Below are 144,179 nucleotides of genomic sequence, written 5' to 3' on the forward strand. Positions count from 1 at the left end.
GTTTTATTTTTCCATGACCGTGATCTCATCTCCTGCAGGATTGCAGATTTTTGTAGCCTGCACTGTTTCAATGGAAGATTATTTGGGTTAACAACCACTTGATGTTGCTATACCAACCCAGCTGATGGTGATGCTGAGCAGCTGGCTTGGTACAAATAGAGGTTTTACAGGCTACAACTCAAGCAGCTGGCTCCATGGAACTGTTAGTTAGGCTAAGGCAATTCCCTAGTGAAAAGCAGATAGATCCACGCATTAGAAAGACAATACATGCTGCTTATGCCCTACTGCTAGCACTGATAACACTTTGTGATTTCTGAGGTCAGGCACAAATTGTGAACTGAAAGCAGGGTCCAACTGTTGAGCAGTATTTTATCTTTTCCCTGGATGGTATAATTTGGACTCTCAATTTAAGGAGACAACATTAAAAACAAAAAACAAGTACCAGCGACCAGTAGGATTCAAGCTTATGGTCAGAAATTCAGTGCAAAATATATCATAAGAAAAACACAGATTTAAGAGATTTTAGATTTTTCTTCTGTTCAAGAATATTCAGTTCAGTACTGATGATAGTTTAGTATTCTTAGTATTTTTAATCTTCTACTGTTTTCTTTACACAGATATGCTAAACATACCATTTAACTGCCATGACATCCTCTGTGAGAAAAGGTAAAGACTGTGAATATTTAGGATCTCATCAATGCTTTTCTTCTAGCAGTCCTGAGAACTGGAGCAGGTAATGTGACCCCATATGACTCCAGTGTGCTTATAAATGTATAGGTCCTCTTCAGACCAAGGCAAAACCACTGGTGAAGGATTATATTGGGGATGTACTCTTTATTTTGAGAAGTAAATCTGTTTTGTTTTCAGCATTTTTTTATATCTTCACTTGTTAAGTATTTCTTCAAATTTAAGTTTGCTTTTGATAGGCAGAGCAGGCTACCAAAATAGGCCCAGGGTGCACAACTCAGCCAGCCTCTGTGCTGCAGTGGGTGCTGAGGTGCTAGCTGTGGACCAGTAATGATAAGAGCTATGGTCTGAAAAAAACAGTGATGAATTCTTTATACCACAAATAATAAATATTGTTGTGGTTATTAAGTCTCACATAGAAAATAACCATACTGATTGTATTTAGCTCAAGATCAAGATGGTTGTTTTATTTATTTTTTGTTTGTTTGTTTTCTTTTTTTTTTTTGTCATGTAATGTGTTTGTTTTGACTGAATGTGAAGTTGATTAGAACTAATAATTCCCTCATTCTTAACTGTGATTCATGAAAAAGTCTGGAGCGTTTCCAGAGATTAGCTCACTGTTAAACTTCATACCAAATGATTTAATTTAAAGATATTTACCACACAACTCATTGTTTGAACTACTTGAGGTAATGCAGAGAAAACTGATTCTGCAACCACCACTGTATTCCTGTGTAATTACAGCAAAATATTCAACATTCTTTATCTAATTCAACTTTTTCATCGATGTGTTAACCTCAGTCTTTTTCTTTCCTTTCATCACAATCAGAATCAACTTCAACAAAACACTCTAACATCAACGTGATTGTAATGCAAAATCCTTCCTCTTTGAAAACAAAATTCTAATTTTAAGGTAAGCTTTTACTCTTGTGCTCTTTTTGTATGTTAACAGTTCAAACAAGTTGTTGGCAGATTTGTCACCTCAGAATTGAAATCTAATGTGGCTGTTTGAGGCTTGAAATTTATGTGAAATTAATTCTGTTTTGTAAGCTTTCAGCAGTACTGCTTGGTCCAGGTCCCTTATTAATTCTGACATTCAAGCACACCTGCCTGACAGCAGCAATGGCAGAGACTGGTGAAATAAGAGGAACAAAAGAGAAAGCTGATTCCGCTTAATCTAAATATTTACAGTGCTATCATTGCTGGGCAAGCAAAGTTCAAGTTTTAAATTAGCAAGTTTAAATTAACAAAATAATTTATATTTTTATTTTAGTTTTTATATTCCATATGGGATAGGAGCTTTCAATTCACTTTTCATGGAAATGCTGGAGGGAGAAGAGTCTGGAGAGAAACATCAGCAGTGATTTCCAACATCCAAAATGAATGAAGAAATGATGCTTTCCCCAGTCATTTGTTTGATTGTAATGGCTGATGCAGTTTTATTATTCAGACCATGGAAATATCTCTCAAAATGCATGAGAAATTTTTTTTTGAGAAAACAATGCCGCTAGAGACAGGGTTACTATAACACATTAGAAGTCAAATAGCTCTTGCTATTTAACCACAGAACTGGAAAGGAAAGGATGCATTCTGTGCAGTAGCAAGTTTGCTGCTTTGTCATCAGAAGATTATTAATGGTTTAAAAACAAGGCATAAAAAACAGTTTTGAGCTTAGCTTTAAGTTATACATTATTTAAAGCATTTCTTATTCCATATCTAAATTGCTCCTACACCTACAACAACATTATGTCAGGAATGTCTTCAGTAGAGTCCTTACCAAATGCTGACACAAACTTGTCAGGCTGTATTTTTATTTCCCACAGAAAGTGATTTTTTTTTTTTCCTGTCTCTGTTGGACAGGTTTTCCTCCATAAGTCTGTGGTACTTGTTGATCTTCAAAAGCCACAGGGACGTGATTCTGGGTCCCCACTCAAGCAGCAGGGTTAGACCAGATGACTTCCAGGAGTCCCTTTCAACCTCAACCATTCTGTATTTCTGTGGTACAGAGCTGATGCTGATAAGCAGTGTTGAGTAAAAGGTAATTAATCCCAAGCAAAAAATCACTCTCAAAAATCATTTGCTGTCTAGCTTGTGAATGTTGGAGACTTTACACAGCCATATTTTCACCTCAGCTGCCCTTGCTGTCAAGAGGGCAGGCTTAGGTGCTCACTGTTACAAGCACTGGTGACATGTTCCTTCCCCAGGATGAGCTCTTTACCCTAAAATTGAGTGAACAGAGACTGAAATCGACTGAACAGAGATGTTTTCTTCTAGGTTACTAGGACTAGGAACAGAGGACTGAGGACTGACAAGGAGCTTAAAGACATTATTTTTTTCCTAAGGATTTGCAATAGGAAGCAGTTTTATTTCTATAGTGGCAGGGTGCACTTCTTATTACTGCCTGCATTTTGGGTCTGCTTTTTGCTCAGACTAACTACATGCTGTTTGCAGGTGCAAAAGTCCAGCTGAGAGGTCACAGGGAGAAAACATCTTTTATTTAAACAGGTGCAAGCCCTCTGTGTAAACTGCATTGCCTTCTGCGGCTTAGTGCACAGCTTGCCTCTGAATAAAGCTAGACCTGGGAGGGCTTCTCTACGGACTCACAAACTTGTGAAATAGCAGGTGGTTTGGAAAGACATCTGTGTGTTCTTGGAGTTTCAGTTGCTTTTCAGAGAGAAACATGTGGGAGCACTGGCTCGGTTTGACAGATTTCATTCTGTCTTAAAGTTTATTTGACTGAAAAGAACCAGCCCTGTCTTCAGTTTTTCCTCTACCTACATTTATCAATTGTCATTTTTTGACAGTATACTATTAACCATAATATGACGCTAATGAAGCAATTCACTTATAAATTTGGAAGTATTTGTTGTACCACAGTAGGAATATGTCAGACATGAAGTACTATCAAGACAATTCATGCTGATCTTTTGTATTCAATATACTTCTATACTACCCTGAAACCAATGAAATCATGTAATGTTAAAAAAGGCATGTGTTTATTCATATGTTCTTGATTTAAACTCATTGAAGAAATCTAAGGTAAATCTGCTAATTTTCATTGGCTGTAGACCATGCCTCGTATAGAATAAGCACTATCCTTAAGCATGATACAGAATAAACTTTTTGCTTGGTATTAAGACAATCTCTGAGCAATGAGTAGACAGCTGACCACAGTTGCATTCTCAATAAATATTGGGTCTTAAATTTGCTATATTTACATCAGAATATCATAAAGAACTCCTGCTAATTGAGGAGTAACTAATATTCTGGGATGATGACAGAAATCATGTTTCTGCTGATACTCTTTTTATTGACCTTCCAAAGACTTGTTCATAACGTACCATAGAGAAAGCTATAAGACCAGTCATGGTTGATGGGCTCAAATTAAAGCAACTGTAAGCATGTGAAACTAACTTGAATTAATCTTGTGCAGTATTCAGAGTTGTTGGTATTTTGTTTACAGTAAAATGTGAGCATTCCAGAAATTCTGGCAAAATACTTCTGCTTCTGTGCTCATATGAAGACCACAAAGCATTACAGTTTGATGATGAACAAAGTAGTTTACCACTGCTGTGAAAAACAAGCATATTAAGGATGCTTTTGACACCTTCTGTCTCTTGCCGCTACATGAATTCATATTGAATATCATGACTTGCAAGCTGAGCATATGTCCTCTAAATTGCCAGCCTTACAAAGGCAATGGTAAAAATAAAATTGTCTTCGTTCTGCTGCTATCAGCAGAAGAGATGTTCATCGAGTCAAATATACAATTAAAAAAATCTCCTTTTTCCTCTTCCAGTTGCAGAATTATAAAAACAAGATAACGGGAATGACAGTTAGAACTTAAGCCCACAAAGAAACATCAGTGTAGTGACAGGAATTGTTTCAGTTGTGGAGGCTGGCTCTTACAGAAGAATTTGCTTAATTGAAAAGGAGGTCTAAATTCTCCACGTAGTTTACTAATAGTAAATTTACTAGTAGTCTCTTATTAAAACTTTATTATTAAACTTTACTATTTATTAGTAATAAGAGACTAAAAACCAAGAAGAAAGTCCTAGAATGCAAGATACTGAGCTGAAGGGACTGCTAAACCAGCCAAGAAGAAATGCCAGGCAGAAATCCTATCTTATTCTTGATCTAAACATTTACCTGCACCACTGAGATCAAATTCACAGTATCAAACTGCTTCTGAATTTAGATGTGTGAATTGTTCCTTTGAAAATCCTCCACTCATTTCTTACAAACAGCAATAATGCTTGGGGGGGGGGGGGGTTGAGAGAGTAGGAATTTATAACGTATCTATTTGCTGGAAGTTTAACATGAAATCTAAGGAGCATGAAATTTGGCCATCAGCTGGAAGAGGCAGTGAGCACTACAAAGATGCTGACAGCACTCACTTTGCTGGATAGTGTCTGGGCTGCCTATCAGAAAAAAAAATCAAAAAAAAAAAAAAAAAAACAGAAATGAAAGAGATTTAAGAACAAGTAACAGAAAATGACAATCATAAGACCTCTCTCTCTCTCTCTCTCTCTCTCTCTCTTTTCCCTTGCCTTTTGCAGTGAAGGATTATTAGAAATCCCTGGAATTTGTGGGAAGTCATCTTTGAAGCCTTTGGTGTAAATTGAAAATTTTCATCATTTCAGGAGAGACATTTATCTGATGATAAAGTGCTTCTTTACAGTCTTGGGAATTACCCTTGACATTATTAAGGCATAATATATAGAAAGTGAAGAAGCAACACTTCAGAAAGGCTATCCTGGCAGGCAGAGCAGATGTCGTTTTTTGTCGTGCAGATTTCTATTGCACATCTCCATTAGACCAGGAGTCTTGTACCTGACGGTGCCGAGCACTTAAAAGTAATCAAAGTGAGGTCTGTGAGAATGGGTTTTACACAAAGCTGAGCCCTGTTCTGACCGACTGCAGGGCTGGTGCTCCTTGAAACCTCATTTCTGGATAAATTTGATCAATCTTAGTGGTAACTTTCATAGCTCTGTAGGTTTCTTTTCCAAAATGATGCAGGAGCCAGAATGCTCCTGCCTTCAGTGATTTGCATTGCCAGGTACTGATGATTATGGGATTTGGGAAAGAATATTTAGTTTGAATATTAACACCCGTTTAAAACTTTTTTTTTTTTTGTGATAATAAGTTTAAGTTTGCCTTCAGTGTAATTCTTAAATTTTGTGAATAATATATCCTTGATAGAAAAGATTTACAGGAAACTATATTTGTTTGAAAAGATTAACTGGTAATGAAAAATGCATGTGTTGTTTCACTAAGGTAGTACTTTGGCTAAGAGAATGGCCTGCTTGAAAATAAAGAATTTGCATGTTACCAGCAAGTTCTCAAGAACTATTCAAATATTTTTGTACCACTTAAAAGATTTAGTCATCTCTACTTTAAACCATGCAACTCCATGTTCCTTCTTCGTTGTTTCTTCTTTTTTTTTTTTTTTTTTCTTTTTTTAAATGTAGTATGTTCATTTGGAATGGTCAATCTTATTTCCTGAATATCTAATATCATATTTGATTGTGAATGTATTAATTGTATCTACTAAAACAGGCTTTACGAATCTGTTTTTTTAGGTTAGGCTAAAAAAATATGGTGTTCAGTATAAGCAAAAAATTGTCTAGTCTCAGAATAAAAATGGTAAAAAAAAAAAAAAAAAAGGTAAATCAAGTGGTAAATCAAATTTTTACATGGTAAAATCAAGGTAACATTACATTTTTATGTTACAGCTGAAGTTCTATAATGCAAAATTCTATACTGCAAAATATCTAACTCTAGAAATAACATTAGTGGTTAATCAACTGTCATAACACATAACCTTAGGAAATGTTTCTAATGATGTTCTCCTTCAAATTCTTGTTTGCAATTACTATCTTCCACTGTCATCTAGTGTCCAAATAAACTTTCTGCAAGTGCTTAGTGATTAAACAGAAAAATGAAATGCTGCTTTTTCCCAACTTAAATTGAAATGAAAAAAAAACAAAACAAAACAATCCACAAACAAGCAAACCAGACCACAACAAACAAAAACAACTAACAAACTAATCAAACAAATTTATTCCTAAACCTTGGGTATTTTCTTCTGTCTCTGTAGTTACTCAGTCTTGAAAAACTCTCTGTAGCTGAATATGCATGTCCAGCAAAGAAATGTGAAATGGAGAAGCAATACAGAGCTTTGAAAAACAACAGCATTACAAATGATAGTTGAAGGAACAGGGACTGCAGGTCCTCCTTGTGTCTGAGCTTGAAGGGAACTAGAAGAATGTGGGCTAGGAGAAGGCACTGTCAAAATGTCTCAGCACAATTAAACATAAGAAGTAAATAAACATATCTAGTGAATAAAGATATTAAGATATTATTGAAAACCAAAACAAAACCACAACAAAATAACAACTAAAACCCTGGCAAAACAAGAACATGCATTAAATATATTCCATGCTTTTCCATGGAATCTGCCTCTTTCCCACATAAAGTAACAAGAAAGCAGACGTGGCAGATTTGAGACATTCCCCAATGCATTTTTATGGTATTTCAGTGAGCACACTGCCAGTACGGTGCAAAATTGAGCCATATCCAATAGTTTCCTCTTCATAAACACCCCTGTCTATCATTCTGATTAGTATTTCAATAGAACTTGTTAAAGTATTGCACTGAGAAAATTTGACAACCATTTCACAGAAATACCAATTAATTTTCAAAGTGAAAGATGATATGAAACTTGTTTCTCCTTACGTGTATTTGCCACAGCCACCTGACCAAATTCAGTTTTCATTTCACAACATTCATGTAGCACACAAGACATTCTCGGAAAAGGGGGGGGGACTGTGCTCACATATTGATAAGAAAATAGGATTTAAAATAAACTTTGATAACATGAGATGTCATATATGTATTTAGCCTTGCTAGAATTAGCTTCCAGGAACCACAGCACCAGACTCTAACAACAAACTTAGCCCAGGGCATTAATATCTGTTTTTGAATGCAAGGTTGCTGCCAAATGTGCATTACCTGTTTACTTCATAAATATAATTCCAAGGGCAAAAATAGAAGTATATTGAAGTTAAATAACCCAAGGTGACATAAGGCCCATTTATTATTACATAACATTAATAAAAGGCTGTTAAAAAAAATGTAAAAAACTTGCTATTCTCGATTAAAGTACATACTGAATTTTAGTAGGTAAGTGCAATAAAAGTTTTCATCTGCTTAATGGGATTTTTCTTAACCTTTAAGTTCTTTTCCTGTATTTAGTAAATATGTAAATAACCTACCATGTTTACCTGTTTTTAGTCAGAAAGAAAGAACTTACTGTCACTCTCTTTTAGTAGGTGATTTTTGTCTAATGTTAAAATAAGGTTATTAGGTTATTATATAGCCTGTTAAAAAGGCTACATATTAAGTCCCAGTATGTCCTTTAGAGAGGTCCATATGGAAAATGCAAAAGACACTTGGAACCCAATGAAATAAGTATGTGCATTATTTATTATCCTGTCTATTGCCTTACCAAGTAACTAAGGAAATTTCGGTAGCTTGGAGTTCTGAAAGAGCTTTAATGCATTTTCTATAGAGAAAAAAAATATTATTCTATAAATCTGAATGTTAATTTCCTTGCATTATGGTGTGCAGAAAGAAAATCTAACAGTAGCTTTAGAAGTCAATAGAAAATACTATACCAGGGTGGCTGTCCCATCTGCAATGTTGCTTTAAGAAAACAGAAGAAAAAATGTTCCAAAAAGTTTTTTTTTTTTTTTTTTTTAATATGAAATTATTCTTTATTTATTTTTGAACACGGTAAGCTTCAATTGAAACATAACCTTGAAACCCACTAAGCAGCACAATACAACTTCAGTCCTTTGTGAAATGAAGTCTCTGTGTGTCTAGTAAAGTATCGAAGTATTGGTACTTGAACTTTTGATATTGTGCTATATTGGACCTGCTCTTTGCTAGAATATTAGAAACATTCAAGGACATGCCTTTTTGCATAGAGTAAATGACATTCAGACAACTTTGTACTCATCAGACTATAAAAGAAACAGAACAAATATTAAATTCCTTTCTGAATCACTGCCTAACCTTAGCAAGCATTCTACGTGCCAGAGGCAGCTCAACAGTAATTCCTAATATAAGTCTTTAATGAAAAATATTAAAATTCACATTCAGGCTTGCTAAATTAGATATTTGGAAAATAATTAAGAAGCAAATAGAGAGAAAGAAATAAATCGTGTAGGACTGACATGCAGACATGCAGGTTATTAGACCACTGTGTTGGTTTTAATGCATATATTCACTTGTCTGTTCTGGGACTGATGCTCTACTCATTTGATTAAAAAAAAAAAAAAAAAAAAAAAAGATTAAGAAAATATGAAGCGTGAAAACTTATGAAACCATGCATCACGAGCGGGTTTGGTTCCTAAACATACCCCTCATTATATACGTTTAAAGAGAAAAACAGTAACTCAGCTCTGAGAGCTCTGCTTGCTTTCAGGCAGAATCAACGTGTAAAGACTAACAATGTCCTCTAGCGTTGCTTTCTCAGAACTGCAATATAGTGTTGCCAGCAATAAACCACAGCATCCATGAAATAGGTAATTCTAGACTGTATTCAACTATGTGGTGTAATGCATAAGATCTTTGAGAGAAGAAAAAATGCTTATTCTATTAAATAAATACACCAGCAGAAGTACTCTGTCGCTTCTCTTAAAAGCTAGTAAAAACTTATGGAGCCCTGTTTGGATTGATAGCTCCTGTTTCTGACTATAGTAGGGAAAAAATTTCTGTGCTCTTCTTTGCCCCTGGATGGGGAAGAAAGACAATGGCTCAGCTGAGAGGCTACTCCCTCTGGCTCTCAGGACAGGCAAGACAGGAGGAGTAGGAGAAAATGAATTAAACCCCAACAACAAAAGCAAGTGAAAGGCTATTACATTTCATACTGTTGCTGGCTATGCATAACATCCTACAGAGCTTTTGTGGGGAAATGATAGAGAAGCAGTGCTTTCTAAGACAACCTTCATGCAGGGATAAGGCTGTTACTGTCCCCTACGCAGACAAATACCCCTGTTGCATATTGGCTTCAATAGCCATGAGCCTGAACAGAAAGAGCCTAGATACACAGACGTGGTTAGAAAAAGACAGTACTAGTATGTAAATTAATTGCTCGTTTGGACTTGAGAGGAAACACAATACTTCTCTTTGGTAACATCACAGATATGCCAAGAATCTTTGGCCTTAGTCCCACAGCCCAGACCTTGCTTTCAGATCTCTGGTGCATCTGTTGGAGAAGTGAGATCCATTCGGTTCTATTGAAAATACCAACTGCTTCAGAGTAATTAAAAAAAAAAATAAAAAATTGTCTTTAGGGACAAATTGCCAAAGCAGGATGGTTAAAAAGATTAATCAAAATCTGTGGAAGCCATCTTACAGAAGGACTCCAGAGACCTTCATAAACACAGCTGAACTGAAATCACAAAATAATCTTCCAGGGTTCTTTCAGAGTTTGCTCTGGTCAGCAGGCACTGAAGAGTGCAATGTTTCTATGTCTAATTCCACTTTTGGGTCTGGCTTGCTCTCACTTGCTCCTCATTTTTCTCCTTCTTAACCTTTCTTCCTTTTCAATGACAATATTAAGCACACCGCTGAGCTACTGCTTGTATCTGCAAGACATATATATTTATATAATATATATACATATTTATATACATATAATATATAAAATATTCTATATAATATATACTATATATTAATATATATTAAATTTATATGATATATAGATATATAGAATATAAAATATAGAATATTTTATATATATATAAATATTCTATATTTTCTTTAATTGCCTTTATTTCATTGCTACTTGCTGTGTAAACAGATGTGTGTTTTTTTTTGTTTGTTTGTTTTTTGTTGTTTTTTTGTGTGTGTGTGTGTTTTTTTTTTTTTTTTTTTTTTTTTGGTTTGGCTTGTGGATTTGTTTTTTGTTTGTTAGTTTGTTGGTTTTTTTTTTCAGAGTACACCTATGCAATTCTCTAGTCGATCTATATCTGCAACTTGAGATGATTTCTATTGCACAGTTTAAGAAATGTAATCCTGCCATTAGAGAAAAGAGTGACCGTAAAGCCTACAGGGAAAGGTTTGACTCTGCTAGCCCTCAATGGGTCACAGCACTACTGGTGGCATAGCTGCAGCGACACAGAACTCAGGCTGGGGTAGCCAGTTGTGAATTTCCCGAGTTCACAAAGCAGTTTTGCAGCCACGGCTGGGCAGGTGATGCTTCGGCTGTGCTATCACTAATGAAAGACGCACATTTCATGCAAGTTCTGCTCCACATCTGCGGCCTGAAATCCAATACAGAGCTTTGGCACTGTGTGCGAGTTGTGGGACGAGCTGTCTGCAGCAAAATCACAAAACATCCTGGCACGTGCTAGAATGTACCTCACAAAATATTAAAAGGGACAATGAACTTAGGAGGGTGTGAGAAGCAATGGCTTTTTGAGATGGTTGTCTGGAGTATTTCTGAATTGAAGATAACCACAGGAAATGCTTGAATTTCTATATGCCTCTGGAGAGCCTGATGCAAAATCAGTCGTAAGCACACTCAGACTATAAGAAGCATTTGGAAAAGATTGGGCTTCTGTGCTCCTATGAACTAAGTAAACTGAAAAGTGGAGTTACTACTTGGAGAAATAGTAAATTAACAAAATTATGACAGTTTATCTACCTCTGTCTTTCTAAAATTACCTTTTTTTTAAACCAGCCAGAAATAAAACAATTCCTCTTGCAGATAAACCTACATTATTCATCAAGTAGAATGTGTGGCTGTTTAGTGACCACCAATAGTTTGTCTCATTCAGAATGGGTGTACTTTGGTCAGGTAAGGGGACATAGATAAACTTGGCAATTCCTTTTGCCTAGTCTTCCAATGGGAAAGGTAATGAGCAAAACTGGAAATCTGAAGTCCATAGCCTGTCAAGGCATGGGTCAATCACTCTTCTGTTCCCCGAATCCTAGAACTAACACTAAGCCCATAACAAGCTGCTGAAAATGTTAATGACATAAAAATTGTCTAGTGCTAATCAAGGAATTTACTAGAACCTGGCTAGGGATTAATAATTTGAGTGAGTAAATCCAGGTAATTTGGAGTTCTACACTGTGGTCAATTAAAGTTAATACAATAAAAATGTGAAAAGCAGGGAAACTTCAGAAGACTAAAATGCGGAGTTCTAAGGTCAAGGCAATTTTTGAAAGTTGCAAATGGATAAAACTAGTTAAAATCTATAGTTTGATGTGACACCTAAAGAACACATTTTCATCATGATGTCAACAGTTTAATTCAGTTAAAACAGCTAAAAGGATTAAGAATAATGTTAATACTGCTCAGAATCCAGGAAAATGGATCCAAAACGGTAAAACTTCATTGACTCAGGCTATATATTAGAGGAAACAATAGACTCACTGAAGCTCATTTCTTCACAGTTAAATCATGAACACAGAAAAATTCTTATATACCTAATTTTGTATATATTCTGAAAAAATAATAATTAAAAATGAAACACAGATCCCGAACCAATCTTCAAGAAAAGAATCCTATTCAGAATTTGATGGTGGTGAGATTACAGTTTTGACATAATTTTCTTACTTTCCTGTGCCCAAATGATTATGCAGATAGTGATCTGCATTATCGCTAGTTTTCTTATTTCAGCAGAAAACATTAATTTGTTCTTAGTAGAGATTTTTACCCGTTAATCTCCATTTTGGTGTCCTTCATGCATTGCTGCATAAATATACTAAATTCAATCATTTTAGAAATACATTCTAGAAAAATATTCATTTTATGATATTTGAGAATTTTTAACTGCAAAACAGCCTTCCACAATCTCTATCTCTTTAAATAATTCCCTCTCTGCACTGCTTCAACAATCTATACATGTTTTTAAAATGCATAGGGAACATAAATGATGCAATGAAACCAGCAGACTTCAGAGTTGCTGTATTGCAAAGCTCAAATGCAGAGCAAATTCCAAAGCTGCAAAGCCCTGAAAGAGGATTTTGCCAGCACCCACGGCTTATCTCATCAATGAATATAAAAAAGCTTCTAAGAATGAGTAATGAATGCAAGTACACTAAGAAGTCAGATTTTTATTTTTTTATTTTTTGAAAATGATTTAAAATCTAGCTTAAATTAGTCTACTCCTACAGTATCTTTTAAAAATACTTTAACTAGGTGCTTAGGGATGGTACTTAGGTATAGCCTCTTCTGGTGATACGAAGAATCACCACTTCAGTTTATTCAGTTAATTGAGGTCAATGACTAATTCTTTGCATTAAGAATCTGGGAGCTAGAAGAAAATGATGGTTTTGTTTCCATTCCATTCAGGAATAAAAATGAATAAAAATGAAACAAAAAGCACTGAATGCTACCAGACCAAAGGAGGAAAAAATAATTCAATATGTTAATAGGTGATATTTTCTCTTCATAACATCTTCATTTAAGCACAAAGTGGGTTTTATAAATTTGGTTTGAGGATCTTAATAATCTATTTAAATATAAATAATAAATTATATCAAATGAAGAGTTTCTGCACTTTGAATTTCCAGTTTGTGTAAATAGAAAGCTTGTGGGTGGGGGGAAGTTATACGCTAATATAAAATCCAAGCAGTCCTTTTTAACAACAGCAAAAGAAAACAAACAAAAAAATGCCCAAGTTACTGACTTAGATTATATGTAATCATACTTTTTCTTGCCTTTAAAAAATAGAGTGCCCATTAAAATCTAAACATAGGAGTGGACATGATCTAGAAGCATATGAGGCTATCTCAGGGCAGTGCCTGCTGAAGGGCATCTCCAGGCTGGGTGCTGGGAGGTTGGTTAGCTTGTGGCCTGGGTTTTCAGCTGGGTACATCCCAAATCCCTTTTTCATGAATAATGCCATTTGAACATGGCTTTGTGTACTGTGCCAGGGTTATAGTGAGATACAAAGTTCACTGCTGGGGCTGAAAGGAGCCTTACCTCACAGGTAAGCCTGCACCCCTTGGTTTGTGAATTATTTCTTTATGGTCACTGATTCAGGACAGGGACTGATGCAAGTCATGAGAGGATGTGATCTGTGAACAGAAAGACTATCAGGTATTTAGAATGATGTTTTGCAAATGGGAACAGTGTATCCCATGCCATAACTCTAGAATGAAGAGATGTCTCCACAGCTTTCTAGCAACTTAGGCCAAACTGAATTCCTGGGATAACTTCTTGAACCCAAATATCTGCTTATATAATTAATTTTCTTGTCTGTGGGAATTAGGTTTAACATTTAAAACTATCATTGTATATGTGAATGTGACTTAAGTGCTGTAAAAAAAAAAAAAAAAAAAAAAAAAAAAAAACACAAAATAAACAACAAGCTGTTACACATTAAAAAGTAAATTCTATTTCCAGTAACATGAAATAGAAATACTAATATAGCAATGCCTTTATATAATTGTAATTATTATTACTGTTGCTCTGTGTAGTCTTTAATGCCTTACTTGTTTGGCCTTGTGTTCAGTATCCTCCACGTGTTGTGGAGAGGAGGTGGTGCAGGAAGGTCTGGTTGTTACATTACGTACAAACGAGGTCTCTAAATCAACATGAGCAAAGAGGATTTTTATATGATTATTCAGGTGGCCTGTGTTCCTTTCAAAGCTCCTGCTCTTAACCACTTCTGAAGGTATGTCCATTCTGACTATTTTATCTGAGGTTTAAATGTCATTTGCATGTTTCTGCCCAGGACCAAAACCTACCTGATCGCATGACCTAAATGTTAAATTGATGCTAAATAATTAGCTTCCTGCTCAGAGCTCAGGCAATGAACACAAAAAAATCAAGTTACTCACTTATGAATTCAGAACCTGTGTAGTCAGAATTACAGAAATATATTGGGAAGAGTCACGTGGTGTTAAAATCACTGGTTAGGAATGATCCATAAAAGGGTCAGAGGGAGTGGTGTGCTTTCAAAAATGGCATCAGCTGCTCCTGAGTCATTGACCATTCAAAAACAAATTACTGAGAGCTTATGGACCAGTCTGTGCTCTGGAAAGAAGCAAGAGATGGGACGGTATTTGGTGTTTGCTCTGGAGCGCCAGGCTCCATTAAGGGATAATCAATGTTCTTGAAGCCTCTCTGCCTAATGTAGAGGAGAACTTGTGTTGTAGGAGGCTGGTATTTACTTTGTACACTCCAGTTCAGAGCAGAAATACACTTTGTGCTTTAAAAACCCTCACTATTTGAAAAAGTGATTAACTTATTTTGTTGCAGGAAAACTTAAACTGAAAACAAATACTTGTTCAAGATTTCTCTAATAAAAGATGCCACAAGGACTCAATGAGTGTGAATGGAGAGACGAGGAACTTAGGTATAAAACGTCAGCCTGGCTCAGCAGGGAAGGAAAAGCAGCTATCTCCATTATCCACCCCATCCCCCTAGCCCCCCAAAAAGACAAAATTGAAGGGAAGTTTATAAAGATATCAAGTGTAAGGGAAGCAGAAGTACACAGGGACAGTTATGGGCAAGTAGAGCTAAAGAAAACAGGAAGATGTGGTTTTTCAAGTACATTTGGAACTGAATAAATACCAAACAGTATTGGTCTATTACTGGCAAGGCAGGTTACAACTGCAGATGAAAAAGTTACAGAAAGATTGATATGCTACTTCCCCATTTGATACTGACCTAGTGCTACCAGTTCAAAGCATATGCCTGACAGAAGTGTTAGGGATACACTATGGGAATAAACACTTAGGAGCAGAACTCGAGGAGTTAGCTTATTTGGTGTTATGGAGAAAATTCAGAGGTGCTAAGGAATCATGTGTGAACAAACATCTCTAGAAGAGAAATATGTAAGAAATTAAATGGCTGACAGTTAAACTGCCCATCTGAGGTAACAATATGATGCTAATTAACCACTGTAATCACAGAAAGTTTAGATTAACACTGGATGTTTTTCTTAAAACACTGTTATTCAAACAGTTTTCACAGTCTTGTCTCATTTGTTTTGGGAGTACTCAGACTCAGTCATGTCTCCTAGTTTTCTTTTGGAATTAAATTACATCAGTATATATATATATTTCTCTAAAGCATTTTCACTCAAAAAGCATTCTTGACTTTGTGAAATTACAACCCCTATAGTTTGTAGTAAGTAGCTAACCAACCTCTCTTCATTTTTTTTCTATCTATAGCTTTGGCTTGCAACTGGAATTTTTAAGTATAAATCACATTTTCAGCACATAGTTTAATATACACAATCTATTACAAAGTGTGTACTTAAACAGACGTTGCAGAAGGCTAAATGGGCTAAAAAGGCTAATGTTGTCTGCAACAGCTAAGGTAAAACAGACTACCTTTTTTTTTTTTTTTTTGTATCTACACTGTGTTTCAACTTCGTACATAGGTCTACACCCACTTATGGCAGCTGTCACGGCCCTCAAAGCACAAACAGGCTGTGCAAGCCCTTCCAAGGGGCCTGGCTGTCCTGCTTGAGGCCCCTTGTGTCATGGTGTGGCCGTGGGGACCTGGTCAGGCTGTGTGGGTGGCCCCTGGGGTCTGCTCCCCTCTGCTCAGGAGCTGCATTTACATTTCAGCCCTTGGCCTCGGCCTTTTCTCGAGCTGCACTGCAGCTGTGGCCCCGCGGATCCTGATGCGCTGTGCTGGCTCCACCCCAGGCCTGCCTTGTCACCACGGATTTGCCTCCCTGCCATTGACCTGGTGGCTGAACCAGGTTTTTGTCACCAGACCTCTTTCTGTTACAGTGGGACTGCACTATTTATTCACAGACAGTGCCCCTGCCAACCTCGCCACCAGCCTCAGCTGCCAGCTTGCCTGCCCTCGCAGAGCACCGCTTTCTTTTTGGTCCCCAGCTACAGCTGCATGAACATACAACTTAAGAGACATGTTCCTTGGTACGCCAAATTTAGCTCCCAAAATTAAAAGCACACAGTGAAAAACTCCTTCAACCTCGTTGGCTGTTTTACAGAATGTGAAAACAATGTACCGGTGAATCCTGAACAATAAGTTGAAAGAATAATAACTTAAATACAGCGCTTTGGAAATGTGAAGAATTATCAGCAACCCCAAATTAAAGCCTTTTATATATATGTCCTGGAGCAAAATAGTCTTCATAAAATACAGCTTTTCAGGGCAGATGTGCTAGATATTATGTTAAACTTTTGCTTGTTTTTGTTCAGACAGGTTCGTGAAAAAAAAAAAAAAACACACACACTGTAATTAGTTGCTTGGCATGAAGTGGCTCTGGATCACTTTGAGAGGAAGCAACATAATGAAATGTTACAAGATCAAGCCAGACCAACCTGCTCTGCTAGCAGTGCTTTGCTTACTCCTGTTCCTGCTTCAGTCCTTCCTGAGCTGCCCCTGAAATCAAGGTGTCCTGCACGTGCTGGCAAAGACTGTACAGCCCTTCTTCAGTGCCTAGAGCCTTTATGCAATTGCGGAAAGCCTGAATGGCAGAGGTTCTTTGTTAGGAAACTACCAAGCCTGTTGGCACCGCCACTTCAGTGTCTGAGTATCTGCTGTTGCTTCTCTCATTGACCCTCAAACTGCAATAGGTAACTCCCAGTGGTATCTCCTCCAGATACTTGGCCAGACAAGTTCAATGAGGCTCTCTGGTGCTTCAGGCTTACTAAACCTCAATGTTTTTTTGTTTGTTTGTTTGTTTGTTTTTAACTTTGGCTTACCTCCCTGTTTAGAGTGTATATAGCACTTGTTAAGTTCTAGCTGGATGTCGTTCCCTTCACAGTACAGAAGATCAATCCTTCATCGCATTCAATTAATTTATGAAGGAAAAGACCATTTTTGGAGATAAAGTTAACTTCTGTAGAACACTTGACTGATGTAATCACAGTTCAATTACCCAAAGCTGCCCTGAATTGCTCAATTGCCCCGATCATATTTCCCATAAAATCACGTGTGCTCATTTCAGTAGCAATGCCTTCTCCGCTCCAGTCACGGTTGTACTCCGGAGTGCCAGAGTTGTCTTCCACAATGTGGGTAACTAGGCCATGTATCCCAACAAGCTACAGGAGTCAGAAAGCACCGGGTATCAGGTGCCACAAGGTGGCAACTGGGGGTAGCAAGGCCTTATTTACTTGCAAAATCCCATAGCAGTGGTGTTTTCCAGGAACAAATACCTGTCTGCACAAGCTGTGGCTGTTCAATGTTACTTAACATGACAGGCAGGCAGCAAGCTCTTCAACCTGACAGAAGTAACTACTTCAGAGCTTACTGCGAGAACCATAAGTCTGGTCTAGCTTGTAAGAAAGTGTGTTTTCTGGCTGATGAACTAAAGAAAAAATAGAATTGGGTGAAGGGCCGTGCATGTAAGATTTAAACAGGCCTAAGAGGAAACCTCAGGTGAAGGGAAGAAAACGCGCTATATAGTGCCCCTAGTTATTTTATTAAATGCATCTGTCCTGCAGGCTGAAAATGAGATGCCTGTGCTCTTGCTTTGCATTCCTCCTATGTGCTTGCTTCCTATTCTGACCGGGGCATCGTGCTTTGAATATTGTCTGTTCTCTGACCTGCTGCCTATGGTACATGTTACAGGAGAGGTCACGGTGGTGCAGCACAGAAGACATGACCCAGCAATACGCAGAAAATATAACACAAATAACATGATATGGAGAAGGTATGATGCAAGGGAGCCTTGCTTCTTGTGAGGATGCCTTCAACCCCGGGCAGGCAGCCGAGGCCGAAGCCCCTTCACGCCGCCCTCTGCCTCGCTCTTTTGTGGGTGACCGCACCACCGGAGAAACCAAAAACAAAAGGGAAACCCGAAAGCGAGGCGTGCAAGGTTTATTTTCGCTTTCTCAGCTCAGGAGCGAGAGACCAGCCCCCGAGGAAGCTCAGGGGCTGCTTCGTACCAAAAAAAAAAAAAATAAAAAATAATAATGTCATGAGACAACTTGGGGAGGCGGCAAGGGGACCTGGGGCGGGCAGACGGGGCCTTTCTAAGCTCGGTGAGGGCTGCAATGAGCCTGGCGGTGGCCGCCGCGGCGCAGCCCAGCCCCGCACGGCCCCGCCGCTTCCGCCGCCCGGTTCCTCCCTGCCCGGGGCCGCCCCCTCCCGGCGTCCCCCGGCTCCGGAAGCGGCTGCCGACAATAACAAACAGCGGCGGCGGCGGCTGCGCCCCGGCTCCCCCGGCCCCGCACCGCCCGCTCCCCGCCTGCCTCCAGCGCCCGGGGCGGGGGGCGCCGCTGCCTCCCTGCCTCCCTCCCTCCCTGCCGCACCGTGTGTGGGGCTGCCGCCGCCGGCCCCCGGGGTGAGTGGCGCTGCGGGGGGGGTGCGGTGGTGGTGGTGGGGGTGGTGGGGGGGGACGGGCACCCCCGGGTGGGTTGGGGCGCTCCCTGCCCGCGGCTGGGCGGAGGAGCCCTGGCAGCGAAGTTGGTCCGAGGGATGACTCAGCCGGCCTGTGCCTCCCGAGCAGGCAGGCAGGGTTAGTGCTGGTGAGGGCTGACCGGCTGCCGGCTCGCCCCTCGGCTGCTGTCTGCTCCCCTGGGGGCCAGCCGTCCCCTGGTTGTGACCCCAGAGTTGTGCCGGGGGTGCAGCTGCTCACCTGGGTGCCGGGGGGGCAGAGCCTGGCGTCGCCGTCTGTCTTACCTTATCTAGAGGTTAAAGGAAAACAAACCGAGGTGCTGAGCAGTAACCTTGGCGTGTTAGTTTAGCCCTCTGTTAGCCCTGGTTGTTTTTACTCTGCCGTCTGTTTCGTGCCTGGAGTAACCGAGCGGTGCCCTCGCGTTGGAAGTTTCGCCTGTGTTTCGTTTTGGGAGGTTGGGTGGCTTTCCCACCCCTGCCTAATATTGGGAGGAGGTGGTTGGCGTGGCAGGCTTTCTGGAAGAGCTACCCCTCCGAAATCAGTCGGTTGATTGTGCAGTAGGATACCCCATGTGTGTTGGGGAAATCACGAAGGTAGAAGATGAATCTTAAGAGTTTGTGTAGCTGGGCAGTGTTATGAGGAGTACTAGATACTAGAAACACCTGATAACAATTAAGCAATCTTGTGCACTCCCATGATACATCCAAGCTGTGAACCTAAAATAAATTAATACCTAGTACTTTAGGATGTTTTCAGAAGATGAAGCACATCAAGAAGGGTTTTTGCCATTGGTTAATGCTTTCTCATAAACTTTAGTGCCAAAGAGCAAACACTAACAAGAAAGAAATTGGTTGTATAAGTCATTGTATTTAGTATAAAAGAAAGCATGCAGAGGATACATTTGTACTTACACTAAACACCATCTAAAGGTCCAGATGGTTTTATTTTATTGGGAATAGTGAGGAGAATTTACCTGAGGGCATGGAGAAAGGGACTTCAGGAGGGCCAGTTATAGAGCCAGAAATAGAAGCAGGAACCTTTGGGATAATGGATTAGTGTAAGATAGACGTAACTGCACTTTGGAGGTATGTTATCATTCTACACTTTGTATAAATAGCTGTACGCCTTGTAGGTTTAAAAAAAAAAACAAAAAACAAAAACCAACCAACCCCACTATATGTTGTGCTGTAATCTGTTGGTCTGGCCTTTTGCTCGGCGCAGATTTGGGTTAGTAGTGTCTGAGATCTTCCTCAAGGGGCTGGCTCTCTCCCCATGTCATGTTACCATATTTATAATTAGAAGTGCACGAAGCAGATTTGCGCCTACTGGAGGAGAGGGCAACGGTTATTTTGAGGTCTTTTGTGGTGTCTGTTTAAAGCATGGTTTGTCCCTGCATGTACTCCAAACATCGCTGAGGTTATGCATAGCTTTGCAAAACTTGAAGCGAAAAGCATGGTTTCTAAGCTATTTGCAAGTTTCTTAGAATTTCAGTTATTCTGGTTAAACTGGAGGTAGGTTTATGTGAGAGGATAGGAATGGTGTGTGTCCTTCTGCTCCTTTTGATATGAGTGACAGAGCAGGATCATTGGAGAGTTCTCCTTACGTTACCCCGTGGGGTTGGGTGTTATCAGCGTGGTCTTAAGCATTTGTTTTTAAAGTAATAATTTTAGTGGACGGCTGGCTCTGCTCTGTGAGGATCTTGAGGTTTGTATTGCAAAGTTTGGGTTTGCTCACGTACTAAGGTAAAATGAACCAGGGGGTTCATTTTGTGTGAGGTGGGTACTCTGAAAACTATAGCTTGCATACCCGGCTGTCTCATGAGCTGCTCCAGAGTCATTTGGACAGTGTCCAGGCTGCCGTGCCTCTACTTCTGCATGTGCATGCCCGAGAACAGTTATGCTCCTGATGTTGGTCTGCAGCTCTATGATATTACACGAGGAGTTTCCAAAAAGGGGGAGGAAAAAAAAAAAATCTAATACCCTACCAACTTTGCACCAGAGCATTAGTGGTTAGTGGGGTCCTTAGAAGTAGTAATCTGTGAAGAAGCAAAGCTTGATTACAAGATGCAAGCTTACATAATGTTGCATGATACTGCAAGGCCTGGTTGAATGCACTGATACCAAGCAGGCAAAAAAAATAAACACCAAAACATCTAAATTACTAAGCTAGTTGCTAGAGGTCATGCGTGCGTTTTGTAGCCAATTTTTCAGAGTAATAATTTCCGTGTACAAGTTTTTATGAACTCTGTGTCATAAAAGCTTGCGGTGCAATTGATGGCGATAGAGAAATCACTAACAGTAACTTGTTCTGGGAACTAGTGAGGGATTCTGTGGTTGTTGCGAAAGTCACTTGTCTATGGGCTAACTCATATCGCAGATGTGCTTTTAGTTCAGTTTTTAGCTCAGTTGGAAGACACTAGCTCTGTATCAGCTGTTTCCCTTTGTAAGCAGGGTTGGCAGTGGATGTATTTTGATGTTTCCTGAAGATAATGGGATTTCAACATATCTGGATTGTTACTATCTAAATTAAATTGTTGGCAGTTGTTGACAGAAATATCAAAACAAATTTATTGATATAAAAACTTTTGCTCAGAGATTCAGGTGGGGCTGGTTGCTTTTGGCTGTTTAGGAGAAGCCCCTGGGGTATCGGGAGAACTCTCGCTTGTCTTCTGTCCATCTCCAGGTGTGTATTTTCCTTTTTGTTGTTGGGGATTGCAGTTGGGGTTTGTGTTGCCCCAGAAGGGTTCTGAGCTCAAGCAATGACAGTTGCTAGTGGAGCTTTTTTTATGTGCATCCAGGATGCTGACAGTTTCTTCTGGGAAGAGATTTTGCAGCTGGGCCTGCTGCCTTTATCACATCAAGGTAAAATGATTACAGGATGCTGTATGTAAGTCTCTAGTAGCTGGTGTACCTAGAAAATCAGCTGTTGTAAGAAGTGGTAGCCTGCTTTCTGTGACTTGAAGTGTTACATGAATTTTTCTCCAATATGTATTGATTACCTGTTGATTGAAAATAAAATGTAAAGCTGCTTTGTTGGCTAGGTGGGGTCCAGATGTCTTGCTGTGTTATGCCACTCTGACTTTAGAACTTTTCTTGCTATGAATAGCTTTTCTTACCTGCTGAGGATTATTTTTGAAACACTTTCTGCTTTTTTTTTTTTTTTTTTTTTCCTGGAGACTGGGAAAGCTTTGGCAGTGTGTGTGGGAGTAGTGTGTTCATTATTTGAATTGCCCGTTTTTTATTTGGACAGATGAGTTGGAACTAGTGTCTATATGATAGAAACACAGTACAGCAATCTTCATTACTACTCTTAAAGATGTGTTTGAAAGGCCAGCATGGTGTTTTCAGTTTGAACAGATTGAAAGCAATGTGTATTTTTGAGGTAGAAAGTGGCGCTGGAGAAGTAATTAAAGGGCAAGTTTGGCTTCCATCACGAATTCACAGATCAGGCCTCTCTTAGCAAAGCTGCAATATGAAATCTGTTCAGGATGGCACTTTGCTGAGACCTGATTTCCATGAACATTTGAGATAGCTGCTTCTAAATTCCCAAATTTTGTGTTCACATTCTGTTTCGTAACTGATCTTATCTTGTAACTTATCTCCACTTTTTATATGGCTGAATATGTTTGTGCTCCATTCTGTAAAATATGCTCTTGTCTATTGCATATGTTGCAGAAATGGCTGCAGCAATTTTTATTCTTTTTCCTTTTTGAATGGCAGTGTTTCCCTGATATTGCAGGGATTATAAATGTCAGTGTTTTATCTCAAATTTTATTTTGGGTTCATTGCTGCCTACTAGCTGTGATGGTACGTCAAAAGTATGGATATTTGTTTCTTACTTAGTGTAGTTGTGCTTAGGTTAGGCAGTTTACACTGATAAAATGGTGCTTGTATTGTTCCAGTTTTCCTTCCATCTTCCAGTGTGTGTATTTCTATTAAATTCAGATGAAATGAAGGTGGTTATGTAAGAATATATTGTGTAACTGGACTAGCAGCTCTTTTACAGTATATTATGCTTATGTCATTGTTATATTGCAAGTATTTTACTAGTAAACTCGAGATGATTTGTCTATTGTAATTAAAAATATTCTGTCCAGATACTTGTGTTATGTACTAATTGGAAGAGACTTGATGTAAACCCAATGAACACTTCTTTACACAAAAAAAAAAAAACACTAAAATATCACAAAACTTCTCAGATCTCAGTCTGAGCAGAAAGAGGGGGTGGAGTGTGTAAATTTTTCTTTACTTATGTGGAAGACTCAGAGATAAAATACACTTTTTTTTTTTTCAATTTATAGGCATATGATACAACAAAGCAATTTCACATTAATGGTCTGTCAACAACATGACCAGGGTTTAAAAAGGTGGGGGTGTGGTTGTCATATATAAAGAGTTGTGGGTTGGTTTTGTTGTCTGTGTACTTTTTTGTCAGAGGTTATCTATTTCGTAAGTTGGTGATATTCCACGGAAGGAATTATTGATGCACTTTGTTAGTCGTTTTAAACTGCCAAAGATTAAGCCAAGAAAGGTAAAGAGGCTAGTTGAAGTTAAATTTAACTTCAAGAAACTGTTTAATAATATTCTTCATACCCATCCTGCACTTCTTCTCATTTTTTGATACATTAATGTTATCTTTCAGATTGATTCCAATGGAGACCTGAAGAAGATTTGTAATTATGTAATATGCAAATAGAGCAGTAAGCTGGTTTGCCAAAAATCTAGATGTGTTTTTTTTTGAAATGTGTTCATAGGGAGGATATGAACTCTGCATGTTCATAACTATCCATATGAGGAATAAAAAGTTTGAAAACGTTTTGGAAGTTGCTGATTGTTTGAAGAGTTTACCAAGGCTATGGGAGTATTCTTTCTAACTTGCTACAGCAAAGTAATCCTGTTTTCTGCATCTATGGAAAGTTGCACAACTGAAAGCTGATGCAGGGAGAGGAGCAGAAGGGCAACTGGCTGAGGAGAAGGGACGCTGCTGCTCGTGCTCTAATCAGTGTTTGTGATCATGGTCTTGGTTAGCCAGAGGGAGAGTGGTAATGAGGCATTGGTGCTGACTTGTCTGATTTTGATGTAAGAAGTAAAGGAATTTTTTGTTGGCTGTTTCTTACAGAATTGTTTGCAAACACTGCATAATTTTCATGCTAATTATTTTTAAAATAGCTTGTTACAGGGAAACCTCCCCACCAGTATGGAGTCAGTGAGTAACTTGAATAAAACCACCTGAAGCTCTACATACCCAAAAGCACCATTCTTTGCAAAGTATTAATCTCCATAATTGGAGGGAGATGTGTAGTCTGGCAAAATTACACTTAAAAAAAAAAAAAAAAAGCTGACTAAACCTGCAGTTAACTTTGCTAAAGACAAAGTTGCAGGCAGCTGTGCAAAGACTGTTTTCATCAATTAAAAAAAAAAAAAAAAAAGAAAAGCACTTTTACAAGCTGTGGGCTGTTTCCTAGCAATAAGAATGTCAGAAAACCTTGGTTTGTTTTCCAACTTGTTAACCGAGGCACAGAAATTTCACTTTCTGACAGATAAGAGATGTGGCGTTTTGCAAAAGCCAGTAAACTTTTTTATTTTTTTTTAAACTGTTGGAGGAGAAAAACTTTTGCCTGATTCTTTATGTGGATCGTGTTTTGGCACAGATACAGTGAAAAGAGTAATGTAAATAGACGCTAACCCCTCACAACTGAAGTTTTATAATTATATGCATACAGAATCATGACATAATGTCTAATCATGTACATTTTGCCTCATAAAAGTGCTTGAAACTATTCTTTTCCTACAGTTCCTGGTGTGAGTTCTGTCTGAACTTGAAAGAAGCTGCATTATTTGGGCCAACTCAATTTTAAAGCTACTCTTTGAGGTGTGGTGTGTTCTTACCTGCCCAGCTGCAGTCGCTTCGGGTCTCGTGCTCTTCCACCCTCGGTGGCGCTGGGGACCTCTGAGGGTCCTTGGAGAGCAGAAATAAAAGTAGGAATGGCTCTTACACTCTGAGTTACCGAGTTCTGAAACTCCTCTCCAGTGAATTGGGAAGTAGGGACTCGGGCACGTTTCCTGCTTCCTGTGCAGGACTGCGGCTCCTTTCCTGCGCTCGGAGAGGAAGGGACTTGCTTTGCTGACCAGCCTGCGGCTGTGAGGGCTGCTAACAGGGCAGGGGCTGTTGGAGGCGCTTTAATTAACTAACCGCTTCTGTGCCTGACGCACATCTCAGCACAGTATAAATAGAGCTCCAGATGGCACCTTGCAGATGTCAGGGATTGACAGCCTTTCTCGAAGACTACTACGCTCTGGCTTCAACATGAGTTTTTTAGGACTTGTTGTAAAGAGGCCGTGGGAGATAGGATCTCCACCTGGAGTAATATGCATCTTGGGCATTAGGTGTGGCCTGGTTTAAAACTTTGAAGGGATGGGCGATGAGGTTTCTCTTCACATCTGGGTCAGGAGAGGCCCTGCTGTATATTCATCAGGCAGCACAGCCAGCTGTATGCTGGGTGGCATCGAAAGCAGCATAGCCAGCAGGTGGAGGTGGAGATTGTGCCCCTCAGCTCGGCTCTTGTGAGGCCCCACCTGGGGTGCTGCATCCAGGTCTGGGGCCCCCAGCATAAGAAGGATGTAAGGCTGGTAGAGCAGGTCCAGAGGAGGGCCATGAGGATGATCAGAAGGCTGGAGCACCTCTCCTATAAAGACAGGCTGAGAGAGCTGTGGATGGTCAGTCTGGAGAAGAGAAGGCTCTGGGGAGACCTTACAGTGGCCTTCCAGTACCTAAAGGAGGCTTACAGGAAAGCTTTGGAGGGACTCCTTGTCAGGGAGTGTGCTGACAGGACAAGGGGTTAATGAATTTAAATTAAACAAGGGTAGTTTTAGACTGGACATGAGGAAGAAATCCTTCACTCAGATGGTGGTGAGGCACTGGCACAGGCTGCCCAGAGAAGCTGTGGATGCCCCATCCCTGGAGGTGTTCAAGGCCAGGTTGGATGGGACTCTGAGCAACCTGGTCTAGTGGGAATTGCCCTTGCCCACGGCAGGGAGGTTGGCACTAGGGGATCTTTAAGGTCTCTTCCAACCCAAACCATTCTATGATTTATTGAAGAAGTTTGGAATTTGTTTTTTGAAGTGCCTCTTAAAGCATGTTTCCTTTCAGTTGCCCAGATAAGGGTATGCATTTGCATTGTGTTTCAGAAATGAAGCGGTTTGTGTTGCTAAAAATATTAGGGAAGAATGTTGTGAGGTCATCCTGTCTGTTTTTCTGGATAGTTGCAGTGGTCTTTTGCAAAATTAAGAGGTTTTTGGTTGCATTGGTGGCAATAATGAGGAAAGCTCCTTGACGTCTGCTTTTAGAGATGATCTTAACAGTATGAAGAAAGATGTTTTTCTCCTTAAATTCAGCTTTAGTCTCTGTTCACTCTCCTTTGATATTAGGAAATGTGATGTTAAGTCCTTTGCTTCTGAAGTGAGGTGTGGAAGATCAAGAGATTTTTATTTTTTTTTGAGAAGGGCACCAGAAAAAAAAAAAGCAAATAGAGGCAGAGATTTGTAGAAGAAAGCAAATTGAATTGGAAGGAACATTCTGTGCTAGTCTACTACTTTGTCTATTATAGAGTTGCCTAAGTTGAAGTGAAACAGGAAATCCTGCTCAGAGGAGAGCAAGGTGAAATCACAGGAATTGCAGCAGCTCAAAGGCAAAATTTAAATTTTTGCTGCATGGACATGAAGGGCAGCTTAACAAAATGATAATGTGCTCCAGAGTTGGTTCTCAATCCCCAGAGGTAACAAAGGCATATCCTTCTAGAGGAGAGAAGTACTTCAAATAAGATGCTCAGTGAATGAGGAATACATCATGAGTCTTTTTAGCACGTGACAGTCTTGTCGGACTCTGCCTCGGATGAATTGTCCTTGTGGCAGGTAGGAATTCAACAGTGATCTCCAGTGAGAATCCAGACCCTTGTAATCACAGGTAACATTTGTGACTCATATTGGAGGCAATATCTATTACCTGTAACGTAGCCTCAGTAAGAGAAGAGAGCTATCCTTTATTAGCTTATACAGATGATGTTCATAAAGAGCTGTTACAATGTCTAATAATTAGCAATGTGGATAATTTCAGGCTTTTAAGTGAATAACAAGGGTACTGCCCTGCTTAAGCTAGTTCTGTCTGATTTTAGAGTCATGCTCCTTCCTACCTGGAGATAAGTATGGGGGCAAGGAGTTCGGTCTCCTTGGTCCTCTCTGACCTTGGTGGTGAAGTAGTGTTGAGTACAGCACTTGCTGTGCAGATATGAAGTAACACTTCCCCACTAAAAGAACGGTACCCTATACTGCTGACATGTTGCTGTTCCCTCTTGAACCCGTGGGCTTTAAGGGAAGCCATGACTTTGGCATAATTTAGATTAAGTTCTAGGTGCTTAAATAAAAAATGATTAATAACTTGGATTACAGATGAAACTTGAAGAACCCAGTTTATAAAGGAGACATGGAAAATGAGATGCCAACAAACAAAAAAAAAAAACACACAAAAAAATACACAAACTGAAATATGAAAATACATTTTATCGGGTATCCTTTATAATAAAGTGAAATTGATGATGCCCCTTTAAACACAAAGAGCAAAGGTAAACATTGGTTGCTGTCTTTGTCACACCCTGCTTGCTGTATTTTAGTGTTTGGGTTAGTGAAGTTGGAAAGAATTGTTCTGTGAAGCAGCGGAGCAGTCGGTGGGAAGGTGGAGCAGGGATTCTGCACTTAATGGGAGATGTGGATGGTTAATGTAGCCATAGGATTATATGTGGAGTGCTGTGAGACCCATGATGTCTGTGCTGTAGTTACAAAAAGGAAAGGTCTGTAAACAGACATTCATTTCCTTTTACAGATGTAGAAATAATAAGCATATTCTGAACTAAATAAGCAACATTTTAAAATTTTTAAACAACATACGTTGAAAGTATTGATCAACACAGACTTCAAAAGTTCTCGGTTGTGTTTTGGAGTTTATATTGGATAGGACAAGCTTGCAATATTTTTGTGAAGTGAAGCAGATGTAATTGTATTGCAATGTAAGCACAACATAGAGCAGTGAAATAAATATTATATTGTCAGCATAACATATTCCCAGCTGGTTTTGGTGTTAGCTAATGTTACAAAATACACATCTGAGTTACTTCATGAAGGTTTTCCTGCTTTGTGCTATTTTCACTTCACTTTTTGTCATCTTAATCTTTTTCTTATATTAATTTCTACCATTTTCTGTCTGCTCTGGCAGTTATTGCTCTGACAGCAATTCTTCTTTTCAGGCTTCTGGCTTTCTAAAATGATGTTGTTAATAACTCCTGGGTGCTGATCATACAAGCTTCCACCCCATGACTCGAAAGATCTTATTTCTATGATAGCATTGACCTAATAGTGCAGGCAGGTCATGCAGTTCAGACAACAAATCTGGGTGGATGAGTCATTTCGTTACAGCTTCTAATTACTTAATTAGAAGCTTTGAAGACAAGTTTTTTTAACTTTGTTTTAACAAGTTTTTTTTTTAACTTTTTTAACTTTGAAGTTAAAGGCTTTGTCTTCAGTAGTTGTCAAACTCTGTAATTTTTCAACCTCTATCAAAATGGCTGAAAATAATTTAGCAGTGTAGCGCTAAAAAGCCTAACTAACACTTGTAACACTATGTAGAAGTGTAACACTAAAGATTGTGAAATTCTCTTAACAGCCTATTGAAGTAATGCCAGCAGAAGAGTAATAAAATGTATTTGTTTATGGGTATATTCTGTTGACAATTGACTGTTCCTGTTTTTTCACTCCAAGCTTACATTAAAAACCTGTGTTGCTGCTGAATCATATTCTTGGAATCGTATTCTCGAATTCTAGGAACAAACCTAAAAGCTAATTTGTGGAATGGAGCTGACTTTACTTGTGTTAGCCTACTTTACCCTTTCTGAAGAAAAAAGATTTAGGCACCTGTGACTGAATTTCATCACCCTTTAACTAATCTTGGACATTGTTGGGCAAACTCAGGCAGGCATTATCCAGAGATGCAAGAGTAGTGAGAGCTCTCAGTGTTAAGTTTCTTCAAGTGTTGTGAAAAGAGGCAGCTGGGGAGACTCTTGGTGTCTTGTCTTCAGCTGATGCCCTTCTGCTGAAGGGAGGGCCGCAACCTACCTTTGTTATTCCTTAGGGAAATATTGCAAGGAAACTCAACATTCAAAGGATATATTTTCTAAAACCTTGCCTCACATGACTCCTCTATTCGTGGAAGTACTCACTGAATTTTGTGGCAACCTTGGGAGTGGGTAAACTCTACTTTTTTTTTCCTTTAAATAGTAACCTAACAGTGTGAACATACAGATTTGTCCTGCTTGTCTGAGCATAATTCTGTTCCCTCAGGGTTGTTTGTTAGCTTGTCTGTTGAAGTGTTGGGTGGAAGAAACAATACTTGGTTTCTGTCTTCTGAATGGTCACAAAGGAATTAGGATAAAGATTATAGTACTGGGGTCCTTCTTTGTGGTAGAAGTAGTTTCTTATGACTTGTGGTAACACCCATTACTTCAGTCTAAAACAAGTATTCCTGAATTTATTTTGCTTGAGTACAACAGCTGATAGCCAAAGGAGGATGCCTCAGTTAGTACTTTTCCCAATGGTGATACTTCAGCACATTGCTTTTTTTCATCTTCTTGCACCTTTACTTCTGACTCTGTGATGTGTATGCCTTTGAATGGGAGGAAAGAGGGAGTGTGCAGGAATGGAGGAAGATAAAAGCTCAAATAATGAACTGCCTGACAAACTGCCATCTGTTCCATGCACGTAAAATGCAGTTGTGTAATCTTCCCCTCAATCACAATGTTTACAAATTTAGGATGAAGAGAGTTTGTTTCCAATTTACTGTTAGAGGCATGAGTTGTGTAAAACAAGTTACATGTTCTAATGGTTTTGGGGCTTCAGCAATCCTATTTTTAGTAGTGGATTATCACCCTTTATAGTGCCTGATCATCTTCTCAGAGAGCTTGCTAGGGTATTAACGTGGCAGAAATAATGTTTGTTTCAGTTTGATTGTGCACTTTCCTGACTGCTGTTGCACCAGTTGAGCTGAACGGGTTACTGAGCCCAGTTGCTTGTCACCGCCTCCTTGCCAAGGGCTCCTTCTCCTTCAGCATGCTATCTAACTGATAGCAGTTAAAACGAACTTAACTGGCTTTAAAAGACCACTTTTGCTGATCTGGCTCACTTTGATTGTTGTATTATTAACAGTGTTTCGGGGAGAGGAAGCCCCTGGCAGAGATGCCAGTGATGAGCAGCTGGATCTGGTAACATCTTCAGTTTAGGGAAATGCCTTTTTACTCTGGGTTTTCTTAGATCAATTGCACGACATTCTGACTTACGTTGCTCTTAGCATCGTATCAGCATTTTGCACCAGTTCTAAAAAAAACAAAAACAACAAAAAAAAAACCATGCTTTTAGTTAATGGAAATGCAAGCAATTCTTTTTAGTGAACCAGCTCTACCTCCTTGTAAATACTGAAAAATGTTGCGATGATGTTAAATTGAACTAATGGGGAAAGTACCAAGGTGTGTAATAGCTTTGTGTAGACTTACAACTTGATGTCAATGTTTAAAAAAAAAAAAAAAAAACCAAAAAAAAAAAAACAACACAACACTACATAATTCTTTCTAGTATTGGCATATACATTGGCTTCAGTGTTAAACACTGCGATAACCATAAAATCCTGATGTTTTCATGGTGCTAGTAATTACGTTCTGTATCTTTTCTTTACAGATCTTCTCTGGTTTTGAACAGTCATGCTACTCTGTTGCCAAAATCAAGTAAAGCGAGCAGGCGTCTATTCTCCCTGTGTATTTGAAGAAGGTGATAGCTTTGTATAGTGCCTGAAGGTAATTCTTTCTTTGCTTGAAGTTGAAAAGTTTGAGACTGTTGCATGCGTGGCGGATGCTGTCATAAATATTTTTGATCTTGATGCTGTTTTTTCTTTAGAACCTTTAAATGGTTAGCCACAGTGTTAAAGATAGGGTGTATCAATTAAAATTTCACTTTCTGTACATGAATAAATGAGGTTTCAAGACAAATTGTCTATTAAATACCACTCAGGCTTGCAAAGTAATGTTTCTGTAAAAACTAGATACTAGACAAGTATTTTACTCTGTTTAGGTGAGAAAGACAAGAACAGCAGCTTTTATGTGCTCTGTGGTACTTGTTTTAAACGTTGTATTTAACATGTCTATTTCTAATTTTATATGGACCATGGTCACAAATAATACCATTTACCAGATGAACTCACTCTGTGCTTGTGAGACTGATTTAAATTCTCTGGCCTAAGCTATAGAATTATAATGAATTACTGCTAATATGTTCTTGAGATTCAAGAGTTTTTATATGTCTAGCATGTGTCTTTATAGAGTATATTCTTTACTGAGGCTTTTTTTTTTTTTTGACAGTTCTCTTTCTAAGCCTTGTTGTTAAAATGCACCTCTTGACTAGTTTATGTTCATGTGTGAAAGTGTGCAGAAAATCATTCTTGAAAAAAAAGTTGTTATGACTTTCTGGAATTGTTCTTCTGGTAGAACTACCTTCTGACCCCTCACACGCTTTAACAGTTTTGTTATTTTTCTTTGTGGTCTGTCAGGTTTTTTGCCTGTGTAGACAAAGATAAATGCAATTTCAAACTCATTTTAAAATAATGCAAGTAGCTGTGCAGATCTTGTGCGTTTTCCTCTTATTTCAGGGAAAGAAGGATGACTTACTCTTCCTGTGAAGTAATTTAATCAAAAAAGTCATTCTAATAATGATGTAGGGGTATTGCTGAGGCTAAAGCATCCCCGGTTTAACTTTTCATTGCTCTTTCCACATCAAAATAAAAAAAAATAAAAATAAAAATGCATTGCATTAGTGGCTGCAGTGACAGTGTGCTTTTGCAGCCACTCTGTTAGTGTAGTGAAAAAGGCCTGGAAGGATGGAGTATTTCAGGGGTAGAATATCAGATTAGATCTCAGAATGTCTTGCAAAGCAATTAAATGTTTTTCTTCTATTATGTACTCTGGAAAAACATGTGCGTGCTTATAGTCATTAATCCAGAAACTTGTAGGGTACATGACTGAAAATGTCCGATGTTTCTTTGATCACTCCATAGTGGCTAGTAGTGACTAAGAAGGTAGCTACAGATTTAGCTACTGAAAACAAATGAAAACCTGTAGGGTTTTTTTTATGTCTGTAATTACCTAATAGTTTTTAAAAACTAGTTTCAGCAATTTTTTGTTTGATATTGTTTCTATATATCTGAGAGGAAAAAATTATGCATAGGGATAAGTAAGCTTTGTAGGGAGTTGTAGGTTGGGGAATGAATGCTTACAACGTAGACCATGCTGCTATTTGTAAAATGTAGAAAAGATAACTGGAAATGACTGTATCTGGGGATTTAAAAATGTATTTCGTATCTGAGAAAAGCCAGGTAATCATCTGAGATGATGGCCTCTGCAACTGAAAGTTGTCTTCACCTCTCCTTCCTGTCTTTCCCCAGTGTATACTATGGAAATAGTATGTGTTCTGTATGGGCTAGAAATGTGTTCTAGCCCATTCGCATATGAGAAAGCCTCCTGTGCCCATGTTTCTCGTAAGAGAAGCATCTGTATGTGTAGTATCAGCTAAAGAACTGCGGAATATGAAAGCTGATGTGTTAACCCACTATATGTCTGAAAGTATTTCTTTCAAAAAGCATGTACGTGCTTTTTCATAACTCATATGTGAAACTAACACTTTAATCTTTTTTCTTTTCAGTTTCTAGATGATTTTAACAGTGGAAGTTATAAACTTCGGAGACTTAAATAAATCATCATGAAGCTATATGTATTTCTGGTCAACACTGGAACTACCCTAACCTTTGACACAGAACTTGCTGTACAAAAGTAAGAAAGTAAATTCATCCCGTTTTATTTCCTTAATAAATAAGTGGTATATGCTATGTTTTTTAATGAGTTCTTGAACGTTGATATTCAACTGTTTGTTGTGTATGTCCACATAGTTTCCCCCTAGGTTTTCATGTATTTCAGTGAATTGGGGATGTTTTTTATTAGCATTTTCAATGCCTTGCAGGTAGTTGTGCTTCTCTGAGATCCCATGAAAGAGCGGGGAGGTTACTTTCTGCAGCAGTGACATAGGATGTAGGTGTTATTTACTTGATCTTAGTGCAGTCTGGTGTTATACTTGGGATTGCGTTTTGGAAAAAACGTCAGATTTACTTCTGGTGTTCTGTGATCTTTTATTGAACAGCATTTTTGATTTTTGCTTATTGACATCATAAAATAAGTTCTGTGGATTGCTTTTTCTACTTGCATCCTTAGGAAAATGTGTTCTAGATGCTGAAGAACTGGAATATAATTTTTTGTCTTATGTCCAGGATGGGAAAAACTTGGTTCTGTCATATGTTATAAGGCTCTAACATATCTTACAGCATTCTTCCTATCAAACAAACTTACAGACTGTGAACTACTTGAAATGTGAGCAGTGTTTTAGGTTCCCAGTTAAATCCCAGCGACTTCACAACTTCTTGTTTCACCACAAATTAAATACATCTTGCAACCTTAATGATGCTTTAGAGAGACCTAGATATACTAAGTGTATTGTAACATCTACCCTTGTTCTCATGTAGAATGCTGATCTAATACAATAAATCTTGTATAACATCATCATAGCCCATGTGCACTGGAGCTAGCAAGAGCCAACCTAACCTGCTGTCTTCATATTCGATCAGTGGTGAATGAGTTGCAAGTGATTCATGTACATGCTGTTACATGTGTTAGATAATGCTGATCGAAAGACTTCCATGGATTTTGTAATGGAGTCCATTGTTTCCATACTCCTGAATTTCTGTATGTAACTTTCCAAATTCACTTGTTGAGTCAAAATTTTGAAACTTTTAGGCTGGAAGAGCCCTAACACTGTGTGCGTTGAATGATTTTGCATGCTGTCTTGCAAAGCTAACTGAGGATATTATTGAGGATGAAATAAAATACCACAGCCATTTTGGATCTACTGAGTCATGAAGCTTGTGAAGGGACTAGAAAATAAGATATGAGGAGTGACTGGGGGAACTGGGGTTGTTCAGTCTGGAGAAGAAGAGGCTGAGGGGAGACCTAATCGCTTTCTACAACTACCTGAAAGGAGGTTGCAGCAAGGAGGATGAGACTCTTTTCTCAGGTGGCAACACAATTAAAATGGCCTCGGGTTGGTGACACAATTAAATGGCCTCAGGTTACTCCGGGAAAGCTTTAGATTGGAAATCAAGAGAGGGTGGTTAAGTATTGGAACAGGCTGGCTAGGGAAGTGTCACCATCCCTGGAAGTATTTAAAAGATGTTCTTAAGTACCACATCCACACATGGGTTAGAGGTGGACTTGGAAGTTTTAGGTTGATGGTTGGACTTGATCATAAGTGTATTTTCCAACCTAAGTTATTGCACGATTCTGTCATTTGCAGATGTGTCAGTACCTCTTTGTGTCATCTAGTACATTGAGATCTTAAAATTGCCTAAATCATGGTGAGGTACAGCATCTGAACTGCCAGACAGGGTATCTAATAGCATGGCATGGACCAACTTTTTGCTCTGTCTGATATTTTTTGAGGATAAACTGGTGGATGAGACAAAATACAAGGCATTTCAGTTGAGTAGTTTAACTTTGTATTCTGAAAAACTGTATAAACTTGCTCTTTTTAGCAAGACCTTTTTCTTGGGTTCTTTGGGTCTCCTTGTATGTGAACAGGCCAATCAATTTTCCCAATGAACATGAGAATGATAGGTGAGTTCTTATAACACAGCTAGTGAGTATGAGCTTGTGTTTGAGGTTTTTGTAGTGAATTAATTTTGTCATCACAGCTATTTTAGGTAATAGATACCTCTTTTTTCAAGTACCTTATAGGCAGTAACTTTGTTTTGCTTCCTGCTAATTATATCGAAAACAGTGATGCTTACGTTGATTATTCACTTGATAATCTGAAGCCTTTCAGTGCTTTTGCACAGTTGTCACCACAGTGTATTATAGTTTTGGTCAGTTACTGTATCATATTAATGAATTCTTAATTATTTGTTTCTTGGAGATAAAGTCTAGAATTGTTCAAGTAAGCAGTGTCATAAAGATGTCATCACCTGAAATTGAAGCTGCTAGGATGGAGGACGAAAGTAGGGATGGCTTATTGGTCTACTGTTCTTGCATTAAACATGTCTGCAATGTTTATATGTGTTTGTTGCGTATGCATTGATTGAATTTCCTGTAAGTTGAGCATTATACTGCGCTTCATGTACTGTAAATCAATCAGAGTTGATTAAGTGGAAATGTGTTTAAATTAGGCTTAATGAAGTGTTGAGTATTCTTGTTATATTATAGAATTTCATAAAGTCATTTGTATGATCATAACGTAAACATTCGAAGAACATAATATGACTTTTACAGGTATCCTAAGTGCTTGATTTGATCTAGTATTTCAGCACATTATCAGATCTTATTGGAAGAAGATTACTGATTATGTATCAGTATTCTACAGGCTCTACTCCGTTAGCTGATAGCTTGTTAGGTGAATATCCAGAACACAACATGTTGCAGCCTTTACAGACTTAAATATTTCATTGTGCAGAATGCAAGTGTGACAAGTGCTGCCTTGAAACAGACAAGTTGCCTGTCTATATTACAGGAATATGTGAAATTAGCTACACATGTTATTGTCATCTTCTCCCCCATTTTTTTCAGCGTGGCTGATCTGAAACATGCAATACAAACCAAGTACAAGATTGCCATTCAGCACCAGGTACTGGTCGTCAATGGAGGAGAGTGTATGGCACCAGACAGACGAGTGTGTAGTTACAGTGCTGGAACAGTAAGTGCATACTGCATTTGTCATCTGAGCTGTGATAGGGGAAGAAAAAACTATTTTAGTAAAGGATTTTTAAGTATTTTTCTGTAGTATACCTTGTTTGCTGATTTTTTTTTTCATTTGAGATTTTTCTTATCTACTTGGTTTATACATGTGGATTTTGACATGGTCTTAAGACATATTACCCATATGATGGAATAATTGGTGATTGAATGGTACCTTTACTAAACGTGTGATTTCACTTTCTTCTTGAGTGTAGGACACCAACCCAATTTTCCTATTCAACAAAGAAATGATCTTGTGTGAGCGTCCCCCAGCTATCCCCAAAACTACATTTTCAGCGGAGAATGAGATGGAATTGAAAGTAGAAGAATCTCTAATGATGCCTGCAGTTTTTCATACGGTAGCATCGCGGACACAACTTGCTGTGGTAAGTAAAGTTGTGGTGTACTTGCGCACAAAAGGACAATAACCTTTTTATGTCAGAGAGGTAACTTGATGTAAATTTTGAAGTGGTTTTGTCAGAAGACAGTGAAAATGGTATACTATTAATGATCTATTCCTTGAAGCCTTTGTCCCTAATTTTCAAGGTAGGTACTAAAATGTGCTTCTGTAGCATTTTCAAAGCTTCTTTCAAAAACAAAATGCAATATGGCTTTATGGATGCATATGTTTATAACATTGACAAAATGAAAGCAATTTGGTTTCTTTGGACTCGCGCCTCAATTCCCTGCCTTATTTTTAGTGACTTCAGTCTATTCCAACCAGAAGACAGAAAAGTTTGTTAGTTCAGAAACAGTGTTAACCCAGATTGAAACAAATTACATTGCAAATTTTCTAAGTACCTTTCTAATCTCTTGCTTCCTCTTATAAATTTCTCACCAGTTGTTTAGACGTGTAAAACTAAGCTTCATTTTCCCAAAATTTCTTTCAGGTCTTTTCTTATTGTGTACTTATTGAGTGTTGGCTTCTACTTGCCTGAAAAGCAAACATGATCTAATCCTATTTGATTATTTCATATTGCTTTGAGGAGGGGGCTACCCTGCAACAAGGGTGGTAGAATATCAAGTGTGCATGTGGTATGAATGGTGGCCGCGTGCTCTAGAATGTAAGACAACGCGCGCAGTAGCTGAACTGACTGCGTTTCGTGTTACAAAATGCTGTCCTCAGTCTCCTTTTCAAATTTTACGTTCTAAATGCATTAAATGTTTTTGCTGTCTCTAATAATTAAACTTCCTTCTCTAATTATTTAAATTTCCAAGAGTTAGGAGTGGGTTAATGGTTGTGTAGCACTTAGCACAGACTGAACAGTAATTCATGATTTTAGCATGTTGTCTTGGTAATCGTTTCCAAGTTCCAGTAACAACGTTAAGGCAGTCTCAAAGAACACTTAGTGTTTTAAGTGACGTACTTCTTAAATACTGTACAGCAGAATTGGGAGAAAAGTGCTAAGTCATGCATATAGCACAGACTTTTGTTTTGCTTTTTTCTTCCTTGGGCCTATCAGGAGTGAGGTTAGCTTGAATAATCTAACATTGACATACTGTCTAATTTAAGGCAAGGATCAAGTCCAATAAACACTCTTCTTCCCTCTACCACCTGTTGACAGTTATTGCTGACTTAGTAAATAAGACCTTGAGTAATTAGGGATCTGTGAATCATATGACTGTCAGACTGAAAAGAGTAGATGTAGATGTGAATTCATCTAGGAGTAGGAGGTTTTCATTTGTGCTCCGTACTTGAAGAGTGTGAAGATTGTTTTTTCAGCAGCTGAGACTGAAATACTGATTTTTATGAGGTGTTAAAAGGATTTTATAGAAGTCAGTAAGACTAGTATCTGTTAAATGCTTAATATGTTAATTGATTTAACATGAATGGGGGTTCTGGTATTCATGTTTGAACTTCACTTGAGAAGGTGGTGTTAATAAGTGTCTTGTTTCTAATTGTTGATATTCTCTCTTTGCTTTCCCCATCTCTGAAGGGGAAAAATTAACACAGCAGGTATTCCCAACTTTTGTTTTGACCCAGTGAAGTTACTATAAATTGATAGATAAACAGATTTAATTCCTGTGGAGTAAGTTTTTGTATTCTAGGAGTGTTTTTTAATGTATATTTGTACTTGAGAAGGATTGTTAGTGCTACCTTCTCTTCCCCCTCAATTCTGAAGGCTGTATTATTACACAGAGCAAGTAAGTTTTTTCAAGTGTTTCTGCTTGTAAATTATTTATATTTAAATGACTTGTTCTGGTGACAAGTCTTCTGTCAGGGAAATCCATATTTCAGAAATACTCTCAAAGTCCGTGTGAAGTACAGCATTTAGTGGACAACTGGAGCAATAACATTTAGCGTAAGACTGTGAAGTTTACATAGAGATTGATCCTGAACTGATTCCCAAGTAAAGAAATCTTTCCATACTTGATGGAATCTATTATTATTGTTGAAGGAGGGTGGATTTAGAATGTTAAAGGTGTTTAAACATCTATTTAAGTGGAATGGAGTTGTTGTTTTAGCCTGCACGTTGATCTTGTAAAAGATTGTCCTATGTGCTACACTTCTTCCAGCTCTTCCCTGCTGGGTAACAATGGTAGTAAGTTTTTTTCCTGGAAAAAAAAAAAAGACTGAATAGCTAGTTATGTTCTTAAATCTGATGTGCCTTTATATCATCAGTTAGCTTTGCCCAATATTTTAAGTATTTCAAAATCATGGGCTCTATATTTGGCTGTGAAAATGCTTTGGGTGCTTTTCTGAGAGTTGAGAGTTGAATGCTAAGAAAACAGCTCTGTATCATAGAAGATGAGTAAATAGTCTAACCTGACTTGAGATGTGCCAGGGTGTGAAGACTTTATAAAGGACTATTGCAGTGTTTCTACAGCCTTTCATGATGCCTATTTGAAGCACATTGAGCAGTAATTCAGAATAAACTAGAGAGGCTAGAAATGTGGTTAAAACGTTAATCTTCTTCAAGGTTCATTGTAAGCCTCTGGTCTGGGAGAAAGATGGAACATGGGAGCATTAGTCCTCAAAATTAAGATCTGGGGAGAGGAAGTGAGGCTCTGAACCTCTATAGTTGTGAGAATGATGCATCCAAAGCCACACTGACGATACTGTATGCTAGACTTCATGCAAAATGGTCATGAAAAATCTGCAGTATAAAGATGGAAGGTTTATCTTTTAATTAATTTTAGAGAGGCAGTAATTTGTATTACTAGAAAAACAGTTACAGTACTTGATAGTGGGATAGTGGTTTTGCCTGTTGTAATTATTTAGGGAGCTTAAATAATTATCATGTATTAATTACATTTAAAGATGTTTTGTATTAGGAGAATAGAAGTCTCAGTCTAAGTTGTTGCTTATGATTACAAAATGTTACTGTCAGGAATAAAAAACAGTGATGTGCAACTACTTAAAAGTAGAGGAGAATGTCTGATAGCTGCCAGTTTATATTTAATTTGCTATCTCTTCTGCCCAGAAGATATGCAGTACAATTTTAAAATCAGATTTTATAAGACATAGTAACACAGTATATGAAATGGTAAACCCTGCTTAGAAGGTAACTTTGAATTTACTGTGCAGGAGTACAATTAGTATTCTTGGTCGTCTCTTGTAGCTTGTGGCCTGCTTCTAATTTGGTAATAGGTAAATGTCTTTTCTTGTATGGAGTGTTATATATGCTTCAGGGTGTAATGGCTTTTGTTGTCATCTTAGTTTTCCCTTATTTTAAGTCTTCCTGAAAACCTTTGAATTTGATCAGTTTTTCCATGGGTCGTATTATGCTGTAGAACAGTGTGAAAGGGTATTTTTATCTTACCTTATTTTGAAGTTTATTTGTGCTGTAGAGGAAGCTGACAGATGCTCACTTTCTGATACAGTCTTTTACAAACTACTTTTCAATAGCAAGTAGTTCTACGTTTTCCTTTAACAAGGATTTCTCTTAGTCTGTGTACATATATTCTTCCCCAAATTCTTGTTTTGTATCTTCCCTTTGTTAGATGAGCAGCAATAGCTGAAAATACAATTTATTTTTTTTTAAAAACAAAAGTTATCTTTTAGTTCACAGTGGAGGCCATTTTTTTCCTGTGTTGTAGGTAGCTTAAATCTTCTGAGTTGGGTAAATAGTTGTATTCTCTGCATTACTTCAGGAACATAGTTATAGCAACATAATTATAGTTGGAATTATTGTTAAAGAAAGACTCTTAAGAAATCTGTGTAAGCTTTGCTACTTCATGGCTCTTTTTTTTTTTTTTTCTTCCAGGTCAGTAATCTAGAATCATGGGGAGGGAAAAATATGCAGAACTGTAACATTTTTGAGGAAGACTGTCATGGCTTGCATTTTTTCCCTTTCAGATGTTTTCTCACCTACATTACTGAGCCATTGTCACATGAACAGCTGAACTGCTTTTGAGACTTGAATGAGTCAAGTTAATTCACTTACAAATATTTTTTTTTTTATTGAACAGGGACCTTTAAAAGCCCTATGGGGATGTTTGCATTCTTGTAACTTTTTATCCACATGGTATAGAGATGTGTAAAAGCAGCAGATATTGATTTTCTTATTTACTGATTGGAGCTAACTTCATAAATTTACATTTAGTCTTTAGGTTTTAATACCTCCTAACGAAAAGTCATTCCTATGTCAAGTTTATTACCACCTGTTTGGTTTTCTGCTGTAGTATAACTCATATTCAATTCATATCAAGATAAATTCTTTTTGATTTCCTGAATTTAACACTTAAACAGATTTCTTTAAGGTGTGTGTTTTTTTTAAACTGGAGATCTCATTACATAAAATTCACAGTATAAAGACTTTGTAGCTTTAGAGAAGCTATATCTGTTACCACAACTTGCTCTTTCACTGACTAAACTGAAATTCTTTCCATAGCTTTTTGTCAAATGTGTTGATGTCTTAGTGTTTTGAACTTTTTTTTTAATCATCTCTTCCTTGTTCAGTGTTTGTTTCATCTACTGTCTGGCTTTTAAATAGCAGTTAAAGCAACTTTCTAAGCCTATTTTCATTTTATGATGTCCAAGTATCCTGGTTTTCCTCTGGCTAAAAATCTGCTGTTGAGATGTAAGTGCCTGAAGTGTTACAGCATGCTTTTCTACAGCTACCCTACTTTCTTACTTCTCTTCCAGTTCAGCAGTTCTGGCCTTGAGCTGCAGAATGTGGACAATGAGGTGCACAGTGTGTTTGCAAAAAGTTGCATCACATCAGCTTAGGAGAAAACAAGCTGTTCTCTACACAATGCATTGCGCAATAAACTCTGTTCTATGAATCTTGTCTAATCTTTTGGTCTTTTAATGCTACTGCTAAAAAAAAAAGAAAAGCATAACTGATAGTTTATCTTTTAGAACAGGATTTATTTAGTTACTTTTAAGCAATTTAAATGAAATTTCCTTATTTTAACTGAATTCCCAGAAAAGGTTATTAGAGGCTTGGACTTTTGGTTAGTGGATACATTTCACATCTCAAGTGATACTGTTGCTGACATCATCAAACTGTCGATTCCAGTCATTTTTTCTTTTAGAGATAGGGAAGACAATGAGAAATTGTGTGGTTGTTCCATATGGCTAGATAAAACTAACTGTAGTCATAGTACCAACATCATTCTTGGTTCAGTTCCAAATGCTTTCAACTCTAGTGAAGATGTATAATCATGCTTCCTGAAAGCTATGTAACTACTATTTAAATATGTATGCTTTCACTTTGGCTAGAAAGCTGCTTTGAGACCCAGTGGAAAACAATTATTTAAAAATGTTGTGTTCTGAAAGCATTTATAACGATTGTAGCAATTGTGTGATTACATTGCTATTACTAGTTCATTTTTACTAAATCTTCTAATAGCAAGAAACACTTCTAGCTCTTCCACAGAAGTCCAGACTTCTTTAACTTGCATTAATGATGAATCTCATCATCTTTGAATGTCTTTGAGCTGTGAAAGGTTAAAATAGAAAAGCTCTTATGATTAGATGGTTTTTGGTTGGCTTTTGTGACCAAAATCGTTAGATAAAGGTTTTGGAAAATTCACCGGGAGTGTTTTTTTTTGGATGGCTTGGAATCAAGCTAGTGAAAATTATCACTTACCTCATACCCTGCTTTGATTCATTGGCTGGTTGTTTTATATCAGCTTCTCAGTGTCCTTTTTGGTGGTAAATTCTGTCACTTGACTTCTCTCAGCTTGCTTTTAGGATCTCAGCCAAGAGCTAGTGAAAACAGGACTGAAGAAAAAGTCACTAAGCTATGAATAGCGTGGTTCTGTATCACACTGATGAAATAAATACTTAATGAATATGTAATAAGTCATGAACTGTGTGGACAAATGTCCAAACGACAGTCACCAAAATTGATCAATGTTAAATGAGAGTGGAATAATATTCTGTCTAATGAAAGAAGAGAAGTTATAATGAAATCTCAAGTCTCCCTCACAGTGAAATTAACTGTTCAACTTCAGGTTTTAAAAGCTGAAATCTTGAGAAGTGGTTAATATAATAGCATTACTGTTGTTTTCAGTTGAGGTGTATAAAAAGGGATATTGGTCTTAGTTCCTGATACTGGTAACTAAGATATTGGTTACCTTTTGTGGAAGTGGTTATCCTCTAGTGTAGTGTATGGTGTAACTTCACTTTCAGGGATCCTTTTTGGTGGCCTGAGGTTGATTTTTTTGTTGAGGATGACTCAAATCTATAAGGAGTCCTTCTAACAGAATTTCAGACGCATGGCAATAGAGGACTTTGATGCCTTGTTTCCTTTTACCACAGGGTTGTAGAGAATGGAAAGAACCCTGCATTTCCTGAAAACTTTTGCTCTTTAGAGGTAAGTCCAAAGAGCACTGAAGACAAATGGATCTTCCCATGATTTTTTTTCCCCCGTTCAGATTAGCAAAATTAGGGTGGTAGGATGCAAGGGCAAAGTCTTGAAATGAATGGGAAGCACTTTACCAATTAACAAAATACATTTTATCTAAAACAATAATTGTTTCTACTGATTTTGGGTGCAACTGACTAAAATGAAATAGTTGTAATCAAAAGAATAACCTATGTTTAAGTCATGCTGATGGAATAAAGTAATTCATGTAAATATTCTGTTAACACATCTAGACAGAGATAAAGGAAATCTTTCTGGTGAGCCTGTGGATTTTTAGACAAATTAAAAAGTCAAGATGCCTTTATTTGCTCTTCAATGTAAATGGGCAAGTTGAGTTTGTCTAGTCTTGTAGAGGTGCTTTTTGAGGTCTACATTCCAGTGGTATCTTGAAACTCTGTTCTAGGTATATTGATGTATTTGAGTAAAATTAGTGTAGCTGTGCAAGGCATCCAGTTTTTCATTTTTATATTCTGTGAACCATTGGGTGTCTGGAAATTACTCTGAACTGATCTGTGGAAGAATCAATGACAAAAGCATACCTGTTGTTAGGCAGGCTTCATTTTCTGTGCTGGAGCTGGCAACTTTACTGAGAAGTGTTAAAACATATGTTGAACTGCAGGTCTTTATATGCCTACAGTTTTAGATGTTAGTCGTTTGGAAGGGAACTGCTTAATTCTTCATGCAGGCATACTGATCGTGGAAAATAGATTGGTCTTGATCTTCTAAAGTAGCTTGATGCCTCCCCCTTAGTATTGTTTATAGAAAAGGCAGGAAAAACAAGCCCAATCACTTGAAGCTGCATTAAGTAGTGATGGAATTATAAGAAAGATGCACTTGTGCAGATTTTAATTGAACTACTTCTAAACTACATATAAAATATCTTTTTGTTTCAGTATCATATTTATAGTTCATTTCATAAGATTTTCATGAGATTTTTTTGTTTCAATGTTCATGTCTTCTGTGTGTATGTCCACCAAAGAGCTGTAGTACACTTCACACTGAAGATGAAATTGGTTGAACAGTTACATGGTGCTGGGGTGTTTTTATATAGCAGTTTCTTTGGGTCTGCCTCTATTACATGACAGATCTTGACAGTTACTAGAATGCCCTTCTGTTATGTGGTTGCTAAAAAGTAGTAGTTTGCCTCTGTGGGAAATACTGTTCTTTACTCTTTCACTTTTCTAGGACACAAGTTTCTGACTCGGATAAGTTTGGATCATGGCAGGTCAGATAAAAAGTGTCAGTGCTGGTCATCCGTAGTGTAACAAGCAATCTCAGTTGTAATGTTTTTTTTTCCTATTAAAATTTGATAACTTGCAGTTTTTGTTTTTAGCTTGAAAGTGTTGTGACAACCTTGACAGAATTAATGTCTTAAGTTGACAACATTTAAATTCTCCAGGGAGTATCAAAACACAAAACAAAAAAAAAAAAGACACACAAAACTTAATAGAACAAAGCTAATTTTGTAGCTTCTGACTCCTATATTGAACGCAGTAAATAGATCTAGTTTAAAAAAAAAAAAAGTGGCCTGAGTTGGGAGTATGTTTCGGGGCAGAGCATCTGGTCTAATCATGCCTAGTGTATGCATCTTGTCATTACACAGTTGATCTGTGCTGCCAAGTCAATTTGTCCAAAGGAAAATAGAACTAACAAAGGCCCCTCTGCCCAAGGCTTTTAAAGAAACATTTTAGTTAGGTGGTGGGATGAATTCAGTCTTTTCCCCAATACACTGTGATGATACTAGCTTGAAGACACTGCTGCATAAAAAGACTTTGAGATCAGTTTAGATTTTGTAGATGGCTTAAATCGTTTTAGTCTTCAGACTAATGTGTGGTTTCCATATTTATAGGGTTCTTGCCAATAGGGTGGGAGCAGGCTGACTTTGGGAAGGGAGTAGTGTTTGTCGGTTGAAAGTAGAATGCTCGCTTACTTTCACAGGGCATACATTAGAACACAACAGAGACATCCAGTTGCCTTTCAGCTTTATATTGTGGATATATCTTCTAGTATACTTTAGGGTAGAAAAGTCTGTTCTGGTTTTCAGTATGATAATTGAGAAAGCAGTAGTTCTTTTTTTTTCAGCTGATACAGAATTTGCTTTAGCAATTTGTATTCAAGAATGAATAATAAAAATTCGTCAAGTTGTCAGTATTGCTTTAGTTTGCAGGTATATATTTAAATTGTACAGAGAGGGACTGGATCTAGTATTAAGATAATGACTTGAAGATGTCAGCATAACCTGGATGCTGTCTAAATTGTGTTGCTAGTTTTGATTTAGGAAGTGAGAGCTCATACTGCAAATAAAATAACTGTTGTTCTCAAAGTAGAAATTATTGATGTCCTGTGCGCAGAAGGTGAACAAAGTTCATAAAACAAGACAGAGTTGGAAAGACAATACTAAAGACAAACCAGTGTCTGTACTATGAAATGGTAGAAATTTGTAATAGCTTTTGATTTCCTTGGGTTTCATGTGTAAGTAGTTATCAGCATGCAAACAATGGATATATAAGTTAGATAAGTTAGTAATTTGAAGGATGATGGAATTTTGTGATGCTGCTGGAGACTTTTTTGTTTATTTTTAAAGGGGGTTCATAACTTAGGCTTTGCTAAGATTAATTCTGAAATGTTCAGATAAAATGCTCTGCAGTTTTGTGATTTATTTTGAGAATATAAGTGTTACCTTTAGAAAATTTTGGGTTTGAAAATATGTGCTGTTAACCATGTGGTCAGAAGTGAAAGTATTTTATAATATGTTGGGGTTTTAACGCTGCTTTTTCACTGTACTTAAATAATGTAAACTTGTTTCTCCATGTATGCTTTTCCCACATGCACTCTAACAAAGATATGCTTTGTTTAGTTCAACACTATGAAAAACATGCAAAAAGTTGTAGGATTTTCTTCCTTGGTGGATAGGCAGACACTAAAACCAAACATCCAGGTATTCTGAGGAGACTATTTCCAATGTAGTATGTTATAAAGTATTGAGCTGAAGGATTAAGTGTGACTTCTATATTATTTTCTTACTTGGGTGTTTGGGAAGTAAGAACCTTGGGAGTAGTAGGGGGGATGCAGTCTGCTTCCTTAAGTTAGTATACTTTAAATAAATGTTCTACTAATAGTTAAAATTTTGGAATTGAATACAATAAGGCATTGCTATTAGTGCACTTCTAATAGGATACGGTACTTGCCAAATCTAGGTCTCTGTTTTAACTCTACTGAGTTGGGTGGTAATTAAATTCTCACCCTCTTACGGGGGTTAAATGTTTGTTTCATCCAGTTATTTAACAGAAAAGCTGCTGTGTTGGTTTGCGTGCACCAAGTTTCAGGTGTGTTAGAGTTTTGTATGCTCTCTGCACTGCTCCTCTGGTTTATTAATTGCTAGACTTCAGTGAAGTATCTACCTACCATTTACATTATGAATCTCTCCCTGCATCTGAACTACCTGTGTTTCTATCAATGGATACTGCGATTCTTTGTCTTGTTCTGAGTTTCTGCTTGGCTCTTCCTCTTTAATCTACCTTGTTTGCCAGCTCCTTCTGTTAGATTACTACAAGTATTATTATTCACATATGCACTATTTCATTTTAGCAGAATTTAATTCTATGAGTTTTTATTTTGATAAAAACTCATAGAATTAAAATCTGCAACTTTTCATCTGCCTATTTAGAAGAAAAATAACTCAGTAAATATCTCATTTTTTTTCATCCTCTGTTTTTCTTTTAAGAGTAAAGGAAGTTGTTATTTTTGGTTGAAGTTTTAAAAGATGTGCAGCTTTAGCTGTCACAGTTTAACACTTTTTATCTTAATATTTTCCAAGTGTCTCACTTTTCTATGGTAGCTATATAAAACATCACAAGTCTGGCTAAGTGACTTTCATTTTGTTGTTGGATTTTTTTTCTTCCAGGAAATGTATGAAGTTGCCAAGAAGCTTTGCTCGTTCTGTGAAGGTCTTGTACATGATGAACATCTTCAGCATCAAGGCTGGGCTGCCATAATGGCCAACTTGGAAGATTGTACATACTCTTACCAAAAGCTACTTTTCAAGTTTGAAAATGTATATTCAAGCTATTTGCAGTCCATAGATGATATCAAGTTGAAACTCACACAGTAGGTTTGCCATTAAACTTCAGTCTCAATCTCCAGAGCTTATTTATGTTTTTTGTGTTTTAAGTAATCAGGCATGTATTGTTTGATTTTTATGTCACTGAAAACATTATTTCTCTTCTATGCTAGTCTTTTTTTTTTTTAATTGACTTTTTTTTTTCATTACATTCATCAGCACACAGATACCTGTACTGAATTATCTGGAAAATTATGCTCACTACTGTGAGCTGTTTAAGAGCTGGAGTCCTTCCAAATGTACACTAGAAACATCTAAATAATAAATTTAGTCATTAAATAGTATTTTGAATACATATTTGCACTTCTGAATTAATTACTTCTGAATACACATATTAAGAATGATGATTTATGTTGCAAAATTGAAGCTACTTATAACACAATCTTGGTGTGTGTAGACATACATCTTTGGGTGTACGTATATAAATGTATACTTAGAGCCTTGCAAACTTTGGATGTTGCTTGAAGGAAAATATTTTTTTGACGTCTTTCTGGAGACGTTATATTATTGTGGTATTTCTGTGACTGATGTGCCTAATAGAATTTCAGGTACTTAGAGAAATCAAGCAGAAATATGGTGTACCTTTTTTAATAAAACAAAAAATAAGTTGAATTTCATAGCTTTTACCAAATATGTAGAGAGCATTCAATCTCTGCAAAAGTAGTCAGCCAGAGGGCACTCAGTCTTTGCTAATAAGCATTGATGTGTACCTATGCAGAATGCAAACATGCAAGTCCTAGTTGTGTGTTTAAAATATGGACATGTCTCAGTTTATCAAACTGTTGTCTTTTTTCATGTTTTTGTCATTGCATTATAACTATAAGCTTACCTTGAAGTTTAGAAGAGTTCATATTGAGCAGTGGAAGAGCAAAAATTTCTCTAGCTGTGCTCTCATAATGTTGTTACTGAACACAGTGCTTTGAAAGGGTAATAAGCAAATTCATTTTGAAGTCTGTTTCAGTTCTAAAATATACAAATAGCACTTCAATTATGAGTGGCTTGTGTCAAAGTTGTTATGCAACTGGCTTCTGGATACTGATGGCTTTTTGTTTTCACCCTTTTTAAAAAAGCTTGGGTTCTGCTGTTTCTATCATGGCCAAGATACCACTGCTGGAGTGCCTAACGAGACATAGTTACAGGGAGTGTTTAGGAAGACTGGATTCTTCAGCTGAGCATGGAGGGGCAGAAAGTGAAGAAACTGAGGATGGGAAATCTCCTGAACTGGTGCTTTATTCTGATGTATCTAAAGTGAACAATAAATCAATGTTAGCATCATTTTGCAAGTCAGTTGAACATTCAGCTTTGGAAGGCACAAATCCTGAAAATGTAAAAGATGATAAGGAGTCGGGTCAAAATGCTACTGTCCAGGACAATGAAACATCAGTAGAATTGAAAGATGATGACCAGCCTTCATTCAATGTGTCTTTATTAGACTGGATAAACGTTCAAGATAGACCTAACGATGTTGAATCGCTGGTCAGAAAATGTTTTGATTCTATGAGCAGGGTAAGTTAACTTTTTTTTTCCTCACTCAAATTATATTGGAAATTTGCTATGGGATGATTCTTTTTTTCCAGATGCCGGTTCTTTTGAAGTGATTCAACTTTCTATAGGTTGTTTCTCAAATAACTTTCTGAAGGGGAGACCAAAACAGAGTGGGGGCGGGGGAAGTATTTTGTGAATGAGTTTGAGTTTTAAGAATTTGACCTTTGAGAAATTTTATAATGAACGTTTATTGTGAAATATTGTGAAATTGTCTTGGAGGTTTTGTTGTTGTTTTGGGGTTCCCCTGCTTTTTTTTTTTTTTTTTTTTTTTTTTCGGAAGTCGCCACTCCTTCTGGAAGAACAATAGTTCCTTGTATCAAAGCAGCTTCTACTCTTAGTTGATTGTGGATTTGTGCTTATAATGAAACTAAAATTTTCCTGGACCAAACTCACTGTTAGTATGTGTTTTAAAAATACTGACATTTATTGAAACACAGATCAAATTCATGTGGTTAATCATAATATTTCTTCAGTCTTTATTAACTGGTACATGCTCATGTTCTTTCTGAATCACTGCTTTAACCAATTATAGCATAGTACCCTTCTACACTGAGATTTCCATCTTGCTTCCTTGTACATTTTGCTGTAGCTTATATTTCTTATGTTGTGTAACCTTGTTTGCATATGTATATATGCAAATTATATGTAATATAATTCAATGTACCTAGAACAAAGAAAATTTCTATAGCCTTGGACACTGTAAGGTAAGACTGTAAGACTCTCAATTATGTCTAAGCGTCATCTGTTATAAGGAGTGTTACCATGTGATCAGGTTTATACTTTTTTTTTTAATTCTGACTTAAAAGTAAGTGGAGAATTGAGAGTAATATTAAGGGCTGCCCAAGGTTTTGAGCTGTCTCAATTTTAGTACTGTGCAAAAGGCTGAGTGAATGACTGTACTTCCCAAGTTGTGACGCTTTTATTTTCCTTTGCCAAAAATAAGTATATTCGGTGCTGTCTCTGAAAAACTTTTGTAATTGTCAAAGTCTGAGACAGTCCTCTGTTTTGTTTCTTTGATAATGCTACAAGGTGGCTTCTGATAGTTTTAAACAAGTAACAAAACCTTGTAGCTCAGTTTGAGAGAGAAGAAATTCATTTTGTTCGTACTAGTTAAAGTTGTACAGTGTTATATCCCTATATCTGTCAATATTTTAAGAGACAGGAATTAAAGAGTTGCTTCAAAATACACTTAGTGATGCTGAAGAAAAAAAAACACATTTTAGTTGAATACTTGTACCTTTTTCAGACCAGCTTGTAGACTTATTTGACCTTTTCCACATGTTTTGAACAGGCTATATTGTAACCGTGTACTTTTCTGTCCTTGCTTCTCTTATCTAGTTGTTTGTTTGTTTGTTTGTTTTTTTTTTTTTTTGTAGGGGGGAAAAAGGGGAAATTGCCCCTGCAAAGTTTTGTTCTTGTTTTCCTATCATAATTGGTAGATACTCCATCTATTCTGGCTACCACCAGACCAACTATAAGTGATCAATTTTGATTTATTTTCGTTTTCACAAAAACTCAAAAGCTTCAATATGATAGTTCCTAGGAAAACATTAATTTACTCTTTTTAATGCAGTACAGACAAACGATTCAATCTTTGTTTACCATTGATTCAATCTTTGTTTACCATTGATTTAGAATTATAAAATAGAATTAATGTGTAGCTGGAAAGGAAAATCAACCAAATAAATATCTCACAACACAGTTGTCATCTCAAGTAAATACTAAGAGAATGCTTAAATGTGAGAATACAAAAGCCAATTTTTTTTTTTTGTTACTGTTCTTTGCTGTTCTTCCCCTGCCCTTTCCTTCTTGGAAATATGAACCATACCAATGGCTTATTGCAATTCTTATTTGAAACTCTGAATTCAGGTAAGACTTTCATTGAAGTGTAAGATCTCAGAGTATGAGATTTGTAACAGAATGAAAGTATTGCATAGGAAAGCTTTTATACAGTCAAATATTAGATTAGGGGAAAATAGATTTTTTTATTCATGTTAATATTGATACATGTAAGTGGCTTCTTTAGAAAGGTGTAAGTACGCTTTGTGTTGTGGGTTGATGTAAAACCTGCATATTAGTGGAAGAAACTAGTGTTATGACAGCTCGTATGACCACATACCTGTATATTTCAGAATCATTAGTTTCTCACATAATAAAGACTTCTAATTGGTTTTGCTGTTTCCTTAGTGAAACTTGAAGAGTTACCCTTACTGTCTGTGGGTGTTGTAGCCTTTTAATGTTTCACAGTTTTTTTGTTTCCTAGATAATGGATCACAAAGGAGTAAAGTGAAACAATTGTATTAACAATATGTTATAAAAACTAATAGTGAAAAGTATTAGAAATGTACTATTTTTCTGTAGCTTGTATTCCAGTTACTAGTACTGATCTGCTTATACATGAAGCCATCAATTAAATGCTTTCATTTAGTGGGAAAGTGCTAATGGATCTTGCAGATCTTTCCTACCACCCTCCCTGTTGCACTCCCTACTGAGTCACGTTTGTCATTTGTTCTGATTATAGCTGTATAGACTCTATTCTAGTGTACACTATGTCCATTGGCTTTAATCCTCACTGTCCCCTCATTGTCCCTTCCCCTTGCAAGGACCTGATTTGTATTATGATCTGGTTGGAAAATTTAAAAGAAGTTGATGCGTTGATCAGAAATTCACAGTCTAATTCAGGATTCTGAAACAAGTGAAAGATGTAGGCATGCCTTTGATTCAAAGAAAATGCCTAGTGGAAATAGTATTAGAAATGATAGAATATAACCTTAAATATTAAGGTTATAAAAATTAATGTACCTATTTTGTGTTACCTTTGAATACATCAAGTGCTAACTTTTTCTCATTATTTTATTTCTAGCTCGATCCAAGGATCATCCAGCCCTTTTTGGCAGAATGTCGACAAACTGTTGCCAAACTAGATAATCAGAACATGAAGGCTATTAAAGGCCTTGAGGATAGGCTCTATGCGTTGGATCAGATGATTGCAAGTTGCAGCAGACTGGTGAATGAACAAAAAGAACTTGCTCAGGTAATACAAATGTATATTTGTCTGTGACATTGGAAGATGGTAGACTTTTGATATGTGTATGCTGTTAAAGATTATAATGAAACAGTTGCATGTCTTAATGCAAGATAGTTTTCAATGTGTTACAGTAAAGTGCTGTATTTATAATAATTTGACATTTAAATATTTTTTACACCTTATGTTTTCAGTGCACAACTGAACAACTGATTATCATATTCTTTTAAATATTTTAAAGTGTTCTTTTTTTGATCTGAGAAGAGGAGTTACGACATCACTGTTGTATACTTCAGGAGTTACAGAAGGTCTGTTTACCTTCAGGTTTCAGATATGGAGGGATTTACTGTTTACCGTTACCCTTTCCCTAGTTCTAGGCAGAAAACACTAGAAAATCAGAGCTTGAGTGAGAAATACAGAATAAGAGAGAGACAGATTAATTTCTGTTTTTGAAGGGAAATGCTTAGTCCTTGGTAATTGTCCCTCTATAAAAGTACCTGAGAAGAGGTAATGTGCTTAATGGTTAATCACCAAGCTTGTAGTGAGGAGAGAATGTAGTGTGCCTGTATTAGACAGTGTCATTTGAAGTGGTAAGAAATTGGATGTAAAGCTTCTCTAAATATTAAAATATACAAACACATGAGCTGTACATTTTAAATAGTATAATGCTGTAGTAAAGCTTCTTCATTAAATACAGCTTCTGTGAAGAGCTTCAGGTAATTTTATACCCAATTGTCTTTTTGAAACTCAAAATACATTAAGAACCGTATGTGATCATTACCTGAAGTAATAGATGTGTAGATTTTCACCATTGCATCAGAATAGGGACCATAAAGAAACAGACAAGTTTCTCATTTCTGCTTGCATGGTGGTATATCATTCATGGGAGTAAGTGGGCAGTGTTCTTCCCTATCTTGCTGGTCAGCTGGGTAATCAGGGGCCCCTTTCAAGGCCCAGGGAAGAATTGGACTGGCAGTCATATAGGACCCAGGTGTTCAGCTGCATCCTCTGGCTGGTATGTAAAGGTGGGTGCTACTAGCACTTCCAGCAGCATTGTTTAAAAGTGTAGACTGTTCTCCAATACTTTCAATGAGGAAGTCCAGGCATATTTTTTTGTTAAATCTCAGTCTTGCATACATGTTATGTTGTAGGCAGGTGCTAAATCCAAGAGAAATTTAGCATGGTAGAGAAGCTATTCTTGCATCTCTCTACTTGGTTGCCCAGTGCTGTTGTGGTCTTAGCTGTGTTCTCCCTCTCCACTTGAATGAGGAATGTACCTCAAGTTTACCAATTCTATTTGAGTGACGTGCCTAAAAGTCAATTGGAAAGATACTTGGTACCTTTTTTTTTTAAAATACCTCTGTACATTTTGATTTTGTGCCTTTTGAAGATTTATCAGACTTAAAACTTTCAAATCTTCATCTTGTCTTTTTTTTTTTTTTTTGTAAATTGGCTTTTCTATGTGTATCATAAAATACACAAGTTTGTTTTTAAGAATAGTGAGATAGAATGGTTTGAATTGGCAGGTACCTTAAATGCTATTTTATTCTGATCCCTCTACTATGTACAAGGATACCTTCCATTAGATCAGGATGTCCAAAGCCATATCCAGCCTGAGCACTTCCAGGGTTCCACAACCTCTATGGGCAACCAGTTTCAGAGCCTTATCACCCTCATCATGAAGAATATGCCTTATCTTATACCATAGATAGGACAACATTATTTTTTTAATCAGTGAATTGAATGCTTGTGATTAAGTACGAAGGGTACTACTGGATAGCTTTATTCCTTGGTTTTATATGGAACCATTTCTGTATATGCTGTATATATGATGGAAAAACCTCAGGAAGCATTTTCTAATCAGATGTAGGAAGACATGGTTTTTCATTTCATATACTTATATTATTTCATCTACTACATTTAATGTAGTTGTTTAGATACTGTTTACAAAAACTAGATGCTTGTAGATGCTTAATGTGAGATTAGTTAGAGCTAGTATGTTACACAAATGATAGTCTGCATAGAAATATTAAAAAGAACAGCTAGATTCAAAGGTTTAAGTTTATTCATATAGGCAAAGACTTGGGTATTTTTAAAGGGAGTGCTCAAAATTTTTGTGGTAACTGTTGATATTTGGTGTTACTAGAAGAAAACTCTAAATTTTCCCTTTCATCACATTTTTCAGCAGTGAACTATTTCTGTTCATAAAGAAATAGCAAGTGGATGCATTTTATGGAACAAGAATAAGGAAGATGTAAATGGCAATTCCAGTGGCTGTATATGTATTGGAAGCTGTATAGTTGTCTTTCCCAGGCTGGAGAAAGCTATGTTCCTTCTAGAATTTGACTTGACTTTCTATTCCAACTTAGGTTCTATTACTGAAATTCAAAACAAACTTAGCCCAGAGAACAGTCTGCTAGAAGTCCTCGTTACTTAGATAATTTGTTTGTCCCTTGGACTGTCTTAAGAGTTATTTTGTCTCTGGTTAGCCTTTTCTGTGAACTGACCTGACCCTTAAGCAGCCTTTTATATGAAAATTACTTTTTGATTTATGTACTTGAATAGTAAATCTCTAGCTGTTGGAGCAATGGAAAGCTGCTTTGTTAAATTCAAAAACTACTTTTCTCTCTGGAAGCTGGGATTTGTAGCATACGCATATATAACTATGGTCAGTAGGTGGCATTATGTAATAACAGTACTCCTCTAGAAAATTTGGAGCCTCTTTAATCTTTCAGTATGGTTCTGTCCAGTAGCTTGTCTTTTACAGCATTTTCTTGTATTTGATTTTTTTCTAAATTTTCTCAATTAATAGTTGTAGCTCTTTAAAACATCTTGTAACATCAAAATTCACTTCCAGAAACTAGATTCATAGAAGTATCAGTCTTCTGTTAGTTCTGTTAACCGTAGCCAACACACAGATTTTCAGATGGCTTTCTCGGTTCTAGGATTCTTCTGCTTCTCTTGAAGTTGATGAGAAAAGAACTTTGACTTAAAAGGGGGAGAGTTATCCATATTGTCCGTGTCATATTCTGTACTTTTATATCCCTTCTACTTCTTGACATCAGGGGGAAAAATCTTATTTTGTTTGGTTTTTGGGGGGGGGGATTTATAGTGCTTTTAGGTCTTCTCAGCTGTTAAGTACTGCACTGACTGCCACCTTTCCCTATTAACTATTTGAATTTAAGTCTAAAGTGTTAAATATTCTTTCTTGTCGCTTTTTTCATTTGGAAATAGCCACTGGGAAAATCAATGAAAGCACTATCATATCTGTTTTTCAGGACTCTTCTGAGTTTACCTTTGAAGCTCATGTTATGAATTCTTTAATTTTCTCAGGACTAGAAAGGCAGGAACTTGTTAGTACAATTGATTACTCACGTCTTGGATTTCTCCAATCTTTGTTTTCCTTTCCTTTTTCTTTTTTTAAATTCACTGTAGTTTTTCTTAACTAGCTGTTGTGGTTTAATTCCCAGCAGGCAGCTCCGTGCCACACAGCTGCTTGCTCGCTCTCCCCAGGTGGGATAGGGGAAAAGAACTGGAGAGGTAAAAGTGTGAGAAATCATGGATTGAGATAAAGGCAGTTTACTGGGTAAAGCAAAAGGTATGTGCACAGGCAGAGCTAAACCAAGAGTTCAGTTTCAGCCACTCCCAGGAGATCAGGGCTCATCACACATGTTTTCTTGGGAAGACAAAAGACTCTGAACATCCCCCTTCCTTCTTTACCCCAGCTTTTATTACTGAGCATGATGCCCTATGGCATGGGATATCTCTCTGGCCAGCCTGGGCCAGCTGTCCTGGCTGTGTATCCACCCAGCTCCTGGTACACCCCAGCCTCCTCACAGCATGAGGAGCTGGAAAGGCCTTGGCTCTGTGTAGGCACTGCTCTGCAACAGCTAAAACATTGAGGTGTTATCACTACTAGTCTCATTAAAAAAAAAACAATCCAAACCACAGCATTATGCAAGCCTGTACTAACTCTATCCCAGCCAAAACCATGATATTGGCTTTTTTTCTAGTATGATCAGAATTTTATTTCTGATCTGCATGCTATGAGAATTTTAGTTTGAAATTTATTTTAAAGATGGATTCACAGATCCAAAAGGCTATCCATAAGTTTGAATATCTTTTGCAGTTTTTTTGTAACTGAGAGTAAAACTGGAAGGAATTTTCTAGCTCAGTGCCTCCAGTTTTGTGTAATTGCAAGCTCCATACCATGTGGTCAATTTAAAAAGCTTACTGAGATGCAATTTAAAAGCAATTATTTTCTTGACTTCTGTACATGTAACAACTTTTTACAATCTGTTCTAAAATGTATATACATTCTTTCATCTCAGATCTGCATGTATTCTTGTCTAGTTCATATCTGTATTTTTTTTCATGCCTAATCCTGTATTTGATTTTGGTACTTGGCGATTCCCTAATGGTTACCAGAGTATGTGCAATGTCTTTGTCTTCTGTAGCTAAACAATTCAAGTTATTTTGGTGAGACTCCTCATCCTGATCGTCTTTAACAATTCTTCCCACTTTTTCCAGTCTCCATTCACTTGGGCTGAATAAGACAGGCAGTTAAAACGCTGGCAACCTGTTTTTGTTTCCCAAAGGGTCCTCCCCCGTTCAGTGTGGAAGTTGCACATAGTTCAGTAACTGCATAGCTCTTCCGTGTTCTCTTCCATCTTCAGTGTTCATCTTTCATTTTCTTTTCATTACACTTTTATGATATTTTACCTTTTGATTTCTGTGCTTTTCTCATAAGGATGCAAATACTTATTGCAGGCTTTGTAAATAAGCTTTACAGTATTTTATGTCAAGACCTCTTCGCTTTTAATATCAAACCAGCAATGACAGTAACTTCATTTGTCACCTGGTATATGTAATTCTATATGGCTTACTGTTCTCATTGACTTCAACATCAGAAACAAACACTTAGAACTAATATGTTTTTTATTTCTTTATTAAGAAAACAAAGGGTTAATAAGCTTATGGAAGCGCAAATGTAGTGTCCACTGTGTTCAAGCAATGTGTCAGATGCAACATGAAAGTGCCTAGCTGAACTTCCCATTCTCGTTGTCTTGCTGAAGCTTATTCCTTTCCCTACTTCCTCTTGTTCCACTGGTTCACCAGAAACAAGAAGAGTTTAGAGCAAATGTTCACAACTGGAGAGACTTATCAGCCCTCCCCACCATGATGCGTATGGATTTGCTGGAGACCCTGTTGCTTTATGGGAGGTGTTTTGTAACCCTTCACTGTTTGACTTCACTACTTCAGCTTTTTAAATATTTTTGTGTCTTTCTGGATTATTGAAGAGAAGTCGGTGGGGAGAATTTCCTTACATGAAACTTCTTCCACCCTCAAATATGGCGTTGATAGGGTGTTTGCCAACAAAACTTTCTACTTGGTTCTTAAGCAAAGCCAGCACCCTTTACAGGAATAAAAGAAAAAAGTGTTGCTGATAGCATTTGCTGTATTCTCAGCCCTGCAATTGGTAAAATGTTTCAGAGAGTCTGTAGTGTGGTCTAGATTCCACAGAAAATCCTGGTCATAATGCTCTTTTGTCCTTCGCTCTTTCATCGCATTTTCTGACACCATAGAGAACCAGGGTGAAATTCTAATTCCTGCCCCATAATAGGAAAGTTAATACCTCTGAGTAAAAACAACTATAAGAATTTTAACATCTTGCAAAAGCACTTAATGTTCCTCAGGCTGTTTTTTTTTTTTTAAATGCTTCAGTATTTGACTTTTCAGAAATTAACATCAAATTCAGAAATTTGTGAGGAACAGTCTTACCAAGTAGAATACAGAAGAGCTAATGCCAGGCAGTTACATTTTGGAATGATTAAGACTAAGTGAAAATGGATGCTCTAATAAAGAGTATCAGGCATCCTTAATTGTCACTGCATGCATTTACTTTGTGTTTTGAAGGTTATGCATTCCATACTGCATAAAGAAGTTCAGTAATTTGTCTTAGATAAGCCTTGCATGGCTGAAAATTTCATGACAATTATGATGTACTTCCTAATTGTCAGATAATGAAGATGATGTTTAAATTTGTACATACTACATTCTGAGGGTGGAGGAGGGGAATTGTTTTCATACATGAATTTGTGGTTCAAGAGGTAGATTCTTTAGCCTGCAGTAATAATACTGGATATGCTATGATGTTAAATCTTGGATATGCCAGAATTTAAAAAGCTGTTTGAAGAAATTAGAATGATGGTTGATTGCCCAACTACTAGTATCTACTTCTTTCTGCTGTATTAAATTTATAATCTTTCACTTGTGCTAGTTAGTTGCGTGAAGTTCTTAAAAGGTTGTGTTGGCACTGTTTGGAGATTAAATCTTAGGTGAGATTTATTTGGTATTATAAAATGGAAGTAACATGAGCTTGACACTTGATTCCTCTATGTAGGATTCTGTTATACCCTTCAATAGTTACAGGAAGTTTATTAAGTCTTGTGTGGTTGCTGCACAGTTGCTTGCAAGGTGGTTGCTTCAGTGCTTTTTGATTATTACAGACTTGTGTAACAAATGTCTTTTTTCTTCTAGGGATTTTTGGCTAATCAGAAGAGAGCTGAGAACTTGAAAGATCCTTCTGTTCTGCCTGACTTGTGTTTAAGTCATGCAAATCAGCTGATGATCATGTTAACTAATCACAGAAAACTGTTAGATATTAAACAGAAATGCACCACTGCCAAACAGGAGCTTGCAAATAATCTACAAGTCAGACTAAAGTAAGTTACAACTTCTCAACTTGGTATTGCAAATTCCACTTGCACTGATACTCTTAAAAAGTGCCATAAAGAAATCTTCAGTAATGCACAGAGGCTTTTCTTAATGGAAGAAAAAATAAAAGTTGGATTAGTTGAGTTTGTATATCAAGTCATCAGTAAGTATGAAACAAAATATTACTTAAGCTTCAAGAAAAAAACCTCTTAATGACCTTCATATCAATAAAACAATAGTGTTGAACCTACAATCCCCTCTCCTGTCAACCTTGGAAGCCATCAATTTCTTATTTAAAATTTGACTGGCAATTGATGTTTTCATAAGAGTGTAATAAATATAAGTAAAACGTTCTTCAGTAGCTTGTGATTGTATCAAAGCAAGAAAGCGTGACATTAGTTTGTGATTTACTTGCAGTTAATGAAAAAGAATTACATGTACTGACATTGAGAACGTCATTTTTTTTTTCACGTAAGCATCATTGCCATATGCCATAGAAGGCAATAAGTAGTCTATATTGCTAAATGGAAAAACAGTTCTTTCCACTGTTAAACCTAATCCTTAAGCTTTATTTAATGTGATGTCAGATATATAGGGGAAGTGTACAGGCTTGTATCATTTCTTCAGAAAGGATTATGTTTATACTAGCTGTTAACAATTAGGCAATGTTCGTGAAGGGTCTAGAGGGCAAGACGTATGAGGAGTGGCTGAGATCCCTTGGTTTGCTCAGCCCCGAGCAGAGCAGGCTGAGGGGAGGCCTCATGGCGGCCTGCAGCTCCCTCACGAGGGGAGTGGAGGGGCAGGCGCTGAGCTCTGCTCTCTGGGGACAGCGACAGGACCCGAGAGGACAGCATGGAGCTGGGACAGGGGAGGGACAGGCTGGGGGTCAGGGAAAGGGTCTGCACCCAGAGAGTGCTCGGGCACTGGGACAGGCTCCCCAGGGCAGTGGTCATGGCACTGAGCCTGTCAGACTTCAAGGAGCATTTGGACAATGCACTCAGACATTTGGTTTGATTTTTTGGGTTGTCCTGTGTGGAGCCAGGAGCTGAACTTAAGGATCCTTGTGGCTCCCTTCCAACTTGGGGTATTCTGTGGCTCTACAAACACTGATTCTGTTAAGACTCTGCTAAACTTGCACACTGGATCCATCAATCCATCTTTTTTTTTTTTTTTTCTTCTTGAAAAGATTACAGTTTGTGTGAAAAAATTTAGTTTAAAGATTCAGGAAAAAGTAAAGCAGAGTCAGCAGTGCAGTAATGACAAAGATTGTGTTTGTAAGATGAATTATTGCTAGGGAAATCAGAATAGGAATTGGTCTGTCTTCAGTGCCCATGCATCTTCTCTTACCCTTCTGAAAAGATGTTTTTTTTTGTTATTTCACCATTTTTCACTAGTATCAAGGGTTAGTATGTAGAAGCTAGCTTACCATAAACATCAATTTGATTTCCTATATGCTGAAGTATTGGTGTAGCTGTGCACCTAATTCATAAGTTACTAGAGGAAAAGAATTGAATCCCTTTGGAAGGAGAAAGTGAGGCACAGAGAATGAATCCGAGGAGGATAGATCTTGAGAAGAATAAAACATAGACTTTAAAAAAAAAAAAAAAAAAAAAAAAAACACTTTTTTGTGTCAAACCAAAGGTTCTTCTAGATTGCCTTCATCAGCAGCTAGTAACAAATGACTAAAACAGGAATGAGGAGAATGCATAATATTTTCCTCTAAGAATATTTACATACAGAAGCAGTTCTGTGTTTAACTACTGGTTAATTAGCTTAACTAGTTCTTTTGAATCCACAAAATCCTCCTGGCTTTTGTAAGTTCAGCAGCATAACTGTTGTGTGGAAAAAGTACTTTTTTAGTAGTGTTACTACTACTAGTGTTGACTTCGTTGTATTTGTCGCTTTTACTTCACTTCTGTCAACGAAAATTTCTTTGTTACTGCAGGGGTGTAGCTCCATGTTATGACTTTGGAAAAGTTGCTGTAATGTTTCCACTCAGACACCAGTTTATCACCTTTTCAGTAGCTAAGCTGTGGTTTAATTATTATGGTGTCTGTTTGAAATTAGTGTATTGACCAAGAAATACATGTGTATATTTTCAATAAGGTAATTGGATGTGTGGTTACATAAAATGAGAACTTGCATGTTAGCAGGGTGGTTATTTGTAGTGAGTGAGTAGATAGTGTGAACTTCTGGGCAGTCTTTAGATCTTCTCTTTGACAGTATCGCCACCCCTGCTATTTCTGGATAATGCTTTTCAATGTTTTTAAGACTTATAAACAAAGACTAGTGTCATATTTGCTCTGGCTGTACCGACTTCTTTGTTAATTCTTCTAGAGAAAATTACATTACTATTTTAAGGTTATGTATGTTAAGAGTATTACTTACCAAAAACAATACCTTAAGTGTTGGTGAGCATTAATTTGAGTATTTATGTGGATTTTTTACTCTGAGAGGTTCATAGGGAAGACAACTACTGAATTCTGAATGACTTGGTACTTACAGATAGCCTGTTGTTGACCTGTGTAAAATAATATAATTGTTCCGTTGATCCAGAGATATTGCTAATTTTGGATAAATTCAAATGCAGAAGAGATGACTAAGTTGCTATCTTCTAAAGTGTAACCTGCTTTTGTAGGTGGTGTTGTTTTGTAATGCTTCATGCTGACCAAGATGGAGAGAAACTGCAAGCTTTGCTTCGTCTTGTAACAGAGCTGCTAGAAAGGGTCAAGGTTGTAGAGGCTCTCAGCACTGTTCCTCAAATGTACTGTCTAGCTGTTGTTGAGGTTGTAAGGAGAAAAATGTTCATAAAACACTACAGGGAGGTAAGTAAATGCAAAGGTTTGGTCTTGACAGTTTGTCAATGTATAAATTAACTACTAACTATGTATTTTTCTTTCTGTAGTGGGCTGGTGCTTTAATAAAAGATGGGAAACACCTATATGAAGCTGAAAGAGCAAAAAGAGAATCTTTTGGTAAACTGTTCAGTAAGTACTTTCTCTTCTGTGAATTCAAAGCTATGGTTTAGTATGTACTGTTGTCTTTAAAAGTAGCTAAAATATTTTAATTATGTTGTAATTTAAATACCTTCATGTTGTTTTTTGTTGCTTAAAAAGGGAACGTACGGTGTGCCAGGAGGTACTATTAGTAGCAAAGTTTGTTCATAAGTTATGTTATGATTTAACAAACTATTCCGTATAGATTACCCAAAATACTGTGAAAGTTCTAATTAGCTTAAAGCTTTCAAAAGAAAAAAATTCTGATTACTACTCTTAAATGCAGTTTCTGCTTGAACATGTACAAGCTTTAAATAGCACTTGTGAAACCATTACTGAATATTTGAGTATTGGTACAGCTTCATCTGTAGTTCTTCAGGAAAGACAAAAACTAAAGTTTCACGTATATAACACTTGACCAGAGGCTTAAAAAAAAAAGTATGAAGTTTGATTAAAAAAAATAAATCAGAGAAACTGGATTTTTCTATTAAATCTGCATCCTATGTTCTAAATGAACTACTAAAATAAGAAAATTGAGTAAAAGGTTATCAAAATTTTGGGAAGGAGATTTGTAAGATTACAAAGAAGAAAATTTGAAAAACAACTTGAAGATTTTAAGAGGTAAGCACTAAGGGAACTATCTCAAATGGAGTGCGAAGTTGTATTTTTCATGGTGGGTTTTGCATGATGTTCCATGCAAAAAGTTTCACTTTTTGTTGAGAAATAGCATGGTTGGTAATACTTTCAAATTTAGTTCAGTTGTTAAACTCTTTCTCTTGAGGCAGTGTTTGTATGTTGCATTTATTTATTTTGCAGTTTAAATAACCACTTTTTTTTTTCTTTGCCCAGGGAAATCTTTTCTAAGGAATCGCTTGTTTAGAGGACTTGATTCCTGGCCTCCGTCATTTTGTGTATGTACTCGGCATCTTTGTTTCTTTCATATTTGTAAACAGTACTTTTGTAAATTAAACTAGGCTTAATTCATGTGATATGCCTGTCACATTGCTCTGACACAAAAGAAAGAGCTAGAAACTAGCACTTTTTTGCTATTTAAAGTGACCTATATTAATGTCGGTTCCTAACTTGCTTTGCAGTGGGAGAGGAAATGTCAGTTTGATACTCCTTTTTAACAAGGAGTCTCTGAAATTGAAACAAAAAAAAAAGCTGTTGATCGGAAAGCTGAAGCCAGGAGGGATAATTTACCCATGTAATCCAATATTTTGAATAATACGGCCATAAAATTAATCATGCTGCGAAAGCAAGTAAAAGGTTTTCGTGTTTTCCCGTAATTACTAGACGAGTGGAGCAGAGTTTTCATCTCTTCATTGGTTGATAACATGATGGTGAAAAAGTGTAGCTATAATCAAGCATTGTCTATTAAATTTAATTTCACGCAGACTGGTTAATTCAAGTAAAATCTATCTCTGATTCTAATGTTGCCATCTTATTTTGCCTTGTTTACTCTTTTCAGCTTCTATTTTGCAGCTTTTTTTTTTTTTTTTTTGAAAAGATGCTGGGAAGAAATAAAAATTGTACTTGTCTTACTAAACACTGAACTGGATTGATAGTTAAATGTCTGTTTAGCAGCACAATAAGTAAAGTTTCAGTGCCATCTCTTAACTTCTTAAATCAGTAATGTTTACAAAGCTTGGTAATAGGGAGACAGTATTGATGACAGAGGCACTATGGATAATGACTGTAAATGTAAATTAATTTTTTAGGGTTGTTTGGGTGAGGGTGTGGCTGGACATGGTTCCCTTAAAAGGATACTGAATTCTTTTGTGAGATCAGTTTGTTAAACTTCTCCATTATGAATTAGGCTCCTTTTTTGAGTCATTCCTTAGTCATCTTGATATCACCTTCATAACAAAAATCAATTAATTTCTTCTTAATACAGACACGAAAACCTCGCAGATTTGACAGTGAGCTTCCAGATATCTCATTAAGTGACTTGCAGTTTTTGCAGTCATTTTGTCCTTCAGAAGTACAGCCGTTACTCAGGTAAATCACCTTTTTAAACTTTGTGCAATGTGGGGGTAGCTTCCCTTTCTGTCCTGCTTCCACCTCCAATTTATTTCGCATAAGGAACAGACAAGGATATTTTTTTAAACTGATATTCTTAAGCAATGCTCTTTTGCCCGCTTACTGCAGATGGATGTTACTTACATGCTTATACACAAGTTCAGATGACCTGAACACATGTATGCCCTATGTATTCTGTATGGAGATGTAGAGTATGTTGGACATTGCTCTAATAGTTAGTGAGCTTTCAATTTATATGTCTTAAACATGTTAAAAAAAAAAAAAATGTACAAAATAGGCAGGAGCAAGTCCTGTGTAAGGTCCTGTCTAGGATGAGGTCTATCTATATCACCATAATCAGATGCTACAGGTATCTATCATCCTCTGTTCTAACAAACGTGGCTGTAGTTAAAGATTTTTCTCAGATTTCATTTTCTAGCTCCAACGCCATAATCCCACAAAGAATGGTAATATAAAAAGGAGTTGCTCCAGTGTCATTTGTCAGGTTCACCAACAGTACCAACCTGCAGCCTGTTACTGGTGCACGGTGCAGGAGCTGAATTGACTGCGTTTTTCACTTTTATGTTTACTGGCATTCTTGTTAATTCAGAAGTCCTGGAAATCCTCCTGGTGCTATGGCAGCTGACGTTAAACAATAAGTATAGTGAGCTTAGTGTGCTTGAGAGTGAATTTGCCATAGATCACAATGCAACTGATAAACCATTCTAATTTCCTCTTGTTACACTGTTAAGTTTGCTTCTGAGTCACTGTGGAGATAAAATGAAAACTATTATAATATGTATTGCTGATATTTGCTGTGAATTTTACAACCTTCCTAGTAAATCCAGACTGAGTTCAGGAATAACTTTGTTTTTCTATTGTCAGGAAATCATCAGTAACAAAACTGTTGTGGGTTACTGATGTAATGATAGAGCTTTCCACTTGATGGCAATAGAGGTGGAATTATGTCATGTTCACTCTGTTTCGTGTTTACATTTGGTGGCAATGTTGATGACAGTGGAGGACTTGTAACTTGAGTGGGCTGAGTACCCCACCTGGGTACACTCTGAACTTCAGAACAAACTTTAGAGCAGTGCTTTGTCTGGTATTTTCATTTAATATCAAAAAACAAAACAATCGGCAAACTAGCAGTCTGAAACCTAGCACGGAATCCTCTCCTATCATCACCAGTCCCCTGAGCTGCATAATTAAAGGCTTCTGTTATGCTTTTATTTACTTAGTGTTTCAGTCTTCTCAACTGCTAAATTTAAGCAATTAATGAAATCTTAATTCTATAAAATTCACTAGATGCTACGTGCATCTACTACATAATATTTTTATCTAGTGTATATATACTATTATCTAGTATATTTGAATAGAGAATGCAAAATACAGTGAAATATAATCTGTTTTTATTATGTTGCTAGTCTAAATTAACTTCTGCTTCATGACTTCAGTGGAGTAATTCCAAACAAATAGCGTGGAGGTACAGGCTCTCAAGAAAAATGGAGTAAATATTACTTTTATGGAGGTTTAGGAAACTTGCAATTGAAATCTTACAGTGCAAAACATGCAATGTGATCACAAAACATTATTCAGCCTTTTGATCTATCGTTGACAAAGAGTAATTGAGAATTAATTGTTGCTTCAAAGGAAGAGCTGGATTGGAGTGAATCCAAGAGAATAATCGAGTCATAAGTGCTTCAATTACACATCTAATCACCATCAATTCTCTTCTGTTAGTGTTGTTGTAACTCTAGGTACTAGTGGTAAATGTTTTCCTCAGAAGGAAAAACTCTGATACATTACTTCCCCATTACTGTGTTTACAGTTATTTAGTACTTAAGAGCTATTGAGTTCTTACTTTAAAGCACAAATACCGGGTGTTTCTGTGGATTTTCCATGTAAAATAGATGAAACGAAGAAAATATAAACTTTATACAGAAGGAAGTTCAGTCTTATTGAAATATCTATATAATATGTTAATATATTTGAATATTAGATGTAACAATAAGGGGGAAAAGGTAATCCTGTACTGTTTTTAAGGGTTCCCATACTATGCGACTTCGAACCTCTTCACCAGCATGTACGTGCTCTACATAACCTGGTAAAAGCAGCACAGAGTTTGGATGAAATGTCACAAACCATTACAGACCTGCTGAATGAACAAAAGGTATGTGCTTTTCTTTTTACCAAGAAAATAGAATACTGGAAAATAGTTGTATATCTTCATAATATTGCTTTAGCTGAAAGAAACTTTGTTGTTCCAGACATGATTAGCTTTTCTCATAACTGCATAGTAATTGTTTCCTTTCTGATGAGTAAAATGAGCCTATTTAGAAAGCAGTCTAAAGATACTAAACATTTATCAGATGTTTATATTTTACAGAAGTTTTAAAACTAGGAGAATAAATTAAAGAGTCTAATAGAATTATTCTGTTAATATTTTTCTGCCTTTTGTGAGCTTCTGTGTGTGCAATGTGTATATTTTGCCTATGTTGCTTTAGCTTGTATTTAAGTTTGTTCTTTCTCTAGATACTTGCATTGCTTTTTAAGTCTTTCTGGCACAAACAGGTAAGGTAGAATTCAGAACCTTAACTGGTTGGCCCCATTAATCTGCATATTGATGTGTCATCTACTCCTTTTGTTGCAGTCCTGTTTCCTGGGGAAGTAATATGTGCAGTTCTTCTTTGAGTATAGAAGAAATAGATGGGAAAAACTTCTTCCTCATTTCACTCTACTGTTAAGCAGATACTTTGCCCTAGAAACTCTTCCTGTCAATCACTTTTGATTCTACACATTCTGCCTCTAACTTTCATAGTGTGCTAAATGGAGTCCTTTTTGCTTGTTACTGTAACCTGTCCTGTTGACTTCAAGCAAAAGTTTACACATCGCTTAAAGTTGACTGCTTCAGATTGGGCTTCTCTAGTAGTTGTATAGAATTTTTGCAGGACTCCATGGTATCTACAGTATGTGTTCAGATACATTGTGATGCTGACTAGAAGCAATTTTTGTATTGAGCCTGTTCTAGTCCAACTGAAATTTAAGGTATATGCTTCAAATAGGTTGTTACTATTTTATCTTCAAGATCATGTGCATGTTCAATTTTGAATTAGCAAATTCCTGCTTAAACTATATGGATGAAGTTCTCTTCTTTTTACTCCTTTGAAATCTGAACAAGAGATTTACTGGAAGTCTTCCATTTATATAAAGTCTGAGATCTGTGCTGTTCTTCATTCTGAAATATAAAAAACGGGATGCTATTTGTCAGCTTAGCTCTTTTCTATTTATGAAGATTGCTTTCTCTATGAGCAGCTGTTATGGACAAGAGGGTTAGGGCCTGATTGTATTAGAAAATGGAACGACTAGGAGTAGTATAACTTCTGTGAAGTCTGGGAGTTTTCTGAATATACTCTTCCACCACACCATGCTATGGTATGTAGAAGTCCACCCCCAACTTGGAGCATACTGAAATTTATCTCTTAAGAAACCAAGTCAGTGACAGGGGTTCTAGGGAATTCTTAATTACTGAAGTTTGCAGTGTCAGGATAGCATAAAATAAATCAAGAGAGTAACTTTTAATCCAAGATGTACATAACAGTAGAACAAGAAACAGGAAAGGTGCCTTGTTCAGTCTTGATCATAGAATCATAGAATTGTTAAGGTTGGAAAAGACCTCTAAGATACCTGATCCAACTGTCCCCCTATCACCAATATCGCCCACTTAACCATGTCCCTAAGCACCACGTCCAACCTTTGCTTAAACACCCCCAGGGATGGTGACTGTACTACCTCCCCAGGCAACCCATCCCAATGCTTGACTACTATTTCTGAGAAATGTCTCCTAATTTCCAATCTGAACCTCCCCTGGCACAACTTGAGGCTGTTCCCTCTAGTCCTGTTACTAGTTCTGTATGAGAAGAGGCCAACCCCCTGCTCCTCACTTCTTTTCAGATAGCTGTAGAGAGCAATGAGGTCTGCACTGAGCTGCCTCCTCTCCAGACTAAAAAACCTCAGTTCCCTCAGCCACTCCTCATAGGACTTGTGCTCCAGGCCCTTCACCAGTTTTGTAGCCCTTCTCTGGACACATTCCAGGGTCTCTGTACTTCTTTTACTGAGGGTCCCAAAACTGAACACAATACTGGAGATGCAGCCTCACCAGAGTAGAGCACAAGGGGACGATCACCTCCCTGGTCCTGCTGGTTACGCTATTCCTGATACAAGCCAGGATGCTGTTGGCCACGTGGGCCAAGGTGCTCATGTTCAGGCAAGCATCATTCAGCACCCCCCAGATCCTTTTCCTCTGCAGAGCTTTTAAGCAACTCTGTCCCAAGCTCTAGCACTGCATGGTGGTGTTGCGGGCAAAGTGTAGGGCCTGGAACTTAGCTATGTTGAACTTCATCCCATTGGCCTCTGCCCATCGACCTGTCCAGGTCCCTCTGCAGGGTCTTCCTACCCTCCGGAAGATCGACGCTTCCCCACAACTTGGTGTCATCTGCAAACTTACTGAGGATGCCCTCAATTCCCTCATCCAAATCATCAATAAGTATAAAGAGGATGGACCCCAACACCGACCCCTGGGGAACACCACTGGCAATTGGTCACCAGCTGGATTTCACTCCGTTCACCACCGCTCTCTGGGCCTGGCTGTCCACCCAGTTTCTAACCGAGCAAAGTGTGTACCTGTCTATACCATGGTCTGCCAGCTTCTCCCAGAGCATGCTGTGAGACCATGTCAAAGGCCTTGCTGTAGTCTAGGTAGACTACGTCAACAGGCTTTCCCTCGCCCACCAGGTGGGTTACTTGGTCATAGAAAGGATAGTTTCTATTGCTCTGAAAGTCCACCTAAATATTGGTTCAGACTTTGTTTATCTGAGAAATTTGTATCTGTATCAGGCTTTACAAAAAATACTTGCCAAATCAGGATCTGTTCTATCCACATTTTTTTTGCTATTCTGTGATCAGTTTGGATTCTTGGCTGACTCAAAAATGTCAAATGCCTAGGCAGATTTGGATAATTCTCTCTTTCCTTTAAGTAAATTAAATTACACAGTCAGAGTTGGGCAACTCGTGATGTCATCTTGAAAATGCCCATCTCTGTATGTCATTTCAGTGATTCATTTGAACATCTTTTTAACTGAAGCAAATAGGTCTGTTGAAGGCATTTTTCTTTGTCAGTGTTCCTGTTATCATTTGGTAGAAGATTGGGCCCTTTCTCTGTGTCACTTTGTTTTGCAAATGATCTAGAAGTATTTTTTATTTGTTTTAAGTCACAGAGCATAATCAAGGAAAGGCTTGGGTTGGAAAGGACTTTAAAGATCACCTAGTTCCAACCTGGTCTTGAACATCTCCAGACGTGGCATCCACAGCTTCTCTTAGCAACCCATGCCAGTGCCTTACCACCCTCAGAATGAAGAATTTCCTCCTAACCTCTAATCTAAATCTCCCCTCTTTTAGTTTAAAACCATTTCCCTTTGCCCAGTCATTACCTACCCAAGCAAAAAGTTGTTCTCCATCTTTTTTATAAACCTTCTTTAAGTACTGAACCCCTCCCCGTTTAAGTACTGAAAGATCTCAGTGAGGTCACCCCGGAGCCTTCACTTCTGTACCCTGAACATCCTCAGCTCTCTCAACCTTTCTTCAGAGGTGCTTCAGCCCTCTGATCATCCTCATGGCCCTCCTCTCAACCTGCTCTAACAGATCTACATCCCTGATTGCATATGCTCTTTTGTTTTTGTTTAAAAATGATTGAGATAACATCAAAGTGTCCTCTTGTCCTCAATATTGCTAGGAATTTCTAACCACGAGCCAGCAATGTGCCCTTGTGGCCAAGAAGGCCAATGGTATCTTGGGGTGCATTTAGAAGAGTGTTGCCAGCAGGCCAAGGGAGGTGATCCTCCCCCTCTGCTCAGCCCTGGTGAGGCCACACCTGGAGTATCATGTCCAGTTCTGGGCTCCCCAGTACAAGAGGGACATAGGACTGCAGGAGTGAGTTCGGAGGAGGGTTACAAAGATGATTAGAGGACTGGAGCACCTGTTGTAATGAGGACAGGCTGAAAGAACTGGGCCTGTTTAGCCTGGGAAAGAGAGGACTGAGGACAGACCTCCTTAATTTATATAAATATCCGAGGGGAGAGTGTCAAGAGGATGGAGCTGGTGTCTTTCCAGTTTTGTGCAGTGACAGAATTGAGAGGCAGTGGACACAAACTGAAGCACAAAAAGTTCCAGCTGAATATGAGAGGGCACCTCTTCACTGTGAGGGTGACAGAGCACCAGAACAGGTTGCCCAGAGTCCACAGGTTGTGGACTCTTCTTCCCTGGAGATACTCAAAAACCCACCTGTATGCCATCCACACAGGTGGCAGGCAGGAGGAGCCTGGTTCTTCAAGTTGAACTGTGATAGTTTTTCAGGCTTCTCGATAGTGCAGCAGTTCAGCTTTTTCTGGGTCAGGTGGGAGTTCAGCTTCTGTGGCTGATGCAGGAGGATCCTCTTTTGATAGCTGCTATAGGAAGGAGAAGAAATATGTGTCTGCAGCCAAGTGAACAAAGAGTAAGTTAAAGGGAATCCAGTAACTGATCGGGGATGCTAATAACATATTCTAAGTGTTCCCTTAATTCTTATCAATCCAGCTTTGATGAACATGGATAATATGCATTTTTATCTGAGGTTTCTTTTTTTTTTTTTTTTTTAGTATTACATCAAAGTATTTAAAGAACAATGTTGTTTGTTTTTAATTTGTTGCTATTTTGAAATGTGTTTTCCTTTTGCTTTCTGCTTTTTCTGTTTCATTTAGTGGTCTCACAAAGATTGCTGTGTCCTTTCATTTCTATAATACAAAGTTTAATCTGATTAATGATTGGGTTAAAGATACCTAGGAGAAAGTTAAGGTTCCCATAGCAGTGAGGTAAGAGGATTAAGGTGTCTTCTCTGTGGTTAGCAGGTAACTAACGTGCAATCCTGTGGTGTTAAGAGGTCCTAATGTAAGAGAAGGCTTTTCAAATGACATGATGTATATAGCATTTGTTCTAGTTGAATTCAAAATTTATCGCCATTTGTAATCCTTTGAAGAGTTGCACAACTCCTTGCCTATGATTTTATCTACTGATATAACTAGAACAAGGCATGTAATCTAGTAACACCTCAGAGCATTAAAATTACTTCTGCTTTCTAGTTTTCCTTGTTTGCTCTGGACTTTTTTCTTTGTCACAGAAATTACAGCATATGACACATGCATGCATTACTGTGTATGCTTTGTAAATGGACTATGTAGCAGGCATCAAGTTCTCAGGGAAATAAGCAGTGGTAAACAAAATCTTCCATGTAGTTTCAGTTCTTCAAAATGTGAGGTTTTACTCTTCACTAGGAAATCTAGTGATTCAGCTAGAGTTCCACCTCAGTTCACAGCAGCCACTGCAGAGACATCTGATTCGTTACAGCCTGGGTTTCCCTCAGAACTGTATTAAAAAAAAAAAAAACCAAGAAACAAAAACAAACAAACAAACAAAAAAACGCAAGTTCACTTCAGCATATTGCTCTACACAATGAAAAGTTGTGGTTTATTTTCCTCTACTTTATGCTGTATTCTTACTCTGAGCCTTCTAATATGATCCTCCAGGAGTGCCAAAAGTTGATACCGCCTTTCCTTTGTATGTGGCTTTCTGTAGGACTTTCTAATATTCGATCTTCAAAGTCATTTTTTACGTGCTTACTTACATCTGTGATGCTAGCTTTCATTACTGTTAAAGCTCTGGTTTATTGATATTAAATGCTTGTCAGTTAAAGCATGTGGTTTGAGTCCAGGCATTTACCAACATAGAGAGTATCTTTCAACATTTCTTTTTCTCAATTTTCTTAGATAAACAGCAAGCCGAAATTAATCACAAGGGAGGAAACATATTGAAATCTGAACTGATAGTATCTTTAACAAAAGGAACGGTTCCATTTATGTTTTTTCTCTCTTGTATCTTGTATTCATTTTTGATGGCTGAAGACAGTATTTTGAATAACAACATAAAGCTTTTTGCAGTGGATTTTGGTCATCAAATTTAAAATCATTGTATGATTTACTTTCGTAGAAATGAAAAGGCAAATCGAGGTAAGATACATATGCAGCTTGCCTGTTTAGGTGAGTGTCACAACTGGAAATAGATTATTCCTGAATCTTAGTTTAGCATTCATTTCTTACTCACATTAGTCATGCTACATTTCCTTGAAGAAAGCGTTTACCTCATACTGAGAAGGATAAGGTACCTTTTTGGGTAGCAGCTATTTGTAAAAAGATTGAGAAAATAAAAAATTAGGTATTTCTGCAACAGCAGTCTGGTGTCTGCCACTTTTGTCTGGTTTTGGTTTCTGTTGCTGACCATTTATTGCCCTGCTCTACTAACTTGTCATTTAAGTAGTTGAGTTAGATAACAGAAGTTTCTTCAGTAAAAACTAATATACTGGAGGAGACTAGACACTATTTAAATGCATGGAGACAGCATGTAGATTTTGGAAAAGAGGCATGCACAGGATCATTAGCTGGAGGAGGTTGTTGGCTTTCTGGAACTGAGCATCATTCTGAAAGATGTCCTTCAACTGAATTCACTTAAAGTATATTTTCCATGGCAGTAAATATAGAAAAGCATTTACAGTTCTGAAATTTATTGTAACATCTGTAAGATATCTTTGAAATTGCTTAAGATTTGTTTTCAAACACTGTGCATGAACATACACTTCACAGTAGAGTTTGCAGAATTTGAACTCTTTCTTTATAATTCTCATAGTACTGAACAAGAGGTAATAGTGATGAGATTTAAACATGTTATCTAATCCCAATTACTTGGAAAATTGATGAGAGGTAAACTTCAGCCTTTTAAATATCAAAAGCACTGTGATCAGAGTTTTTTGGAAATAACTCCAAAAAGATGAAGAAGCTTGCATAATATTTGTGCTGGGTTACAAGTTGCTGTTACTCAGGGGTGATTGTGGAGAGGTATTCTAATCCTTAGCCTTTCAGTTGAAGACTGAGTTGTTTGGAGTTACAGAATCAAGTTTAGTGCTATCCGGTGTCTCTAGGCAAAAAGACAAAAATTGATGTTGGTAGTAACATGGGAAAATAAATCCACACCAACTGCAATGTCCTGACTTCTGAGAAGTAAGAATTTTTGCTTTTAATAAGAATGTACACTTTAATATATTAGTAGTCTTTTACACTTGCACTTACTGATCTCTGAAGCAGGACAATTCTCTTTGCATGTTTTTGATACTTGCATTAGAAGATAACAGTTTTGTCATTATAAAGTTTTTTGTAAATCTTTTTAATTTAATATTAATTAATAGTATCTGAATTAAACTAAATTTTAACAGTATTAACAAGAATAAATTAGAAATATCTTAACAAAATTATTAATGCAAAACAAATTCAGCAGATTGTTGGAAAACAAAGGGTGTCTATTTCTGACTGGTAGCTTCATTTTTTCATCCAAAGTTGTTCCAGACTTTTCAAAGACAATTGTATGTGATTTCTGTAGGATTTTTATATAGCTGGACATTTAATATTTGTTTGAGCAATTTTGAAAATAATTAAAACAAAGTACCACTTGCAATTTCTGCAATTTTTAGTTAAACTGCAGTCTTAGTTATTTTGGATTGTTACAGGTAAAGCTGACTTCATTGTAGTTTTTCCTGGAAATTATTGATCAATTTAAAATATTTGTCAACACTTCTGCCAATCTCTAAACACTTTTTTGTGTTCTTTAAATTCTAGGCCTCCAATAGTCAAGCATCGCCACAATCTGCTACTACACCAAGGATGGAAAGTACAACAGGAACCACAATTGCTACCTCTTCAAAAACTCCTCCATCACTCAGTCTTCAGGGTCCCCTGTGTCCTCCTGTGTGTCCCCCAGCTCCATTAGAGGAATTGTCACCAGACAGCATTGATGCTCACACATTTGATTTTGAAACTATTGCCCATCCGAACCTGGAGCAAGCTCTTAAACAAGGATCATTAGACTTGGATTCATTAGCAGAAAGTCCAGAATCTGACTTTATGTCAGCGGTAAATGAATTTGTAATAGAAGAAAATCCAGTATCTCCTAATGTAATAAGTGATCCACAAAGTCCTGAAATGATGGTGGAATCTCTTTATTCTTCAGTTATCAATGCAATAGACAGTAGACGCATGCAAGACACAAATTCTTGTGTAAAGGACGTTTCAGTAGAAAATGCATCGCTCAGTGTTCGCATGGAGAAGTGTAGGGTTATTGCTCAAGATTCAAAGGTACATTTAAGAGGCATAAAAGAAGATCTTTGCCACTTTAGAACACTTGTACAAAGAGAACAGTGTGACTTTTCTAATTCTTTAAAATGCACTTCATTAGAAATATTAAATACTATTGAGAAGGTAAAACTTTCACTTGAAAAAACACTAAAAGATAAACATCAAAAAGAACTGCAATCTTTGAAAAGTGAATATGAAACTAAAATTAATAAATTACTGGAGGATGGTGAAGAAAGCCAAAAAAAGATTACAAAGTTGAAAGGTGACTTGTTAGGCCTAGAGGAAGTACTTCAGAATAAAAATGATGAATTCGCAATGGTGAAAAATGAAAAAGAAGCTGTAGTTTGCCTTCAGAATGAAAAAGATCAGAAATTACATGAATTAAAATGCCAAATGGAGACACAAAATTGTGAAATTAAGAAACTGAGACAGTCACGTGAGACTGTTCTGGAAGACTTGAAAAAACTTCATGTTGAAAGTGATGAAAGACTACAACTCCTGAGGGCAGAACTCCAGAGTTTAGAACAAAGCCATTTGAAAGAACTGGAAAACAACCTACAAGCTAGACATTTACAGGAATTTGAGAAAGTGCTAGCTGAGCACAAGGACTGTTTAGATAAATTAAAAAAAGAGAACCAGCATAGACTTGAACAAATGCAGGAATCTCATGCAGCAGTTGTACAAGAGAAACAACAACAGGTAGAAGAGTTAAAACTCAAAGTTTCAGATCTATCTGATATAAGGTGCAAATTAGAAGTTGAACTTGCCCTGAAAGAAGCAGAAACGGATGAAATGAAGCTTCTCTTGGAAGAAAGCAGGAACCAGCAACAAGAGACCTTAAAATCTCAGATTGATAAGGAAACTGAAAGCTTAAAAAAAGAGATTGATAAATTAAACAGTAAGATACAAAACAGCAGTGATGAATATCAAGTGGGCTTATCAGAACTGAGAACTCTAATGACAATTGAGAAAGATCAGTGCATTTCTGAGCTGGTAGACAGATATGAAGAAGAATCAAATTTGCTTAGAACTGAACTAAACAAAGTAACAGTTCTGCATCAAAAAACTTGTGAAGCAGAAAAAAGACTTTCAGAGCAAATAGCAGAACTGCAAAGTAAGTTAGAGTTGGAAGTGAATGCCTTAGAAAAGGAAAAAACGGAAAAAATGGCACTCTGTGAGCAGCGGGAAAAATATGAAGCTATTATCCATACGCTTAAGGAAGAGAAAGAACTGTTAGTATCTAACCAAGAGCAAGACAGGCAGTTGCTCATTCAGAAACTCAATTCTGAAAAAGAGGACGCAGTGCAAACTGCTTGTAAAGAGTTTGAATTACAGAGAGAAGCTGCTGAAAAAGGGCTTTTGGAAAAAATAGAACAACTTGAGATGCAAGTAAATCGGAGGTACTGTAAGAATTAAGTTGCTGTGTTGTCTTAGTATTCTAAAGTAATTAATCTGGTTTGTTCATGATGCAGTATGCAGTAGGTAAAATTTCTACATGTTTGTAGCAGTGTTTGTCTGATTTGTTTTTTATTCAGGTTTCAAGTTATTTCTGTTTTATAAGTAATGATGTTCCTGTGTCTGCATTTAGTATAAAAGACCGTAATATACTTTATACAGTAATGATTTTCAGACAGCAATGAAGATTTTTATTTCAGTCTTGTAATGCTCTGTTGAAGGAGCACTTCCACAGTTGCTTGAAATTCATGATTCAATGGTCTCATCAGCCTCTCCTCTCCTGTCCTTTGCTCTTGCACTAGCACTGTATAAGGTTGAAGTGGATGGCTTTTAGGCTAGTAACTTTCTTATGTTGGTTAATTGTACGCTCATGGTGGTGCTAATGCTGCCATGAAAAAATGTGTGACAATACATGGTCAACTGAAAACTGGACCGTAGCTGCCTTGTTTCTAGGGTCTGCCATTTGAGCTTTATAATGAAACGTTATTGGGCAACGTCATTTTAAAGGCCATCCTAGCATAATTGTTTTTCCTTGTTCATTTTTGCAGTATTTTTCCAATTGGGAAAAAAAAATTCTTGCCATAAAAACCTAGAGTTACTTCTCCTGACTTCCTATTTCTAATCTACCTCCTAGTTCATAATGCCCGTCAGAGTAGACATTTGTATATTATATAATGGAAATACTAGACTTTTTCTATGCAACTATGGCTTAGATACAATATTCTAATTTGAAATGCTAGAATTTGTTTTTAATCTCCCTGTAGAGTTTTGGAGCTCCGAAGATAATTCTTATTTATATCATCGTACCTAGAGCAAAAAGCTTCAGCTGGGTATTATACATCGAGTATGTGAGATGTGAAGAGTGATAAAATGGGCACATAAAAAGAACAGTGCAGAACTCAAACACAAACTTATTAAGTTGGCATTCACCTTTTAAATATCAATGTAATGTTTTTTAAAAATAAAAATGGGGAGAGTTTATACAGAGAATCCAGTACACAGCTTACTTCCGTGGTGTAAAGAAATGTAAACATCCACATCACTTGAAATATCCACTTCATCCCCATTACCTAAGGATTTTGATATGCTAATGTATCTGTCGTTGTGTTATCACTGTCTGCTTTTTGTGTGTCTGTGTACAAAAAAAAAAAAGGTCAAAATGAAGGTGTGCTTCCTGCGTTAAGATTCAGTGATTGGGATACAATTAAATTAAAACTCCTGTCTTTAAATATTCTCTAAATTTAAGGAAATGTGCTGGAATTAGAAGGGAAAAATGAATAAATCAAGCACTGTGTTCTTTTCCTTTTGTTTGTATTAATGCATGTAGACACGATATGATGCGTATGACTCAACAGGAAAAAGATACAGCTATGTCATCAGACTTTTTTAAAAAAAAAAAAAAAAAAAAGAAAGACTAACATTTAAATTTGAACTGAACACAGCTGTGTGCATTGCTATACAAACTGGATAAAATGGAGAGCAATATATTTCAAAGAAATATTATCTGCTTCAGTCTGAAGACATGCTAGTAGTTTGTTATGAGTTCTATCAAGTAATTGTAATTTTCAAAGTGTGATGTTAAAATACGGCCACTCTATGCCTTTAATCTGCTGTTAGGCTTTTTCTCTAGGAATAAAGACACAACGTGTTTCATCTCCAGAGGGCACATATGTTATGTGAATATGTCTTACTATTTCAAAGTCACTGCCTAGCTGTTTGGTTTTGAAGTTCCTAAGACCCAAGCTGTGTCAGTAACTTGAGTTGACTTGTTATTCTGTCTCAGTTGTTCTTTAGTCATTAACTTGTAACAGTGGAAAACAACCTTTATTTGGCACGTGCTTGTCAAATAAGTGCCTTTTTCTGCAAGATCAATCTTATGCTAGCATTCCAGAAGTCACTGAGAGGGACTTCTGTTGTTGAATTTGATCTGAGCGTTGCACTGGTACCAGGAACTTCATTTTTTGAACTTTCATGAAATCTAACAAAAATATTTAGAAGCTAGAAAGGAATGTTTGTGGCCCATGCATTACTAACACGTGAAAACTGATGTATTTTGTTTATAAAGTGCCTGGAGTTCAAGTCGTCATGATCAGGAGAGAGAATAGATGCGCAAAGCATTTGTAATTGTTTAATTTTTCTTTTGTATGTAGTATGTGCCCAATTTGATTAACAGAGATTAATTGAACAATGCAATTTTTGTAATTACTGTCATTAAGCAATTTGTTTTGCTAAAAGATGTATAACTTTGAAAAAATGTTAAAAGCGTAGTAGGGCTTCTGACTGGTTTTAAAACTCAATTACGAATTTGGTATCTTCCAGCCTTGGGATTTTCCAGCTCAGTGGTGAAGCTTTTCCATAAAGCATGCATGTTGTATCTCACAGATAGTTTTAATTTATTTAAAAAATGAGCTGAAATTTAATCCAGCACAAAGAAAGCTTTCTCTGTGGCATAAAAAAAGACTTGCCTGTGTGCTTCACAACTTGCTTTGTTTTCCTGCTCATTTTCCTTCTGACTTAAGGAATCGCAAAAGGTTGTTTTGCCACTGTGTGGACTTAGTTCTTTCAGGGCCTTTGTATTTACAACTTCTAACAGGCTTTCAGAGCACTTAGATACTACACCATAGTTTGTACCTTCAGTGTATGCCCATGTGGTAGAGGAGTGGCAGTATTCCTAAGTATGTCCTTTGTCATCTTAAATTAGAGTAGTACAGTGTTTATTTGCAAGAGGAGTCCTTGAAGAAAGGTGCCTTTGGTATCTGGAAGAAAAATAAAAAAGGTTAAGTAGGTGTTGTAACTAATGCCGTAGGTATTAAGCATCCTTAGAGTAACGACATACTTGAGTGTCATCTTCCAAAGAGCTGAGAGTTCACTCAGTCCATCTGCGAGGCAGATGACACCTCCTTTGGTTTGGTGCAGCTATCAGTCTTAGGTTTAGGCTGGTGCCTTAGCTTGGCACTCAGGCAACCTGGAGTAACGTGACTAGTGTGTTTTTGTTTGTATTGTAAGATGTAGGCATACCTCATTACACTTCCCAGCCAAACTTTTACTTAGCTCTCTTAATTAGGGAGAATTGGTGGCAGATACAGGTGAGTTTGTGCCGGATGATGTGGTGAAGAATTCTTGAAGCATTTTCAGATTAAGAGTTGTGCTTGTGGGAGTTGGTACGTTAGCACACTGTTTTGATTTCAGCACAGCCTATCTAATGTCAGGAGACTGTCCCTTCAGGCTGCTGAGACTGGAGAGAGGGGGGAAAACAAAAACAAAAAACATTGACACGTGTATGTAGGTAGGTTTGAGGAAATTTTTATTTAAAAAATAACTCCAGTGTGGAGAAACAATTGAAATGTAATACAAGTTTTCACAAAAATTGTTGAACAAAAGGGGTTTTGTCTGTACTGTACACAGTGGTGGTATAGCCAAACCACAGAAACTGTGGTTAACGCTTTGGGTTCAGTGATGGAAAATATTTGAGCTGTATAACATTGTCTGTTTCAAGAGCCATGTTAGGTTGTTATTAACCTTCCTGCCTGAGTGACATCTAATGCTTTCTTTTCTTTATGATCATCACTGCATTACTGCTGTTCTTCAGATTCTGCAAGCCAGTGTTGTCTTTTACATCTGCATTCCATTGAATTATTGCTGAATGGTGTATTTTTATAAGGGTACTGTAGGCATTGCATTTTGACATACTAAAAATCTCAGTGGAATTGATCTGTCGTTGTTTCTTGTTTCACCACTTTCCATACCTTGTGTCCAAAAAGTAAAAACAGAAGTCCCTCTCTCAAGAAAATTTCAAAAGTATAGTCACTGTAGCGTACTAGAAAACAATGCTTAAGTGTGCTGAGACATACATGATTGAAAATAGAATTAAATATTAATAATGACTTAATTGGAATACAGTATTCGTTAAATATTTCAGAGAAAACTGTCTCAAAACTGATGTGATTTCTGTATGTTTGCTTCTTTCATATATTCTGGGACTCTGTATATGACATAAATTTAAAGCCTAAACATTTCCTTTTAAGTCCTCCCACTGAATCATCTGCTGAATCAACTTTGGTTGCTGAACTTCAAGAAAAGCTTCAGGAAGAAAAAATGAAATTCTTGGAGCAACTTGAAGAACAAGAGAGGAGAAAGAATGAAGAAATGCAGAACATCAGAACATCGCTAACTGCAGAGCAGCAGGTAAAGTTGATTCTTTATTACTTTTCCTCCCATGAGCATGTGTTCTTTTGCTGTTCTGAAGATAATGACTTCTTTTTTGCTGTGTAACACACTCAGAATTTGTGCTATGTTCGGTGGAGTCCTATAATGTGTTAATGAAATTCAACACTCCACAATTTATTTATTAATTGCTTAACGATCTGTGAATGTGCAATCCAGTTTCAGTTTCTGTTCTTTCATCACTTGCTTGTGTTGTTATGCTAGTGCTGTAAATTTTATCTGTTGATATACTGAACTCCAGAAAGATGTCACTTAAGTACGGTTTAAGTTAAGTGTTACTCTGTGCAATACATAATTAAAGCTTTGAAATACTAATTGATTTGGAATGCTACTTAATGGCTTTTATACATCGTTAGCCTGGGCAGATGGCCTTTGAGGTTCAAAGCAAATGTGATGTTTTACGTCTTTCTAAACTTATATTAAACAACTCTGTATTCCTCACCTCGATACAAACTCCCATTACACTGATTTAATTATTACAGTATCTTTACTGGTGTATTTTTCTTTTTAAAATGTCATGAATCTCCAATTTTGTAGATGCGCTCAGTTCTGAAATTAAATCTCTCTTAGTAACAGCTATTATCTACAGCTTAGCATTTAAACACTAAGAAAGGTTTTTCTGTTTTAAGCACCTCTACTTCAGTTATAATAGGATCAAATAAGGTCAGAGAGACAGTGTAGTAATCAACCAGCTTGGTGAATGAACTTTGAATCACTTCGTACAGAGAGCAGAAAATCAGACAGTTATAAAGAAATGAGTATTTTTAAAATTTCTGGACTGCAGACATTAATACTGAAGTACATAGTTAATCTAACAGGGATATCTTACAGATTGATAATTTTAAGATCTCGTTTTGTGTTGGAATCTGCCTTAGTATACCATTTTCCTTGTTATCTAATAATCTTCATTCATGCAGCAAAGCATGGTAGAGAAAGCGTTAACATCAAATTTCAATGAAATACAGAACCTAATTAAAAATAAACATATACGCCAGTGCTGAAAACTTACGTCTGCCTCCAACGATTGCTGAATTTTCTGGGTATTTAACCTCATACTTGATGTCATTTTCACCTTAGCAAAGTTACTTAAGTTTTTGCTTATACTTGTGATGTGTTGTGTTATGTGAGTTTTGTTAGACAGACTCAACAGGAAAAAGATACAACTATAAAAGTTGTATGACCAGACAAATAACTTCTGATTTAAGACAGAGATGAATAGGCATAGAAAAAAAATATAAAATACAGAATTAAAGAATCTAAAGCTAGTCAAGGTCATTACTGGCTCCTATAATTCACCAAAGAAGTGAAATTGTGATTTAAAATACCCTCTTAATAGATAGTTGGTAGTTTTTTTTTTATCTCCCTTCACCACAGCCTTAAAAGTAGGAGGTATGAGGGTATAATGGTTAGAGGGATTCATATCATAGAATCAGTAAAGTTGGAAAAGATCTCTAAGACCAACCTCTGGTCCAACCATCCCCCTACCACTATTATCACCCACCAAACCATGTCCCTAAGCACCACGTCCAACCTTTTCTTGAACACCCCCATGGACAGCAACTCTAACACCTCCCTGGGCAACCCATTACAATACCTAAAATTTCCTCAGCGTGGCATAAAAACAGCTTAGTTCTTGCTTGGGCTTTTATTTCTCTCTTCTCTTGCTCTAACTAGTCTCTTACGTTTCCTATTTCAGTAATACTTCTTTTTGTTTTCAGACCAACTTTAACACTGTTTTGGCAAGAGAAAAAATGAAGAAAGAAAATATAATTAATGACCTTAGTGACAAATTAAAAATGCTAACACAACAGCAAGAAAAAGATAAGGGTAAGCATACTGTGAAAGTATTTCTTTTCTAATAGGACAATTCCATTTGCGTCAGGTTGGTTTTGCTCCTTTGCTCTGCTATTATTAAAGGAATTTTTATTTATTTGCGTCATAGATTTGATTGAAACGCTTTCTGAAGATCGAGCTCGTTTACTTGAAGAAAAGAAAAAGCTTGAAGAACAAGTTAATAAGCTGAGGAGTAGTAATCTTTCTCCATCAACCTACTTAGCAGCAGCTTCAGAAGCTTGTGGAGCATGTGCAGCTGATATTCCTGCTGACACAGATAGATTAGCTTCTGACATTGCAGCTGAAGGGAGAATGGACTCCACAATGGAAACCAGTATGATGGCTGTGCAGTAAGTATGGGGGCATGGTAGTAGAATTACACAAAGCATGCTCACGTTCTTTGTGTGTGTGCTGTTGGGTGTTCTAAAGTACAAATGAGCACGTTTAGCACTCCCTCCACCTTTGATATTCTTACTAAGAATGTTCTTTTAAATGTACATATACAATTGTGGCATCACAGTCATCAGAAATGGATGGTTTTGATGGCTTTGAAGTAGACAGCCTTAAGGGCTTTGCAATTATAAGGTGAAAAATTACATCTAAGTGTATGAAATATAAATCAAGTGGAAGAAGAGCAATTGTAATAGTGACCTAGGATGAGCTAGTAGAGTTTACATTTTGTTGGCATATCTTTTGAACAGTGGCTGACTTCAGATCAAACACAGAAAACTTTCTGGTTGGTTGAGCGTGTGACTGTTGTAGATTGCATAATGATGTTTGTGTATGAGTGGGAAGTGGAGATACTTGCCCGTGGTAGAAATTAGACTGAATCTTGGGCTGAATCTTGTGAAATATGCAGAAATGGCCCCTTTCTTCTTAAATGACCACAAACTTATCATTTATCAGTGACTGAAAATTCACTGGATTATAGAAGGGGGTAAGGGTTTTTTTAATTTTTCAAAGGTTTTGCCAGTCAATGCTGATTCTTAAATTGCCTTTCTGTTCTGTAGTTTTGTTTCTTCTCCCTCAGCTTCCCAGCTACTTTCCTGATTCTTTGCTTTCCTGATTCTTTCTTTCCTAAATATATACCTTGCCTATGTACTAGGAATGCTAGTACCAAAGTATTCTGTAAGCTCCTTATGCTAGCAGAATGATGGCATTCATCTGTGCATGAATGAGAAGGGGGGGGAAAAGCACTTTTGAGTGTGTGGGGAAAAAAATTGCTTTTACTGTACCCATTTCTTTCTCTTGTAGTGAAAATGTCCATATGTCTGAAGAAAAACAGAGGATCATGTTGTTAGAAAGAGTGAGTAGATTATCTGTGAGATTAAGCATTACAGCTAATTACTATAAATGTCTGTTAGTACTCTGGTGCAATATAGCATTAGCAAAGCTAATAATAAAGCTAATAATAATAAATACTATTTCGAGGAATGTTTTCTATTTGAATGATTTTCGGATTGGTATAACCGAAGTCATTCAAAATAAGTATTAATACAGTGTATTTATACTGAGCCTAGCTTAATGCGCATTTATACTTTGCTCTGTTTATATAGATTTTGGGGATAAATGAGTTGGGTGTACTATTTCTTCTTTGCAGTAACAGTTCATTCATTGGCCTAGGGAATTTTTTTACCATGGAAAAAAAAAGTTTGCATGTTTAAATCAAGGCATCCAAAACAGTTGGACAGGAGTCAAGATTGATTTTATGCTCTTCCTTTGGAAGCAGGTTACTTCTACTCTTAGACTGTTACTACTTAGGTGATCTTAGTTCTACCTGGGATGCATTATAATCTTGACAGTATTACTTCAGTAAAAATTGAGATAGCGCCTGTTTTGAATGTTCATATTCCAATTTTCTGACTTTACTGTAATGCTCCTACGTTAAGTACTTATTTAACGTGCAGGTTAGGATTGTGAGTTTAAAGCTAGAGTCACTCCCCTGCCTCTCACAAATAATATACGTTAATTTAATTTTTACTTCTGTTACTCCTTTTATTTTGAGTGTAGCTTTCAGCATAATTGAATTGTGGAACCTGTTTGATGAAATAAGCTTTTTACTTATTGGTAAACAGTTAAATCAATCCTCAGTGGTTGAACTGAAATCTTTCATGTTCTGGTCATTTTTAACAATTCAGTCATATTTAATTCCTCTCTAGTTGCCTTTTTTTTCCTCTTCAAAGTTGAAACCTGAGTTTCTTTAGGATCACTTACACTGCATTCTGTGATCAGCAGGAGAACTTGAATGTTGAACCACATCATGCAAGTGACTGGATGTTTCTGATTAAGACTACTTGCACATTTTATTCTGTATTCTGCTTGCAAAGCAGAATACATGTCATATTGTCATGGTTAGTAGCTAGCAGCCACAAAATAGTAACATATTTTTTTCTGTTTTATTGATGGCATATTTTCAAGTTGAGGAGAAGAATGAGTGTGGAGATAAGCATAGTTTAGCAGTAGTAATTGCTGGCCTTTGAACTTTGTGCAAGTCTTCATTCAAAATATCTTTTGATACTGTTTTAAAACTGAAGCAAGTAAAGATTTCTATTGTGCAACTACTCTGGAACTCGTAGTGTCAACACTATTTAAGATGTATATACTGTACAAGTTGTATTAGTTAATCAGATAAGATTTTCTTTCAGACTTTGCAGTTGAAAGAAGAGGAAAATAAGAGATTAAATCAAAGATTGGTAAGTATTTGTGCAATGCACATCTTTTAGGTACCTTTAAAAAAAAATTACAAATTTTAAATTTGTTAAAATTTCTTTAAATCTGAAAATGTGGTTTATTAACTACAAAAGTGTTTTAAATGGTAATGCAAGGGGCAAATCTGATAACCTTTGAGTTACCTCAATTTAGCAGTTTTCCCATAGGATGGATGAATATGATTGGAGCTCTTCATCCCAAAAAGCACAGACTCTCCAGGCTTGGTGTGGGGGGAATAAATTTCAGTGTCAGCAAGGCTCGGTTCTTCAGCAACAGTAGATTGAAAGCCAGTTTACAAGTTTATATATATGCCTGCACATTAAGCATATTTAGCAATAACCTAGATATTGTTTTTGGAAAACTGTTTTTTGATGTTAGCATTTTTAGAGGTTTTCTTGTTTGCTTTTAATTTTCAAAATAGGGATGCAGCACATCAGAATACAACAGTGCTGTTGGCTCTGTCACACTTCTGTTACAAAGTGCTTTTAAGTTATAAGCCAAAAGTCTACTTATCCTAATAAAGTGTTCAGAATACTCAGAGACCCTTCCACCTGCATTTGTATTTTTATCAAGTGTGGAACTTTAATTTTGCATAGCTACTGAAAATACTGTCATCATTTTTAACTTATATGCTGAAATATCAGTCAATGCCTAAGGAAGGATAGAGAATATGCTGACAGAGTTCCTTTAATTCATGAGCTATGAATCCTTCTTGACTGATTTAGCTGGAGCGTAGCATTGCTAGTAGGTCTTAACCTGAATTCAAAATAATGTTTATACAGGAAATTGTTAGTTCTGTTGGCAGTTGAGTGGGTGGACTGGCGATGGAGATCTCCATTTCTTTAAATGGATAGATATCTAGGAATTTTATAAGAACTGGTATCTGTGTGGTTGCATGGAGTTACCTGCCATGGAAGAAGTCTTTAAATTTCTTCAGTTACATAACACCAGTCAGTTTTCTGCCTGGGATAGGACTGAAATTTGGTTTAGAAGTTACTTCTGTTCTCCTGTTACATACTCAGGTATTAAATGACTGTTTTTTTCAAAAGCTTTCCATTCCCCATTAAAATCTGTCCTTAAAAATCTTGCTATTGCAGATCATAAAAGATTGCAACACCTTTTAAAGCATATTTCCTTATACCTGTTTATTCAGAATGCTTATAAAGTGCACAAAAGGCATTTCTTTATAACAAACACATTGGACGGTCTGCCAAACTTCCCTGTAGTATCCTGAATTAAATTCTGTATCTTTTGCCATCTAAGAGTAAAATTAAGTTGAAGGAAGTTTGGTGTTGTACAAGATAAATACAAAATCATTTCCGTTAGTGTATTTAATAACAAGCTGTGTAGGAGAAATTAGCAGTTTATTGGTATCTAAATCTATTCAAAGTTGATTTCTAAATGGGCATAAGAACATACCTTCTCAATACCTTACATGTAGGTCAGCTGTTTCAAAAATAAAATATTTAGTCATCTCTTCCTCCTCCTTTTTCTCACCCCCTTCCCAATACTCTTCTAAAACTAAAATACACATCAGTGTTAACATATCAATATTTATTTATACCCAGCTACCTCAGATAAGGAACCCAGAAGGTGTACTGCATAATAAAAGAATCTTTTTCAGGTCACTGGATTTTGCAGTAAAGTTTGTGGGTTACCTCTGTAAGCAATACAAGTTAAAAAGGATCTTTTAATGACAGGAATGTTGTTAGAGGATATTCATTACTTTATAAGAGCTGTTGAAAAAACTTGTATTTATTTTATTTCTATTTGTTTATTTTATTTTAATTTATGTGTTTGGTTTACATGGCAAGGTTTTGTTAGTGGGGCAGCTTCAGGGGTGGCCACTCTGAGAAGGATCCAGCAGCTGCCCCATGTTAGATAAGGGCCAGTTTCAGCCTGCTCCAAAGGGACCTGCAGCTGGCCAGACCCAAGCCAATAAGTGATGTTTTTGCCTCTGAGAGCAGAATTAGGAAAGGAGGAAAAAAAGAGTGGGTGGATGTGGCCTGGAGGAGGCTGTTGCCCATGGAGAGCCCCCTCAGGAGCAGGCCCCGGGCTGGAGCACTTCTCATTGCTATTAACAAGGGAGAGGTCAGCTATTTCATAATTAGTGGTGTTTTTTGTTTTTTTGTTTTTTTGTTTTTTTTTTTTTTTTAAAAAAAAAAAAAAAAGCTGCTACAGAGCAAGCTGACAGAAAGATAATCTTTTCTTGAGTGAATGAGAGGGATCTGGGGGTCGTGGTAGACAGCAAGTTGAATATGAGCCAGCAGTGTGCCCTGGCAGCCAGGAGGGCCAACCGTGTCCTGGGGTGCACCAAGCACGGCATCGCTAGTAGGTCAAGGGAGGTGATTGTCCCGCTCTACTCTGCGCTGGTGCAGCCTCACCTCGAGTACTGTGTGCAGTTCTGGGCACCACAGTATAAAAAGGACATGAAACTGTTGGAGAGTGTCCAGAGGAGGGCTACGAAGATGGTGAAAGGCCTTGAGGGGAAGACGTACGAAGAACGGCTGAGGTCACTGGGCCTGTTCAGCCTGGAGAAGAGGAGGCTGAGGGGAGACCTCATCACAGTCTACAACTTCCTCGTAAGGGGGTGTCAAGAGGCAGGAGACCTTTTCTCCATTAACACCAGTGACAGGACCCACGGGAACGGGGTTAAGCTGAGGCAGGGGAAATTTAGGCTTGACATCAGGAGGGGGTTCTTCACAGAGAGGGTGGTTGCACACTGGAACAGGCTCCCCAGGGAAGTGGTCACTGCACCGAGCCTGTCTGAATTTAAGAAGAGATTGGACTGTGCACTTAGTCACATGGTCTGAACTTTTGGGTAGACCTGTGCGGTGTCAAGAGTTGGACTTGATGATCCTTAAGGGTCCCTTCCAACTCAGGATATTCTATGATCTACGAGAGCAGGCAGGTTTGAAAACAGCAGCGAACAATTTATTTCAACCATATTGTTATCTGCCATTTACATTTCATCATAGCTTGCCAATTCTTTATATCTATTTTGTTTTTTATAGATGTCCCAGAGCATGTCTTCAGTATCCTCAAGACATTCTGAAAAAATAGCAATTAGAGAGTAAGTACATGTTTATTTTCCTATAGTCAGATGGACGTGCCTTCAGTAATAAATGTTGTTAAAGAACGTCACAGTTCTTCTGTCTTTTCTCTGTAATGAAAAGGTGTGTAGATCATCTTTATAGCTCACACATCAGTTACTGAACCATGCCAGTTCAGAATAAATCAAATTTTATAAACTTCTTTTTTTTTTCCTTTTTAAAAAAGGCCTTTCTGAATTCATTATTGAATTTTTGATTTCTTGATTTCCCTGATTTCTTGATTTCTTAGTTTTCCTTTATAAGGCTAATATTCCTTGGGATTTCTAGAATGCGTCCATTATTTTCTTTTAGATTTACTTTTTCTTTAGCTGTTATCTTTCTGAAATAATGCTAAGAAAAAGTCAAAGGAATGCTATTCACCCTGAATCTGTATAGTGCTGTATAGTGTATTTCAGTAGAAATTCTACTTTCTTAAAATTTTGACCTATCTTGAGAGAATGAAATTAACTCAAATATTTTTTTATGTATTCTGGAACTCTTAACATGTAAAATTGTTGTGTGTGTGTGTGTCAATTATTGCAAAATATGAAAGCTACAGACAGTTGTTTTCAAATAATATTTCAATTTGAGGAACATCAAAAATGCTTGTTTTGGGGGGAAAAATAAAACATTCTGTTAATGTTTTCTGAATTACACCAAATAGCATGTTTATTGTAACAAGGGCAGTATGTACAGAATCAACCCTTCATTTGAGCATCTGAATATTATGGCAGCTCTCATGGTATTATCTGGGGAGAAAAATATTATGAAAGAAGATTTTACTCATCCAAGAGAAATATCTTTGAGTCATAGTCTGTCATCATATCAGTACGGGGGAAAAGCTGTGTTATTTTATCTGAAAGTGTGCATTAAAGCATATGAGAGAGATTTCTCTCCAGACTTGTTTATACCTGAGTATCTTTCTGCCCCCCACCCTTTTACAAAGAAGTATTTCCCACTCTCTTTGCCACTTCATCCCCCACATTCAGTATAATAGTAACATTTATTCTTAGTATTCTCATGGTTTAATGCTTAACTTGTAGCTGTTTCAGAATTCATTTCATTCATGGGTAATTAAATTACTTCCAACACATTTGAACCGTGAAACAAATTGGAGACAGAAGTTCTCTAACTTCTTCGGCCAAGTTTCAGCAACAGAACTTTATGGCTTGTGTTAACCTGCTGTCAGGAAGAAGCAGACTTCTGAAACTTTTTATGTGAAGTAACCACAGTATTTCTTCGTTTCTAACCTTTTGATCAGAGTCAGATGAACATTTCATCTCTTTGTCCCGTGTGCTTAAAATCTTAGGATATCTACATAAATGCTTTGCCGTATTTTTTGAGATCATATTAGCAACAGTTTAAAACATCAAAAAGCTGTTTGTAAATACTATGGTACAGCGATAAGTATCATAAGTATGGGTGAATAAAAAAAAGTTAAAAAAAAAAAAAAAAGACCGTAGTAGAATATTTTAAGTATTCCTGTTTAATGAGCTGATGGATGTAGAAAAACATTCAAAAATATTTTTTAAAGGTATTTTTGTTGACTCCAGAAAATATAAAATGCGTATGAATTAACATAAGTAGAAAATTCTGTGTTGCTATGCGGCTTAAGTCTCATCCTGCCTGTGCAGTATATGGAAAAATAGTTATTGTAACTTATGTAGTCTTAAACTGTCGTGCTTCTGTCGCTAAATTCCTTAATATCTCTAGTTTTCAGGTTGGCGATTTGGTTCTAATAATCTTGGATGAAAGGCATGACAACTACGTATTATTTACTGTTAGTCCAACCTTGTATTTCTTGCACTCAGAATCTCTTGCTGCATTGGATCTCAAACCAGGTGAGTGTGGTAAGTGTCAAATTATTTTCAATATTTGTCTTCCTACAAATAATGCTTAAATTTCTAACAGTTAGTAAGTGATATAAATACTTATGTGGTAAATGCAACAAGTGTGTAATGTAAATAGCTATTAACTTTCTCTGCAGCTTTTGCTATTTGATACTAAATGTTTTTCAACACAGAACACTTTAAATCAAAATTTTATGCAGGTGTTGATATCTCTGAAAAATAGAAAAGAATATCTGCATCTTCAAGCTGTAATAAATGCCAATTTTATATACAGTGTATATTAACATAGAATCATAGAACAGCCTAGGTTAGAGGGGACCTCAAAAGAGCATCCCATCCAACCTTTTGTAGTAAAAGGGAGCCTGGATGAGATTGTCTAGCACTCTGTCCAGTTGCATCTTGAAAACCTGTAGCGATGGGGAATTCTAGCATATCTCTGGGGACTCCAGTGATTGATTCTTCTCACTGTAAAACATTTTTCTTAGACAACCTGGGTTTTTCTGGGAGACAAACCTCTCCCAGTGCATCTTGGACCCAATTGCCTCTTGCATTCTCCATGTAGCTGTCAGTGAAGAGATCCTCTGTCCTCTTTGCAGCTGTCCGTTAAGTACCGGAATACTGTGATGAAGTTTGCCCAAGCCTTGTGTTCTCCAAGGTCGAAAGACCTGCCTTTCCTCATAGGGCAGCTTTGCCAATCTTTTGATCATTTAGGGAAAATGTTCTATCAGGTCACTTGCTATTCAGTATCAGCAATAATAGCGTATAATTGTGTAGGTCTCAGGCCTATTATTATGTGGAATTTGTTCTCAGTGTCTTTTTTTATTTGATGAGGATAGCAAATGCAAAACTCATTGTAACATTTCTGTCAAAACTGTGCATACTCAGTTCTTATTTTTAATTCCTGGCTTTATGATGCTCTTTAAAGATTCTTTGGATAAAATGTGTTCTCTCTCTAGCTCATCTTCTGTGAAGTGACTTGAATTTAGGTTCATGTATTTATGGCCCTAAATATGGGTCTATAATAATAAAATGTAAGCTATAGTATAGGGGAGTTTGCAAGCAATTTTTTTGCTGATAAAGTTTTCCCACTGTATTTATATGGTGAAACTACTCTCTGAAGAATAATGAGTCCTGCTAGTTTCTGTACATTTTGTTTATGTTCAGGTTGGTGACACATTTGCTTTTTTCCCCTGTTTAATCTTCAGGTTATACATTGGTGATTTTTGGCAGCTACGTAAACTTAAAAAATTGAAGTATTAATCTTTCAGATATCAGGAAAAATAACAATGTTTAGTGCATTACAATGAACTGTGCTAAATTAAATAGATTAATGTAAATGTCTTTAATCTATCATACCTAATGTATGTTTTACAAACCTCCCCATCTCACCATGCTCCAGATCTTTGTTCCAGAAATATTTAAGAGTATGCATCAAAAGGAACTTTATTAATTCTTACAAGTGAAAATATATACCTGCTGTTGCTTGTCAGAAGCTGTTAATTTATACTCAAGCAGCAGACCTCATTATGGGTTTCAGTTACAATAAAAGATCACCAAGTTCTAACTGAATTCAGAAACTGCTGAAGAATCTGTGCTGTATGTTTTCTCATATATGTCTGGGCAGAATCCCTATCTTACAGACATAATACAGTACAACAATGGCATTAGTGTTGCATACGTAACTGTGATATATGACTGATTTTTTTCTTACTGTTGGTTTACGTACATAAAGTAACCACTGTTTCAGTTTGTATATTATCCTGAGTATGCAATTCACTGAAAACTGTTTTTGAATGGACTTACTTTGTTCTGTCCTTACCACTTGCTAACCAGAGGTAGTGTTACGTCTGAGAAAACTGCACATAAAACAACCATGAAGACTTACCTTTGGAACACACTTATTTCTAGCTCAGTATTTCAAGAAATAGCGTCTTGATTCTATTTCTGCATCAGAAAAGTAGGGAAAATGAAATAAAGGTTACTTTAGTATTATTTGTGACAGATCGGAATTGGTGTGGACCTAGGTACTACAAATTGTTTCAAAGTCTGCCAAAACCAACATAAATCTGACCTTTTGAACCAACATGTATAAATTTTTAATACATCTGTATAGATCTCTACAATATTAAGTGTCAGGGACTTAGACTGTCATAGTGTGTGCCTCCATTAAGAAAACTTAGAATGTTAGGATGATGCTGAAGTTGGCTGAAGACTGCAGGGTTCGTTTTGTCACACATCGTCTCAATATGGAAGTTTTAATTTGCAAATTTCAGGAATGAATGGCATCTTTCTCATTTTTGTGAATTTAATGAAGTCCACCAGCCAAGCAAATTCAAAAAAATCTAGTATTTTAATCATAACATATTGTTGTACAGCATTCAGATCAGATATGAATACTTCCTACTGATACGTAGGAGCTTTGAGCAGAATGGAATCTGCTTTATTATTAATAGCCAAACTAATTTTGAAGAGCTAGATTAAAACTTCAAACACTGGTTCTTGAGTGACTTACGTTCTAGTCGCTGGATCCAGTTTTTTGTAGATGTGTTTAGAAGAGCACTGATTATGCAGAGCACATTCCTTCAGTCTGTTTTTGATGTTTTATTCATGCCATAATCACTGACAAAATAGATGTAATTTCTTGGAATAATAGACAAATACATGTCCTTACTCTCACTGGAATTTATAAATGCTGAAAGTTTTATATGGAAGACTTTCAATCCTTTGAAATACTTCAAGAAATTATCATCCTAAATCTGACTAAATGGTCAAACAAGGTTGACTAGAATAATTCTGAGTCGTTAAATTAATTTCAATTTTGATTTGCTTTTTCTCTTTGCTAATTTTTATTTTTCAAATAAAGTTTGAACTGAAACATTGTTTTTATTTGAAAATGCCAGTAACCCCATTTTGACATAATTTCTTTATTTTTTGTGGCTTTAACTTTAAAATGGTTTTTGAACAATTCATGTTTTCAAGGAAAATGTTGACAAATATTTCACTGTAGTTAATATAATGTCCTGTTGCCTGTAGTTGACTATCCAAAATAGTAAACACATTGTCTCTTTAGCTTCAGGTGCATCTAGGAGACCTTGGGTGCTAGGAAAAGTTATGGAAAAGGAATATTGCCAGGCAAAAAAGGTAAGAATATTGGAATAGAAACATCTGATTACATTAATAAGGAAGAAAAACAGATTAAATGTTACAATTACATAAAGTATACTCTTCACATAATATGTGAGAGTACTTCAGTATAGAGATTGTCCAGGGTCAGTGAATAGTAAGAGAAGGGGAGCTAGAAAAAAAAGAGTGAGCGAGCAAGTGGCTTGGATAGGTTTGCCTCTGGAAAACCTGCTTGTGTGATAAAACTTTTTGTTGGGATCCTAGTGACTATTTCCATCAACCCTGTGTAATAATATTTCAATGACCTGTAGGCTACAATTCCTAAACTTCGGTTCAGTTCGTAGTAAGATTTTGGTACCTCAAAACCATCAGAATTTAACAGCAATCAGGGAAAATGATGAAGTATCTTTGGAGACCCAGATAAGACAATAATTTAGTATGAAGAGGAACCTTGCCAGGGTCTGGCAAACTTAGAGGGATGGGAGTCAGTCTTTATTTAAAACAAAACCAAAAAAAAACCAGGTATAATCCTCTGATTACATTTGTAATATGCTTTTTTTTTTTTTTTTTGTAGGCACAAAACAGATTTAAAGTTCCTTTGGGTACAAAATTCTACAGAGTGAAAGCAGTACCGTGGAACAAGAAAGTATAACACAACAGAATTTCAGTTCATTTTGTCTCCATTCTTTTTTGACTTGTCCTTCAGTGCTTGTTCATCGCTCCGAATACCAGGCCATGTTTTTATACTGAGGTCATGTGACAAGATACTTCACTGATGTACTGCTTTTACTTTTTAACAGGTCGCATTTTAGAAACAAGAATTTCATCAGAATCTCTGACCCTGTTCCAATTTTTTTACCCAGATAACTTTAGGAGTGTGGACCAAATGAGTTCATTTTCTCAAAGGGCAACCACATGCAACATGGTTTGTTAGCCATGTTAATTGCCTGTTAAATATACATTAGCTTGTATTTAGGTGTTAAATGTTAGTTACCATTATTACCAGCATATGTCCTTTTGTGAAATCATTATCAAAGTACTTGCACTCTTTAACAGATTCTTTATATGTGTAAAATTCATCAACTATTTAAAGAGGAGTGTTCATTGCATGCAGATAATCATATAATTTTTCTTCAACATGAGTTTGCCTCAGTAGATGAATAAAAATAACTACTGCAACTTGTTTCATTACATGAAAATGCTCTTTAATGTTTAAAAAAAGTAATTTGATGGACTGATTTTGGAAATCAGTCACAGTTAGATCTGCAATCTTCAAAAGCACTTTCGATGGATTGATCACACAGATTCTGAAGGGAAGACTCACGTGCTGTTTATTCAAAGTGAAGTACTTGTTCTTCCCAACAAACCAGAAATCTTGTATTAATCTATTTAGAAAAATCATATTGATGAAATTGTATTTCATGGTTGAGTTTCAGGAAAAAACTCATTGTACATTAACCCATACAAGAGTCATTTAAGTAACAAATTATTGTAATTGTAAAAGACATGTAGAATTTTAAAACAATAAAGATTTGAAACTGTATGTGTTTGAAGCATTTGTGTGCCTTTTAAATATTAACTTCCTATAATGTTTATTTTGTATTAATCTGTTACAGCTCTTATCTGATTGGTCAAGCAAAGTTTCATTACAACTACATTTTCACCAGAAGGAGTTAGTGTTCAACAACATTCAGTAATTGCCTTGTAATAATAGTTAGGCAGTATGGTAGCTAGATAAATAGTAATTTTGTTAACAAATCAGACTGATACATGACATTTTTAAAAACAATTATACTGGCTACAGTTTAAAAATATAGTCTACTTTATTTTTTTTAATAATGCTATAAGAAAATGCACCACAAATGAGTAACCAGTTGAAAGTGAAATTCTGGATACAGAAGCTTATGTCTAGGACTTAACTGATACAGTTACATGTATGTAATGATGATTTATTTTCGGAAGGTATAGAGTGGAGGAAGAGAGAAGATAAAGAAATGATCACATGAAAATGTCAATGCTTCTCCCCATATGTTGCAAATATTATTCCTCCAGACTAAATAATTCACTTCAATGCTTCTCCCCATATGTTGCAAATATTATTCCTCCAGACTAAATAATTCACTTCAATACCCTGAAAATCCAGTGTTTTACTTTAAAGCAAACAAACAAAAACTTAAGGTCAGATTATTTTTTTTAAATTGTGAAATGTGTAGACTTGGAATTGTATCTCACCTTCGATTAAAATAAAACTAAGACAGTTGATCTCTGGAAAATAGGATGGCATTTCATCAAGCCTCTTTCTTACACGATTCTTAAATTTGCTAGTTGGTGGATGGACTCTTTAAAGCTACTTAGTTTAAAAAACAAAGTGCCTTGTTCTTCAGGAACAATATTACCATACTTGAGTATTACCCAGTGGCAAATATGTAAATAACATCGATCTATAAAGCAAGGTTAAAGTTCTGTAATCAGTTGAGTCAAGTGGCTTACAAAGGTGCGCACATAGCACTATTCATTCCTTCTAATAAGCTGTGTGTTCAGTTGCCTTGATACTGACAAAACTCCACTGACAAAACTTCTCCAATCCTTAGATAATCTTCCTACTGCTTTGAGCCTTATTTGCCTTTTAGGGACTCATCTCCTGGAAGCCACCAGGCCTAGCTAAGAGGCACAGAGTCCTTCCATTTCTGGGAGAATGGTTACTCCATGAGTAGCAATGGATCTGCATAATAGTATGCATGTAGTTCGGCACTACAATGTAAAATATCGCTCTGCCATTATTGAATAGCCTACTTCGAAGATAAGTAGAAGGTCCTCTGGATCTTTCCTCATGGAGAAAAGGATCTGTTTGTGAAGTTCTAGATAGGATAAAATGGTAGACTTCGTTGTGGGCCTCCAGAACTGTGCACCTACAAACAACAGTCCTTTTAGGACATTCAAAAATGTGCTTCTGGTACTCCAGCCTCTAAGACTGCACCAAGGTCTGTGTGTCTTGCTACTCTTTAGATGACGTTAGGTTGTTGCAGCTTCTCAGATTATCTTCCTGAGCGTACAACTCCATGCTGAGAATTTTTTAACAATATAAAATAGCTTTAGTTTTGTCTTAAGAAAAGTCTGTGCTTTCATTTTAAATTAATCAAAGTTGTTTGCTGTGCAGATTGAAATTATATGTAACTTTTATGTGGACAATAGCAGTATTGATGCATGGTGCTATGAAAGTTGGTTTGATTTCCTTCTGATTTCTGTCTTATCATAGACAGAGACATGATTGATGCTTATAGAACCAAGAAACACACAAGCAATTTGAGCGTGAAAAAGCCTAAATACTTGGTTTAAAAAAAAGTACTGTAATGCAAACCATGAATGCAGAAAAAAGTCCTTCCCAGCTGATATCTGCCACTTAAAAGAATACCAGGATATAGCTGTTATTTTTACATGACATCATACTTCTAAAATATAAATAACCAGCAATGGCTTTGGTTTTTAGGAATATTTGTCATGTGTTTCATTTTATAATCTTTATGTATATTTGAAATGGAAATTCTGTCAAACAAACTCCTAACATATTCAGTAATGATTCTGAACAGTCATTGAAAAAAATTTAGTTTACATATTTTTTGTATGTCACAGCCTTACTGGTTCTTGAAACTATGCTTGTTATGCACCACCTATGTGTTTCATCTTGCTCCATAATAAAATTTTGTATATGGCTATATAATTTGGAGCAACAGCATATTCAGAAGAGGTCAGGGAAGGCTGGGAATTAGTTAGGTCATGAGAGATTTCTTTCATTGTTTTGTGTGTGGCTGTGTGTTGGAAATGTATTTGACTTATTTAAAAACAAACCCTCTTGTGCTACTGCTAATATATATTTAGTCTGTAAGTCTGGCTTTTAACAAGAGCAACTATATTTTGAAGTGCAAAAAGAAACATGAAGAGTAGATAAAGTTGATTCAGAGCAAACCTTATCCTGCAGACCTAAACAGAAAGGAGATGATAATTTAAAAGGACTTTAAAATAATAATAATAATCTTGGAAGTCTCTATCTGAGTGCTCTGAGCGTTACGTGGCTTTTGCACCTCTGCTGCTGTTCGTCTCCAGTCAGGAGGTTGTGCTGTTAAGAATTCAGTTGTGGTTCATTTGAATCTTAAGATGGCCAATGAGTAAGACTGATTAAGCATGAGTAAGCCTGATTAAGCATACACAGAAGTATACGTGTTTCCCTAAATATAGCTGCCGTTACATATGTTGTATAGCAGGACTGGAAAGTATGCCTTTCGCTCTGCAAAATTATTGTGCTGTTTTGTAGTCCAAGATTTCCTCCGTACCCAATATTGCAGCCTTTCTTTTTCTGTGGAGCTTCAGCTAGAAACCGCATTGGCTGTAAACAGCAAAAATTGAGTAGTAGCTTGTAGCGCTTACTCATTCCGGTAGATTTTTCATCAACAAGCTGTAATACAGGGAGCTACTTTTTCATAGCGTAAAAAGGTTAATTTTAGTAATTTTAGAAATGGAGCATTCACTACACAAGAACACTTCCCTTTTCAAGTTACGTTTGGCTATTAAACTTCAGTAAGCTGTCTCGGTGCTGCGTTTTAAGGTCACAGTGTCTTAATATCACTTTACAAGCCATTCCACGGTCCTAAAGCAATGATGATAAATTAGAAACGTTAAACAGTTACTTCCTTTAGCAGTCACTGTAATTAAATCACTTGTATTAACAACATCCATATATAATACTGAGGAGTAAAGGAGTGTCTAGTCCTGTATTCCAAGTAGCTACTGGCAAAGAATTCAGTTCAATGTTAACATGCTCAAGTGGTGTCAGAATCACAGGATAGTTGAGGTTGGAAGGGATCTCTCAAGGTCAGTCCGTTCAAGCCCCTGCTCAGGCAGAATTGCAGGGACATTTTCACCAGGGGATTTGAGATTAAAACTAATTTGTTCAATTCAGCAAACTCAAAATGTTCAATTTATTTCCTTTGTTTTGAAAGCTGGGTTGAAACTGATGGTATAATTTGGGTAATTTTATTTTTTTCTACTTTTCCCCTCAAAAAAAATAATATATTGGTAAATACTGGCTTTCCGTATCTTTTTGTTTTATAACAGTTTTTAAAAGTTTTTAAATAAAAGAAACTTAGCTGCCAAATTAATATTTCTATGGCTGCTCCCAGCAAATGCTATTTTTTTTTTTTTTTGCCTTATATGTTGATTCCATTGTATAGCTGTAGAATATTTCAAGCCATATGTGCTGAATTTCCTTTTCTTAAGGCATCTGTCCTGTTCTTAAGGCACCACTTTCACTGAGTTTTGTACTGAAAAGAGAAATTAGAAAAAAATATTGGGTAAGAAGCTGATCTTTCTGCAATGGGAGCAGCTTTGAAGGAAGGTGTCTTATAATCAAGAACTTGTAAAGTTCACCAGGGGGGTGTTAGAAGCTATGTTGACACATTCATATAAAGTAAGAAAACCTGTTTCTGCCTCACATCTCTGCATGAGATCTACCTAACCTAAACACGTGTGCAACAAATGATTGAGTGATACTGACCTACTTGCAGCCAAACCTGCTATATTTTGATCCTGTTTACCTGTGTGGGGAGTATCAGAGGTCTAGAAAAAATTAGAAAAGTATCCTCTCAATTTTTATGCACAGATTAACTACAGAAGTAGGACCTACTTGTTTGTATTGCTGAAGGATTTCTGTTCTGTTGGAGTTTGTTGCTTAGCAGCTCATCCTTTCAACAGTTGCTGCAGGGAAAATATGGAGGAAGAACAAAGTTGACCTAAAGATCCTGGACACTTAAGGAGAAGCAGTTGATTTGAAGTATTTGAATAACCATTTCATATCTGAGCCTGTATTAATTTAAGCATATAAAACATTTAATGTAATCAGGAGACTGCTGAGCGGTGCCTCTCTCAAGGGACTGGTCAGGATAAATTGACTGCCATGACTCTTGTGAGGAGGGGTATTTTCAGATTGAAATTGTAGAAAAAGCTTATGATGAATACTAAACTTGGCAAAAAAGTTCCTGATGTTGCTATAGAAGACTGTGTTTTGTTTTGTTTTGTTTTAAACTTTGTGATAGAGCTTTTTTATGTAATTATTCTACACATAGGGGAAAAAAAAGTATTGTTTCAATTGAGCATGCCTAAGAGGCTTTAAACTGGAAATAACCTTGCTTGGTTTAATACTAAATTTTCTTGAATCAAGCTAAAGTAACTTTTTCAGAGATTGTACCTGTAAAAGTATTTAACAAAATGGCTAAGAAGTAAAATGACCTTTTTTAATTTTAGACCTTGTGGTGCTCATTGTATTTATAATTTTTGTTTGTAGCTCTTGGATATAAGTGAACTTCTGTATGCACAAATAATTATGCAAACATGATGCATGCAGTTAAATATGCTTCTGTTGACCTTCTAACAACATACTGTAGAGTTTGTAAAAATTGTTAAATGACATTAAAATGTAAGTGCATATAGTTGCATGCTTGATTTGTGATTGTAGTCCAGAATGCCAGATCTCTTCAGACCTATGTATGTTTGCCTTGTGTGTATGTAGTCTGATAGAATGCATTTAGATTTTTTCAATGTTAGTTTTAAAGCACTGAAAAGTTAGGAAATTTCGGTTTGACTGCTTGACAAACTTTTAAACTTCTTTCATACATGTATGCACGAGGATGCACATTTTAATTAGTTCTTATTTTCCTGCTCTTCTCTTCCACATCTTTTCTTACAGTTCTACATTAAAACCTTGTATTAAATATATGATTACATTCCTGTCCTTTTTATGTTGACAGTTTTCAAGTAGAATACTTGCTATGTGCCTCTTAGGTAAGAAATAAGATTTTCCAGATTTCTTAGTTTCCACTTATTTCTGGTACCTGAAAACCAAGGTGACCAAATTGAGGTACTTGAACTGTTTCACACTGTTTCGGTGCAATTTATAGCTTCAAAAAACTGTGTTCTTGCTGTCTGTGCTCTGTTCTGTAAGAGAGAGAATGCTATTAGAAAGTAAAACAATGTGTGTGAAGGCACAAAGTACCAGGACAAAACACTCCAGCTGTGAATCTGTGCCCTCTGATGTTTCTGACTCTGCTGTCAGGAACCCCTGCAAGCTGCTGTGTTGAAAGCCTGCATGTTGCGAGCCAGTTCTTGCTCTTAGAATTTCTCTGAGATTATGCACACAGGAGGAAATTCACTTTTAGAATGGTTGATTAAAGACCTGTAATTTATTTTCAGATGAGTTATATAGGTTTCAATTTCTGTCCACTGGGATCTTGTTCATTTTTCTGCTTTATGTTTTTTCCTTAATCTTTTTCAGTACTTCTCCATCTGCCAAATTAGTTCTTTCTTTCCTAATCTACAAGAGTAATTTTGAACCTTTAGTCTTTCTATGGATATAGTTCTTTAGCAATAATCTTGCAAAAATTTGTTGAAATTCTGAACCCATACTTCACAGGAAACTTAGGATAAGCCAGAATTTTAATATGGTGCCTTTTGAGTATTTATGATTATTTTTCTTTTTGTCTTTAGTCTCTCTTTACTCTTTCTTCTTCTTCAATGAGATTGGTTACCAGCAATTAAGTTTCTCTTTCCAAAGTTATTTCTCTTTATCCATGCATGGCAGGATTTTTTTGCCTCATTGTGTAGATGAATCATAATTTCCATTGTATGTATGTAGCTTACCTATCCCATGGTGACAAAGAATAGTGCATAAGCTGTGTGTACCCTGATGCTGGTTGTAAGTTTTTAGCAGAAATCTTTTTTTTTGTCAAATGCCAACTTCTCCAAATGTGAAATGTCCCATAGAAGTACATCTAATATTTAGGAAACTTTACTTATTAACATTGAAGCAGATATGCCACAGTGGCATGGAGGGAGGGGTTTGCTGTTAAGGGAAGCCACCTCATTGTGTATCTACTAGGCCATTGGTTAAATAGACCTCTGCAGGGGGCCCACACTTTTTTTTTTTCCTAAGCTGGTTACAAGAGTTAAACACAAAAACTGCAACACCATCAATGAAATGGAATAGCTATTTTGTAGCCAGCCTCAGCAGTGCCCCCAGTTCCTCTCCTACCTACAAAGCATTTTTACAACCAACTATTTCAATAGCTATATTAAGAAACAACGAGGAGGAAGTTAAAATGACTTTATTCTGTATCCATGTGTATGCAGCGCTACTACAACAACAACAACAAAAGGGAAACTGGGGAGGAAATGGCAATCGTTTTCCTTTCTACCTGTTGCAGACTTTCCACCAGGCTCCATAAATATTCTCCATGTTTTCAGTTGCTCCATATTAGCTATATTAACTTATTTTCATTATTTCTGTGGGTTGGTGGGATTTTGCGTTTGCCATAGGGGTTTTCTGCTGAAGAAACTGAAATCATTTTGCTACAGGTTGTATGCTATTTTCTTTTATGCTCATACCTTTTCAACTTCAGTAAGTACTGTGTCAGCCTCTTCACATGTACTGTAATCCTCTTGCTGGATTTACAGATGGCAAGCTAATGGCAGCACTGTTTTGCTGCAGACCAAGTGTAGTGGCTTTGGGCTGGGCTGTAATGAAAAGCCCCAGCAGAATGTTCTCAGATCTCTTGCTGCTCTGCACTGCCTTTATAGTGTTCTATTTTTCCTCATCAAAGGCACCTTGTACACATCCCCAGGAGCAATGCATGTGCCTTTCATGGCCAGTTCTGCTGCCCAAGTAACTTGTTTGATGCCTTCTCACAGAAGGTTGTAAGTTTTATTGTTAAGGTTGCCTGCTTCATGCTGCAGTTATCCTATCACTTTCGTTAGCATTGTGATGAACTAAATATTTATTTCTAATGAAATGCTCCTTCCCATGTGATTCTTTGGCCCTCTGACCTGCTTACCAAATCCTGCTTTGTTGCTTCTGGAATTTGTTGTGTTTCTATACTATGAGTCCCATCCATGTCATTATAAGCTCTTTCGGATGACTGAGCCAGTTTAAAGGAGCAAAGTAGGGAGCAGGTATTTCAGTATGTGCTGCAGAGCAGCAGGCTGTGCTGAGACCAGAGCTCTGTCACTGGTTTCTGACCATGCACGTGATGCAGGATCAACAGGCCAGTGCTTTAGGATGCTGTGAGGCAGGTTGCTGTGGTTGCGTTGACCTCTGAACGCAGGTGCAAGGAATGGCAGACAATTTCTGGAACTTTTCGTGAAGTTTAATTTCATCTTTCAACTGAGTGCTCCAGGTAAATCTGTGCCCTGGGTTGCAGTCTATAGAATCAGTGGTGAAGCAGATCTTGTACTGTTGTTCTCCAAACAAACCAACCAACCAAAACCACCATCACCAAAAAAACAGGACAGTGTTTGTAGCTTATGTCCTTTCCTACACAGCGTAGTGCTGCAAGAGGTAGTGATTCATTAACCTGACATTTATTTATTTATTTATTTTAATCCATCTGTTATTACTCACACTTGCAGCTATGGCATTTATGTATCCTTAATACATCTTCAGAAACTGCTCTCCACACTTTTAGCTTCTTACAAATGAATGAATATTTTCTACAGGGAGATGTTGTCTCTGTTGCATAACCTTTGGGTTCTTTCTGAAGGCATATTTTTAAGTCTATGAACACAGTTATTTAGGTAAATGACAGAGCAATAGTAGCACTTCCATTTCTACATGCGTAGTTGTTCCTGTTGAAACAAGCGTATGATTATAATATGAAAATCAAACTGCTTGATTTGATACATATTTTCACATAAAGAATTGATTTAAAACGGAAAATAAATAAATAAATAAATAAAAGAACGATACCTGCTGAAATACCAGTGCAGAAGAGGACTATTATTAGGTTTCTGAAGTCATGAAATGGCTCTCAATAAGTTACTATTTCAAGTATGTCCCTGTAATTCAGGAGCCTTTTTATAACACAAAATCCGTGGGTTACTTCAGTGAAGAGAAAGAAAGCAAACTATTAGTCTTGTACAATTTTTTGACATACATGTAAGTAATGCTTAAATCTATTTTTAAAGAAAGAATTAGATGCTTTCATATTTTAAAACCAGAGTCAAATTCTGGTTTTCTTATTGAATTGCATGCTATTATGTATGCAGGATATTTAAACAGGTCTTTTCTGGTTTTTGACCCCTTTCATGTGTGTTTATTTCATGAACAATAAAAGCAGGCAATAAGCAATATGCTAACAGCTACAATGAAATTGCTTTCTTCCCGCCGTGTTTCATCCTTTAGGAAATGGTTGTGACTAAGGCAGTAAACCTGAGATGTGTTCATGCCCTGCTTCTAGCCTATGTTTGTGTAGAGGTTATGTAGCATGAAAGCAGCATTGCTTTGTGCATAGCTCTACGTGTGTGTGACACTTCTGAATGGGTGTAACGTAAAGTTCCTGCTGCCTGTTTCTGCCTCATTCAAGATTAGACTTTTTATTAGAAGAACGTCCTCTAGGACTGCTTTTAAAAAATTGCATATTTTGAAGAAAGACATCAAAAAATAAAATCCCGTAAATCATTATTCTAAACAGCCTGTGTTTCCTGTCTTTCCACCAAGTTCTACTTTTGATTTGTGAATGAATGTATCTCCCATTTAAAAAAAAAAAAAAAAGAATAATTATATATGTATCAAAGAAGTGTGGCGCTATACAGACTACACTTATGCTTTGGAAGACAAAAAAAAAAAAAAAATGTAGATCTAGAAAAATCATAAAGAAAAGGGCTAGAGCTAATGGATAAAGTAACTTCCTGACTATTGGACTTAAAAAGTAACTTGGTGGGGGTATTTTCTTAAGAATAATTAATTTTATAAATAATAATAAGTAATATAAATAATGTTACCATATAGTAGTGCCACTGATTCTTAGCATTAGTGGTTACTCCTAATTCTACCCACTTCTCTGTATAATACTTCAGTAGATGGAAATAAGCATCTTGGCTGAGCTGCTTCTCCCGGTCCGTGTTTCACATAGATTAAGCCTTACAACCTCTAGCTGTCCTACATCTTATTCTTTTTGTCCCATCTGTGAGGTTTTCCACTTTCCATTGTACATCTATCCCTCCTTCCTTTCCTTGTCTCCTGATTTTTCATCTCCATTATTAGGTACTGTGGGAGAATATACAGGTTGTTTTTTTTTTCCCCTTGAGATTTTATCATTTACTTCCCAAATGTCTTGAACTATGGAAGAACAGGGTGGTGCCAGACAGCTGAAACTCATCTGAGTACTCTCATTTGAGCTCTCAATAGCTTGATTGACCTGAAGATTTCACACCTTCTGAGTATCTCTTTGATGGCAATTTTAAGGAGGAAATGGCTGCTCCATTTCAGGAAGATATTAAAGCTATGAAGAGGCGAGTAAAATTCTGATGTCCTCAGGGTAAGTGTGAAAACTGATTATTCGTGGTATTAGTTGCTTGAAAAAGGTTCAGTGCCTGTAAGTAATAACTGAGTGGAAATGATGTAATTCATTTCTGAGGTGGAAACTAGCAATGCAACACAGTTCCTAGAATAATACCAAAAGTTCACGGTCTCATAATAGAAACAGCTGTTGGCTTTGAATGGGGGAAGGAAATTTCTAGCTATTGCCTCAGCCAAAAGGATGCAGGACTGCTGGCTGCAGACCTCTGGGAGGAGCAAGCCTAGCGGTGGAGCAGGGACTGCAAACCTGAGGGAAGCCATTGAGCTCCTGAAGACAAGGTCCTTCTGGTGAGACATTGCCAGAGAGATCTGCTAACTTGTCGTTCCAACCTGTTGAGAGAATTATGTGCTGGTACCATCAGCCATATACACAGCCTTATTATGGCTCAGTGCAAGTTTGACAAATAACTATCAGAGGTGGGAAGGGACCTCTGGAGGTCACCTGGTCCAAGCCCCTGCTCAGGCAGGGCCATCCAGAGCAGGGTGCCCAGGACCATGTCCAGGTAGTTTTGAAGATCTCCAAGGAGAGATCCACAGCCTCTCTGGGCAGCCTGTGCCAGTGCTCTGCCACCTGCAGAGTAAAGAAATGCTTCTTGATGTTGAGATGGAGCCTCTTGAGTTCCCGGTTCCGTTGTGCTTCTTGGCTTCTGGATCTTTTCTGAAGGCTACTGTGTGCTTCACTAAATATGTCTATGGATCCTGGTTTTCCCAGTACCTCTAGTTTTCAAGCATGAAAAAACGTTCGCATAATCCTCACAGTTAAATATGAAGATATATAAAGATTTTAATGAAAGACATCCTTCATGTGTATTTCATTCTAGACCAGAATGATGATCCTTCATATTACATTAAAATATTCATGAAAAATACATAAGCGTCTGACCAGTTCAAAAATTTGAGAAGGTGTTTTCATACTGACTTGGTTAGATCTACTCCTATCAAGAAACACTCGAGGCTTTGCTGTATATGCTAAAAATACAGACAAGTAAAAGAGCCCAAGCTGGTGGCTAAAGGCAGATCAAAATTAGCCTGACTAGTTTGTGTTGCATTGGGGAAAAACAGGCACTTCCCTTATGCCTTTAGCCTTGATATGTTAAAACATTCTTGTTAAGGCTTTGCTGTAATGTTACAGGCTGACTTTTTTTTTTTTTTTTTTAATACACTTAAACTTTTAAACTTTTGTTTAATAGACAACCCAGAATAACCACGTTAGAAACCAATGTTAAAGGAATACAGACAGGTACAAATATAAAAACAGACAATGATTAAAAACATCAACAGGAAAAAATCCATGGTTCTTTAGGATGCCAGCATCTGATGCTGCGGCAGAAGAATGATGCTTTGTGAGTGCAGGGAGAAAGGTGGTGCTTTCTGATAACTGTGTTTACAAACAAGATAACCTTTTAAGAAAATAAAGTTACCTTCAGAGATCGGCAAGTAGGAGGATTATGTGACTTCAAGACACACAAAGCCGTCGTGAATTAAAAATGCCAGATCTTTTATCCTGGTGGAGGAAAGCAACTATATATATATATATATATATATATATATATATATATTTTTTTTTTTTTTTTTTTTTTTTTCTTCTCTCTGAGGCCACGTGGTGCTGGATCAAATGAATCTAATGCCTCCTGATAGCAGAGTACTGCTATTTAAAGAAAGAGCCACAAGCCCAGACAACAAATCACTTATAAAATTAATTCATTGGACTGGCACTAACCATTTGGAATTTCAAACTATTTTTGCCAAATTTTAGGAGGCAGGGTTTGCTTTGTTTGTTTTTCCTGTAACAGAAAGCCATAATGGAATTTGTAACTGAATTTCTCCATTGGCAGAAGAAAGGGATAGAGATTTTTCTGCTGGTGGAAGCAGTGGTAATTGGATGGGTCTCAGTGAGCGAAGCAGATATCTTTCAATACTTTGAATCTTTGAATATCACAGCTATAAGTGTAGGAAATTCCTATGAAGTTATCAAACTAATCAAAAACCTACTGTTACTTTGAAGTATTCTTTTTTTTTTTTTTTCTTCCCCATACTAGGAAAAAGTCATCTGTGACAGGAAATATGAACCAAAAGACAACTGATGAATTCTCCTTTGATTTTTTATTTTATTTTATTTTTTTTCATTATTCATTAGAAGCCTTATCCTTAGTAAGAATGTTTTTTATTAGCATCTTGCTGAGAGGAGCCTTTGACTTCTCTAACACATGCAATACCATGAACAAGGTATTCTGTTAACTGATACGGAGTGTTCTGCAAGAATTCAGACAGTCCTTGATAGAAAGCACGCTGTGGAAGATGTTGCAGGATCATACACTGGCTAGCTTGGTCAGAAAAATATAGTTGTTGCCTCTCTCTAGCATTTTTCTTTAAAAATAATAAAGTAGCCAACAACCATCTGCAAGGAAATCCATGTGCCAAAATAAAAACATTTAATGAGAAAGGCTGCCTTCTGGGATTCTATTAGAGGTATACCAGTTTAAAGGAATATTTTTAATCATGTATGAGATAGAGCTGTCAATATCTGTTCTATCTAATTTATGCTTTTTTCTTTCTTTTTTTTTTTTTTTCAGCAATTAAAAAAAATCTCACCTAAAACATTTTTTTCACAGTTTTAAGCCAAATGTTTCCTCTACACCTCTGATGACTGAGGAAAGTACAAGTATTCTTGAACAAAGCATGTTTGTTGTTGTTTGTTTGTTTTTACTTTATCTTGGGAAAACTCTAATGAACATGTTGTAAGTCTCTTGGCATTGTACTATGAGACCAAAGAAATGTGTGTTAATTATAATAAGCTTATCCATCTAGGTAAGTATTCTGGGAAGTTACTCCTTTAGAGTGGTCATCCACTCCAAGCTAAATAGCTTGATGCTCTTTTAACTTGTAAACTTTAGCTACAATGTATGTTCTTAGGGTAATCTCATGGTGATAAAGTATCTTGTTCATGGACAAGTATGGATTTATTTTACATAACTCATTAGATGATCCTCTTTAAAAAGTAAATGTTTTTTGTTTAGACCATCTGATCTATTTTTACAGTGCTGAAGTCTTTAAAATGACTGGACATTCAGCCAGTATAATCGATTCCTACATCTGCCAGAAATTCTGGTGATGAGTGTTTTCATGTTTGTTTGTTTGTTGTTGTTTTTTGTTTGTTTGTTTGTTTTTCCCCCTGATTTTAAAGAGGTTAAGTCAAATGATTAGATCACTTAGTTTGACCTTAGTTTGGCATACTAAAGACCATCATATTTTTCTTCATTAGGACTGAATCAAATGCAATAATCTGCCTAAATAATAATGACTTAAATCATGAACCTGTCTTCCACAATGACACTTGATCTTGCTGTCAAGATTGTCATTAACACCTAGCTGTTTGTTGCAGTGATTAAAATTGCTTTCTAAAAATAAGAACAAAAATGGGCCTGAATTCAGTTTCCAGCCCTTTGTCTAGCTCTGCTGGCCTGTGGCCCAGGGCATGTTAGACAGCGTCCAAGGGGAGTTGTAGTAGGCAGAATTATTTGAGTGACCACGCTGTGTCTGGTGGGCTATGGGAAGCAGAAAAGCATGTTCCCTTCTTGAAGATGCTTATATCTTGTTCTTCTTCTTGACTGGCTGCATAGATTGACATCTTGAAGTCTTGAGGTTCTTTTTCTAACTGGGAGAGCAGTAGGGAGGGATCTGAGGTAACTTTGTGAATATCTATCACCCAGACTGACCACTCTAGTCAGGGTCACCTCTGAGGGCAAAGACTCCATATCACTAATGAGGGTGGTCCTGTTACTATGTCTGCTGTGTATATCTGTGCAGGTATTACTTGGTGTTTGTCTAGCTTCCAGCTCTGTGACTCAAAATCCCAGAGCAGACTGCCAACCCAAGGGTGGGTATCACATTGTCTGTAGGACATCTTTGCATTGGCTAAGTGCCAGGGGAGAAAATAGCTGAAGGTGCTCTCTTGTGTTGGATGTGTACATGACACACTAAAATACATGTATGTATTTAGAAATACATGTATAACAAATGTTTAGGATTAGGGACTAACACATACAAAAGTGTCCACCAAAGCCAGTGTGTTGTGCAAGTTAAATAGCAGTAAAATCAACTATGAACTGCTGTTAGGGATGCTTTTGAGACATTTTGAAAAAAATTGAATGGGTGATATTCTCACCCTGTGTGTTAGTGTCTGCATCTCGTATTTGATGCTCTTATTGGAAAAAATAAGAAAGTAACTATTTGAGATTAATGCCTGGGGACACATTTCAGAAGACTGAAAGACAGCTCTGCTGGCTGTGACAACACCTGTCCTATATAAATTATTTTCTCCTATCTTTACTAATATAGGTTGTACAGCAACTTATTCAATATGGCACTATTAGATCTGAAATGACACTTGTGATCTCTTTAAAAAAAAACACTGCCTATTTTTTGTTGCTGTTGTTTTTAGTAGTTTGTTTTCTTCTGTTTATTATATTCCCCACCCATATTTCACAATTAAATTGCACTTTTCTTAGTACGTATCCTTGCTGTTTTGTATGTGGTATACAGTGAGCTAAGTTTTGACAATAAACTAGACATTGCATGTCATATATCTTACTTGAATTGCTCATATAGAATATAGTCCCAAATAAAATCTCTCCCATCTCTTTGACAGTTTTGTTGTTGTTGTTTTTTTTTTTTTTTTTTTTTTTTTGGTTTGGTTTGGTTTGGTTTGGTTTTTTTTTGGGGGGGTGGGGTGGGGGAGGAAGCCTTGCTTTCCTAAACCTGATATCTGGTATTAGGCACTTACGATCTCTGCAGAGTTCTCTTTGTTACTATAAAAATTGCTATGAAAAGAGCTGCAGAACAGCCAACTGCAAACTAACAAGATTAGAGTTCTTTTATTGCTCCATGGAACAAATTTCCTCTCAAGGACTGTAAGCCTGAAGTTTGAATTGACACTTAATCTGTTTCCTCTTCTCCATAAAAACCTGTACTTTTTAAGAGGCAATAGGTAGACTTTGTCTTTTTGCAGTAATCTGTGGTCCTGGTATGAGGGACAAGACTTCACAGAGAGCTGTTGCCTCATACAGCAGCACCTTCCATGAGAAAGGTAATATTTTACATCAAAATGAAGTGCTGTGGTTGTCAGTATACAGGGATATACAAAGGTGGTTGACAAACCTCCCAGGAGACAGTTCCCTCAACATCAGTTAGATGTGATAGTAAAACATGCTCTAGATGGTGGAAGAGGTGCGTGTCCCTCAAGCAGGGATAGGAATTCAGTTTTTCCCATTTTTTTGGAGTCTAAGTGTTATAAAACAGGACTTTGGATCTGGATTTTTATATTAATTTGTGTTTTTCATAACCAAAATTGGCCAACAGTTTGATTTGCCTCCAGGCTTGTTCACAGCCACTATCTCCTTTATATTCAGTCAGCTGCTGGCCTGTGATGGCCTTCCTTCTCAAAGAAATGCTAGATTATTTTCAGTAAATCAGTGTTTTACCAAAAATGTTGCTCAGGTCTCCTCAGGCCCAGAAGGAGCTGACTTCACATCTCGTGTTACCCAGACCTGTGATTTAAACCTCTATAGAAGAGAAGGGTCAGTAGCGTTTCCTTTCACAGCTGTTTTATGAATAGTTGTTTGTTTTAGTCCCATTTCTGTGGGTGTCAGTATGACTAGTTGGTTGATGTGAGTCATTAGGAGGGACCCCAGGTTTTCCCAGCTGTGTGTTGCCTAAAGAAAACCATGTTCCCTGAGACTACTCATACTTTTTCTCCACTTCTCCTTCTGGATAAGTTTGGACTGTAACCCCATGAGTTGACTTCAGTTAATTTATTTTTATCTTATACCTATTTCCTTGGCTGTCCTTAGTATTATTCAGATTGCTAGATGCTTGGCATGAGCAAAACTATTTTGAGAATCTAGCTCCTACTGACAAATCTTGCTTCCGTGTCCCGTGCCATTGTTTATTTTGCAGTGAAGCACTGTGAGGATCAGGTCTCCACCAACTGGGTGGACCGACTGCTGCTATCCACAAGCTGCAAAGACCAAAGTTCGGCCTTTCTTTATCGTCATGAGGTTCTGGCTTACTCTGGTTGAAAAAAGCAATACAAATTTTAAAATCATATAAAAAGCAGTTCATGAAGATACTCATTGCCTTAACAAGGGGTAAAACACTGCAGGGTCAAAGCAATCAAAGCAGTAATAGGTAGTGAAAAGTATCACTTCTCAACTTATACTCTTAGTATTCAAGTCAGCATAATAGGTCTTCAAAGCCATTTCTTATTGTTGGCTCAGCAACCAAAATCTGATTTGATTTCCTCTTTGCAGGCTCCTTCAAAACAGTATTTGGTATTGTCTTCAGGCTGGTCTTCTCAAAATGAGATGGGCATAAGTGTTACTTTTTTATTATTATTATTTTGTATTTCCTTAAGTTGGTATGAAGCCCCTTTTACCTTTTGATCTTTATCTGCTCTGCGTTTGTTAAAACAAAATGATTACATTTTGATAGTATGGTGTAGTGGATTTACATGGCATGGTTTTCGTAGCAGCGGTGGCCTCTGCAAGAAGAATCCAGAAGCTGCCCCATGTTAGATAAGGGCCCTGCCGCTGGGAAGAGCCCAGCCAATAAGCGATGTTGTTTGTGCCTCTGTGAGAGAAGATTTAAGAAAGAAGAAAAAGAAAAAAACTGCTGCCACACAGCAGCTGGGAGAGAGGAGTGAGAAACGGCCTTGCAGGCACCAAGGTCGGTGAAGAAGGAGGGGGAGAGGTGCTCCAGGTGCCGGAGCAGACACCCCCTGCGGCCTGTGGAGAGGCCCCTGGTGGAGCAGGCTGTCCCCCTGCAGCCCATGGGTCCCACATGGAGCACATCTCCACGGTGCAGCCCGGGGAGGAGCCTCAGGTGGAGCAGGTGGATGTGGCCTGGAGGAGGCTGTGGCCCATGGAGAGCCCCCGCAGGAGCAGAGCCCGGGCCAGAGCTGCAGCCCATGGAGAGGAGCCCATATAGGAGCTGGGGGGAGCTGCCGCCTGTGCTGGAGCAGTTTGTTCCTGGGGGATGGACCCTGTGATATGAAGCCATGTGGGAGCAGTTCTTGAAGAGCTGCTGCCTGTGGGCAACCCACGCAGGATCAGTTTAGGAAGGATGGCATCCTGTGGAGCAGGGGCAGAGAGTTGTCGTGGTTCCGCTTGAGTGGGCAGCTGAGCTCCACCACAGCCGCTCTCTTGCTCCCCCTCTTCAAAGAGGAACGGGGAGAAAATACGATGCAAAGGGCTCAAAGGTTGAGATAAGGACATGAAGATCGTGCAGTAATTATTGTAACAGGCAAAACAGACTCAGCATAGGGAGATAGTAAGATTTATTGCCTATTACTAACAAGCTAGAGAAGTGAGAAACAAAGGAAGGAAACCAAAAGCACCTTCCCCCCCATCCACCCTCTTCCACCTCCTCCCCCGAGTGGCGCAGGGGAACGGGAATGGGGGTTACGGTTAGTCTACAGCGCTTCTTCTCTGCAGCTCCTTCTCAGTCACTCTCGTCCCCTGTGCTGTGGGGTCCCACCCACGGGATGCAGTCCTTGATAAACTGATCCAGCGTGGGCTTCCCACAGGCAGCAGCTCTTCCAGAACTGCTCCAGATATGGGTCCGTACCACGGGGTCCATCCCTCAGGAGAAAACTGCTCCAACCTGTGTCCCCCACGGGCAGCAGCTCCTGCCAGATCACCTGCTCCTGCATGGGCTCCTCTCCTCAGGCTACAGGTCCGGCCCGGAATCTGCTCCGGCAGGGGTCTTCCACAGGCGGCAGCCTCCATCGGTGCAGGGCCACCTGCTCCACCGTGGTCTCCTCCACGGGCTGCAGAGTGGAACCCTGCTCCACCGTGGTACTCCATGGGCTGCAGGGGGACATCCTGCTTCACCATGGTCCTCACCACAGGCCACAGGGGACTTGTGCTCCGGCACCTGGAGCACCTCTCCCCCTCCTTCTTCACTGACCTTGGTGCCTGCAAGGCTGTTCCTCACTGCTCTCACTCTCCCAGGTGCTGTGTGGTGCAGCGTTTTTTTTTTTTTTTTTTTTTTTTTTTTTTATTGGCTTGTCTCTGGTCAGCAGTGGGGCCCTTCCCGAACATGGGGCAGCTTCTAGATCCTTCTCACAGAAACCACCCCTATGGCCTCCTGCTACCAAAACCTTGCCACGTAAACCCACTACAAGAGTGACCATGAGGGAGCAGCAGAGATGAAGCATCAGGGACTGATCACAACCCCCATTCCCTGTTCCCCTGCTCCACGTGGGGGGAGGAGGTGGAAGAGGGTGAATGAGGGGAAGTTGACTTTGGTTTCTTTCCTTTGTTTCTCACTTCTCTATCTTGTTAGTAATAGGTAATTGATCTTACCATCTCCCTACTCTGAGTCTGTTTTGCCCATCACGATAATTGTTGAGCGATCTCCCTGTCCTTATCTCAGCCGTTGAGCCCTTTGCATTGTATTTTCTCCCCCTTTCCCTTTGAGTGAGAGAGCGGCCATGGTGGAACTCAGCTGCCCACCTGAGTAAAACTACCACATATGTCAACATCGGGTCTCAAACACAATTGGTACCCATCTGACAGCTACTGCAGAAGGAGAGGCACCTTGATAGCTGACAAAGGGCAGGGCTTCCCGTGCCTTGGATTTTGTTCCTAAGCAGGGTGTAAAGCCAGTGCTGGGAAGGAGCAGCTAAGGGGGAGATCCTGTGCTCTTCTCCATCTGCAACTCTGCAGCTGCTCTAGCTGCTAGACGTGGAGAAATCTACAGGCAGGTTATGTCTCCTGAGACATTCACACTGTGGGAGGTGGGAAACATCCAACACAGCCTGAAGGGTTCCCAGGAGTCATAAAGGATAATAAACATATGGATTTAAATTTTTTTATTTTTTTTTAAGTTGGCTTAGATATTCATCTTGCCAGAGAATTTATCACTGGGGCAACAACAACCCTATTTAGCAAGGTATAAACTTCCCTTTTTCCTAAACATCCCAGGCGTTAAGGAATTTGCAGCTTAAACAGCTGAGAGGAGAAGAGCACAGCTGAAGTATTTGAGGAACTGCATTACATAGACAAGTAGGGTCATAACTTATTAAAACATTTGCAAAACACATTCCAGTGAGATGAAGTTAAACAGCTAGAGCATCTTCCCACGTAAGAAAGGCATCGGGGAGCAGAATCACAGAAATCAACTGCCCAGGCGCATTCCTCAGATGGCTGAACTCACTTTTGATAACTCTGAACTCTCCAGCATTGGCTTGTAGGGCAAATTCAGTTGGTATTACAGTGTAAATGATGCTGGAGCTTATGTAAGAATATTTTTCTTCCTACATCCCACTGTATATTTAATCTGCACATAACTGTAGACTTCCTTTCAGCATATATTTGGGTCAGAAATAGTTTGGTGTGTAATATACTTTTTACTAAAAATCTTGAATATAAATAGCACAGGTGGGAAAGATAAATCCCGTTTTCTTCCAGTTCAAAGGCAGTCTGAATACTGGTTTGGCTTTCCTTGTCTAATGATGTAATATTGGCAATGGTAAGCAGGAGCAGAGCCAGGGATTTCAGCTTCATGCACTCCTAGACTGCTTCTCTGTGCCCCATCCAACATGCAATTAGTGTAGCTGCACGGTCACGACTACATCCCCTCCCAGGCCTGTTAGCTATTGCATTTCACGGGGCCAGAGCATTAGATGGGATATCCTGTAAAGAAGAGGACACAAGGTAGGAAGCTTCCCCCACATCCCTTCCTAGGAAGGCAGTGAAGGTGCTTGCCCTGCACCGTTAACAGCAAATGTTATGTTCATTGTGGTGCACAAATGTGTTCCATTGATGAGTATGTGGAGTTCCTTCTGCAATATATAAAAGGCAAAACAACTATGAAAATTTCCCACAGGTCTCTGCTGAGCTTTCTCTTAAGAAGGTTGCAGCAACTGGTCTGAAGGCAATATGGTTGTGTACCTAAAAGGTTTTGTTCAGTTTGCCTCATGTGACAAAAAAGTTGTTCTGAATATTAAATAATTATCACCATCATATGCAGGATATATCCATACTGTATACTCTCCCCTGTCAACCATTCAACAATGTAAGGAAAACCAACTGCCATGCTAAATGGAGAATTCAGTGTATCTGTGTATCATCTCTTGAAAGCTTCTTTGAATAATGCTTTCACTCAATAATGTTGAAAATCTGCAAATAAATCAACGAATATCGTAGCAGAAAGTTAACAATAAAGTAGAGCTTTTAATTGTTACTGATCAGTTCCTTAATAAGACATATTTAGGATTTATTATTCTTAATTCAGCACCCGCCTCTGTGAGGCTGAGTGCTGTTAAGTGTCACATGCTTTTGTATTAATTGTAAGAAACAGATTCTTTTTCTGACTCCAAGGCTAAAAATCTGCTAGCCCAAAGGAGCTATCAAGGTGATATGATAAAGGCCCTGCTGAATATTTATGCACAATTAAATTAAATACGCACGTGCCACTTGTTCTGCAAAGAACACAAGGGAAAATATGACTAATACGTAAGAGCAAAGATTAGTTTACTTGTCAGTTCATGATCATGATATAGATGGAATTTCCTTCCATAAAAATAGCATGACAAAGAGTTCATGAATATTTTCATCAGTAGCTAATGTTTCCATTCCCAGAGGAGAGCTCTAAGCCCACAAACAAGAGAGGCTGCCACACTTAAGATTCAAAAGAACGTCATCACAAAATGTAAACTGTCTGCAAGAAACTTTCAGCTTTGATAGTTTTATCACATTAGAAACAAGTGCATCATAGCACAGATGTGACCTGTATTTATAAAAATATTTGACTAATATAGGATTTTGTTGTATTAGAAATCTGTGCAGTATTGTAACAGAGAACAGGTCTGAGCTCTGCCGAGAGCAATGAGTTTGGCGACTGAGAGCAGTGTTGTGTTTCTATTGTGTTACCATTTTAAGGTGAAAGATGCATCTTTTCCAGTACTACAAGAGTGAGATGTGTTTTCAGAGGATGGCATAATGCATTTTTATGGATTCACTGTCTGACATTCAGGATTGTTCAAAAAATGTAGTAGGCTGAATTACAAATGAGTAATTAGTAAGTGGATGCAAGATAAATATATATTGATTATACATTTTGAATATGTTTATCATGAAAATTATTGGCCTTGTTTAAGAACTCAAAAACAATTCTCTCCTAGAATAAAGACCTTAGGAGTGAATACAAGATAGATATAATCTGACTTTGAGGCATTGCATAAATGTATTATGCACTGAGCAGATTTAAAACAGTAGTATCAAGAATTTGGAGATAAATTACCTTCTGTCAAGAAGAAATGTGTGCACGATTTTAGTCATTCTCTTCTATTTTTCCCAAATTTTTTTATCGTTTCTTCCTGAAATTTGAAGGGATAAGCAAATGGCATTGGAAGTATTGTTACACAAGTGTGGGTAATAATAAAAAAAATAATAAAATAATAAAATAATAATAATAATTAAAAAAAAAAAAACAGTGCTGCAGCACAACTGCAAGAATTAACACAGGAGAAAGTAGGCTTAATAGTAAACAGAGGAGAACAGTGAGGATAAAGTTGGAACAAAGTTCTTAAAAGTGCATAGTTAGCACAATGAGTTAGAGAAATCATGGATGGGGGAACATCTTGCAAAATGTATTATGGGAAATAACTTGCAGTCTTCAAAATGTGATAGATTAGAAAATCAGCAAGATTCTATAAAGGGAAAAAAATTCACAACCATCTAAAAATATTTTTATTTTCAGCTGAGTTCTGTGACACCTTTTCCACATAAGGAGTACAGAAATTCAGGAAGTTCTTATTATAGCTGTTGAATAAACCCAAGTGGGCAAACAGTTATTTTTTTCCAAGTGCACCCAAGCTCTAGTGGCAAACAGCAAAGTTCTAAGAAAATGAGATAATAAAGCCAAAGGATTACAGACATTTACTTCTAAGGAAGTCTTAAAGAGTATTTTACTACATTTCTATTGTTTATATTATTTTAACATCCCTACTTAAGAGACAGCTGGCCTTTGTCTGTGGGCCATGTAATAAAATCTTCTGTTTAATGTGCAGAGCTGTCCAAGAAGCAGCAAGAGTGTATCTGGAGCAGGAGACTGAACAATGTCTTCCAACAGCCAAAAGCATACCTGGGGAGAGCAAGGATTCAGTGCTTCCCCATGCTGCATTGCAGAGCGAACCCTTGGCAGCAGGTATGGTATGACTGCACTGGGCAGTGCATTGTAGCATGGGCAGCTCTGCCTCTGATCCACACTGGCTGAACATCAGGAAATGCTACATGGTGGTCACTACAAGAAATGCCACATCTCTCCCAGTAATACACTTAGCATTTTGCCAACAATCACTATATAAGGTGTCAGTGGGGAAATAGTTGGATAAAGAGCAGTTTATTGTACTTTTCTGTAGAATTTGAGGGCAGTTCCACATAGCATTGCGGGAATGATCAAGGCTACAGGAGGAAAAGGTATTAGTGTTTTTTTGGGGGGGAGGGACAACAAGAATGGAAAAGAATAATGGGATGTCTATTTTGGAAAGAAGATATGTAAAGGGAAAGATACAAACATAAAGCAGCAAATGGAGCACAGTGGTATGTGAGGAACTTCTCTTGTGTCAACATAAAACTCAGGAAATCTAATGTTATGAAAAGGCACATAATATACTTTGTGATACCGCAAAGGCAGGGGCAGTTCTCTGCTCTCTTAAAGGGATGCTAGAATGACAGCCAGATGAGCCTCAGCAATCTTTGGCTTGTGTAGGGGATGGCCAGACAAAAATAATGAGAAGCTGCTATAGCGCCTAGGCAAGCAGCTGATTTTCAAAGAAAATGCTCTGAAAGCTTGGGAGTACATTGTCCAGTTATAAAAGATGACTGATAATTCTGGTGAAAGGTCTGTTTGGCTAAGCAATGAGCTTTTCGATCAACTAGAATGGAAAAGGAGAGGAAATAAAAAGGAGAAACAACAACAGGCTACAGAGGTGTTGCATAAAAACATTGCTTGGACACATAGGTGTGAAATTGGGAAGACCAAAGCCGCCACTGGAGCTAAAAGTCGTAAGGGGCATAAGGAAAACATTTTACAGGTTTGAGAACCATCCAGTGATGCACCAGGAAACATGGATGGGAAGGGTAAAAGGAGAATTAGGGGAGCTACAGGCTCCTTTCCTGGGAAAGTGATGGACCTATGTACTGAGGCAGAGCACACACTCAAGCAACTCTGCTAAAAAAGAACAGACATTACGGCAGAATCCAAACTTAATACACAACAGTGGTCTCATCACTAGTAAGGTAAACCCTATCCTGAGTTACTTTAGGAGAAGCATGGATGGCAAAAAGTTTGTATTTTGCCTACTTGGCACCGCTGAAGTTGGTGTAGCATGCCCTCTTCTGGGTCCCCTGGTTCAAGACAGACATGTCTGCAGACATGTTATGTATCAGATGCATGTTTTTAAATTTGTGAGGGAGACTGCAGGCCCTCTCAGAAAGCTCACTTCCTGACTGGACTGAAATGGGTGTGCCAGCTTCTAGCCTCGTCATGTCCCCCTTTAGGTACTGGAAGGCCACTAAAAGGTGTCCCTGGAGCTTTCTCTTCTCCAGACTGAACAACCCCAGCTCTCTCAGCCTGTCTTCACAGGAGAGGTGCTCCACTGCTCTATTCATCCTCATGGCCCTCCTCTGGACTCATTCTGACAGCTCCATGTCCTTCTTGTGCTGGGGACCCCAGAGCTGAACACAGCACTACAGATGGGGTCTTGCAAGAGCAGTGTAGAGAGGGAGTATCACCTCCTTCATACTGCTGGACACACTTCTTTTGATGCAGGGTCTGTAGCCCAAAAAACACTGCATCATATATTAATATCTTCTTTTGATATTATTTGATGTATCACATATTAATATCTTGTTCAAAATCAAATAGTCATAGTGAAGTTATTTGAATGCAATTAACAACAACTTGAGGGCTAAAGCCTTTTGTATATGTGTATATATATATATATATATGATCTAGACCCACTGTAGTTCTGTACGCTTTGTAAACCTTGGACATATGCACTGAAAATAGATTTTATTTAGGGAATTGATATTGTTGAAGCACCTATTGAGAAAAAGCAAAAACTAGCTCTAACTGCTTTTTCTGCACTTACTAGCCTAAGCATGCAGACTGTTGTTTTCCTCAAGCAGTGGCATCTGTTATTGAAAAAAATGATGTGTGAAGTATACTAGTAGTCAAGAAATATCAGAGACCAAGATGAGTCTTCAGCACCTCCAGAGGCAGCAAGGAAATTGGAAGAGACAACAGATACAATATGTGCTTGCAAACAGAGAGTGCAGAACAGAAGAAAAAAAAAATTAAAAAAAGACACCATGTGAATTGTTTAATTTGGAACAATAAAGAAAAAGCTCCAGGAAGAAAAGTACGATATTGTGTTCATGTTTTTGTTCTCTTTAATCACATTCTTTATTTATAACAGAGTTGATGGAGTTGATGACTTAAGGGCGTTCCAAGAATCTTTTCATAGCTCTAGATGCTGATTTATACTGGATCTCTTAGGTTTGCTATCAAGTGGATGTTGGATTAGTTGGACAATATCTGGGTATAATTCTTGGCTGTATTATAGCAGTTCATGAGATGAAAGTCTGTCTCCAGGAGATCAAATAGGAATTTTTTATTTGATATAAAGACTTTACCCTGGTTTTTCATTATTTTTTTCACAGCTTGATCAGAGCAGAGAAAAAAAGGGGAAAACAAAACAAAACAAAAACCTGCTATGCTGGATGTTTTGTAGTGGCTTTAGAACTGAGAACTCCCAGCCCTTTTAATCTTGTGATTTTCTTTTTTTTCCTAAGCCTTGAATGATGGAACTTAAAGCTTTATGTGTATGCAGAAATTTGAAAAAGCAGCTTGACTAAATCTTTGAATTTAAGAAGAGAAATAGATAGAAAGTTAATTTTATTATTATTATTATTATTTATTATTTTTTATTCTGATATAAACCTATCATATGATGCTTTGAGATCTGTCCCATAGTACTGAAATGCTAGGAGTAGCCAGTTGTGGTTCTCCCTAGGTTTCTCAAATCCTGATGTATTTCAGGACTAAGCTTCCTGACTCTGCCAGAGTTGGCTAGGGTTCTGTGCCTTTCCCCTGCAAGTCCAGCATGAAATAGATGGGGCTGAGAAACAGTGATTAGAGAAAAAAGTATAGTTTAGACAAAATAGAAACAACAGTTTTCCCTGAATGTTGGCTTCTCCCTTTTCATTGTTCAAAATTATGGAAATTTGGGGGCATTTTAATAGCATGTTCTTCCTCAGGGAGAAGAATTTATTTTCTGACCCTTATCTGAGGTACTGGAACTTTGGGAGGTTTTTAATGAACATCTTATGAATTCAAATGCAGGCAGTGTGCAAAAGTTGCTTTTTCTTCTTTTCTTTTGGCCACCTGGAATTGGATTAACAGAAAAGCTAAAAGTAGCACTGAGCAGGACTATAGGTAATGCCATGCTGGTTTACATCCCAAACCCACCTAATCCCATACCATTTCTTCAGTAACAATTAGTGTTATATACTTCAGAAGAAAATGGGATTACATGGCCTTTGTTCCTCCACATACATTCGTAGGCTTATGATGAGTTGTACTCATTTGAAATTGCCTTAACTCCCAAGGACTGGGATTTAATGTCTCTTGAGTGAATTAGTTGTATTCAATTATGATTCTGTGGATGTTCTCGTCATCCACAGAAATGACTGTTCTTTCAGCAAACTTTGCAGATTTTCTGGCAGCTTTTTGCAGCAATATGTTATCTATGCTTTAATCATATGTGGACTGAAACAGCTATTGAATTCTACTTTGTTCCTATGTTAACAGGGAAGGAGCACAGAAATTTCGTGTCTACAATTTCTTGAGCACTGGTTATTTCCGTAACAGTTAGGTTGTATGTTTTCATCACAACACCAACTGTTCACCTCCTTTTAAGGCTATTTTTTGCAGTCTCAATTCATATGATCAAGTTTTATTTTCAAGCTTGATTATCCTCAGTGTTTCTTTGAGACTTCCTATGTTTGGCTATGTCTCTTTGGCACTGACATTCAGGGCTGTGTATGTCAGGAGGAACACGTTAAACAGTACACTGAAAATCAGTAAATTTATAGAAACTTCTAAGGCAGAATAAGAGCATTCTCTTTAATTGGGGTTATGAGCAACAAATGGTCTTGAGTAGAACAGAAAATGTGAGGAAATTTCTATTTCATCATTGACAAACGCAGCAAGAAGAACTCAGAGAGAGGACACTTGTGGTGCTGAGAGGGACAAAGCAAGCAGGAAAGTTTATAGGCCCCCATCATGGATGAAACACTCATATTTCTGAGAAGAAACTATTATAAAGTGTGATACAGAAATAAATGTTCATACTCTTTCCTTCTCCTATAACTGTTTGCAATTTTGTAAGGAAGATTTGCCCCCTAGCTTCCCAACATCTGATAAACACTATAAATAAAGTCACACTTTATATTATCAACATAGTGTTAGATGACTACAGATCACCAGTTACAGGAAAACCAGTTATAAAACTATTGCATGACCTTTACTTCCATAGTTTTTAAATATGGTATTGAGCAGTTGCAATCACCTTGTTGTTGATCTGGAGGTCTCCAATTCAGGAAATGGTAAATGGCATCTTCATTACGAAAAACAGTGGTGTGTCAGGGAGTGCTTGTTCATTGTTCTGCGTCAGAGTTTATCCGTGTTGACTAGGTTGTATAAAAGAGCTTTTATTATTTGCTTTAAAATATAAACAGCAGTTAAGTAAAACCATGAAGGGATTGTGACTGCCTTGGAGACTAATCTTTTCATTCTCCTCAGGAGCTTGAAAGGCCTTGGACTGCTCCAGCTGTTGTAGATTTATGAATTGCTGGCTGGAGATACAGGCCTTAGAAGTAGGAAATCATATCCCTCACTCTGAATATCCTACAGTGTACCTGCGCTGTCAGTTTAGCAATGCTTTTAGAGAGTTGTTTCAGCTGATGGCATAGGCATACAAAGACTTAATTTGCTTGCTCTGAAACCCTGATAGCCTGAATGTCCATGCATAACAGAGGCATAAACTGTCAGGGGTCCATCCTATTTGGGCCAAGTCTGAATATTTTTACATGAGAACCCAATTTAATGTTTCCTGGAGTTTGAAACATTTTTAGAGAGGCCTCTCTTGATAGCTGGCAATTCTTGCTCTCCTCCTTCACTTCCCATTGGTCACTGATGAACTACATGTTGCCTAGTGGCTAGTAAGTTGCTGATCGTTGCTTCACTCCAGTGCAGCCATTTCTGTGTTACTTCACAGACGCAGATTTGTGATGCTGCTAGTTGATTGTGAGATGTTTTCTTTTGAAAAAAAAAAAAAAAAATCAGTCAAAACCAGTATTTTTCAGAGCAGTGTTAAAATCCATAGTGATTAAAGGTTCCTGGTCCAGCCTGCAGCCCTACTGGCTGCAGCCTGTAATCATATATTAATTCATGATTTTGCTATCATTTTGTCCCAGTGAGTTAACTTTGAATTTTTTCCTGAAATCCAGACACTTTCCATGGTGGCAAGGTTCATGGGATGGCTTGGGGCTTGAGGAGAGTAGTTCAGGGACAAAATTCACGGTGCCAAGCAGAGTTTTGGATTCAAGAAGAGGAAAACAGATCTGGATAGCAAAGGAGTGAGAAACAAACAAACAAACAAACAAACAAACAAACACATAATTGTGAAGTGGATGAGATCTTATTTCTGTAGGTGAAGCCGCAGTGTATGACTGGGGGCTCAGGTGCCCAGAAGCAAGAGCTACCTGAAGCTGGTGTAACACCTAGCAAGCAATGCCACCAGATCCCCTTTATGACCTCAAGACAGCTGAAATGGAGGCTAGATGAGGTCCCAGCTGGGATGGGCAGATGTTCTGTCACTTTGCCACAGCACAACTGCACACCATCCTTCATGCCCCAGGGCTGTGATATCTATTTCCAACCACTGTCCGGCCTCTACTGCTTATTTTTGTTTTAATATTTGCAGCAGAGGGGTCAGGTATATGTCTGGCAGTGTTTTCCTCCTCTCTCAAAGTATCTGTGTATATGTGTATCTGATATGTGTGTATCTAGTATGTGTATCTGAGGTGTCTGATGTAGGTTTTTAGACACCCATAGGGTTGTTTAAAATCATTTCTTTATTCTTTCATAATAGGAGAAAGCCATTCTCAGCAATCCATTTTCTGTGTCTGAAACATGAGTCATGCATACAGTCATATACAGGCAGTGATTACTCACTGTTTGTCTTGATTAATAAAGTGGAATTACTAGGCAGCAAATGTAAAACAAAAGATAGTAACTTTTTTTTTCTTTTTTTTTTCTCCCTCTCAAAAAGCATAGTAAAATTGTTTTGCTTACCACAATAAGATAATTCTTTACACAAAGATACCAACATAATTTCTGGATCAGGAAATCCTTAAACCTTGGAGTGCTGGAAACTGGGCAAAGACACGGTTCGTGCTTAAACTTCTTCCCTTTGCTTTTGTTACTGGCCATTGCAAGAACTAGTCAAGGCAGAACTCCTGAGCTAAGGACCTCTGCCTGGTCCATGCGACCATTTGCACTTACCTAGCTTGAGAAAGTGGAGGTTTGCATGAGTTTAATTAATTGGCACAATGTCATTGGAATAACCGAGTTGGTTAATATTCACAGGTGTTTCACTAACCATGCACCTGTGGTCCTGTATAAAGTTAAAAGAAAAAAAAAAAAAGGCCTCCAAATCTGCAGTTGCAACAGTACATCATAGAGCTTTTTCTTGCTTATGTTACAGTGACACTGTGGCCACAAAAGCAACTGTTCATCTGGAAGTATGGGGCCCAACAATGTTTTAAAAGTGTGAAAATATCTGAAAAAAAAATAGAGGTGGAAACAGAGTATGCAAAATAGTTTTGTTTGTTTGTTTGTTTTCAGGTATTCAACCATGTGCCACATTTTCTTTATAAACAATTCAGTACAAAGTATGTTATAGAGGAAACTATTTTCTCCTTTTAGCATCCTTAAAAAAAAAAAAAAAAAAAAAAAAAAAAAAAGAGAGAGAGAGAAAAAAAAAGAAATAATTTAAAAGAGTAAATTTAAACAGCCTCCCCACCCCTCTCCTTCCCCTTTCCCTCCCTTTCCATTTCCATTTTATTTTCTTTTATCTCTAACTCTTACGGCATTTTGAAATGACTTTGTGTGAAAATTACTGCATCTACACATTCATCAAACGTATTGTTTTGACTTCAGAGTCAGTCTTGGGCCAGCTAGAGTAATGATACATCAGTGGTATGTTCAGTACTTTCAGATGAGTGCAGGTTTGATTCTGTAAGTTTCCAGGCAGTAATGACATGGGTTGAGTTTATTTCTGCCCAGTGAACTGATGTAAGCCAAATGTTCTCAGATCATCAGTCAAGAAAGGGAGAGGAGCACTGCAAGACTGGGACCAGGCATTGGTTTGCACCGAGCAGCCCAGCACAGCGTGAGTCAAGCTGAAAGTGAGCTGTAGGTGAGGACTTTTGGGTAACCTTGGTTACCTGCTGGTTAGCTGCTATTATAGGTGAAGATAATTGAGCTGGATGGGGAAGCTTCATCCTTTACTTACAGTAATGTGCATTCAGGGGAGCTTTTGGAGAAAAACACGATGAAAAACCCTAAGAAGTTTTAAGCATCATTTTTCCCATTCCTGTAAACTTTTCTCCATGGTGGATATAATATGATCAGTGATGCTTACAAATGGCACCTCAGGTAAAAACTTGAAGATTTTACTTCTGCACAATCAGTGTTCTTTTGTTTTGATGAAGTTACAGGTGGCTTCTGTCATTCACACATGCTACTGCTGCAATGCCAGTGGTGCTGTTAAGATGTGGATGTGTGTCAGTGATGTTCTGGTTTCTCTGTGTATTCTACTAAAATGTCTTTTAGATCCCAAGAGGTAAAACGTAAGGTAAAATGTAAAATTCTTTTAAGCTGCCTCCAACCATTAACACAGAGCAAACTATTCCAAAAATAGTAGCAAAGCTATAAGCAAAATAAATAAATCAATCAATAAAAATTGTGTAATTGTTTAAGACCTAAGATACAGCCTACACTGCTGTTGGATGAAGTCCTTTTTTAACTATTGGCCTATTTACTTACTGTGATACAATATTTTCTGTGGGGTTTGTACTCTTCTGTACATGCAATGCAGATCTGATGCTTAAGCCTTGCAATTTACAAATGGACTGACAAAACAGAAAGAGTCAAACTAATTATTACCTTCTGGGCACTGCAGATGGCTTTTCAGAAGCTCATGGGTTTGTGGTTCGCTTTTAAATAGACAGTGATTTAAGACTTCCCTATGTTTACACAAAGGCTAAAATTAAGCCTCAGTTAGTTCTGATTGAACTATTTTTCAGTTATAGTAGTAGCAGACAGATCAGTTTAAAATTCAGTTACATAACCTTAATTGAATGAAAAACACTTTTCTTTTGTTATTGGATTTTTTTATTTATTTTTTTTTTGGTTGCTGTTGGAAACATAATCTTCCCACTCCTAACCACCTTAACCTGTTCTTTTAAGGAAATTGGAATATTTATTGACACTGTAATCCAGAATTGTTACTTTGGAAGCAGGGGTAATCTTCAGAAATATCAGCTGTTCTTTATGTACAAGTGTGAAAAAATCAAACAGGAAATTAGGATATAGAGAAAAAAAAATGCAGTGTGAATGATTAAAAGAAGTTTAGACAGAGTGATTCCAGCTGAGTTTTTTGTACTTGCACTTGATTGAAAAGATAGCCTTTACCAGGCAATCCTTCAATATTTCAATATCTTTATCTCCCCTACAAAGCATAAACTGGGTAATTTGCTGCCGTAGCGTCCATAGTCTTGTTTGGTAGAAGCTTCTGAGTTCTCTGGCTGAAACAATTACACACTTCAGATTAATGGCTAACCTGACTAAATTGACGTATAAAAAGTGTTTCCTTTTGTGTGGGAGGCTTTCATCTATTTATCATAAGGAAATCTTTAAGGTTGCACTCTTTAAAGACTTTCCTTATCCTAATTGCTAGAATAAGTAGTAAGAGAACAGAAGTATGCAAAAATACTACATTTTTTTGCAGTTTTGGAAAACTCCTTTTACACAGACTAAAAATGAGCAGAATAGAGTGGGTTTTAACTGCTATCTCTAATGTACTTGGTACTGCAAAAATCTGTTTTTTGTACGCCAGTGGACTCTTGTTTTAAAACTACTATTCAAATATTCTTTAAAAAATATTTTTTGGGGGTGAAACTTGTGTATTGGTTACCATCTCAATAAATTAAATTTTATTCCCAACATTATATAAACCAGAGAGATTTGTAGGCTATCTTCTGCTTCAGTTTCTCAAATGTTAAAGTGAGAAGATGATCTTACCTGACCTGATTGTTGTAAAATCCCCAACAAATTGTCTACAGCTTGATGACATTTTCTTAGCTATTGTAGGTAAGTATACCCAAATGTCTAAGCTTTCTCAGTGTTTGCAGAGCAAACCAGTCTCTTCCAAATTGAGTCCACACACACCTTGCCCTGTGTTCAATGTAAAAACATATTTTAGCTCTGCTGTGAAAAAAATAACAAAAAGGAAGCTCTGAATTCTGGAGCCTGCTGTCTACTTAGTGAGCATGGTAGAATTTTGCAGGCTTCCTCCACATTATTGGAGGAGCATGGGTGAAGGCACAATGCCATCAGCTCTTGGCCTCAAAGGATTGTAGGGACTCTGTTTCGTCTTTGACTCTCCACTGTCTGTGCCAAAATCTACACCATTTCTCTGCTATGTTTCTTGGAAAATGAACAGAATGCCAAATTTCTCACACCATTATTTTTATTGGCTAGTGCCAATAAATGGCACTGGCACAATATGGGCTGGTCTTATTCATGATCTTTAGGGTATAAATATGTTAGTTTACATCTGATTTGGTCTTTCTGAAGGGATTGTTCACAATTCTTTCTGATGACACCACTCTAGAGTTTTGCCTTAATAAGTTTAAACTTAATCTCAAAGAAGTTTTAAAATTTAAACAAGTGTCTTGTTTCTGAAGGCCTCCCCCTTACCCAAAAGAGTTTGGTGATTGCTAGAGGTATTCAGTAGATTCAGCACAAGCAGTAGGACTGCAACTTTTCAGTACGTTTTGTTCTTTGAAAGCTTAAGCATTTTGCTGTCATTAATGCACATAAATGTATTTGACTTTATTTGACTGATGAAGTAGGAGATGTTTAGGGTTCCTAAATCTTTTGTTTTCCTCTCATTGCAACTGTGTTGATATCTTATCCCCAGAATAATGTCCTACATCAGAATTGTTAGTTGTAAATTTAGAGAGCAGATCTGAATATCTCCTACTTTTGCATTTTGAAATTAGCAATTATTTCCCTCCTGAAGTCAAACACACCAGGTCTGGTCTCATTCACTAAAAATCTACTTCTGCACTATAGTACAGTCCTCAACAGCAAGTATCAGTGGATAATGTCAGAGCTTAAACAAACAAACAAACAAAAAACACACCAAAACCACAAAAATAAATAAATAAATAAATCACCTGCAATTTCACTGCATACTGTCATAATGTTCAGGGCTGCTACAGCAGCAGGTAAACGTGCTGACCTCAGCTAAGAGCATTGCAAAATAGAATAAATTCTTTTATTTCAAAGGATGCAATTCTTAAAGTTGGTGGGAGAGACTATGTGGTTTATATGCCCAGCAACCCAGACTGCTTCATGGTAAGCAGACTGATGGTAAGCTAAACCTTTATTTCTAAAGTCTAGCTATCATTCATAGTGTTGTTACCCCGTACCAAAAGTGCTCTGTTCTCATGCTGTGGTAAATGTACACAAAGCAATTGGTTCTAAGAATGATAAATCATTCATAAAAATTATCTTCCCGACCATACATGTTTATTCAACAAAAACAAACAAACAAACAAACAAACAAACAAAAAACAAGGTGTTGGAAATTCTCTGTCTATAAAACCCATCATGAGACCAAATCAGAATGACCAAAGGTTTATTTTGCCTTGTTGTTGGAAAAACTGGATTAGACCAGGGTGTTATTTCCTCTGCTGGCCCTTAGAGACTCCTCTGCTGAAGTAGAGCTCCATACTGAAGATGTGAAAAATGGGCCCAGTGAACAGTGCTAAAGAAGTTAGATGGACTTCTAGATGTGATTAACTGTGCCGTTGCTTTCAGGGTTCTCCTGGGAGGACAACTTTGTATTGTCCCTCTTAGTGGAGCTAGGAGAAGGCATCAGAATGTTTTTTGTAATAGGACTGGGATACTGTTTATTTGGTGAAATGAAACGTTTAATGCTATTAACCTGATCTGGCAACAGAAGAAAACGGAGAATATAACACAAGAGCTAGTTTGACTTGGATGTGAGATATACTTTTATTTTCTGCATATGACAAGGCCACAAAGATTCTAAAGTGTCTGATATCAACAAATTTCTGTTTAAATACTTTTGGTCATCTGATATTATCTGATATTTAACTGTATGAAGTTCAATTAGGCCAAGTACCAGGTCCTGCACCTGGGGCGCAAGAACGCCAAGCAGAGCTACAGGCTGGGAGATGAGTGGTTGGAAAGCTGCCTGGCAGATAAGGACCTGGGAGTGATGGTGGATAGTCGGCTGAATATGAGCCAGCAGTGTGCTCAGGTGGCCAAGAAGGCCAACAGCATCCTGGCTTGTATCAGGAACAGTGTGACCAGCAGGGCTAGGGAGGTGATCGTCCCCCTGGTGAGGCTGCACCTCGAGTACTGTGTTCAGTTTTGGGCCCCTCGCTACAAGGACATCGAGGTGCTTGAGCGGGTGCAGAGAAGGGCGACGAAGCTGGTGAGGGGCCTGGAGAACAAGTCCTACGAGGAGTGGCTGAGGGAGCTGGGCTTGTTCAGCCTGGAGAAGAGGAGGCTCAGGGGCGACCTTATCGCTCTTTACAGATACCTTAAAGGAGGCTGTAGCGAGGTGGGGGTTGGTCTGTTCTCCCACGTGCCTGGTGACAGAACAAGGGGAAATGGGCTAAAGTTGCGCCAGGGGAGTTTTAGGTTGGATGTTAGGAAGAACTTCTTTACTGAAATGGTTGTGAGGCATTGGAATGGGCTGCCCAGGGAAGTGGTGGAGTCACCATCCCTGGAAGTCTTTAAAAGACGTTTAGATGTAGAGCTTAGGGATATGGTTTAGTGGGGCCTTGTTAGTGTTAGGTCAGAGGTTGGACTCGATGAACTTGAGGTCTCTTCCAACCTAGACAATTCTGTGATTCTGTGATATATTTTTATGGACAGACAAGCACAGAAAATGTAAAGATGTATTTTTATTAAGGAAAACTAACTAAAAATCCAGAGTGCACATGAATCCATTGAGAATTTTTTTGCCAAGAGTAGCTGGTGGTAATGAAGTTTAAGGTCAGTCATGAAATGCTTTTCACTGATTCATTCTGTTCCTGGAAGATGTGGACTCATCTTGACTTGTATGCAACTTTTCTGTAGTTTTGTGACTGCAATGATGAAAAAATGGAAAAAAGAAATCTATCTGGATAGTGCTCCCAGTGCACTCACAGCATTTGACTAATCCTCATGTGATGGCTATGCCTTTTTCAATTTACAACAATTAAAACAGGGAAAAGAAGTTTTAGAAAAGCATTTTAAGGTAGAGCCCTTGGCACTCTGCTGCCCATATAAGTAGAAAATAAAGTAGTGATATGAAAACTTTGTGACAGAGTAACAAATCAATAAGGTATTTATTTGTCTATAGGTCCAAGTAGACCCCATATACCCCAATGGTAAAGAAAGATAAAATCTTCATAGATCAATCAATCAATACTATACCAGTAATACTGAAAATAATTTCTATCCCTTGGAAACAGTTTTTTGTTTGTTTGTTAGTTTGTTCGTTGTTTGTTTTGTTACTAGGCAAAGGTGGAGTGTCCTGTCCTTCTGAGGAACTGGGGGTTCAATGTTTGAACTAAAATTAATAGATCTTGCAATTGAATGGCTGTTTACGTGAAATTACTGTGATGTATACTAAAGCAGTCTGGACAGTAATGGTTTTAGCAGAGTCAGGCATCAATGTGTTTAGTACTAGAAAAAAAATACCTCTCACACTAACTTTCAGATCCATGTGCATTTTGTTACTTTTATTTTCTGTAAATCCTCCTCATCAGACTTGGAATTGCTTTCACATCAAAGTGATGGGGTTTCAACAGTAAAACTCTGTCATGCATTTTGATCTAATTTTCCAGAACTGTCTTTGCAATACACCATTTTGCATGACAGTTTGCAGTGTGCTGTCTTGAAGAGTTTTTATTTTTGCTCGGATTCTGGTCTCTACTACAAACTGCTATGTGATACTCTTTCAATGTGTTACCCACAGACCTGCAGTAAAGCTACTATGTAAAAATGTTCAAAGTAAAGGAAAGCAAATCAGACCAAAAAGTTAGTACTCAAATAGTCATTTATTTATTGAGGAAGCCTGCTTTACTGTTAAATATTTTCCCACCCCGAGATGGAGAAAAGTTAATGAGAAATAGGAAGAATCACCATCAGACCAAAAAAAGCAATTTAAAAAAAAAAAAGAAAAAAGAAGTATTTCACATTAACAGCATAAGAACTCTAGAATTGTTAAATGCCATGGGGAAAAACAAAACCAAAACCAAGAGATTATATATTTTACATTTTACATATTATGTTTTTTTCACCAGTATCATAAACATAATGACTTTTTGATATGATAAAAGTTTTTACATATTTTTAAAGAAATAATAATAATAAATCAGAATAATCATATCATCTTCATCAGTTATTTTGGTCATGTGGGTAACAGATAATCTATGGCATGATGCATGTCTAAGAATACACCAACTGTCCTACTTTTTTAAATATGGCAAAATTAAAAGTGATATTTGCTGAAACTTTGTGTGCTGAAAATTTAAAAGAGGACAAATACAAGTCTGAGGGCCATAAGACACACTTAATTGAAGGCATTTTGGGCACATTTATTTTTGACGTTGAACAATACAAGGTTTAATGTGATTAATTATTTTATTTGTAAAGTTGTAGCATATTGGTAGCTATGTCTGAAACTATGCAGATGCCCAAGTTGCCTGGTAGCCCACATGTTATTTAAGAAATAGTTCTTTGTGTCTTAAGCATGGGAACCATCTTTCTTCCGGCAGCTGGGGGATCTCTCCTATGGGGGACCTTTGCAAGCACCAGCGGTTGAGGGAACAAGATTTGTGTCCTCCTGCTGAGCCACTCAAAAGCTGCTTTAAGCTGGTACATGACAGTATTATTTCCTGTCTTAGAAATTCTCAGCTCCATCATGAAATGATGACACAACCTGATTTGGGGTTTTACTAAACCAATATGGAGACTAGATGCTGCAGACCCAGGTAGTTTAATAAAATTGTGTGTATCTGTCATCTTCCATGGCAAATCTGCAGAAGGGAGGAGATGGGTGACAGTTTCTTCTTCCACTTCGTCTCACCACCCCCCTCCCAAAGAGAGAGCATGATTAGTGTATTCAGTCAAGGGACAAGGGTACTAGCATGAACACACCAGTTGTAACAAATGCTTTGACATTACATGCTGAGAGTTGCAGTAGCTAAGTAGTGATGGCCAAGGGTTTTTTGAGCTTTGCCTTCATAAATCAAGGTCAACAGATATGCAGAAGTATGGTCTGTGAAACATCATTTAACAGGTCAACAGCCAGTCATCTGGGAGGAATGCCACAAGGAAATAAGGAGTACTGTAAAGAGAAATATTCGTATGCATATGACATCAATGCTAATACCCTGAAAAAATAAGATTTATTTTATTTTATTTTAACTGATTATGTTATTTGATTCTCTCTGGAGCATTTAGTTGATATCTGTGTGTTGCTGACAAAACAAACTGAATTTATGTTGCTGGAATCATCACAATGAGTCATTAAGATAATTAAAATGAGTCAATGAAATGAGTCATCCAATGACAGAGCTACACCTGCAACCAGCTTCTGTCCCTACGTTACACAATTGAATTTTTGATGATGGGCTTAAAACTTCTGGCTGTCACATGAAGTGTTTCTTAATGGCTCATTTTTGCAATCTGAGTTGTAATATTTTGTAATTCTGAATGAGTCTTTGTAACTGAATTAACTTGTTAGTCACAGAAAATAGAATCTGCCACTCAGAAAGGGAACACTGCTGCTTAAAATTAGTGTTCTTGTTTGCAAAAAGTTTTTATAAGCATATCCTTGAGCAAGAATTTTAGTAATATCAGGTTTATCCTTCAAAACCAGTAAACATTATGAGGATATAATCTGCATTACAGCTTTAAGTGTATTTACACCTTGGTTCTTGCACTGGCAGATTTTTCATTTATATGAATTAAAACACTTTCTGTTTTTTTAAAGGAAATTATATTTCTTTGTGTAAATACAGCATGTGAACATTTTAAGGAAGGGGATTACATATTATGGGTGTCTGCATAATCTCTACCATACCTGTTTTTGCCTGTTGGAGTTGGTACATTTATGACTTAAAGAAAAATAAAAAAAGAGTAATCTTATTAATTATGTATTGGATATTATCTAATAAATACCAAAGATCACAAAATGTTTCAGAACTTCTAGTGATTAATACTTTAAGTATTTTGAGGAGAAATTTGGTAAGCTTATTATTTTCACTGACTGTAAGGTGTAAAACTGTGAAAGTCTGAAATCTGCAAACTTGGGTACCTAAATACTGACATCAATTCTTTTTCTGTTTCAATATTTGTTGAACAAATCAGGCTTTAGGAAGGTAAGACTAGAAGAGATAATTTGGCTTATTTGACCACCATTTATTTATTTATTTATTTATTCTAGTTGCACCTTTCCTGTTTTTCCCAGGCAGTGCATGGTGATATAAACAAGCTTGTAAGAAAACACATTTCCAGTTCTTTTCCAATTCTTAGCCGATTAAGAAGAGTTTCAGAGTGTTTTTTTTACAAAGTACTGATATTAATAGATTTAATAGATTCAAAAATGACTAATAACTCAATAGAAATCCACTGAGTAAGAATATTTCAGAATATATTTATTCATCTCATTAAAAATGTCATAATGTCATTGGCATGTTGTCATACTTTATTCCATTTTTTAATCTTACACATTTTTTCCCCTTTCATTTCTGGACCAACTGTTTTAGGTTGACAGGGCAAATAAGAAACATACTGAAGATGAAGATGCCTGTTGTAGCAAGTATCTGTATGGGTAGTAGGGCTGTGTTTGCTGAGCATGTCACTGCCCTTGAAGAACAACGTATGATTCTGCTTCCTAGTAGAGCTTAGAAAGACCAGTTACCTCAGTGCTTAGTCTCAGGAAGAAAGATGAAGAAGCCTGGTTGACTGATACTTCTTTTAAAAGAATTTAGGATGTTTCATAAGCAGTGTAAGATGATGGAGGAGGAAAGTCGCACCTCTTTCCTGCTTGCCCAGTGCTTTTTCTTAAGTAGGCTTAAGAATTTCACTGAGGAATGAAGATGTTTTAGCCTTTCTTACAGATTTTTGGTATAAATCTATGTCATGCAACAAAATTCCATTTGCAGAGAGATTACACAAATTTGTTACTTGAGTTTATTTCATAATCTGTCAGTTTGCAGAGAGGTACCAACGGGGAGCTGACTGTTCTTCTGTGTTAAGCTTCTATTTTGAAAGTGAGTTACAATTCCCAGACAGCAAACCAGAGTAAAAGAGCTGTGAAATTTATTATCATGATCACATCACCTTTCTCTGTGGACTTCTGAGTATTTAGTAAGTAAAAGAGAGAAAATCCATCTTAGGTAGGTAGTACATCATCTGCACAGTAATGGCAATTTTTCATTTCACTTTGGCTTACATGAGCTGGGAGATACCATTTCCATTGAAAAAGTCAATCCCTTTCCATTTATAATGATAGATTGTCTTATTTTGAGCTCTCTGGAGAGAGTACTCTGCTTTTAGTCTGTTGTTATTCAGGATACAGAAGAACTTTTTTTGGTCACTAGTGACTCTTTTTCTCTTTACTTAAGTATATTGTTTGTAGATGGGCATTTACTGAAAGTGTCATGCTTGGGAGTGACTTCTAATACAATCTGGGCAGAAAAGGGAAGGAAAAATAACTTGATTTTGAGAAACCTTGTTTTCAGATGAACCTTTTCAGTCTGTCTTTTTTTTGAAGCTAGAGTCAGACTTGCTAAAATAAGGCAAAGCAACATTGAGAAGAGCCCCTGGCAGGGGCCCAGTCAGGTCTGTGAAAATGCTGATGCTTTTACAGCAGAATTTCCTTTTTTCCCCCCTAACTGCTGGTGTCAGAATATTTTAAGCAAATACATCCTCCAGAAAATGACGCCTCCAGCTGAATTCACTGCTTTGCTTTATCTTTGCTTTCAAGTTAAATAACACAAGATGAAAATCAAGAGTAGTTTCCCTTCTGTTCCTTTCTCAGTCTAAATGTTTCAGAGGTCTTAAGATAAATTCTCCAAGGACTCTAATAGGCAATTTCAGTAATGCAGCAATGTTATAGATTCTTGGCTTTCTGTAAGGTGGACTATGATTTAAGAGACAGATCTTCTTTTATTAGCCTTAGTCTTCTATTAAGGAGTTTCTGCTTTCCTGGAAAAATGCTTATTTCTATTATTGATTGATGTCTGCAGTGAATCACAGTTTAAAACCTGGTTCAAGGGTTAGGTAATTCTTAGTGATATGATTTAATATTTCCAGACAATAACTTTTGCCTTTAAAATCTAAAATAATTATATATCTGAGGAGCTGGTGCAGGCTGTGTTATTGTACCAGCCACTCCCAGAAAAAAGTCTGGAGCAATGGTCAAGGCAATTCTTTTGCAGGACAAAACAGTAAAAAAGCAGAAAGTTCCTCCTGGACCCTCAGAAAACCAAAAACAAGTACAGTCACTAAGCTTTCACAAAGATGGGTGTTACTTCAAGAAAGTGAAGGTTTGAGGAAGACTTGATGGTAGTCTTCAATTTTATGAAAGATAGACATAAAAGAATAAATAACACTTGTCCTGATTTAAGTAGGACTAGGGATAATGTGTTTAAATTATAATAAGTGACAATAGATTATACTGGAAGAAAAAATTCTTATAGCATTGAAGTGGTCTCCTTATGGAGGTGGTGGACTATCACCACTGTAGGCTCTTCAGTGGGCACGCATCTGTCAGAAATGACAGCGGTGTATTTTGAAGAAGGGCGTAAGACGAGATGTTCTGTGATCACTTCCAGCTCTACATTCCCATGAGAAGATGGACCTTGGAACTTCATGCAGAAAGAGCAACATTGATCTCCTCTAAAAGCAGACACTGCAAACTGCTTCCCATTGTGCTAATGCTGGAGAATCAACCCATATAATGCAAGCAGGAAAACAACACTATGGCCAATAATGGAAGGATGATGAGGAAGGCAGTGCCATTTCTCTGCTGTACCTGAGGGGCATATGCTCACTCTTCTTTCATCTTTACTAATGGAAGCGCAATCATTTATTATCTACAGCTTAACTCCGGAGGTGACACTGGCACAATTTTCTCTCACGCAGTGTGATTCCTACAGGTCTTAGACTCTGAGAGCTCAGCTATTGCTCTGGGCTCTCAGCAGTTGCTGTCTTGCAGGAGCATACAGGAACTGCACTTATATAATGTCTCTCATCTGAGGATCTCAGGATTCTACTTGAGCAATTCTATCCCATTTTACAGATGAAGAAAATGGGTCACAGAGTGTCTGAGTGGTAGTTCAAGATCACACAAAACTAGGCTGGCACTCAGAACTCCCTCTCAACCTTAGATAAAACACAAGAGTTTTCTCAGTAGTTCTTAGCTGAATGAAGCATGCAGTCGTCCTTACTGCTGAATGGACAGGTATTACCAGGAGACCCTCAAAGGAAAACTTTGAAACTTCTTCAAGTCTGAGTGTTCCCCAGACTGGATGATTAATTTTAATCCTCAGAAACTCAAAGCAGTGAAAAGAATTCTCGTAAATTCAGGGAGAGGGATGCCCTGTCTGGACCAGGAATCATGCTAGGCTATATAGCTAAAGGGCCTTGCATTTTTCATCTTCTCTCTTACTTTCATACTAACAAACACAGGCCAACTCTAGTGAAACCTAGATTCTACTTACTAAAACCCACTGACCTTGCCTCCTTATTCCATGTTCTGTATCTCAGTCTGGTGGGTGACATGCCAGAACAGCACTGGAGGAACCCAGAAAGACTGTAAATAGATACCTTAGTAGAAGCATTTTTGCCTTCATGTCACCAGGAGTAAATCTGAGGAACAGCAAATCATTCACAAACACATGATCAAGGAAGAATATGACAAATGTGAAAGGTTGAGCACTCATCCCAGAGTGTAGTAGCTAACAGAAGCTGTGATAATTTCAAACCCTTTTTAGAAAATTAATAATAATAATAATAATAATAATAATAATTAAAAATCATCAGTGAGTGAAAGTTATAACTACACAGCGAATGTTCCAAGCTGATCTGGCAAGGCTTCTTTAAATCACACAAATATCCTTAAGGAGAGTTTTATTTATCTTGATAATATAATTATCCTATGCAGTATCAGAGAGTATAGCCTTGGAGCAAGAATGTCATAAACTCTTAGGAATATTCTGTTGGTAGAAACACAGTAGAAAATTTTCTACATAAGTAATTGGTCATCATTATCAAATAGAAGTTTCTTCACTTATTCATGTATTTGTGATACATTAGAGTGGTAGACACTAGTGGTAGAGCAAAAACAGCTAAGTAAAACTTTCTTCATCTATTCTTTAAAGGATAATTAGAGCAGTAAATCTTTCTGGTTTCAATCCCAAATTTTTAGTAAATTAGCAGTTTCTGAAACTGTATTCAGCCACAGAGCGTGGAAAAATATTGAGTTATTGGAATGAATTTTCTTTTTTCTCCTATTATCTTCCTTACAATACATGCGTGGATGCTTTTTAGTCTCTCTGACTGATGACATCTTTGTATTCCTCCTCGGTCAACATGAGGGATTTTTGTACTGCTCCCTTTTTTTTCATGGTAGGTATTTTTTGTTCAACACACCTCTTGTGCTTCTCATATCTGGCCAAGATGACATTGAAATGGAAAGGATGGATGAGGAGGAGGATGAAGGAAGGCCGTTATAGTATATACATATTAGCTGTATGAAAAGCAAGGGATGAACAACTTAATAAATTAAATTAGAAGCTTCATGGAGCCGAGTTCAGTAATGGTGTGAAGTAATTGGACCCAGTGGAGTTATACAGATTTAATGAGAAGAGGAAAAGAATTTAGTCTATTCTGACTATTGATATTCATGACAACAGGTGGAAAGCTGTCCATGGATTCTGTTCTCATTTTGGTTCCCTTAATGGGTAAAACTTAACAGATGCCAGTTTTCTTTTGAAAGACAAGTTTGTTTTGTCTTCTCAGACAGAGATTAAAGAACTCAGAAGACATCATAGATGTTTAAATAATTTCCATCTCCTTTTGACTAACTGGACATCTCAACATTTCACTTGCAGATAAGTGTAAGCCCATTTTCAGCCCTATACATATGTGTTCACTTGCTATGTCAAGTCAAAGATCATGTTGGCTGGAATGTTACTGAGGTTAATCTAGACAGAAACACTGTCCAAGCTTAATTGTATTGCTAAACAAAACACTGCTGTAATAGGGTTCTTTCAAGATTTAAGATTCTTTCAACATTTAAATTTGCAGTGGAGCAATAATAAAGTCAGAGAAAATGGGTGATTTTATTTTAATAAGTACAGAGTACAATAAATTGGTACTGCTAAAATTTTGAGAGATTAAATTTGTGTATGTATGTTTCACAATACATACAATACTGCCTTGTTTCGTACAAGGAAGGAGTAATTTACCATAACTGTGGTGGACTTCATGCAGTTAAAAATGTGCACATTAAGGTTAATGTCACCTTAAAGCCAGAGCTACAGTAAACACTTTTGATAACATTGAAAATAAGAGGTTTATAAAAAAGTTTCCTATGTGAATCCAACTTAAATCACAGAATCACAGAATTTCTAGGTTGGAAGAGACCTCAAGATCATTGAGTCCAACCTCTGACTTAACACTAACAGTCCCCACTAAACCATATCCCTAAGCTCTACATCTAAACGTCTTTTAAAGACTTCCAGGGATGGTGACTCCACCACTTCCCTGGGCAGCCTGTTCCAATGCCTCACAACCCTTTTAGTGAAGAAGTTCTTCCTAACATCTAACCTAAAACTCCCCTGGCGCAACTTAAGCCCATTCCCCCTCGTCCTGTCACCAGGCACGTGGGAGAACAGGCCAACCCCCACCTCGCTACAGCCTCCTTTAAGGTACCTGTAGAGAGCAATAAGGTCACCCCTGAGCCTCCTCTTCTCCAGGCTGAACAAGCCCAGCTCCCTCAGCCGCTCCTCACAGGACTTGTTCTCCAGGCCCCTCACCAGCTTCGTCGCCCTTCTCTGGACCTGCTCAAGCACCTCGATGTCCTTCTTGTAGCGAGGGGCCCAAAACTGAACACAGTACTCGAGGTGCGGTCTCACCAGAGCCGAGTACAGGGGGACGATCACCTCCCTAGCCCTGCTGGTCACACTGTTCCTGATACAAGCCAGGATGCCGTTGGCCTTCTTGGCCACCTGAGCACACTGCTGGCTCATATTCAGCCGACTATCCACCATCACTCCCAGGTCCTTCTCTGCCTGGCAGCTTTCCAACCACTCATCTCCCAGCCTGTAGCTCTGCTTGGCGTTCTTGCGCCCCAGGTGCAGGACCTGGTACTTGGCCTTGTTGAACTTCATGCAGTTGACCTCAGCCCATCGGTGCAGCCTATCCAGATCCTCCTGCAGAGCCTTCCTACCCTCAAGCAGATCAACACACGCGCATAGCTTGGTGTCATCTGCAAACTTACTGAGGGTGCACTCAATGCCCTCGTCCAAATCATCGATGAAGTTATTAAAGAGGACCGGCCCCAGCACAGAGCCCTGGGGAATGCCACTAGTGACTGGCCTCCAACTGGACTTGGCTCCACTTACCACGACTCTTTGAGCCCGGCTATCCAGCCAGTTTCTAACCCAATGAAGTGTGCGCCAGTCCAAGCCAAGAGCAGCCAGTTTCTTGAGGAGAATGCTGTGGGAGACGGTGTCAAAAGCCTTGCTGAAGTCAAGGTAGACCACATCCACAGCCCTTCCCTCATCCACCCAGCGCGTCACTTTGTCATAGAAGGAGATCAGGTTCGTCAGGCATGACCTGCCTTTCATAAAGCCATGCTGACTGGGCCTGATCACCTGTTTGCCCTGCAAGTGCTGTGTGACGACTCTCAAGAGGATCTGCTCCATGAGCTTTCCTGGCACTGAGGTCAAACTGACAGGCCTGTAGTTTCCCGGGTCTGCCCTCCGGCCCTTCTTGTAGATGGGCGTCACATTTGCTAGCCGCCAGTCAACTGGGACCTCCCCCGACAGCCAGGACTGCTGATAAATGACGGACAGTGGCTTGGCCAGCTCCTCTGCCAGTTCCCTCAGTACCCTTGGGTGGATCCCATCCGGCCCCATTGACTTGTGCACATCCAAGTGCCGTAGCAAGTCACCAACCAGTTCTTCGTGGATAGTGAGGGCCACATCCTGCTCCCCATCCCCTTCCACCAGCTCAGGGTACTGGGTATCCAGAGAACAACCGATATTGCCGCTAAAGACTGAGGCAAAGAAGGCATTGAGCACCTCCGCCTTTTCCTCATCTCTTGTAACTAAGTTTCCCCCCGCATCCAGTAAAGGATGGAGATTCTCCTTAGTCCTCAGTTGACATAAATTGCATTTCTCCCATGGAAAAAGGGAACTGTGGACCCCCTCCTTTATGAGGTAGATCACACCTTCGCTTCATTACATATCATCTGTTTTATCTGTGCCACACAGTCACTGCAACAGGTAGCTAAACAAGTGGAAAAACCTTTCCTGTTCTTGATTTTTTGGTGTCTTTACACAATACAATAGATTCTAAAAATACTTGCCACAGATCCATTTGAAAGAAATAAAAGTAGCAAGAGAAGTGACTCAGAGGGAATGGGTGGGTTGTGAAGACTATTTTCCCAGCATCTCTTTCCTGAAACAAAGATCATCTGACTTGATGGTCCTCTTGATTGGCTGGAGACAGACTTCAAAAGGAAGTTAATCAGGGATGTTGTGTCTTGAAGGGAATACACATATTGCCTACTAGGGAACTACTTTTTCTCCCAACATCCTATTTAGGGCATTTGGATTCCCAAGTGAATGCTGGTATGTGAGCGATGTAAACCTTTCTTTTTCACCATCAAGTTGTATATCTGAGGTCTGTATTTTTAACATTACTGTTTTGGTCATATTTTATCTTCTTGCAGCAGCTAATACTCTTAATAGCTTCGTTAACTCTAGCTATAGTCATTTAAAAATATAGTTAGAGCTGGTGATCAATTATTTTTCTCAGCTGAGAATCTTGCCTTGGTTGTTTGTACTTTATAACATTTACCCCTTCTAAATTTTACAGGTTAGAACACAGTACAGTGTTTTAATATAAAGAATTTTGAGTTTGTAACCCTAATTTATATGCCTTAAAGCATGCTTAATTTTCTCATATATTATTGAGAGATCATATTGTATTTTAATAATTATCTGTTCATCTAAGATGTTTGGGTTTTACAATTGAGATTTTTCTAACCAGCATCATAACAAGTTAGCCAGAATCGAGGAGAGTAGGACAGTATTATGTATCTGTCATGATTCAACAAATCTATGTTACTACTAAGATTACTATTCCAGAATGGAGCCTGAGTGAGATTTTTGACATTAGCCTAGCCTACTTGCCTTTGAAATGAGTAGTTTTATACCCACCCCAAAAATCTTCTGCAGATGGTCCTCTAGTTGCCTCAGTGACTAAAGTTAAAGAATCTTAATAAAGCTACTAGAGGAGCAAAACCACACAGAATTATCAGCATCAGCATCTACTGCAAATTCTCTGTGTGACCTGGAAATGATCCCAACTGGTGACCTGCCAAGTGGTGCTAGCCCCAGTTAAAATGCATTTCTGACAGTGACTATTCAGAGTTGATTTTCTTTTTTAAAGGTTGTGCATGTGGTCTCACTAATTAGGAGACTGTTCCTAATCCAAATATAGATTATACTATTATTGAATTGCTGTTGTGTCCTCTCCGTGGGTCTCTCACTGAATCAAGAAAGGTATTTTTTGACACATGAGCTTAACAAATAATCTTTATTATTATTTGTTATGCACAGATTGGTTCTAATGTATCACTTGCATTACCAGATATGCTTGTTATTGGTCTTAGTGCGAAATTAAATATCTCATAATGTTTTCTTGCTTTTCCAGGGATTCAAAATTAACAAGACTATTTTCAGGCTCTTAATGACAGCTATTCCTTTCATACTTACGTTTGAGGATAGCAATGAATCTGGCATTGTGACCTAGAAGTCATTACAACCATAAAAATTCCTCTCAGGCCAACTACATGAGGAGCTTAAATGTTTCAGATCTTCTGTAACAGATGGAAAAAGAGGTACTTTCTCACATTTCTGAAATGCAAAATGCACGCAGACTTAAGGTAAGCAGTAATGACTCTGGATTTATTCAGAGGTGAATGAGAGACCAATGAGTCACTAATAAACAGAAGTAAGTTTGTTAAACTAAACTCTTGTCTGGCACTGTCTGGAGACTCAAGAAATCATCAAGGCATTCTGTAGCTGAAGTCCAGGAGTGAGAAGTCTGAACTCCTGTCTAAAAAGGTCAAAGAGAAATTGTTAACACTTATCAAGGCTCATATGAAAGAAGGTGTTCTGATCTGGGAAAACTTCCTGCCTTCCTGTCTTAGTGGTATTAACTTCTGTGTCATAAATTACATTATTTATGAATGTCATACACTGAGTCAGCTATGGAAGTGTGGGCCACAGCTGACTTAAAATTTTACACTGGAATAAAATCTAGTGAAATACATGCCAAAAATATATGATCTATATTCTTCTAGAGTCTGGGATGATTCTTCAGACTGAAAGCAGAAAACAAATCTAATGCCAAATTAAACACAGATTTATATATGAAAAGAAACAAGACAATATATACATGGTCTTTTTAAAAAGCTTTCTGGCTGATTAGTTTTGTAAGAAAAATCAACAAGGCAGTGAAAATTCAACTTGTTTTATTTGTCTCTTTGATTTCATATTCTACCCTTTTTTCCCACCCTTTTCTCCTTTTGAATGATATTTAAATGGGAATAATGTTGGATGGGATGCAATTGGTACCAATGACTAAAGAGGTACAACAGAGGAATGAGGTGTTACAAGGGACACTGGCTGCAAGTTCTCTGTTTTGGGTTCATGCTTTGGTTAATTCAGCCGTGCACATCATGGAGGCAACCTGAGAAGAAAGATACAACAAATTATCTGCCATTTTCTGTTTGTCTTATGTGTTTTATTTTTGCCGTAGTAATTATTAGTTCTGCTGAGCACTCCAAGGCTAGACTAGCTTACATGGGAAATAATATTTAAACATATATATATATATATATCATTTAAGTGAATTGTGTAAGTAAATGTTGCACCCACACCAAAGTAATATTTTAAGCCAATCTCCTATATTTGTGTCATCAATTTATAGTCATAATAAAACTACAAGGAAGTGGTTGCTCCATTATTTATATATGTTACAAATACTCTATATTCAATTGCTTACTTAATGTTAGTTTCCAGAAGCAATAATTTGCAAATTGTTTTTCAAATACAGAAGATTGTCATTTGTCTATTCCTTAATATTCCAAAGCATTCCTCTTTATTTGTCTAACTATAATATATGCTAAATTGTTGTGCAGTGACTTTTACATACCTGCTTGTACTTAAATGCTTCTTACTGTTAAGATTGAGATTTACTTCTTGAAAGACAATATTTCTACCTCCATTGGAAAGCAGTAAGAATTGAGCCAAGAGCTCTTATTTTCCTGAAGATGGTTATGACAGATGTAAGCTCATTGTTTCATCTATAAATAATTACAGAATTGCTTAAACATGATGGACATGAGAACAGGAATTCTGTTTCCCTCCACCATCTCCTGGCGGCTAGCAAACGTGACGCCCATCTACAAGAAGGGCCGGAGGGCTGACCCAGGAAACTACAGGCCTGTCAGTTTGACCTCAGTGCCAGGAAAGCTCATGGAGCAGATCCTCCTGAGAGTCATCATGCAGCACTTGAAGGGGAAGCAGGCGATCAGGCCCAGTCAGCATGGCTTTATGAAAGGCAGGTCATGCCTGACGAACCTGATCTCCTTCTATGACAGAGTGACGCGCTGGGTGGATGAGGGAAGGGCTGTGGATGTGGTCTACCTTGACTTCAGCAAGGCTTTTGACACCGTCTCCCACAGCATTCTCCTCAAGAAACTGGCTGCTCTTGGCTTGGACTGGCGCACGCTTCGTTGGGTTAGAAACTGGCTGGATAGCCGGGCTCAAAGAGTCGTGGTGAATGGAGCCAAGTCCAGTTGGAGGCCAGTCACTAGTGGCGTCCCCCAGGGCTCGGTGCTGGGGCCGGTCCTCTTTAATATCTTCATCGATGATCTGGACGAGGGCATCGAGTGCACCCTCAGTAAGTTCGCAGATGACACCAAGTTAGGTGCGTGTGTCGATCTGCTTGAGGGTAGGAAAGCTCTGCAGGAGGATCTGGATAGGCTGCACCGATGGGCTGAGGTCAACTGCATGAAGTTTAACAAGGCCAAGTGCCGGGTCCTGCACCTGGGGCGCAATAACCCCAAGCAGAGCTACAGGCTGGGAGAGGAATGGTTGGAAAGCTGCCAGGCAGAGAAGGACCTGGGAGTGATGGTGGACAGTCGGCTGAATATGAGCCAGCAGTGTGCTCAGGTGGCCAAGAAGGCCAACGGCATCCTGGCTTGTATTAGGAACAGCGTGACCAGCAGGGCTAGGGAGGTGATCGTCCCCCTGTACTCAGCTCTGGTGAGGCCGCACCTCGAGTACTGTGTTCAGTTTTGGGCCCCTCGCTACAAGAAGGACATCGAGGTGCTTGAGCGGGTGCAGAGAAGGGCGACGAAGCTGGTGAGGGGCCTGGAGAACAAGTCCTACGAGGAGCGGCTGAGGGAGCTGGGCTTGTTCAGCCTGGAGAAGAGGAGGCTCAGGGGCGACCTTATCGCTCTTTTTAGGTACCTCAAGGGAGGCTGTAGCGAGGTGGGGGTTGGCCTGTTCTCCCACGTGCCTGGTGACAGGACGAGGGGGAATGGGTTTAAGTTGAGCCAGGGGAGTTTTAGGCTAGATGTTAGGAAGAACTTCTTCACTGAAAGGGTTGTGAGGCATTGGAACAGGCTGCCCAGGGAAGTGGTGGAGTCACCATCCTTGGAAGTCTTCAAAAGACGTTTAGATGTAGAGCTTAGGGATATGGTTTAGTGGAGGGCTGTTAGCGTTAGGTTGGAGGTTGGACTCGATGACCTTGAGGTCTCTTCCAACCTAGAAATTCTGTGATTCTGTGATTCTGTGATCTCCTTTTCCAGTATTTACTCAATATTCCCTGACGTCTTTGATCAAATATTGTGTTTGTAAGGTATTGTGTTATATGCAGAATGGTAAACAAGGAAAATCACCTTATTAAAGCCTCACATCATATAGCATATGGGCATTCCTCCACCATGATGGTGTTGTATTTCCAGACAAAAACGCTGTTTTGTTGTATTGTACCCTCTGCTGAAGCCACCTCCTTGCTCTGTATGAAGACCACCTTTCTTTTTGTGTTATAGACAGACATCAAGGACCAATAAGAACATCTGAACTATCAGTCTGTTTCTTCTTAAAAACAGGCTTAGGGAGGTTTCATTTAAAGTTTTTCAGCTCTGTATCACATTTTCTACCTCCACACAGGAATCATTTCATGATTGGGGATATAGTAAGGAAAAGGTTAAAATGGGGTTAGTCTCAGTTTCTCTGAGCTGTGGAGATCCTTTTAATTAACTTTTAGTGTATTTTATGATGTGTCAAAAAATGTGAGCATTTGTCAGAAGGCAATAAATTTAATGTAATGAACTTCACTGTATTCACTATTGAAATGAGAACAGTAGTCAGTTGAAGTCCACTGCATGTTTACTAACACCTCTAAAGCTAAAACTTTTGATGACCTAGAACAACATCACTTTTGAACAGACACAACCTAGCTGGGTTAAGATCAAAGTAAAATGACTTGTAAACACATGTTCCCATCTTTGCTTCTTATCCTTGGCTAAGGGAACTACCTCTAGTCAAACTGCTTTCAGTGATTTCCTGTAGCAAAAAACCCTCTTCAGTCAACAAGTTCTGAGTACTAAGTAGAGTTGAGTATCCCTTACACAAACTACTTATCACAAACTACTAGTTACACACTGTTGGCTATACAGAAGACGTTAATTTCTTTGCTTAAAAATATATATTTTTTTTCCATAATTAATCATCAGAAATACCTAAAACTTCATGAAGCTTGGATTTAAACCGAGGATAGCCTTAGTGCTATTATCATTGGGAACTCCATAGAGACAGATGCAGAGAACATGACTTGCCCCAGCCAGTGCTGCAGCAGTTTTTCTACATCCTCTCTTTTAGTGGAAACATTTCAGGGATTTCTGGCTCATCTTCTTTGTGTCCTATCAGACAGCTATGTGAAACAAACAAGTACAACAAACCATAGATACCCAAACCTGCCTGTGTGGTGGCCTGCAGTTTGCTAGTCTCTGCAGAAGAGATTTCTCTTCCCTCCCATCCAGTCCACCCACTCCAATACAAGAATGAGACAGATCCTAAATTGTGCTTTGCCCTTGGAAAGAGGAAGTCACTTAAATAGTCTTTCTAGAAAGTCATTTGTGATACCCTCCTCACTTAGTCTGAAGGGAAAAAATAATCTTGGGAACAGACTCTCTCCCCTTGGATTTTTGTGTTCTGCTGGCTGGTGGATTTGCCTTTTTTTTTTTTTTTTCCATGGCTTA

The 144,179-nt window shown here is 37.6% G+C and overlaps 1 protein-coding gene across 2 annotated transcripts; it reads left to right on the plus strand.

The window, feature by feature from the left end:
* Window positions 1-18,831: 18,831 nt before the first annotated feature.
* Window positions 18,832-93,509, plus strand: RB1CC1 (RB1 inducible coiled-coil 1). Of its 2 annotated transcripts, none has more exons than XM_082752248.1 (24): window positions 18,832-18,986; window positions 30,812-30,927; window positions 32,825-32,952; window positions 35,788-35,914; window positions 36,171-36,341; window positions 46,678-46,880; window positions 47,964-48,399; window positions 51,302-51,472; window positions 58,004-58,188; window positions 60,819-61,005; window positions 61,086-61,167; window positions 62,026-62,087; window positions 63,074-63,177; window positions 65,245-65,371; window positions 72,951-74,866; window positions 78,947-79,106; window positions 80,864-80,972; window positions 81,088-81,328; window positions 82,233-82,284; window positions 83,624-83,671; window positions 86,702-86,760; window positions 88,493-88,620; window positions 91,700-91,770; window positions 92,327-93,509. In XM_082752248.1, the coding sequence occupies exons 3-24, from the start codon at window positions 32,882-32,884 to the stop codon at window positions 92,402-92,404; spliced, it is 4,788 nt and encodes a 1,595-aa protein (XP_082608374.1). In that variant the 5' UTR covers window positions 18,832-18,986; window positions 30,812-30,927; window positions 32,825-32,881; the 3' UTR covers window positions 92,405-93,509. The 2 variants fall into 2 exon arrangements, with proteins under 2 accessions (XP_082608374.1, XP_082608373.1); XM_082752247.1 differs by having other exon boundaries at window positions 88,493-88,629; window positions 92,327-93,508.
* The last annotated feature ends 50,670 nt before the right edge of the window (window positions 93,510-144,179 follow it).

Source organism: Aythya marila (genome assembly GCF_965140915.1).
Source record: "Aythya marila genome assembly, chromosome: 2".
Taxonomy (NCBI): Eukaryota; Metazoa; Chordata; class Aves; order Anseriformes; family Anatidae; genus Aythya; species Aythya marila.

What these genes read in the sequence shown, in the direction of transcription:
- RB1CC1 (XM_082752247.1), top strand. Translation starts at nt 32,882, where the DNA reads ATGAAGCTATATGTATTTCTGGTCAACACTGGAACTACCCTAACCTTT. An exon ending in ATCAAGTTGAAACTCACACA is followed by an intron (nt 46,881 to 47,963) that starts GTAGGTTTGCCA and finishes TTTTTAAAAAAG; the next exon opens with CTTGGGTTCTGCTGTTTCTA. An exon ending in GAAGTACAGCCGTTACTCAG is followed by an intron (nt 63,178 to 65,244) that starts GTAAATCACCTT and finishes ACTGTTTTTAAG; the next exon opens with GGTTCCCATACTATGCGACT.